Source organism: Excalfactoria chinensis, chromosome 1 (genome assembly GCF_039878825.1).
Source record: "Excalfactoria chinensis isolate bCotChi1 chromosome 1, bCotChi1.hap2, whole genome shotgun sequence".
Classification (NCBI taxonomy): domain Eukaryota; kingdom Metazoa; phylum Chordata; class Aves; order Galliformes; family Phasianidae; genus Excalfactoria; species Excalfactoria chinensis.
The window spans coordinates 134,763,379-134,885,274 of NC_092825.1; the positions used below are offsets into that span (position 1 = coordinate 134,763,379).

The 121,896-nt window shown below is 39.9% G+C and overlaps 5 protein-coding genes across 15 annotated transcripts; 1 reads left to right on the forward strand and 4 right to left on the reverse strand.

Annotated features, from left to right (window-relative positions):
- Positions 1-39,247: 39,247 nt before the first annotated feature.
- LOC140265541 (protein-lysine methyltransferase METTL21E-like) lies at positions 39,248-56,357 on the reverse strand. The gene is made up of 4 exons (XM_072361577.1): positions 56,252-56,357; positions 44,461-44,618; positions 40,589-40,706; positions 39,248-39,672 (listed from the first exon to the last, which is right to left on the reverse strand). The coding sequence occupies exons 1-4, from the start codon at positions 56,319-56,321 to the stop codon at positions 39,248-39,250; spliced, it is 771 nt and encodes a 256-aa protein (XP_072217678.1). The 5' UTR covers positions 56,322-56,357.
- Positions 56,358-60,335: 3,978 nt separating this feature from the next.
- Positions 60,336-75,044, reverse strand: ERCC5 (ERCC excision repair 5, endonuclease). The gene is made up of 16 exons (XM_072345308.1): positions 74,892-75,044; positions 74,373-74,473; positions 73,259-73,434; positions 72,654-72,769; positions 72,470-72,559; positions 71,269-71,329; positions 70,502-70,645; positions 69,370-69,577; positions 68,180-69,121; positions 67,496-67,725; positions 67,016-67,135; positions 65,057-65,270; positions 64,390-64,534; positions 63,149-63,351; positions 62,278-62,360; positions 60,336-60,974 (listed from the first exon to the last, which is right to left on the reverse strand). The coding sequence occupies exons 2-16, from the start codon at positions 74,458-74,460 to the stop codon at positions 60,450-60,452; spliced, it is 3,345 nt and encodes a 1,114-aa protein (XP_072201409.1). The 5' UTR covers positions 74,461-74,473; positions 74,892-75,044; the 3' UTR covers positions 60,336-60,449.
- Positions 75,045-75,142: 98 nt separating this feature from the next.
- Positions 75,143-91,700, reverse strand: BIVM (basic, immunoglobulin-like variable motif containing). 9 transcript variants are annotated; one of them, XM_072345361.1, is made up of 11 exons: positions 91,548-91,700; positions 89,871-90,462; positions 88,355-88,481; positions 87,416-87,511; positions 87,221-87,325; positions 85,454-85,548; positions 83,952-84,084; positions 80,452-80,511; positions 79,514-79,597; positions 77,768-77,864; positions 75,143-76,663 (listed from the first exon to the last, which is right to left on the reverse strand). In XM_072345361.1, exons 2-11 carry the CDS (start codon positions 90,358-90,360, stop codon positions 76,373-76,375), a joined length of 1,578 nt encoding a protein of 525 aa, XP_072201462.1. In that variant the 5' UTR covers positions 90,361-90,462; positions 91,548-91,700; the 3' UTR covers positions 75,143-76,372. The 9 variants fall into 9 exon arrangements, with proteins under 9 accessions (XP_072201462.1, XP_072201442.1, XP_072201433.1 ...); XM_072345341.1 differs by having other exon boundaries at positions 89,871-90,466; XM_072345332.1 differs by having other exon boundaries at positions 89,871-90,466; positions 91,449-91,700.
- A 3,345-nt stretch (positions 91,701-95,045) lies between these two features.
- On the forward strand, positions 95,046-103,870 carry POGLUT2 (protein O-glucosyltransferase 2). The gene is made up of 10 exons (XM_072326599.1): positions 95,046-95,501; positions 96,782-96,987; positions 97,377-97,582; positions 98,154-98,231; positions 99,402-99,574; positions 101,101-101,338; positions 101,925-102,134; positions 102,569-102,658; positions 103,201-103,305; positions 103,518-103,870. The coding sequence occupies exons 1-10, from the start codon at positions 95,323-95,325 to the stop codon at positions 103,533-103,535; spliced, it is 1,503 nt and encodes a 500-aa protein (XP_072182700.1). The 5' UTR covers positions 95,046-95,322; the 3' UTR covers positions 103,536-103,870.
- A 20-nt stretch (positions 103,871-103,890) lies between these two features.
- On the reverse strand, positions 103,891-111,031 carry TEX30 (testis expressed 30). 3 transcript variants are annotated; one of them, XM_072326600.1, is made up of 5 exons: positions 110,899-111,031; positions 109,355-109,585; positions 107,762-107,813; positions 106,451-106,659; positions 103,891-105,746 (listed from the first exon to the last, which is right to left on the reverse strand). In XM_072326600.1, exons 1-5 carry the CDS (start codon positions 110,914-110,916, stop codon positions 105,573-105,575), a joined length of 684 nt encoding a protein of 227 aa, XP_072182701.1. In that variant the 5' UTR covers positions 110,917-111,031; the 3' UTR covers positions 103,891-105,572. The 3 variants fall into 3 exon arrangements, with proteins under 3 accessions (XP_072182701.1, XP_072182702.1, XP_072182703.1); XM_072326601.1 differs by having other exon boundaries at positions 110,859-111,031; XM_072326602.1 differs by lacking the exon at positions 110,899-111,031 and adding an exon at positions 110,610-110,728.
- Positions 111,032-121,896: the final 10,865 nt, after the last annotated feature.

Below are 121,896 nucleotides of genomic sequence, written 5' to 3' on the forward strand. Positions count from 1 at the left end.
GGTAGTGCATGGGACAGAAGAGATTCATTAAGTGATCATTACATGGAAGACTTAGATAGAAAATATAGTGTGAAAAAGGAAGAAAAAAAATAGCATTCGGTTAGGACAATAGAAGCAAAAGAAAGTCCAGGGAGATTGTGATTCTAACCTTTGTTCAGTGGGACAGAGGTCCCAGTGACAAGTGACAGGGAAAAGTGTGAGTTCCACAAACCCTTTCTTACCTCAGTTTTCATTGCTAATGCTTGTCCACAGGCCTCACAGCACCCTGAGCCTCTTAGCAGCCTGTGGCAATGAAGCAGCAAGGAGAAAAAGAGGCAGGTAATACTTATCTCTCTCAGATGTTCACAAGGCAATGGGACCATATGGGAATCCATCTGACCTCTCCCTAGTGCCTTCATGAGGCTCCAGCAATCAAGCCATTCTGTTCCCAGTGAGTGCAAACAGCCACAAGGCTCATATTTAGGGCAAGAAACAGGATCCAGGAATTAGAGGGCAGTCAGCTTCACTTCAGCTCCTGCAATGAGGATGGACCAGTTCCTCTTAGAAAAAGCTTGCAGTCATACAAAGGGTAAAGTGACTGCAAAGAGCCAACAGGAATGTTCCAAGGAAAAGTCACATCTGATCAGTCTGACTGTGTTCTATGATAAGTGACTGTATCTGTGGAAAAAGGTGGCTTAGGGATGCTACATATCTTGACTTTAGCAAGCCTTTGTATGCAGGCTTCATATTATCTACATCATCAAATCAGTAAGATATGAGCTGGATAAATGAACAGTAAAGTGGGAGGGAAGTTGGCTGAACTGCTGGGCTCAGGGTTGTGAGCAGTTGTGCAAAGTCCAGCTGGCAGACTAAAAAGTGGTATCGCTAGGAGACAAAACCTGCTTAATGCCTTCATTAACAAACAGGATGGCAGTGTAGGCTCTGCAACTTTGCATGTGAAGCCAAATTGGCAGGGGCAGGTAACGTGTGGCTATCTGGAAGGACCTGAACAAGCTGGAGAAACAGGCTAACAGGAAATTTATGAAGACATGGATCTCATACGGGACAACTCCATGCAACAATACAGTGGTTGCAAGGGAACAACCATTTAGGAAGCAGTTGTGTGAGAAAGGTTTTTTTGACACTTATAACCACAGTAGGAAAATAATGCTCAATCTGAGGATCCCCATTACAAGCAAGAGATGGAAAAACATATTGTAGTGAGTCTGGTGCTGTCAGGGCAGGGAAGCTGTAACAAGAGACATTGCCATATTGAAAATACGATATTTTGTGTTAATACTTTATTATATTTTATGTTAATATTTTAATGGATGCAGTTCACCACAGGTTGTTATCGTTATAATTTTTTTTGGTGTAGTATGGGGTTAACATATGCAAATATGAGATCCAAAATCCCCTAAACTTTTGCAGATTTAGTTCTGTATTGAGCAGATCAGACATGAGGACTTGTCAGCTAGTCACCTAGGTTTTCCTGTATTTTTGTGGTGAGACACAGTGAGGCTTTCCTCTGCCTGTGAGTTCTGTGAGCCTATATTATTTCCTCAGTCTCCTTGAATCACCAATCTCTAAAATAGCTGTGTATCAAGTTATTTTATTCGTGGCTAACTCAGTAGAACAACAAGTGTCAGGACTGTATCTGGAGCTCCCAGAAGATGTTGGCTGTCTTATGTAGGCACTTACAGTGGATTTTGTCTCATCATTCCTCACTTGTCAGAAATACTTATATCTTTCTACTTAGAGCTCAGACAGAGTCTATGTTCAGCTATAACTGTGTGCAATTGATACTGCTGCAATGTCACAGGTGCAAAGCATAAGAAATGGGAGGCTGAGGGCTTACATATCGATACTGGCTCCCAAACACCAGTTTAACTGTGGAGCTGGGGACATCTTAGTGCACATGTTCCAAGAAAAGGTACTTTGGTTAGGATCAGAATAGTTGTTCAAAGCTGAAGCTCTTTAAACAACAAGGCACTTTTGCTTTATATGCATCTGATTTTTTTTTTTCTCCATCTGAAGACATCCATGATATACACTACAGTCTATGCGTGTATGGAAAAATAATAATCTAAATTACAGTAGGTCTAAGACCTACTATAGGCCTCTCAATAGAAAAATCAAGATCACTGAGCTTTTTCAAAGTCGCCTGCAACTGACTGCATAAAAGACAAAAAACTTTTGCTCTTAATCTCCCTAAAAAGCATTTGTTAGATAGATAAAGGGACATATTTTTATCTCAGCCACATCCTTACAGTATCACTGTTCCTAATAAGTTTTCATACATGCAATTAACAGAAGAACTTGGTCCACTGACTTCTGCCAGCTTAATGATGATCCTTGACCTGTAGCATTCCTAATGAAATTATCATACAAATTATGTAAGTATATTCCCGAGAACAAAGCAGTAAAACATTGCTAGACATACTTTATTGTATGTTGTAAAATGAGTGAGAAAGAATTTACTAAACTACTGCAGCTCATCATAATCTTAACTGCTCAGAGAGATAGCTGGCACCGCTTTCCTTTAGCAACAGCAATGAAAGGCAGCAAGGAGTAGAGATAAATTCTGCGTTGGCTGCTTTGCATTATAAATCTTATTAAGCTCAAAATTTTTAAACCTGGATATCTGAAGTCAAGGATCCACATCAATACATAAGCACCCTTGAAAAAGTGACATGGTTTTTAATTGACACAGTACCCACAGCTTCCATTGGTTTATCTGAGCAGAAGTTTGGCATTTATCACTGATTTTGGTGCAAGGTGCTTCTTTTAAACATATCTGAAAATCAGACCATTTATGCATAAATTTTTGCCCTGAGATAACAATGCTTACAGGAAATCATTCACAGGTACACAGTATCATTTCCACCACATTGTCAGGAGTCAGCAGGGCATGAATGCTGATAGAATAATTTAGACTGGAAAAGGCCTCTAAGGTCATCAAGTCTAACCATTACAAGCCTCTGCCGGTGGACAAATTATTCCTTTATTCCTTAAATCTTGTTCTATAACCAGTTCACAAAACTAACCTTCTTTTTTGTTGTTGTTGTTATTTGTTGTTGCTGTGGTTGTTGTTTCCCACTGGACCTAATACCAGCATATGTCCTATATGGAAGACATTGTCATTTGTTTGATATGATACCTATTGTGTTTGAGGTTTTATTTGCCTTTTTAATAGAAGTGAATTCTATCAGCAACTGAGTTAGAGAAGAGGTAAAAATGAACACAGCAATAAAAGAATGAATAAATAATTGTGGGATATCCAGGTAAAGAACTGCAAGAGTTTTGCTTTCTGTTTCCATTGATTTTTATGAAAATGGCCACTGAAAAACTGTGGTTTTCTTACTTCTCTCCTTATTCCTTACTGCATTCTTTCTCCTAACTTACAGTTCCCAAATAAAGCTGTGCAAGTGCTTTCTGGATCATGTACTCCCAGTAGCCGAAAGGATATCTTGTTACCTTTGCCAAAAGTGTTCCCACTGACCTTAAGGAAAAAATAGTGTCATTCTTGGATTAGTTCAGCTATTTCCCCCACTTCATATTATGGTGTCCTTTAGCACAGCTATAACATATAACCCTAAGACAGAGGAAATAATTGTTTTTCATAGGAGATGTCAGCACATTCATTTTCAGAGACCACTTTTTCTCTCTCTCCAAAAGAAGATGATTGTGTAGCTTTCTTGCCATTCCTGACCTATTTTCTTTTTTTCTTTTTTTTTTTCTTTTTTTCTTTTTTTTCCAGTTTCTACTGGGCTAATTGTCTCTGTCTCAGAAAGCTTTCAGTGTGTCAGTACTGTAGTTTTTATCATTCTGTGCATAAGTCTTAGAAGTTGTGATCCTAATAAATCACCCTGAATAGTGCTACAGTATTGACTCTCACAGCACTACAAATAGGTCTTTTGAATCTTCCAGGACAATTTTTTAAGTCAAGTGCATTGTACTGAATTGTTTAATAGCTATTCTGATTTTTTGCACTGTACCCATGAATTAATGAGCCTAAATGGTATTTTAAAACAAATAATTTCCCAAAGGAGTTACCCAGCTCTTACAAAATCGCCAGATATTTTCTTCCAATCATGATGCGATGTATAGTCAGAAAACATATCTTCCTCAATGCACTGGAAAACATCTAACTCTATGACACTGTAGGTAATCCTTCTTTAGTTCTGAAAGATTTGTGCCAGTCTTGGACCAAGAACAGATTTCCCAAATTATTAAATTCACCATTTTATTTTCTGTTATTTTGTTTATTAAAAAAATATCAGTTTCAGCTTGATTTCTATAATTTATATACAACCTGAGTGAAATGTATTTCCTTTTATCTTCGGGTGAAAAATAGGAGATATGCTCATATTTTATGACCATATGATGTTCAACACTTTCCAAAGAATCTTCTCCTCATTTTACCTGCATGGTCCAAAAAAATTGTATACTGTAAAGCATCTGAGACTTCTCTGTTGGTCATTCACTTGGAATAACTCTCCCAAGCTTTAACACAATTACATCATTCTTTATCTTCAGCTTAAGACTCCGAACCTCGTTTCTAGGAATTAATATTATTTGTGTCTTACTTTCTTCAAATCTTTTTTCTATAGCTCTCGAATTTCACTATTAGTACATATTTTTAAAAGATTGGGTGCGCTGCAAGAAGACACTCACTTGCATAGCTAATTTAATGAGGAAACAGTTGTTGAAATGTAGAAGGCTTGGAGATAATTTTCAGTAATGTGAATTGTGAGAGATAATGCTCCTTTTCTGTTCTTGCTCCTTCTTCACTTCTCACATATGACTAGTTTAAGTAGCCAACCCATGACAAAAACTACAAAAGTAAAAACAGATATCAAAACAGTCCCCAAAAATTATTCAAGTCTAATTCCACAGTTCTCCTGTTGCTAAAAATATTTACCACTCCACTACTGGCACTACCATGGCATATTGTTGACACGAAAATCACTAGCAAAGTTTAGAAATATGCTGATGACACAAAGCAGATATTTACACATGTATATGTAAAATGGATGTTCAAGCAGCAACAATTAACTGCATCCATTTATACAATTTAGATAACATGATGGAATAAGAGACAGAGGAAGGAGCAATGAGGTTAAAAAAAAAAAAAAAAAAAAAAAAAAAAAAAAAAAAGTTTACCAGGAAAACTCCTCTAGTTGCTGCTGTTGCTGCTCTCAGAGTGATACTTCTTATCTGAAGGAAAGGCCATAATTACTTCCTTGCAAGGACTGGGCAAGGCTGTGAACCTGCTCTGGGTAGAGCTGACGGCCCTGTGGCTTCCAGGGACTCCATGTCCTCCTGAATCCAATCTGGGTGTATACCCACCAGGCATTCATGTGGGACTTCTGCATTACAGCATTGCCCAACAATTAGGAACAGAATAAGAGGAGTACAGGAGAACACTGCATTAGGAACTTGCTCCAGCATCATAGAGCAATGAGATGCCTGTTCCGCTCTGCCTCTTGCTGTCTCAAATGGAATAATTTGATGTTTCTAAGTGAATCTTGCACACGGCATCTTTTATGATTCTTGTCAGGAAAGAAAAGAATTGTTTTTTCATGGTACAGTGATGATATATGCAAGCTGCTTTTGAAAGAAGCAAAGGTATCAGTCACCACAGATTCCCATCTCGTGACAAGAGGACGGAATTGCATATGTATGAATTAGCATACACCTACCCCACTAATTGCCAGCATTTTATCTCAGTTTGAGTCCTGGTCTTACGTAATCTTTCCATTATCTCCAGTTAATAGAACAGCATTCTGGCACTCACGCCTTGAAATTTGCTTACGTCACATCAGGTGTGATCGAAAGATGTTTGCATGTGACTCAGTGCAACCTGTTGGCTTTCTCATAAACCCTCTTCCTCCACGCTCTTCCCCAAAACTGAAGGCAAAGGTCCTTCTTAAACAAGAAAGTGGCCAACAGCCATTAAAATAATTAATTCTAGTACTTAGAAGAGGTTATAGTAGTAAATATTTTTTAACTTGATAATACTTTTTGTGAAAGAATATTCACTTTCAAATGAAATACACAAAAGATGAAGTCTAACATTTAATATATCACTAGTATACACCTTGGTATCCAAAAAACAGTATTCATGCAGAGAAAATATGCCAGATTCAACCTAGATCTCCCACTGTTTTGAAGAAGAAATCAATGTGACTATGTTCAGATCCAAACCTCCATCTGCTGCACTAGTGTACACCTCTGTCTCACTGTAATTTCTATATTACACACAAAAATATCCTATGTAACAAAGATGGATCTTTTTATGTAGCCATCTAGTTTTCAATAAAAAGGAGAGCCACATGACTAAACAGCTGCAGATTTGTTCTGTAGATTTTGTTACTCGTAAAGGAGTGCTTGAAACATTAGACAGTAGAAAAACAGATAGGGTACAAACTAACTCCTCCTCATTCTGGAAAATCACTGACAAAATCTGAACATGATGGAAGGATTTCCCACCACCTACTTTCAGGCACTCACCTGAAGTTTATATCCAAGCCTGATTTTCCTAAGCTCCCTGTGTACACAATGGAGAGGTAGTGGTATTGCCACATTGAAATTCTGCCAGTTTCACTTCAGAGCCCAAATATGCAGGAGTAACAGCATGAGACAATTGAACTCCACTATGCCACCTCAGAGCACTGAAAATTGTATTTCTGCTTTAAATTACCCTCTGCAGCAGCCTGTCTCTCTCTAAATGGAGCCTATATTTAGTCTGAGAGGAGAGGCTGCCTCTTCACTTAGGCTGAGTACCTGAAGCTTCAGGATCCTAAGTTAGAAAGCGTGAATCCACCCTTCAGTTTCAGGAGATGTTTTCATGTTGCTTTCTCAGAAATTACACAAAGTACAGCATAAATTTTAAACCTCATTTCACAAAATTATTCTATACTTCTCCCTACTTGTTCCTTTCACAGATGCATGAAAAGAAGGAATAAATTTTGTAGCAGATTTCTGCTGTTCACTTTAAAGGTATGTTGTTAAGCTAATCATTACATGAGTTCCAGCAATACTGCCTACACTGTGCAATCCTGATTTCATCAACTGTTAACTCTATAAAATCTAAAAGGGATAAAGTTCAAGATAATCACTGATAAATGAGTACTGCATCATGAAATAAATTAGTCCTGTAGCTACTGTTCATTGGAATTTAGAGAATTTGCAAGTCAGAACTGTCCAAGGTTTACATTCTCAGATATGTTATAGGCATTGCCTTTTTGAGCCAAATAAAACCCTAAGGACTGTATCAGTTCATACCACTTACAGTTTTGATTACTTAAAAGATATATGTGAATATTATTTGAACTTTAATGCACATCATGTTGTTACCAGCACCACAGCTCCACTGTCCTCCTCACAAAATGCTTTAAACAAGCTGCAGAAACAACAGCAGTTCTTCCTTATTTGTTGTCAGTGCTTGGCTTTCATTCCTATGGGATCTAGAGCTTGACTTAGCCCCAGGGACAAGAACTGTTTGTTATGTGGATTAGCTTTGTCTCATGTGACACATGGGTCAGCTTGGTACACGGCAAGGAAAGAGGAGTCAGACTGTGGACCACAATGCAGGGTGTTTTGTAGGCACGCTGGTATATATAATGAGCAGCCAAATACAGTATTAAAGGGGGGAAGAAGGGGAGAAGGTCGCTATTATGTAAGGGTCATATAAGATGATTTTAGAGAAATTGCCCTCCTGCCTATTGACTCTGGTCCTTAACTGAGAAGCTGGTAGGTGTAGAAGTAAGTTTCAAAACACCTCAAAAATGAAAAATCAGACTTTGGTTTACATTTCAGATTTCACAGACAGCTGTACATTAGAGTGTCCAACTCATTCTGCTTTGCTTATGAGACAGGACTTTGAGTTCTCCTTTGCACTGGTATGAACAACAGCCTCAACGTATTTCAGAAACGTCTCTCTTCCTTACAGGGTCTTAATATGTGGGCTGTTTGCCTGTGGTTTTCTTGACATTTACTTTGAACCCAGATGCTCAGACAGTAGTTTTAAGCAATAAGACAGGTATTTCTCTGTACTTCAGCTCTGAATCTCCTTTAATCCTTGAAGACTTTTAAGAGCATAGTAAGGAACTCCAACAGTAATGGATGCCGATCAGATACTCCTTGTTAGCCAGTACAGAGACCTGTGATCCCTCCAGATTATACATGTATTCATCTGGGTACTGTGAATATTTATTTGCCTTTATTGTGTGAAACACTGGAATGGGAACATCTCTCATGGATGAGTTTTCAAACCACTTCAGCCTTTTTGACAGAGGACCATCAGCAACTGTAGCAATCTGTGCTGACTATCTGGCATCAGCTCCATGGTACTGCATACTCACAGCTAATTAAGAATACGTGTTAATGACTAACAGGTTTATATATGCAGTGGTGATGATTAATACTGTGTAAGTTTTGGCCAATGTCAAAAAGTATGCTGTTAATAAATGAGTTTAGTAAGGTTAAATTTTAAAGTTAAAATCTGATGTTTCTTAAACACTCCTGCCACAGTGACTGGTAATTCCCTAATGGATACATGTTCATTTGCAGTGCTGTCTTTGGCTTTGCCCTATTCCATGAAGTGGGCAGGAAATATACCATTAAAATAAATGGAAGCAGATCCAGACAGAGATTGAGCTTTTGTATACTAGGCAATATGCACTTCTTCCACACTGTCACCATCTTCTTTCTTTATCTATCTCTTATGTATCAGCATGCTTTTTTCTTCTCCCTTTTAAAAAGGATGTGCTTTTTCACTCACTCAACAAAAATTATCCCCTATTTCTCCTTTTGTTGTTGTTGTTGTGACAATTTATTCTATATGAAAGGCCACAGGAGAGTCACCCCATACACATGTGTGCACTAATATCTTTTCTTTTATCACAAATCCCATAGGGAACAGGCAGGTGAAGTACAATCCCCACTCAAGATGCTTAAAGCAGCTGACAGATGAATCACACTGTGAAGGTGGCTATTTCTCTTCATCATCAGGAATGGGAGTCCAAGCACTTAACTCTGAGGTGATTCAAGTCAGTGAAACAAGCATTGTTCAGAGAAAAGACCTGATGAGCACTGTATCATAATGCTGTTAGGAGTTCAAGGTTCTTGTTTAAGTACAGAATAAAGCAGGAATTGAAGTAAGCTGCATAGACTCATGATGGATCTCTTTATTTCCTCTCCAAGCTTCTTGCTCAAGACACATGAGCTTTGGAGTCCTGATATAATAGGTGATGGAAAATATGAGAAGAAAAAAATTATAGATTGCATGGTGTAGGTGAATCAACATTTTTCCTATTGGGCAAAATGGTACTAATATATGTGACAAAAGCTGGCTGGGCCACATAATTTTTCTCTCACTGCTACATAAATTCATCTGAATTGCTTTCATATTCCTCTGCTTTTGTAACAAAGAAATCGGTGCTCTCTATCAGAATGACATTGGTTCAAACTTCCTAGTGGGGTGGTGTATGGCCTCGTCTAATTAAATTTTTGTAGCTTGCTGTAAGCCCACATTTCACCTGACCTGACAAAGATGTTTCCACAAGATTCAACCCTTCCTTTCCACTAAGGATATGAAAACATATACCCAGCTCAGAAAAGCAGACAACAGCACAGCATCTGTGTACCTGATAAACAAGAAAAAGACGAACTAATTCATCTTATTCTCCTTTAACATATTGATTTTGGTATATGTTTTCCACTGAAGTGCTAAACCATCTCATATACCGTGACTCTCAGTTTTGCATAAAGTATGCTCTATAAAGCAAGCTTTTTGCTGATAAACACTTCTGGAAATGTAATGAAATGAAATTCTGTACTGTATGTTCAGTTCTCCCCTCAAGAAAAGTGACAAATGTTAGTCACTTCTTTGAATGCATTAAGGGACAACAGTGGAGCTGTACAACATTTGTTTAGTTGAAGCAAATTTAGAACAGGAAAGCTACATGACTGCTTACCTCAGCAGAAAATAAAGGGCCAGACGCAAATAACTTTGAGGACTGATTAAAAATGCCTAGTGCAACAAGAATTGCTGTAATGTACATACACTGAAAAATGAGAATTCATCTACAGAGACACCTGAGCTACAACCTTCCCAGATTTTCCAGCATCTGCAATTTACAACTGAGCTGGTCATTTCAAGCTAGTGGGTGCATTTTCAGATATGGTTTGCCTGGCTTATGTTTGACACAGAATCACAGAATCACAGAATTGTAGGGGTTGGAAGGGACCTCTAGAGATCATCGAGTCCAACCCCCTGCCAAAGCAGGCTCCCTACACCATGTCACGCAGGTAGGCATCCAGGCGGGTCTTGAATATCTCCAGAGAAGGAGACTCCACCACCTCCCTGGGCAGCCTGTTCCAGTGTTCCATCACCCTCACTGTAAAGAAGTTCTTGCGCACATTCATGCGGAACTTCCTATGCTGAAGTTTCAGCCCATTTCCCCTAGTCCTGTCCCCACGCACTACTGAAAAGAGACCAGCCTCGCCACTATGGCTCTCACACCTCAGGTATTTATAAACCTGGATCAAGTCCCCTCTCAGCATTCTTTTCTCAAGGCTAAACAGACCCAGTTCACTTAGTCAGTCCTCATAGGGGAGATGCTCCGGGCCCTTCACCATCTTTGTGACCCTCCGCTGGACTCTTTCCATGAGATCCCTGTCTTTTTTGTACTGGGGAGCCCAGAACTGGACACAGTATTCCAGATGAGTCCTCACCAGGGCAGAGTAGAGGGGGAGGATCACCTCCCTTGACCTGCTGGCCACACTCTTTTTAATGCACCCCAGAATGCCATTGGCCTTTTTGGCTACAAGGGCACACTGCTGAGAACACCTCAGGTGGAACACTGCTGGACACCTCAGTTAGGATGAGTTGACTTGCAGCCTGGTCATGTTTGTACCTTCCCCTTGGCTGGATAAGGAATTTGACTCAAGACTGAACCCAGACTTAGAAGTCTTCATGGTCCACATGTATACTTCATTCTCTCTTGGTAGTGAGTTTAAGATAACTCATACATTTGTCATTCTTGCCTTCTTACAGACACCATTCTTGAAATCACAGAATCATAGAATCACAAGGTTGGAAAGGACCTACATGATCAACTAGTCCAACCATCCTCCCATCAGCATTACTACCACAAAAATAATTTGGGAGGACATTTCATTTTGGATCATGGATAGTAATTTACCAGTGATGCATTCTGTCACTTCAGCATGTTTTGCAGGATCGTAGATCTTATCTTTATATTGATCTTATATTTATATATTGTGTGCTCCTGATGGCTCACAGTGTTAGAACCGCCACTTGCAACACTGGAGGGCCCGGGTTAGAATCCCCCCTGTGGCGCAAGTGGTAGAAGTGCTGCTCTGCTACACTAAAGGGCTCGAATCCCGAGAGTTGGACTCGATGATCTCTAAGGTCCCTTCCAACTCGCACGATACTATGATACTATGATACTATGATATATACTTCACTCCAAGGACAGTGGGGGATCCGGAGCTCAATGACTTTTACCATATGTTCACTCATTGTAAAGTTCAGAAAAACCATAAAACTGTCCATCCCTCTTAGGTATTAACACAGTGCTGAAATTAGTGCTGAGATTTGTCTTCTTAGCAAACATGTAAATATTTATGCATACTTCATCAGCATTTTTATCCAACTGAAATTTTCTCTAAATGGCTTTTAGGTGACTTTTAAATAAGATGTTCCATTTCAAGGGCTGTCTCATATTAGTAACACATTAGCAAACAATCTCAATGCTGTCTCTGTTTCATGTGTACTAGGTGAGAATTGATTTATTAATACACAATCCATGAAGCCTAATTTGACTTTTAATTTGCTTTGTTCCCTAACAGGTAGGAGAGGAGAACTCTTAAAGTGCCTGCTAATCAATGTATTTTATGTTCTCTGACAAAAACAAGAGTGCATATGAATGAGAAATTCTCCAGTCTCTAGAATCAGTGCCAAAATCTCTAAGCCTCTAAGCTCTGACTGCGAGTTGGTTTGTAGACCCAAAACTCATTATTTACTTTGATCATCAGTCATGACCTCTTCCCTTTTATGCACTCCAGGTGGCCTTTTCTTCAGTTCATCTTTATTTATTTTTTAATAAAGTGATTATGAACTGAAGCTTCTCTCTGTATTTTGCATAAGTTACAGTGTCTAAAGTCCCATGAGAGAATGGAGTGCCAATAGTTAATTTATGGGAGTTCACTGGCCCAAGGTTTCTTCCCCTCTTTTATGGACTACTGACATTTCCCGGAGCTGGCTTAATGCCTGCCTGGCCTCCTGTCACTACCTCCTCAATTTTCTGTTTTTTCATGCTGCAGCTGTATTTTTCTCTGTGTTTCTGATTCTAAAAGCAGACTCACCTCCTGTATTAAATTCACAAGCAGTATCTTAGCACTAAAGGGTGAAGCGTGAACACTGGGTTGTCAAGTCAATAACTGCTTGCAGTTCTGCAGCAAAGGCCAGATGTGTAGGTAGAAGGTAAGGCCTAATGCTCTTTATTCTGAGATCATGTCAGGTGAAGGCAAGGCTCTGACCACTGAACACTGCATGTTATAACCATGGTCCACATTCATTACAGCCAATGAGGCCATAGTTAAAGACGCTTTTGACCTAGGGACAACAGCATTACAGAAGTTGAAAGAAGATGGAGCCAGGCTCTTCTCAGTGGTGCCCAGTGCCAGGACAAGACGCAGCAGACACAAACTGCAGCCTAGGAAGTTCCCTCTGAACACTAGAAGCAGTAATGCTCTGTGCAGGTGCCGGAACACTGGCACAAGAAGCTGCCTGTCCATGGGCCTGGGCACTCTGCTCTGGGTGCTGCTGCTGAAGCAGGGACTGGGACACAGGGACAAAGAGAGTCCTGCCCACCTCAGCCAGACCAGGGTGCTATGAAATAAAAGTGTGTTTATATCATGAGTCACAAAGAAACAGCTTACAACTGGAATGCACCAACTCTGCATATCTCTGGCAACATATAGCTTCAGGGCTTCACTAAGTGCGCTTGCACTAGCTCAAGGTTCACTAGAAAGGCTGTTGTTCTGGTGGTAATTTATCCCAGGCATATCCTTAAAGACAAGGATGTGAAAATTCCAAAAGCTAGGGAACTCAAAAGGTGGCCTTCTAGACCTGCAAGATTCCTGCAAAGGAATCTTTATACAGGTTTGCGAGGGATTTTCCCATAAATCCATATCAAAATTTTCCACAGTTCAGTATACGGGGGGGAAAGAGGCAAAAGTTTCTTGGTGAAAAAGAAATGACAACAGTGCATGGCACTTTTTCTCACACCAATTTCTCACATATGCTTATCAATTTATGTCTAAAGCTATATAGTAAATAGTGTATATCTTAACTTTCCATACTCTAAAGTACCTGTCACTCTGAACTCAAGTGTCAGTAGTTGCAAGTAGTGATGTGTAACTGATAATAATGCAATGAACAAATTTCTCAAATTTTCTTTTTATTGAAATATTGATATCTAGATATCTGAATGTTCTTTAATTAGAACAACCATCAGATACCTATTTTAGTTTTCCACCAAAGTGAGATCTAGTATCCATAACTTTGAATATAAATGTCCGCATTTTATAATTTAAGTTATTTTTATCCATTAATAATGAAACCAGCATAAACATAATTCAAAACAGAAAAAATTCACAAGTGCTGGTAAGGTGTTTCTTAGTGATAATGTATAATTCACATCAACACTAATAAGGAAATTATTAATATACAGTTATAAACAGATGTGTACATCAAAGTTAGCAGCTGATAGACTAGAAATTATTGAACATCTAAAATTAAAATGCCAAAGCTGGATCAGCTAAATAATGAGAAACTGATTGCCTCAATTACCTCCAAGGAAATGAGTTCAGCACTATAGAAACAAGCAACTGGGTCAATGAGTATCAAACAGAATATTTTATAGATTTTTGAAGAGAGCCAGCAGTCTTTCAGATGAGAAGTATATTGCAGAGCAATGCATGGCCAATGAGATGAACACCTACAGCTGTGATTCCTGAAATTAGTAAGATAGAACTTCATTCAGAGTGACAACATTTGTCTTGTTTAATTAATTAATTGTGCTTCAGAATCCTATCAGGTAGCTTAAAACAGGTCACAGATAAACTAATTCATAGAGATCAGGTTGATTTACTCCATGGCAAATTTATGGCTGGTAATTTGTGTAAATTATCTAATTTAATACGGCAAGTAAATAAATTAAACATCCCCTCTACAGCAATCCCAGTTGATACACAGAAAATCTGTAAAAGACAATTTAGTCACATTCCCCAGTGAACTGATTTCCCAAGGTCTCTTACCTATATTTTATTACTGTATTTTAATGTCGCTATCTGTCTTTTGCTGGCATTTGTCTATGTATATAGTAAAGGTGGGGGAAGAGTATTTGGCCCTCCCTACCCAGATGCTAATCTTGTATGTTGACACGATCAGCACTGATGGACGCAGTCCTTCTCCCCTAGATAAACTCTTTATTTCCTGACTAGGTAATGGAGATCACTAGGTGCTTCTGAAAGCCTCAGCAGCACTGGCTGCTTAGTCTGAGATACCTCACGTTACCTCTGCCTTTTTTGAGTGCAACTTGAAAGCTTTGCAGTGAGAGCTACTCATTATTTCACACACATAGTGACATTGCTGGGGATGGAGCCATGCAATGAGCCAATCCTTGTCAAAACAAGCCAGCAAAACAATACCCCTGAAAAAAAATGTGCTGTCACCCTGACATTTGCTTTCCAGAGGAAAACAGGAAAAGGAGATGAAAACAAGCAGCCAGGCTAGCAAGCCTGCTGAAGGAGAGAGCAGGCCTTCTGTCCAGCAGGCACACGGCCCACACAAGGGCTACATGTTTCTCACAGGAGGAATTGACAGGAAAGCTTCCTAGTAAGTGGGCTACTGACTGTTCTTGGTAGGCTACAACCATTTCTACTGATGTCTCTTTGCTTTTTGTAATACTCTGATACCCAGAGTCGAACTAGAATGACTGCGTGGATCAGTAAGAGAAAAGTTCCAAACTCAGTCCTCTCCTTAAAGCAAGTCTTCCTTGGCTGAAATGTACAAAGGCACCAGGCTTACTAGAAGAGGCTGAGGAAACACTGTCAGATGATCTTTGTGTTTATCACAGATCCCCAGGAAGAAGAGTAACAATCTTTAGGTAGGGAAAGAAGGTGTACCTTTGTTGGCAATATCCTGCAAGAAACAGAGATACAGACCCAGCTTGGAGACCTCCAGTGAGCAACATCTGCTCCAAGGCAGCAAGAACGAAAACAAGCCAGCAGCAGAAACAGCATTAAGTTGCAGAATGTACTGCAGCTTTGATAACTCACCATTGCATAGGACTAGGACTCAGGATTTGAAGGAGAATAAAGAGAATAAGACTTTAAATGATTACAAGATAGTAAGCTGAAGAGGTACGAGGAGGAAGTGGCAGCACATCTCTTCTGGAAATCTGGTGGCTGTCCTTTTTTGCTTGGGTCAATTTGGGAACCTCACACAGTCAACAAATGTGAGAAACAACCATTTTGAAAATAGGCCTGACTAAACTCTGCCTTCCCTCTAGAGCTTGCTGTCACTTTTATGTGCACCAGACTCTCGGCAAAACTGAGACAAATGCCATGATTTATTTTCAGACAGATTGAAACTCTAGGTTGTTTTTCCTTTTTCTTTTTTTTTTTTTTTTCTTTTTTTCTTTTTGTAAATATGTTATTCCGAGAAAAACACTTTGCCTCAGTCTAATCAGAAACTAATTAAAATCAGCATATGCTTTTCTGCACAGTTACTGTGTCATTTGCAGCAGCTAGATATACAAACCCAGACCTAATCAAACTGAAATGCTTAGCATTAGGAGCATTATCAGTTGAAGAGTCTTCTACAGTTGACAGAAAAAGAAATAGCAGCATGACTCAACTTACTCAAAATCTGAACCATCGTCTAACGGTGATTATTGCTCCCCTTTGATTATTGAGGGGTCTGAGAGTGTTATTTAGCTGCCTGAGCATTGGTAGCCAGGGCTATTTTGGGTGCCCCAGAGTACCCACCTGGCCTCCACCTGCCCCTCTGGAAGAGCATTGATCTATCATACGTCCTGTAGCATATCTGCCAGGTGTCTCAAGTGTCCTGTAGAGTCCCAGAAGGCTCCAGACACATACGGGCTGCACCTGAACAAGTTTTATGCACTTCAGATAGGGTCTGAAACCATAAAAGATGAGTCTGGGTCTCTGGGGCACTGCTGTAGGCAAGAGTTAAGGGTAACAGGAGTGGCAAAAGCTAAAGGTAAAAGACTGACAAACAGTGAGGGAGCTATCACAGAGAAAGCTGTAAGTGTGGAGCTCAGTTTGATCTTAGATGAAGCGCTGTGGTATTAGCAGGTGATTGTTCAGATATTGGGGTTATAAAGCTTGTGTTTCAAGTTATTTGCCTGAAATTGCTCCCAACATATATGAAGTCATAAAGCATTGCACTTGTGCACAAAATCCTTTTTCTGCAGTGTTTTTCTTTCTATATCTATTGACATCAGCGGTTATACAGTTTACGCTTAATGGAAGACAGGTAACCAAAACAAAAAAAAACAGTATTTGCAAAACCCTTGTTTTTGGTTATCACAAAATTCTTCTCTCTCAGATTTTTCTGCCCATTTGATGAACTTGTACTTCTTGTGTTTTCCCTTTGATGGAGCTAAATGTTTTCCTGTATCATAAAAAATTCTTCATTTTTATCATTAATCATAGAACTAAGGCATTCACATGAAATAATTCATTTCATGGCAACACATGAGGCTTTTAAAAGGAGATATGAGAGGTTTTTCATCTCATAAGGATCAATGTCACTGTGCAAAAAAGAGCAATTTATGTCTATTTTTCAAGCCACCTGAAGTCTCATGTATTGAAGAAAAATCATTCAGCAAATATAGTTTCAATTCAAGTAGCAATTTTTGACTCTATATGACTACAATGACATTTGTAACAGTGGCCACCAAAGTTTATCACCAAGACTTCACCAAGAAAAAATGCAACAGTCTGTCACTACAATTGCAGGTTTTCATTCAAACAAATATGTGAGATTAGACAGACTGTTTTCATGACTGATCACTGTTCATCTGATTTACACTCAGTAGATAACAACATGTCTTTAAGCATGTTTAACAACTGAATAACTTCAAAGCATACAGTCAGCTGCTCCATCCTGCTGCAACACAATCCACTTCAAGGAACCTAGGACAGATTCCTGAGCTGGAAAACAAGTACATCTGAACAGAGAAGCTTCTTCTTACCTTTACAGGATGCCTCTGCTGATTCCTAACTATCACCTATGTTAAATATCTAACGTTAGATACTGGGTTAACCCCTTTCCATATGGAATTGGTAAGCTGAGTAAGACTGTATGGAAGTGTTAATATTGAAAGACCTGTAGGAAATGGCTGGGTAGCTGCGAACAAGCAAGGATAAAAATAATTTTGAAAGCATGTACTATGTCAGGACACCTCAGGATACGAGATTATAAAATCTCAAGACGCAGAGATCTGTGCTGATAACCTTCAAACCCTTTTTTGAGGCCAACCTGTCTAGGAATTAAGATGATAGCAGTTTAATTTATTTAATTAATATACCTAATGCAAATATACTATTTCCTCTGTGTTCAGCAATACCAAAATATCACCCACGTGTAGTGTGTTTAAATCAGCTCAATTAATCAGCATATGCTCCAGCATGTTTTACTTGCTACAGTCATTATGTAGCTGGTGAAGGTGAATGTGCTTTGTTTACAAGCTGCACAGAAGATCATTTGTGCATGATATTGAACAAGTGGAAAGAAGATCGTTTGTGCATTGACCAGACGCAATCTATGGAATCAGCCAAAGAACAATGGGTCTGTAGAGGTCCGGTCACTCCAACCTTCAGCATGTGGCACAAGAAACATCTGCGGTACATGACTGGCCTTAAAAAAAGGCATCATAGATGAGGCTAAGAAAAAGTTTTGCCCTTTATGAAGATGAGAGAGAGAGATTGCTGAGAAGTCTCGGGATGAGCAGCACAGTTGGAGGCCAAAAACGAGGACATGATGTAAATGTCCAAAGGCGTCAGACTGTATAATCTGGAAAAAAATAAGAGTACTAACAAATATTCTCTGTATTTGCATCAAAAATCATACAGACTCATTGGACAGAAGCCCAGCTGCATACCCCAGGACTTTGGCTGGCCACCAAGAAGTGCTGTGGGCAACTGCTGAGGTTAACTGCTGAGACCAAGAGAAAGTATGAAAGAATGCACAAGTATTTGCCTACAAAGAAATTTCAGCTAATGGGAAAACTGATACTCTTCCCCTTGTAACAGTCTCACCTGAATAAAACAAAACAGCTACTAAGAAATAGCATTCTGATAAATATTTATACATATATACATATGTATGTGTATGTATGTATATATATAAAACTGTCTAACGTATCTTAATTCTACTGAACTGGAGTATTTGTGCATATGAGATAGTCTGAGCAGATATTCTTTTTAAATGCTCATAAATTTATTCTGAAACTTGTCCCTTAAACAAACAGAAACTGAACAGAAATAAAGCAAGGTCAATCCAAAGCTAACAAGATCAGGAAAAAAAAAAATCCTCTGACTAGACCTTGAAGCTGAGTGATATGCTGGAGCTACTTACTAGTGAGATATGCAGTGCGTGCACTTGGTGGCAATAATAATGCTGCTATCAACGTGGAAATGCTGGATTTAAACTTAATCTTTTCCCTGATAAACTCTCCTTTCATCCGGCCCAAGGATTTATAGCCTCGACTTCTAAAAGCATTTCAGAGTCAAACTGAGGACCAAATTGTGCATCTGTTTGTCCCAATTTCTGTAGGGATTGGAAGACAGCACATTTTAAAGATGAACACTTAAATTCCAGAAGCCAGGAGGGGAGCAGCACAGCCAAAAGAGCTGAGGTAGTCTTTAGGGAGCCATGCTGTCTGCACAAAACAAATGCAGACGTCCGTGCTGAGATCTGGCCCAGGGCTGAGCTCCAGGAAACTCGGGCTACGGGAGCAGGAGCAGAGGTTGCAAAGGTAGGGGCAGCAGGATCCACCCAGCTGCGGCAAAACAGGGGAAATGAAGGCAATAAGCAAGCACTTGATGGCCTCACAATGTCTATATGCTTGTAAGGAAAATAAAATCCTTAGTTTAAAAATGCCAAACACAGACTTTTTATTTTTTTAGAAATATGAGAAAGGTGTCTTCTCTCTTCCCAGTGCTCTAAGATTCACATTAATTTTGAAAAGTACATGTAATAAATATATTCATGTTTCAAATGTTTACAATGCAGGAGACATTTTTGTTTAAGAACTATTATTACAAGCAGTTATAGACAGATCATTTTATTTTTATTGGTACAGGATACATTCAGAACAGCTGAAAAACAAAAGGTGATTTTTGTACGCATCATTTCTGGGAGATTTTCTGTCATTTTAGAGTATTCCAGTGCTTACCAAAGTGACAGACTCAAGTGACAAAGACAGTTATTGCCATGGGGTAACAGAAGTCTCAGAGGTGAGTCAGAGCTACAGGAGACACAGCTCTGCTTTCTACAGATGGAGAAATTCAGTCACTGAGGGATCAGTCAATTTTGTGCAATGGGCATCAAGGCCTCAGTATATGCTTTGCACATAAGTAGATAGAAACATAGAGATTTGTCCAATGCCCCAGAAAAGCAAAGGCAATGCCTTTCCTGTTGCTCTTGATTAGCGTGCAATGAGGGGGGAAATTTAGTATGAAACAGAGCAAAATTCATATTCTTATGGGAAAAGCAGAATGTAAAAATCATTGCTTGGGTTTTGTGGTTGGTTTGCTAGTGGTAACATTTGGGTTGCAACATAAAGCTTTATAATACAATAAACTTTACTTCGTTTAATATCTTTTATTAAAAACTGTCTCCCACGTTGCTTTGCTAAATAATGGACTCATTTCAGTTAAACAATAAATACAGTAGCAGGAGAAGAGAGCAGTTCTGAGCTGTAGGCAAGGAAAACAGTATTTCAGTGCAGCATGAGCACCAGGGAGGATTTTTATTCTTCATATGTTATAAGTGAGGTCTCTTTTCAGTACATTCATGGCCACTGGCAAGCAATTAGAAAGTGTTCATTGGAATAAAGAGTTTTCCAAGGAGAATTTTGCTTTCCATGACATTTAATTTGCTTTTCTTCAAAACAACAGCTGTCATGTGTCATCTTCCACATAACCTGGTGCAGGACAGTCCAAGGAGGACAAGAAGGAACTGTAACCCCACGGTAGAGGACAGCAAACCCACATTCCTTGCCCACAGTGTGCTGGCAACAGGGCAAGGAGGAAGGACTGTTGCTCTCACTTTGTAGTGCTGCTTAGGTCTCAACACATGCCCATGATCTGGGATATTTGGTCTTTAGGCCAGAAAGTTCAAATCTGTATCTTCTCTGCTCTTCTAGCTAAAAGTGGAAAAACTGAGCACAATCCCTTATCTGTGCTTATGGAAAAAGAACTTTACCCCACAAGTGAAGAGAGTGCATAAGCAACACATCCCTTAAAAAAAAAACAAACTCCCCTGAAGCACACAGTATGCATTTCTACAAGTAAAAAATGTAGAAATATAAAAAGTATGCATGGACAGGTTTACAGATGGATGTAATACATCTGTATTATCATCATATAAATCAAAGACTTTTCATATCATATCATATCATATCATATCATATCATATCATATCATATCATATCATATCATATCATAGTATCATGCGAGTTGGAAGGGACCTTAGAGATCATCGAGTCCAGCTCCCGGGATTCAAGCCCTCTAGTGTAGCAGAGCAGTACTTGTACCACTTGCGCCACAGGGGGGATCCGAACCCGGGCCCTCCAGTGTTGCAAGCGGCGGTTCTAACACTGTGCGCCACCGCACGTTAGTTTTGCTCTAACTCTCAAATTTGTTATTATACAATATATAGGGAACCTGTTTTGTCAGGGGGGTTGGGCTCAATGATCTCTATAGGTCCCTTCCAACCCCTACAATTCTGTGATTCTGTGATATCCAGGTATACATGTAAAATTTCACTATGCATTTTCTAATTAAGGTAGAATTCCTGCTGCCACTGGTACCAATCATCTTGATATTAATTACTGTTGTGCCAACACAGAAAACATCACACCCCTCTCTGCTTATGTGCATAAGAAACACACCTACACAAGAAGGCAGTCATTGTCACAAAGAGCTCACCATCAAAGACAAATGAAGGCAACAAATAGCAGGGACTGAGAAATGCAAGAAAAGCAAGAGGCTCTCTTTTGATGAGTATAAAGTTCTGCATCCAGAGCCTTAGAGTAACCACTTTTGCTCTGAAACCACATTCTCCCAGGTGCACTTCTTCCCCACATCCTTCCTCAGGGAAAAGAGACCTTCTTTCCCATTTGTTTATGGTTCCTTATGGGTGCCCTTTGCCATGCTCCTAGCCATGACAATACTTGCAGGCATGTTCTCAGAAGAGATTTAGCATCAAGAGCTAAAAGGTAATACTCAAAAGAGACAGCACGGAAGAAAAAAAGTAAATAAAAGTCACGTCAGTTACAGAATGATACATTTTCATTGAGCTTAGAGAAATACAGGCAACTTTTCCATTCAAGGCCATTCTTATTAAGAGATTCTAACCTGTGGTTTTTGTGCATGTTTGTGTATGTCTATGTGCTTTGGTTTAGCTCTTTTTTTTCCTTGGAGACAGAGCCAAGACAAAATGCAATAGAGCACAGCTTACTTTTATTTGCAGTGTGTACTGCTAACGGGAGCCCATAACAAGAGCTTCTTGTTCCATTTCCCCTTATAGGAATGCTCTTGACACATCCTATAGAACTGCATTAAAAACAGAGCAGTATGCATGTCATCAACAGAGTACTGTTTCTACATTATAGGACACTGAGGAATTCTTTATAACCAAACTCAATATTTGAGGCTGTTTACAAGCGTTTCTCATTTTTCCCTTTTTATTAAAAATAATACAAGTTAATGTATTGTATTGGGACTGCTAAGGTGAGTGAAATTAAGCATTTGCTTTAACAGTCAAAAAAAGCAGGACCTTAGACTGTGAAGTCCTTGGACACATGCTGAGCTCTGAAAAGTCAAACATTACTGACAACCAAGCTGCTCGTGATTCCCTCTGCTAAAGCTAGCCTGCATTTTTCTGATGCCAACCACAGCAAAATAAGAACTTATAGTAATAATAAATGGCTAACATTGGAGGATGGATTAATAGCTCTGTGGCACTTTGAAGTCTAGATCCAAGAGTGAAAATGAAGTGCAGTCAGACTCTGAGTATCATGGAAGTCACCAAACATAATTCTTTCCCTGCTCTCTTCAAAAGCGAGTTTAAAAGTTGAAGTAGGGAATTAGCTTCAGACTGGAGGCCTGTATTTAGACCTAGCAAGAAATCACTTAAAAGAAAGAATGGCAGCCCTGAGACACAAGTGAAATGAACTGCCAAGCAAATTTTTCACAGTCATGATAATTATTTTTGAAATCTCACAGCTTCCTTTTCTCCAAGTATAAAGCAATTCTCCTCACCATTCTCTTTCATGACAACTTGGGCATCAGCTCTCTCAAAACTGATTTTCACATGCGGTGGTATTGTTAATTATTATAATAAGGTATGCAAGAATCTAAGGCTTTAAAAAAAAAAAAAAAGAAGAAGAAGAAGAAGAAGAAACAGATACGGTGCCTTATTGTCTATTTAATTAGAACACAATGAAGTGTAGAATTTATCCTTTTTAATGTTTTGCAGGCAATTTTCACACATGTAGTAAGTCTGTTCAAAATTTCATGCATAGTTAGCTTTAAGGCTTCCCTGATGTTTGTCAGATACAGCTGAAGCAGTGATTTTGTGTTGTAGATATAATTAGGTGGCATATTGCCATGAGCTCCCTTTTTTTCTCCTCTTCTTTTCACAGCTCAGATGTCAAAGCAAATTATTGATCAGCTGTGAGATGTGATGGGAGGGAGGTGACTGCAGGAAAGGAAAAAAAAAAGGTTACATTTTATTCTGTTTTTCATTGAAATCTGAATGTTTCTGAAGCATATTCTTATCTAGATGGACAGTGTCCCCTGCTCTGCCCCTGTGGTTCTCTAATTCTAACGCAGCTTGTCATTGAAATGTTCCCACCTGGGAAATGATTATTTGTTTCAAGTCAAGTTCTCAGGACTGTGTGTCCTCACAAGAACAGTCACCCTGGTTGGTCTTTTTGGATTCCCTTGACAACAGAAAAGCCAAGAACTGAAAGAACAAGAAATATGCCTGTACCTTTTTTGTGAGCTGGCCCACAGCCATGAGAAACCGAGAGCCAAAATCCCTGTAGGCAGAAGCTGCCAGCACGGTCTAGGAACAAGTGAAGGGCACCCCAGTGAGCAGAACAGACCCATCTGAGGGCACCTCAGCACCAGGACCCAACCACGCAGAGTCTGCAGTCTATGAGCCGGAAAGCCGACTGGAGGTCCAAAGGGCCATCGTGTTAGCAAATGTTCTCAGAGACACTAGTCAAAGACTGTGCAAAAAAGGCTGGAGAAATTATCTCAGCACCCCAGGCTGGCTGAGGCTGGCAAGGCCCTCTGTATCACAGTGTCTCAGTACCTGCTACAGCTGCACCACCCAGAGCAGGGTGCCCAGGCCCATGGCCAGGCGGCTTCTGGAGAGCTGCAGGGAGGAGAGCCCACAGCCTCTGGGCAGCCTGTGCCAGTGCTCCGACACCTGAACTGCAAAGAAGTACTTCCTGAAAAATTAACCTCCCCCTTCTTTCCTTCTGCACAGCTTTTCGAAACCAAGGGCAAAAGGAAATGGTAGGGTACTTTGGGAAGTGTTACGCTGTCATTTCCAACTATATCTGCTATGTGGGGTCTCAGAAGATAGAAAAGAGTGGATTCGTCTGAGCCTGCTGTCTCAGCTCCCTCTGTAGTCAAGAGAAAGAAGCAGACGCCTCTGCAACATGGTTCCTGTCATCCACAGGTGGGCAGTTAAAGCAGGACAGTTGAACTAAGTTTCCAAGCATCTATTTTAAGGAACTTGGGAAGTCTGCTCTCCAGCAGAAAACATAGAAAATGGTAAGTGTGTGAAATTCAGCAAGAGAAATCCCAGTCCAAGTCCACAGATAGTAATCTAATCCTTTCCTGCATGCACCATTCAAGTGTCTGGGGGAAATACATTTATTAGAGCATTCCGTAATGGCAGACATTAAATGGAAGTGAAAGATAATCTACCCTTGTTTTTGTTTTAAATCCATTCCTTGTGCTGTTTGAAACATTGGTTCTTTCATGAAGAAGGTGAATTTCCCTCATGGTACAATCAGTGTAATTATTACACTGTAATTCAACACAGGAATTTTGCATTTCTTTTAGTATTTAAATGTGAAAATCTAAATGTTGCTTAATATCTAAATGATATTGCATACTGTAAAATAAATTATTCCTATATTAAGATCACATATAATGTTGAATAATAACAGTTCCCTTAGTAATGCATGCATTTCTGATTCCCTGCTCAGAGTAGAAATTCTTAAGCTATTCTGCTTACACCTCCATTGTCTGAACTGTTACAGTATGGATAATGTGAAGATTTCTGCAGTGCTAAATCAAGTTCTCAGAATCTTAAGACTCGTCTGATAAACAAGAACAGTGGCTCTTCTTGTTTCCCATTTTTGAGCATATCAACTCGGATTTGAGCTGTTTCAGGCTGCACTGAGCCAAAATAATCCCTATGTCCTTGCAGTACCCTATCTCCTAGTGCAACTGCACCAACCAAACGTCACGCCCATTTTGCAAGATGAAGAGCAGTGGTGAATAAATCCTAAAGGAAAATCTAATCACAGAGTTATATGATGTTTAAGCAGTTGCAGTGTGACAACACCACCTCCCTGAGCTGCAGCTGTTATTCAATGCTTTGAACACCGAGTAATGATTTTTCTCCTTACCTATTTCTTCGTACATCTGCAGCTTTCCAGTGAATCTTGTAATGTTTCTAACATTACAGCCTTCTTGTCCTCAGTCTCCTGCTGAACATCATGTCAGTAGCTGGCAGCCTATGGCTCATTAAGGCAGTTCTGTGGTGTTAAATTCAGAATAGAATCTGGATTTACGGCTTTTTCAGTGGACAATTCATTATTTGAATGCCTTTTTCCGTTGTCTGTTATACTGGGAATGATGGAGTCTAGCAGTAATGTGTCTAAATCCAAATTTTACTGCAAATTGCACAAGTGTATGTTTTCTAAACTGTGGTCCAACGTCAGACAATATTGCTCAACATGTACAATGTGTAGTAAAAGATGGGCTGGGTATATATAGCCATAAGTCTCTGTAGTATCTGCCATGGACAAATGAGCATAGCAGTCCAGAATACGGCCCTCAGCAATCTTTTTTAAACAAACAGAAAGATCTGTTTATTTTTTGTGAAAAATCAGAACAAAAGATGAAATTCCTCTGAGGCCTTTTAATGCCAAGAGAGAATATTTTGGAAGCATGTCCAAAATCATGCATGCTGTGGCCAAAATTCCAACCACTATAAATAAGTCCTGCTAATTGCCCACCTTCTGTGCCTTGAGCACACACACTATAAGGCACCAGAGAATGTCTCCATTGCCCTCACAAGATGTATAAAACAGAGAAGTGAGTTTATACCAGAGCAATGAGTTAGACACAGCATAGGCATATGAATGGTTAAACAGAATGATTTTTGGTTAAAAAGATTGCTGAAGGCTGTATTCTGGACTGCTATGCTCATTTGTCCACAGCAGATACTACAGAAATACATGGCTGTATATATCCAGCCCATGTTTTACTACACATTTGTCTGCTCGTACCCTCTTTCTGAGTCTCTGTCACAGTTGTGATCGAATCCTGTTAAACTGAGGGGGTGGAGATAATATGTCCCAACTGATGGCAAGATCAGAGGTAACAACTGTCTATTTGGAGATGGTTTTGTTTTGCTGTAATTTGATAATGTTAAAGATAAGAAAAGGCAACTCGCAATGGACAATTGCCACATCTTCAAGATTCTGACAGAAAAAAAGTTACCAGCAAAGCAATGTCCACATGCAAAAGAGCATTTGCTGGCTGAGAAAAAGCCCAGCCCTTCAGGACAGCCCTAACAGGCAGGAAAAAAAGCCTGAGAATCTATCCCAGCAGAAAGGGAGCTAGGCTTGGAGGCAGTCTTTCCCTTCCTTGTCTTGTACCAAGATGTTTTAAGAGAAACCCAGGACAGTCCTTCCACCTCTGCATGAATCATGGAAACAACTCCACTCTTCTCACAGAAGCATCCTAGTAAAGACTATTACTATGTTCCTGCAGTTGCTGGCAATGTTTTGGTATCTGCAACAGCCATCAGGTCACCCAAGAAGAGGACATCACAGAGCCTTGTACGGCAGAGGTGTCTAAGATCTGAAGCCAAGCTGGGATCTGACCATCACCTCTCCCACAGAACAGAGAAACCCCTTCAACCTGCTTGTATTTCAGGGTTGTCCTGGTGAAGACAACAAGTCCTAAGAAGGTTAGAAAGGAATAAAAGGTAATAACAAAACAAGGACTGTCTGAGCCTACTAAAAGGGAAAGCCTGAGACCACTTTGTTCCTCTGAAAACAACCTCACATTAAGGAGCTAAGACAAAACTTAGTGACACTGAAGACACGAAGTGACACATCCAATTTGCACCATCACCCCTGTCTCTTATGTCTCATGGTCCATAAAATCTTAAGCTTTTTGCTGAACAGGGCTTATGAGTGTATGCAAAGTTTACTTGCTTTAATCTGCTCATCTCCATCAGCTAAGGGCTGGGTTTGTAATGACAGAAAGTGCAGAAGAACAGGAGCAGCTTGAAAATACGGAAGTTTGAGTTTTGCTCTCAGATGTGCCACCACAGTGAACATATGGGCATGTAAAACAAGAGGTGCATAGAATGAGATACATAATAGGCTCTTTAGGGCAATCTACAAGGGGAACACATGGTAACAGCTCAAGCAACAGTCCTTTGAAACAAAAAAGGGAAGAACTGGTAAAAAAGACTGGAAATACTGGAATGCCTGAGAAAATCTAGACATCATAGCACTCAGCAGGAAAATAATATTTGATCTGGAAACAGGTAGGAATGAAGACGCTTCCTCAGAATCAGTCAGTCAGTTATAAATAATAAGCAAAGTCAGGCTCCATGTTTGGCCTTGTTTCTTCTGAAGAGGATGATTAGGTGTTAAAGATAGACTGATTGATGTCTTTAAGGTGTTAGAGCTCCTGTTTATGGCTGCTCTTTATACAGGAGTCAGACACACTTCCTAATCAGCAGCTACAGAGATGATTTTCCAAATTATATTGAAGGTCAAGATCAAATGTTAACCATTATAAAAAATTTCCCCTTAAGACATTGTTCTACAGTGAAATCCTTTTAGCAAATCCCTTGATAACTACCCTCTCTTCCTCCAAAATATTTCTTTTTTTCTGATATGCAAACTGATTGGTAGGAAAAGAATGCATGCGCAAAACATTCTGAAAACAGTCAGTTTGGCTGCTGAGTTGTTGAGATTATGACTCCCATATTCTCTCTGAAGAAGAATGAATGAGGTTCCTCAATATTGAGAAAGTGCACCAGCAGCCACCTTCTCTAAGTGCCTGGTGCTGCCCTTCAGCTGCACCTCATGGCTTCATTATCCCTTTTTCTCCAGGTCTGACCTGGAAACCTAAGTACAGCATCCGAGTTAGCTCCACATTCAACCCAGACTCCTCCTGAAAATCTGGTGTCACTGCCCTCTGCTCAACTTTTAGAGGATTCAAACATAGGTAAGGGAATTGTAGCCCCAAATAAGTTCCCATGTTTGATTTTAAAAGAAACAAGCTCAGAAAGCTAGAAAATCTGATCAACCTCCAAAGTCAGCATTTAAGCCTCTCCAGCTCCTGCCAGCTGGAAGCAGCAGAACTCATACCTTGACCCTCACATGGTGTCCTTTGCACCAGCCCCTCCCTTCTGTCTATAATCCTGTTGAGACAAGACTCGCAATGGGCAGGAATTTAGTAACTCCTTTGTGCCAAAGGATCCTTATGGCTTGTGGTACCATTGCCCAGCAATGATACCAACCTTGAGCTCACTTCTCTATCTTTCCATTTTCACCTGATGTCTTCTAAAGCATTGTGCAGGGGACACATGCAATGAACTGTGTATGCTCCTTCAAACTGTAGCCCGGGACTCAATTCTAATGATGTATTGATCGCATTTACGCACATAGTGAAGTCAAGTATGTCAATTTTAATGTTGTAACAGCTTCTTAGATGGAGTGAGAGATGCTGTGAGTGTTCGTGAAGGCACTGAAAAACTCTAACAGATAACTTCAGCCTTAAAAATGTGTAGTCTAAAGGGCAAGGTCAATGAAACACTCATGAAATCCCCTTTAATAATCATTCTGAGCATATCTAAATAGAAACAAAGAGGCTTAATCACTTTGTGGACATTCTCTCACCAGGAAAAATCAGACAATGCACATTTTAAAGGGAAATGCTAAAATCGCGAGCCTAAATTCTTAGCTTCTTTGTTGAGATAGACTGTGTTGCAGACAGAAAACCAGCAGCTGCAGTACAGTAACAGTCAAGAGTACACACCTGCACTGGATACCTTGAAGGGCTGTTGTGCATTGCACAAGTCCATTACAACTCTTATTTGCACTGACTCTATCAAGGCTAAACATATATGCAGACATGTGAACCCACAGACTTTCACTCTAGGATTTGGTTGCCTTTTATCTTAACTCACAGCATGTTCATCTTCCAGACATATAAGCCACAACTTGTATTATCAGTGCCCAGATATGGGCATGAAAGTTATTTGCATAGATTATCAAACAGATGTCTGTGTACATATAAACAGTGGATCTTAAAGCTCACGTGGATTTTTTCTCTATTAAACTGTCTTGTTATGACCTCCCTCAGAAGAAGGTAATTGAGGGGTTCTGAATTCTTTCTAAAAACACACCACATTCGTGACCTTTCCTGCCATTTGTTTTGCCAAATTATGAAAGGAAATTAAAGCAACCAGGATTGTAGCTTAGGTAGGGTGAGCCCAGAACTCAGTGCTTTCAGCAGAAGTGGATCAGTAGATAGAGATGTACGTCAGTCTCTCTGCATTTTTCCTCTCTTGTACTTTTCATATGCTATTTATCTTTAGCTGAAGGCTTTTTGGAGGCAAGATCTGTGCCTTCCTGTGAAACAGCTCCAAGGAACAGCTATTAGAGTACAAGAGATGGGATATTTCATAAGCACTCTGGTACAAGAACTTAACAGATTCTACATCTTTTAAAAGTTTTTATGTCCTCCAATTCTTATGCTCCATTTGATGTCAGGGACACATAGCTATGCCTGAGCATGAGCATATGCTGAAGTGTTCTGCAGCAGAAAAGCACTTGATGTATTACCACCACCGCTTCAGCATTCCTGAGCTGGCTTCAAGCTGGTGGCTCAACTGCTGACAGCAGTGCCACTGCAGCAAGAGACACTGCATGGGTGTCAGAATAGTGTGAAGGCCAGACAGTCTAACCATCTATTCAGACAGGTTTTCGCAAACTTACCTGGTGCCCCTGTTATACGTGCAAGTAACAAATTTAAGTCAAGGCAGTTTAGTGACAGAATAGCTATCACCAGTTACTCTCTTGTTTATGCTTCAGTGACCAAGAAAAGCAAAAGCTTGTTGTTGCCCCGGGAGGGTGGGTGCCCCAGAGAGTGTTCAGCTGTGAGCTGAGAACACTGTATGTCTTCTGAAGGGCAGATGGTGCACTTCACCGTAGAGAAGGAAAAAGGCAAAGTGTCAGAAAATCCCCCCAATACAGTAATCTGTAATTTTCCTACATCCTCAGCTGGAGGTCTCCCAGAGAGGTGGTCAGCTAAGAGAAGCAGAACAGTCACAAGGAGGCTGCAAATACTCCTTGATAAGAAATTTCCTTCTTTATGCAAAGACGAGAAAATGGGCTCTAGCATGAAGCCCCCTCCTGCGCACCAAGCAACTTGAAATTTCCATGGCACATAGGAAAGGAACATGTGGGAAGTGGACTCCTACACTATTTGCTCAAAATAAACCCTAAATATGCACAATTTGGGAAAGGGGAAAAAAAAGAAAAAAAAAAAAAAAAGTCACTTTCTGCTATAGGATTTTCTTGTTTTTATCACACAATTTTCACACTGTAAACATACATATTCCAGAACACTCTGTCTCCAAATCCTTTCCCCGTCAGTCGTTAATTAGTGGCTCTCTTCTTTGTGTAGAGTTATAGTGACCTCCAGAGGCCAATGTGAGTTTTTTACTTCCCTAAACTTTTAAGGAACGCAAAAACTGTCCCTGAGTAAAGTCTAAATGTGACCGGTGGGTCTGCAAACGGAGACAGATTCGTGTACTCTTGGATTAAAACTGAAGATTAACTTCATTATCTCGAATTAAGAAGCAAGAAAGAAGTAATTAATTCATTATTTTGCCATTTCTTTAGCAGGTAAGCCTTTAATTAGGCAAAGTTTATTTAACTATCATCTATAAATCTCCCTAGAAGCATCTTGTAGAGTTTTGTGGGACAAATTTCATATTTCCTTATCAAAGATGAAAAGCATCAAAAGTTATCAAATAAATCTTGAAACTAAAAAATAGGGAGAAAAAATAATCAAGTTATAGGAAAGTGCAGCTAATATATGTCAAAATAATGATGCAGACATGTCTATGTTAGTACATATTCAGTATCTTTAGATTTAGAAAATATTTTTAAAAGTAAGTATTTTGTATTTTAACTTCTGAGGAGTGCAGCAGCTTTGTTCAGATGCTGAAACTTTCCCATGTGGGATTGAAGAGCTTCTGTGGGAGAACTGCAAGGACAGCACAGCCCATTATAAAGACCACTGTACGGCAGATCCTATTCTGTTAACAGCCTCTGCCATTTAAAGTCACTCAGGAGAGTGTCATTTCTCTAGATCATTCAGCTGTAGAGTGGTACAAGCAGGGTGTTCCTAGACAGTCTTGTTCTGTTCTATTACTAAAAACCTATTTTACATTCACTACATACTAGATGCTATGACACCCTTTGCCTTCAGGGTGTCCCTTCCAACCCAAGCCATTCTATGATTCTATAATTCATCACTGAAGTAATTCTCACCGGTCAGTACTATGCCTCACAGCTTTGAGAAACTGTACTGAGGGCAGATATACGCACTGATCACTGACCTAATATCTAAAATAAATCTCTCTTCTTTTAGTTTAAAACCATTCCCTCTCATCCTATCATTATCAGACCATGTAAAAAGTTGGCCTTCCTACTGCTTAGAAACTTCCCCAGAGCCTTCTCTTCTCCAAGACCAATTAAACTCATCTCCCTCAACCTTTCTTCATAGGAGAGGTGCTCCAGACTTCTGATGATCCTCATGGCCCAACTCTGGACCTGCTCCAACAGCTTCACATCCCTCCTGTACTGGGTGTCACAGGTCTGGACACAGTACTCCAGATGGGGCTTTACAAGGGCAGGGTAGATGGGGACAGTCACCTACCTCTCCCTAGTGGCAGTCCCTCTTTTGATGCAGTCCAGGACACTTCTGACCTTCCAGACAACAGTTTCAAGCTTAAGGAGAGTAGATTTAGGTTAGATATAAGGAAAAATCTTCTACGGTGAGGGAGGTGAGGTGCTGGAACAGGTTGCCCAGAGATGTGGTGGGTGCCCCGTCCCTGAAGATTATCAAGGTGAGGCTGGATCAGGCCCTGAGCAACCTGATCTAGCTGTGTATTGCCCTGTTCATTGCAGGGTTGTTGGGCTAGATGGTCTTCAGAGGTCCCTTTCAACTCTAAGGATTCTATGATTTTATGATTCTGTGACTGCAAGTGCATACCACTGGCTCATGTTCAGCTTTTTGTCCACCGGAACTCCCAAGTTCTTCTCTGCTGGGCTGTTCACAAAGAGTTCTTCTTCCAGTCTGTATAGATCACACCATGGTGGTGTTGTGTACCTCTATTGACACAAATTGGTCCTGAATATACAAAAAGTTGACCCTGTTCCCATCTTTTTCTTCCCAGTTTTTCAGCACAATTATGTGGGGATTATACTTCACAGGAAAGTAGAAGCCATTAGCTGTCTGGAAGCAACTTTCAGGCTGAAGAGGAAGAAGCATCTACCACAATCAGCCTAGATAGCAAGGAACAGCAGAACAGTGACATGAAGTCCAAATACTGAGACAAAATTGCATGAGGATTTTTGCACACCAAGGGACACATTGCCTCTTGTTGGAAAGAAATCTCGGAAGAAGAATCCCTGTAAAAAGACAATGGGAGAGAAGGTTTGGGGTTCAGCAGAGACACAAATAAATAGTGCCGTGCAACCTTGAGATACTACACCAACTCTAGCTTTTGTTTATGATAAATAACTTTTAGGCAAAGGAAAACAGACATTTGTGCTTTGAAAAAATTATCACAGAGGTTTCTGTTGTCAGGAAGGAGGTGAGAAGATAATGTTCACAGCTCATGATATGTTGAAGTGTTTGATTTGATTCAGATTACTTGTTGCTCAGGCAACACACCAGTTTGAGACCCTGTGGGAACTTCATAGTTTGAGGAAGACAAACATTAGGAAGCATAATGAAAAAAAGGTGGTCAAGGAATCGGGTCAGCTGGAATGAAATGACTGGAGATACAGACGTTGAGTGGAAGTTTTCTGTGCAGCACAATCCTTCTTTATGTGAAAATTCAATGAATCTCTTCATGAAAAAGGGATAGATAGCTTCACACTTTCCTTTGGAAGACATGAAGTATCCAACTAAGAAATTTTTTAAACTATCACAGTAGGAGAAAATATGCGCACTGAAAGTGTTGGCTGCATTTATGGAGCTTGTAACACTGCATGTGATACTAGTTAATCAGCAGTTGACAAACATGCAAAGCCTATATGCTATGCAGTGAAAGACTGACAAACACTGTTTAGTAGTCAAAACAATTGTCTGTATGCTAAGAAAAAAAAAAAAAAAAAAAAAGAAGAAGAAAAAACAGAACTGTGTTGATATCAGTAGCATTAGCTGCCAAATGTAAATCAGGTTTCAAACATGCTTTAACAGCAGTGTTGTTGGTATCTCCATCTTTCTAGAATAGCCGTGGCTTCAAGTGATGATACTTATCTACATAAAGAATCTACACCTCCTGTGGTAAATTGGTCTAGAGGTTGTAGTATTTCCTTGAGAAGATGAAGGGTGGAAGTTCGAATCCTCTTCTCATCCTGGAGTTATGTGGGAACAATCTCCACTTTCCTTCTGAGGCTGGACTGCTCCAGGTTCAGGAATACAGGAGTCACGGGATCATATCCCACAGACCCAAGAGAAAGCTTAACCTCAAATGGATTAAAATAAAAGGGGCTCCAGATCACACTTCAAATGCATACACATTTTATATGTATATGACAGAGTTTTCCTTAACTCTGCCAACCCTATTTGCCAGAACCATTACAACATGTGAGGAAGAAATAAAACCTGGGGACCAAACGCATTTGTGAGAAAGGGTAGAAGCAGAATTTCTGTTCTTGGTATTGATGTGAGAACAATGATGAAAGATACACAGAAGATATTTTTGCTTTCCATGACTAAATCATAGTGACACCATGGATAACCTATACCTTTTCCATACAAATGGGATTGAGATTGTAAATGGGGATCCTTACATACTTATTAAAAGGCAGATTTCTATACACAAGCTGTATCAAAGAGTATTTATTATATGAAGTTTCTCCTGCCTGCATTATCCAGTTGTTTATGGCTGTTATAAAGACTACCTACTGGGAGTTTACTGAAAACTGGGCAGGAGTCTGAAAACAAGTAGTGAATACCGTTGTGCTATTTTACATGGCTTAGCAATAATTTCCATGTGGCTTCTTATCTCTGCAGTCTTTTGCACAACTTGTTCAATAGATTCCTTCCTACTTCATTTTCCTAACTAGAATTATCTAGGAATCATTTGACATACCTATCTTGCAGTACAAAACACCGCTTCTATAGAAGATCTCAGTTGCAATGGGTGTACTTTGAAATTATTTATTTAGCTATTGTGCCGCAAGGAAAACCAGATTTCAAAAGTTAAATATTCTCTATACAGTGTGTCTGAATTTTTTCAGGCATCTGTGCTACTGCACAGGGTACTGGGCTCCTCAGGCATTCACTATCATCACCCAGACTCCAAATGATTTGGGTGAACCTGGAAGTCTTTTCATCTTAATTCAGACTAAAATGCTTCCCAGAAGTTTCCTTTCTTTGATGAAGCGCTCCAGTCTGGAAGGGAGCAAACAGTCTTGATGGTGTGCACTTTGAAATATTTTGAAGCCATCTGTATCAGGCAGAAATAGGCAAGAAAGTGCTCTGTCAGATTACAGTTGCTGTGATCTTCTAAATCGGATTTACCATCTACCTCTATCTGTGTTCTCACATTGTAAATCAAAGCAGAGCTGTTCAAAGTTTAATAAACTGGAAGGGAGACGTGTGATTTTCTTGCTTTTTACAGCAGCATGACTGCAGAGCCTTTTGGGATTTCACTTTCAGGGCATTGAGAGCACCTTCTGTGATTGCTCACAATTGTCCCCCAGTTGGAGAATATTGCTAACATTTTTATTTTGATAGATCAGCAGAATAAATCACAAGAAACCATGTGTTCCTAATAAAAAATGTTCTCATCCACTGTCAAAAAAATCCATTCTGTTACCCTGAGTGTCCATGCATGTCTAATGCTACTATAATCTGATGAACTTCTAGCAGGAGCACAGCCAATATCTAATGATCCTTTTACTCTGCTGCCAAGGCTGAGCACCTCAGAAAGAAGCAGTCATTGCCTCACGCAGGGGTGTAATAATCACAAGCATCATAAGAGCAACAGCCTTTTCTGATTTCATGAACTGTCTTCAAGCCTGAAAAGAATGTGAGTAGAATCAATAGCATAGAGGACAGATGACCTATAGCTAATAATAGCAACCTGATAATATATAATCTGGATAACCCGATAACGCAATAATCTGACAATAGAGATTAATCATCTGTAATAGTCAGTGAGTAATGTTCTGTAGAAAAGTCTTGTAATAGCAGACCTCTTGGGACATGAGAGCTCAGGATTTCAGAGCATCCAAACCTTATGTCGGGGTAGCAATAAAAGGTCTCTAGGATTGCATGCCTTGATTTACTTGTCTCTCAATTTCCAACTAATAATCTTCCCCAGAGGTAGAAAAAGAGTAATGCTGGTATATTTTAGAGCCTTTTCTCACAGGTAAACAGCATAAACGCAACGTTTTGGCTGATAGATCTTCAAGGACAGGAAGAGAGGACAAAGGGTTATATTCTAACTCTGTGTGAGACTGAACCTGGAATGGGGTTTGAAGATTCTGAGAAGAGTGAGGAAGGCACACAGTGGGATAAAAGCATTAGCTGAAGACTACAGTCCATGGAAAGACTGCAATGAACCCACCTGGAAGACATTTACAGGTACATATGTCTGCAGACAACGAGATGGCTTCCTTCTGATTCCAGAGTTTCGCTGTAGCCACTGCATTCTATGTATTACATGGTTAGTTGGACTAACTACATGAAATCTGAGTGCTTACACTCACTGTGTTTTTCTTGTTTATGTACAGAGATCCATGGGGTCTTCTTATAGGAAATAATGAATTTAGTTTAAATTCTGTCTCCATGTGAGCAAATTCTAACAAGAAAAAAACCACAGGAAACATTGTTTTTACTGTGAAAGAACAGTACTCCATACTGTGACTATGGTTATATCACTTGGCATTTAGCTCAGTTCCCTCTTTGCTCTGCAACTGTGTCACCATATTTCCCTCACGTCACAGAGCTATTATAAGCATGAACATATCGATTTCTGAAGTACATCAGTGGAGCAATGACATCTCAAGAGCCACTATCTTCCTTTCTCACTGAATTTATTTCAGATCACCTCACAGTTACCAGTGTAGTATCAAAAACTATGAACAGAAAAGTATCCCATACCTTCCAGTTCTCCAAAATTTTGAAGGGTTCAGTGGGTTTCTAGACCCATCCTGTTTGCAGGATCCTCTGTTCTTTGCTCATAAACTGCAGTATTTTTTCAGGTGATTGTCACATCTAGCAACACACTCAATAGATCTTCAATATCAATCACCATTAAAGACACCCGTGGAAGCTAGAGTCGTTGTTGCTCATCTAATCCCGACAAGTGATTGTGCAATGACTAATATAAGGTGTTCATTAATCAGCTGCTTTTTATTCCATGGATAGTTATTTGAATATTTCCTGGCTGTTGTATTTCATAGTCTGGGCCTCCCTTACTGCTTCTAAATGAAAACGAGATTTGTTCAGACAATCTATACTGTCACTAGGATGATTTTTCTAAACACTCAACAGCTACAGCTTTTTCTTACAGCTGTTATAAGAAGCAGAAGCCCAAATCAGTTAATTTAATAATGAAAATGCAACTGAATCACACAGAACCACAACATCACTGTTCCACAAGACAGAAACAAAAACTCAGTACAGTCATATAGAAACAATACAATGCTGAAATTGTTTGCTACTTTAATGTTTAGAAGCAAAAAGTATGACTTATAAAAGACCTGGACAGAAATGTTATATAATTAACATTTCCTTGATGTTTTTATATATACACGGATAGTAATCATAATCATAATGGTAATTATAAATACTAGCATATGAAAATTGTGAAGTTAGCAAAACATCTGTGGAAAACCTAGAAAATGCTGTCAAGCTGCTTATGCGTATTGTCGGTATTGTTGTTCAGTAAGTTACTGGTAGATGAGAATATGGAAAACCAAGGAATTGACTGAACCTATGTAGTAAATGATTTGTATATTCAACCAATACGATTTCCATAACAGTCCATAATATATTGTAAAAGCCTGTGAGCCTGCACAGTCTCTCTAGCATTCATATAGTTTGAATTCTTTCACCCACAGTTTTAACTACAGATGCAAATGCCATGTGCGTTCGCAACATGGTGCACTGCATAACAACTTGAGTTTTCTTTGAAGTTTTAGACCAAAGGGTAAGTGATTACTAAAACTATAACCGACTTTAGGAAACTGCAATATTTGACAGTCATCTGAGAGACCTGTTCTCAAAGAGCAGAAATAAACTCCACAGGCAAATGCCACATATAACCTCCACCACCCGTCGGTCATGGCTAATAACCTGCCTATCATAACAGAAGACAAAAGGCCTTCGTACAATAGAGCAGCCAGGCTCTGAAGCTTTCCCAGGAAGCTTCACACAGTGTTGCTAGACAGACTTGTGAGAAAGGGGAGCAGTGTTAGATTACACTAAACATTACCATGCTGTTAGGCCTAAAAAGCCCAATTCTGAATCTGCTCTACAAACACAGCTCCTGTTGACTTCAGCAGGAGCTCAGTGGGGGACAGCCTCAGACAAAATAGACAGGCTCGTTGATATTAAAAGCAATCCCACTTTACTACATTGCTGGACTCTCTCTTTTCATCTTTAGTCTGCATTGCTTTGTACTTCACAGGATATTTTCACTGGAGGATTTTGGTACACGCAGAGCTATCTTGCTCGTTACCCAGTGCCAATCCATTTATCTGTGAAATATTTGTAAACAGAGTTGCTCTTTGGGATGAAAGGATTTTAGTTTCAATTGCAGAGGATTGGATGATTGCAAGTAATTGCTATTACAGAGGATGTCCCCTTTTAGTCGGTGTATCCAACATTTTGAAGTTAGTGTCACTGTTGCAACCTCTTTCTTTATCTCACCTTATCCCAACAGCTACCTTTTTTCCACAATCCTCCTTCTACATCCAGATCTCTCCTGCCAAATCCTCATCTATCCTCCCACTACTTCCTTTCAGCTTAGGGGTCCCCAAATCCCATTGGAAAATCTTGGCAGCTTGGACTCTCCTGCCTGCACCACTTCATGTCTCACAGTGGAAAGTTTTACCTCAGAAAACTGAATTTTATGCTGGGAATAGGAACAAAGGAAAAATTCTGTGTTTAAGTACATTAATCTGATCACTAAAATTGGGAACACTAAAGCTCAAATGCTCTGTTTGCCCCTGCAAAAACTCAAATCTGTCCATGCCTCAGCCACACTGTGACAAGCAGGTTTCATTTTCTACCTCCAGCTACCACCAGCTGTCACTGCAAAACACTTATCCTGATGCCTCTGCTGTTTTTCCATTGTTCCCTGAGGTGCGCATACCAGTCTATTTCTGAAAGGGCAGATATCCAAAAATTTAAGGTCTTTGCAATGGGGACCTGTGGATGCAATGCACTATTCTTATTCCAGGCCTTTGTTCAAGTAGCAAAATATTTAACTCCCTGTTGCTCCAAATGTGCAGCTGTCTGTTGAAGAATCCCTGAATCTAAATAAAAAGTGGAAGGGAAAGAAATAGCTTTAAACTGGAAGAGGGTAGATTTAAACTAGATATTAGGAACAAATTTGTTACTATGAGGGTGGTGAGTCACTGCAACAGGTTGCCCAGAGAGAGTGCGGATGCTCCCTCCACCCCAGAGGCCTTCAAGGCCAGGCTGGATGGGGCTTTGAGCAACCTGGTCTGGAGGGAGGTGTCCCTGTCTATAGCAGGGGGTTTAGAACTAGATGATCTTAAGGGTACCTTCCAACCCAAACCATTCTATGACTCTATGACAGCATAATCATTAAATCAAGGAGTAACTATTAGTCTTTCTCCCTTTATTATGATACTATATCTCCCATTTTTCCTTTCAGTTAACATCATGTAAAGGCCATTTGAAGGAAGGGTTTGCACATTATGGTGGGAATGAGGGAAGACAGCTTTAACATCACACCTATTAAATACAAAATGTAAGAAAACTGTATTAAATCTTCAAAAGATTGGTTGGTCTCATAAGACACTGTTTAAAACTGCATTTGAAAGCCAATGGAAATATTCATTGCACATCCCATAAAAATAATATTGAGAATCATGAAAGTTATTAGTTTTGTCAATTTAGCACATAAAAGTCAAGAAAACATCATAAATACATTTCTTCTACATATGAAACTTTCAGCAAATTGAATTTAGGAATTCTGTAGGGCTACACTGGAAAACCAATATTTTGTTCTAACTTGCTTCAAAAATGTCATTCGTACAGATGCAGGCAACTACTTATGTAGGAATTATTAAAAAGAGAAATAACTACAAGGCATTTTAGACAATCACCCCCATGTATTTATTTTTCAGACAGACAGTTTGGAAGGTCTGACTTTCATCCTGCCTTTCCTCATTGCCTTGTAGAGGGTTATGTTCAAACTAGGGAAATTAGAAATCACCTCCAAGTCAAAGAGTGTCTGAAATCTGTCCACAAATCGGTTCTCATTGTCCAGCCTAAACTTCATAGCCCACATAATAACAGTGTCATTCTTGCACAAGTGGTCAAAAGTTAGTAGGAGCTCATCCAGGAAGGGATGGTGGTAAACCACATCAGCAGCCATAATGTAGTCAAAGTGACATGAAGCTCTGGGAAAGTTTTTTTCCAGATCAATTCCCCAGGACAACTCCTTGACACAGGGCTGGTGTTTGCATTTCAGTTTCGTATTTTGGAGAACATTGTGCTGAAGGTTTCCCAGCAGTTCTGGCAAATCAGTGGCTGTCACAAGTGCACCTGTGACAGAAAGAAAACAAAAGCAATCTTTCAATATACTTCAAGACTTGTGTAAAAGCCCACTTGCAAAAGCCACCTGAAAAGGAACCGATTTTAGCAAATTTTCTCTCTAGGGGAATAGAACACTGTTATTGCTCCCAGTAGTTATTACTCATTGTAGTTAAAATAAATATCGGGTTCCCAGCAGTTTTGCTGCACAGACTGCAATCTAAAGGCAGGTGGGCTTGGGTGGGGATAAATCAAATACCTTATCTTGATGTCATTTTGAATGGAAGTACAGTGAGAGGTTAGGAATTGAAGAGTAACAGTTACTAACTGCAGAAAATCAACACTAGATTTAGGCATTGCCTCAGGTTTTCATTTTAACATATCAAGAAGCTTTCTCAGACTGCAGAAAGCTAAAACACTGTTAAAATACAGGAGTGAATGATTTGAATTACTCTTTAGAAAGAGCAGGCTGCCATGAGAGAAAACAAGTTTCTGTAGCAGAAAAGTCAAGGATCAGTTGCTGAAAGAAAAGGCTGAACTCAAGTATGAAGGAAGTGCTCTGGCATCCAAAAGGTATTTGATCAGTGGAAGATATGTGTTGGTCATGCCTGCATCTGACTTTACCCTATTGCCACTGATGTTCTGTCAGACACTAATTTCTTATTTGTTAGTCCCCTGTTTAACACTGCTAATGGTAACTACTTCCACAGGGGCCTTCTTTGTTACATCTACACCTTTGCGTTTACACCTTTAGAGGGGAAAAATAAAACAACACAAGTTTCCAAGAAACCCTGCTGGAATTCACTTCTTCTTTCTCTTAGAAAATGTCAAATAACTGTGTTTTAGAACTTCCAAGGTACTTCCTTGGCTTTTCAGTATTCATCTGAGAGACTGTTCCAAGAGTATAAGAGCAGTGGTATGTACTCACCCAGTAAACTGGCTACTATGGAGACCAATCCAGTTCCAGCTCCGATTTCAATCACATTTTTGTCAACTAAATTGTACTGTTTAGAATTGGTTTCCAAAAAATAACACAGAACGAGAGCCTGCAGGAGAGGGAAATCCATGAATATACTGAACAAATAAATCAAATAAAAACCTCCACTGAATACACATTGTCATTTATAAGCATGCAAAAAAAAATGTTTTATAGTTTCATGTCTGTTTAAATGAGCAATATCCATTCAAACGCCGTCCTGAAAGGATCATGACTCACTATCTTTGAGCTCTATAGGCTGACAAAACAAACGCCGCCACATGCTTCGATATGGGCTTGCAAAGTGTTACAGCCAGAAGGAATGACTGCAATTATCTAATCTGTCAAGCTGCATAACATGAGCTGTAAAATTCCAGTCAGCAATTCCTACACTTACTTCTGGTTGAGTTAAAACATGTCTGTCACAAAGACATCTTGATATATGGAGTGCATGTATGAGAAAATCCACAACTCTTGTTAGTCTTTTCCAATAGTTAATTATTTAAAACAAGAATTAATGAGCATAATGATTCAAAAATGGACAATAAATTTACCCCTTTACTTTCAGTTCAGTTTCTTTTTAGTTTTAATGTCCATACCTTGATAAGCGTAAAAACCATTTTAGTATACAAAATCACATAGCCCTCTACAACTGACTCTTCATATATATATATATATTCATAAACTGACTGAGAAGCTTCTCCAACTTTTTTGTCCTATCTCACACTGACCAGTGTTCTTTAGATCACTGTAGAAATACAGATGGCTATTTTTACTCTTCTCACAAAGACAGTTTCCAGCCTGTCTTCTGTATTACTTCCCACATTTAGGAAAATTATATAGTCTACATTGACAAATACATGTATTGGTTGCCATATTATCTTGCAGTACAGATTACCATTTGGGAAGATAATTAGAAGTGATTCAATTTGGCACTGCAAAATTATACTCTTGGTTTTACTTTAATAGATTACAATATAGAAGGAATGGAGAAGGAGGAGTGCTGACTTAGCAAGTGATAGAAAGTCTGTTTTTTGCTTTCAGCCTCTCAAATCAGAGCAAAAAGTACAAGGTCTTTTGTATGAACATACAGATATCTCAATCAACAAAACTTAGAAAGTTTGTACGTGCAGTATTAATAAAAGCCAGGTTCTTTAAGACTGTGTGTGATGTTAGACCGACTTTCTAAAACAAATCCTACCAAGATTTCCTTTTAGCTTCATTCATCCCCATCATTTCTTCCTTTGGTGTCTTGCCATGTTCTGCTGTTGAAACCAGCTGGCAGGATCAAAACTTCCATGACTTAAATTAGGGAACCTTTGAAAGTCAGCTTTCTTTCCATGCAGAAACTTCTCTTAAATTTTCTGCATTCTTGACAAATGTGGCTGACATTTTTCAGAAGATTTCAAATATTGCAGGTTGGAACAGAAGGGAGAATATAAAGTGGGGGCTTTCTTCCTTCCACAGAAAAATTGACTGAGCCCTCACAGAAAAAAACATGCATTTCAGTATAGCCCTTGATTTGCAAAAGTAATTAACAGCCAGCCGACCTTGCTTGAAGACATTCACTGAGGCTGTTAAGAGATACAGCGCAAACAACTTTTCCAGTTTCGCTAAGAAAAAGTGTTTGGCATCCAAAGCAGAAGGGCACACCAACCCTCCTCAGCTGGATTATGGTCACACTCCTTTAAAAACAGCACAATCTTAGGAATCTGGTACCAGTGGGACAACAGTGCAGCCTCTTGGCTTTTGATTCTCTCAATCCTATAGGAGCTCTTGGAGATCTTTCTGTTTTAGAGATATTCTCCGAGCAGTGAAACTGTCAGTGGTTCATTGTGGAACCTGTCCAACTGCAGCAGGGGTTTTTCACTCTTAATTATTTCAAAGCAGCCCAACAGCTCAAAACATTGAAGAAGGTTCTTTGTATGGTGTATACATTGATAGTTTGTTAGTATTTTTGAGGTTCTTTCTGATCCAAACCATTCTGTGTTCCTATGATGTCAGAAGCCATGAATGATGGTTCCTGAGAGCGTGGATTTACTTCCACATAGGTTTCTTGCTTTTTAAAAAACTGGAAGTTCTGTGTGAATCTTTTGCCATGACTACATATTTACAAGCTAAATTTTTCTCATGTGTAGCTTAAGTAGCTTCTGTGAGTGTCAACACCTTATGAGCTCTTTCTGAATCTACTTTCTCTAAGGTCATTTAATTATAAAACGTACAGTAATGTAATTCTCATACAAGACTCCACATTTCCTTTAAAATTTGCTTCTAATTGGCCAGTAGGACCAAGAAGTTTTGACAGGAGAGGAGAAGACACCACATCATACATGCTGTGTAATGGGGCACAAACAAGAAATACGAGGGCTGCTCCAAAAGTAATGCCTTCTGTTTTATTATGTTAGCCCAGGACATCAGAAGTGGATTTTGGTGGTATAGCAGTAGAGGTTGAACCTTTTGCCAATACTCCGTTACATTTTGTTGCTGTGTGACGGATGGCAGCAGAGGGGCAGTCTAACAAAATGTCCTCTGACATGAAAGTGCAAATGAAGCAATGATGAGTTGCTCCTGTTGACATTCATTGATGCTTCCTGAACTTTTATGGAGACCGACCAGTGAATGTGAGCACAGTGAGGTGGTAGGTAGTAGTGTGTTGCAACAGTGGCAACAACAACATGAAAGACAAGCCAAATTCCAGACAGCCATGTACGGCTGCCACACCGCAAAACAGAGTGTCTCAAGCACATCCACTCTAATCGGAAGATTATTACCACAGAACTGTGTATGGAACTGGATACCAGTTTCAATATGTTGGAAACATCAGCAGTGTTGGAATATCACAAAGTTTATGCCAGGTGGTTTCCACGAATGCTCACAGATGAACAGAAAGAGCACCATATGCAACTTTGTCAAGACCTACTGAAATAACATGAGGCTGAAGGTGACACTTTTCTGGATCACATCATTAGCAGTGACATGATGTGGTGTCATCACTACGAGCCAAAGTTAAACAGCAGTCCACAGAGTGGTGAGATTTGAATTCTCCATCAAACCCAAAGGTTCAGGATGTAGCCCTCAGCAGATAAAGTGATATGCAGTCTTTTGGCATAAGTGGTGATCTTTTTGGATTTCCTGGAACCCAGAGAAACCATCAGATCTGACTGCTACACTAACTAAGCTGAAGGTTCAAACTTCCAGACTCACATCAGAGAAGAAGACAGCATTTCTCTTGCAAAATGATAAGGTCAGGTCCCATACCAGTTTGAATACCGTGGAGTACGCTGCCAATCTTGGATGGTCTGTCCTACCATACCCATCATATAGTACTGGATTTATCGCCTTCTGACTTCCATTTGTGCTGATGAAAGATGGACTGCATGGGCAACATTTTCCTAACAACAACATTGCCATGGCAATTGTGAAACAATGGGTCACCTCTGCTGCTGCAGATTTTTATGAGCTCACCATGCAGGCTCTTGTTCATCACTCACAAAAATGCATAGCTAACAGCGGTGACTACACTGAAAAAAGTGTTTTTAGCTGAGAGCTTTATCAAACCGTGTCATTGAGCTCTTCATATCTATTGTGGATTGCATGGAAAAAAATAAAAGGCAATATCTTTGGAGTGACCTGCTTTCAGCTTTGAGAACCAGGAAGCCATGAGAAAACCAGGCTAAATTCAGGTTTGGGAACTGTAGAATGGAGAAAGCATAGAATCTTATCCTTAATTTTACAACACACAATAAAAAATATCACTAAAAAGCAAACTAAATGTGTTAAAAGACTCCAAAACTGAAAGTAACAATTTTATGCAAATATTGTACCGATGGCCAGACGACTGCCCCATAACAATCAGTGGCTTCTGTAATCTTTATCTCATGGCCAGCAAAGTGAAAGCCTTCCCAGGCCTTGTAAGTTAAAACATCAGGAAAAAAACGTCTTCTCATTATTTCAGTAACTATTTGTTCGTCTTCTTTTTCCCCTGGAAGTGAAAATATAAAAGGTCACATGAGCTGAGAGGGCTGACAATTAAATCACCAATTTATATTGAAATGCTGATTTGAAGCAGGAGTTGGAATTATGTTTGTGAACTAAAATGCATTTTACCATTAATGGTTAGCATGATATAAGGGAAGTCTCCTGAATTCTAATGGAAGTTTTCAGTTTATGACTATATAAAGTAATTTTTTCCTCCTTTGCTGAAGAAATGAAGTTCAGGAAAAGTGCAATGTTACCATATGTTACTTTTCGCTTCATCAAACCAACAGAATGTGCTTTTTCACTTCAAGAATAGCTGCTTTCGTATTTATTCTCATGGTCTTTTGTACCTGGATTTTTTGTTATTTTCCATGTCCTTTTACTGTTCACCTTCCCCATGTTAGAGTAAATAAAACGAATCACAATATCATATATAAGTCTGTCACAAAACTTGTGAAACAAATCCTAGCAACACAAATTATGACAGACAGGAGAGAAAGCACTACTGTTGTCAAGAAAGCTTATCCACCCACCCCAACAGAGCCTTGTAAAAGGGATTCTTTCCAGCTGGCTTGATATCCTGAATGTCATCCTTGCTGCTATGTGAAGGACATTTATGATAGCTAACATAATCCAGGCCAACCCTTCTACAAGAGAGGATTCATTCATTTTTTTGCTGAATACCAAGCCAGTGTCATTTTTGCAAACATCACACAAAGCTGCACCGCAGTGTTGCAGATAACTTTCTGGAGCATTTCCTTTGCAAAATCAGGAATCATTCTGAATTTGCATGGTAAATTTGCTTTCACAGCCAGACATGATCTCTTGGCAAATTAGCTAAAGCAAAACATGTTTACAAGCTATACCTCCTGGAAAGCATGTTAAAGTTGTGGTAACTGGGTTACCATCTTTTCCAAAGCAGAATTCCTCTATCAGGCCTGCAGCTGACATCCAAATCACAGACAGAAACATGGAGATGACACAGAATGACACACAACTGATTGACACACACAGGATAGAAACTGCAGACAGTGGTCATTAGAAATGAATACGCTGGTCTACCATCCTTCAGTAAATCTATATAAAGAAAACAGCAGCTCTTGGCACTATAGGAGAGTCTACATTTTCTTCCCCCTCGACTCACTGCTCTTCCATACACACTGATATTTTTCTTGCCATAACCTATCAAGAGAGACAACTCACTCTCCTTTTCTGGAAATTTAAACAACAACAATAATAATAACAGTAATAATAAAAAGGATGGTATACCATGATTTGGTTGAAAAAAAAAATTACTAGTCATGAGCCAGCAGTGTGCTCTTGCAGCTCGGAAAGCAAATGTTATCCTGGGCTCCATCAGAAGTACTGCATCCAAGTATGGAACCCCCATTACAAGAAAGACAGAGAGCTGCTGGAGAGCATCCAGAGGAGTGTCACAAAGATGATCAGAGGGCTGGAGCACCTCCCCTATGAAGACAGGCTGAGAGAGCTGGGCTTGTTCAGCCTGTAGAAGAAAAGGCTGCAGGGTGGTCTCATTGCAGCCTTTCAGTACCTAAAGGGAGTCTACAAACAGTAGAGGAGTCAACTCTTTGAAAGAGTAGGTAATAGCAGGACAAGAGAAATGTTTAAGTTGAAGGAGGGCAGATTTAGGTTGGATATCAGAGGGAAGTTCTTTACTGTGAGAGTGGTGAGGTACTGGAACAGGCTGCCCAGAGAGGCTGTGGATGGTCCCATTCGCTGGAGGTGTTCAAGACCATGTTGGATGAGGCCCTGGGCAGCCTGGTCTAGACTTAGATATAGAGGTTGGCAGCCCTGCCTTCGGCGGGGAGGTTGCAGCTTCATGATCCTTGTGGTCCTTTTTCAACCCAAGCCATTCTATGATTCTACAACACAGCTAAATTAAAAATAAAATTATGTATATACCACTGGAAAGAAAGTTAAACAGTATAATTTTTAAAAGGTAGCATACATAGAATAATCTGAACTTTAAAATTATGATATTTTAAAAGGTCAGATGCTAAGTGGTAGTGTACAGTCAGCACATAACATTAGAGGTTTGCAGGAGTTGTAAAGTTGAGAGAAGGCACATATGTCATTGAGCTCATAAGCAGGAAACTAAACACACTGGAGTTAAGAGTGATAGAAATGCTGCTTTGGGGCCAAAGTAATTTTTTCTTATGAAAAAATAATATGAGGTTTTCTTATTACAGATATTGTAAAGTGTATTTAATTTATCATCCTGTGTCTAAGTATAATAGATCTAGACTGCTTTTAATCTTCTCGGACCACTTACAGCAGTCTGATCTCATTCCATGATCAGCACTAGCTGCCGAAATAAAAAGCTATTCCTTCTATTACTTCTCAATTATAGCCATTTTTCTTTTCTTCTACTTCTGATATCTGCATTGGATCCAAGTTTGATGAAAAGCCCTAACTTATAAAGTCTTAACTTATAAAGCTTCAGCCAAAAGGTCTATAAAACTTCAGAAGTATTACAGCTTCCCCTCTAGTGTTCAGTAAACATTTCCCACTTATTTTTTATATTGTCAGTAATCTTTCTACTCAAGGCTTGTGTTGTACCTACACTAATAAAGTTTGTAGGCCACTGCTCCCTGCCTAGGGTAAACTGCTCATACTCCCGAAAGAAGAGATCCAAATCTACTAGTTAATAATACCACTTAAATCACTGGCCCTCTTATTCCTTTGGTAATCCCATGGGTGGGATACCTGTAGAAGCTGACATAACACTTACAATCTTCTCTTTGTTTGTTTGTTTCACCATATACTTGTTTTACTATATGTATATGGAAGGCAGGCTTCAAAACTCACCTTAGTGAGAAATCTAATCAGGACCAAGAAACTAATGGCAAAATAAACACTACAAATCTTTAGCCAGACATGCTTACTTCCACATAAATCATATAGTCATAGAATGGAAAGGACCTACAAGATCATTTAGTATAACCATCCTCCCATTACCGTTGCTACCACAAGCCACTAAACCATATCTTGTAGCTCCTCATCCAGACGCCTCTTGAACACTGCCAGGAACGGCGACTCCACCACCTCCCTGGGCAGCCGTTCCAGTGCCTGACCACTCTCTGAGAGAAAAAGTTTTTCCTTATGTCTAATCTAGACATCTTCTGGTACACCTAGAGGCCATTTCCTCGGGTCCTGTTTGTTGCCTGGGAGAAGAAGCCAAACCCCTCCTCATCACAACCTCCCTTCAGGAAGTTGTAGAGTGTAATGCAGTCTCTCCCCTGAGCCTCCTCTTCTCCAGACTGAACAATCACAGCTCCCTCAGCTGCTCCTCATAAGACTTGTGCTCCAGACCCCTCACCAGCTTTGTTGCCCTTCTCTGGACACGTTCCAGGGCCTCGATGCCTTTCTTGTAGTGAGGAGCCCAAAACTAAACACAGTACTTGAGATGCTGCCTCACCAGAGCTGAGTACAGAGGGATGATTACCTCTCTGCTCCTGCTGGCCACACTATTTCTTATACAGGCCAGGATAAATCTCCCCTTACAATCCAAAAAGCACTCTTCTATTTTCTGCTTTATATTGATCATTGTGACTGAGATACACACAAACACAAAAATAAAGCAAAAATCATTCTTTTCTGCAACGGTCTTCAGAGCAGTCAGAACAGAAAAATAACAAGTTGAAAATCTGTAATGCAAGAAGAATATTGTTATCTGTGTAAGCAGAATGCAAGTGAAATAAAGTTCATCACTGCAAACAGTGATGAAGTTCTGCTAGTTATGCTTTGATCAAAGTCTAGTTTCTTGATAACAGATGTAAAAAATCTGATAGGAAGTTATTCTCCTATAAGTGTTCAACTCTGTGTTAGTCTTTATTCTTATTCAAGTTGCAATGTTGAGTTATAACTCAATGAAGGAATTTTAATGATATTTAAAGATAGCAAGACTCATCAGTAGTTCAAGATCAGGCAAGGGAAGAGGAGGCTTCACTGACCTAATTCTTGCAAGAATGGAGTTTCATATTAGATATTTCCAGCAGTATTACTCAAGCACCCATAACAAACTATCAGAATATAAAGGTCTGCTAGAACTGGTTACTCCCTTCTTTGTTTACCTGAGTTTGATGAAGCGAGCTAGCACTTTCTCCTCCTTCATGTTTTGGGGATACATGGAAGTATATCTATATACATAGACATTGTATACATAGAGATGTATGTACAGTTTATTCATTTTTTTGCATTTGCATGCAAACACAGAAAGTACTGGAATTTCAGGTGCTAGAATATATTTACATCAAGAAGGGATAGTTTGACCCTATTCACTTAGCACATAGAGACTGAGATAATTTTTGTTAATAAAACAGCGCTCCTCTGCCCTTGAATTGCTCAATTGCTCTTGATCACAAAGAAATTCTTGTCTATAGATGTCATAAATCCTTCCCAAAATAGAATCTGAATTTATGTAACTTTCATAAGATTTTCTGTCTAACAGTATAACGACTTGGTGAGTCCTATGAAATAAAAATTCTTCTCCAGAGGGCTGCTGGGCACTGGAACAGGTTCCCCAGGGCAGTGGTCAGAGCACCAACCTGCATTTGGACAATGCTCTTAGACAAAGGGTTTGAACTTTGGTGAGGTTCTGTGTGGAGACTCGAGTTGGATTCAGTGATCCTTGCAGGTCTCTTCCATATCAGGACATTCTGTGTTTCTCTGGTACCAGATAAAGTTTCATTTATCACAAAAACCTAATGTTGTTGGAGCAGACTCTTTAAATTCCTTTGATTTCAGTCCTGTATGCTGCCACAACTTTGCAGTATACCAAAGACATGATTATAAAAACAGTGAAAACATCACTCACAGGAAAAGCAATTACAATTACTATTTAAAAAAACAAACAACAACAACGAAAACAACTTGGTTTTTCAGAGAGAGATAAGATAGATAATAAATCATGTGGAAGACTGGTGTTCTGAAGTTAGTGGCAAGCTGATTGCAGAAATGTATGACAAGCTGCAGAATCCCATGTAGAGAACTAGAGGTTTTTGCTGATGCATTTAAACATCAAACAAAATGTTTTACACAAGAACAAAACCTTAAGAAATAAAAGGACCTGAGTGCTTCTGAGGCAGAACTAGAGAAGTGAGGAGGAGAAGGCAGAGCAAGATAATATGTAGATTAGGTTAGAATGAAACAAGCTGCAAATTACAGCATCTTTAACAATAAAGTAAATTACAGGAATGGGTCTTAGGCTAACATTACCTGCATGGAGTTTTTTTGCTAGTAAGAAGTTGAACAGTATGTTTTGAAACATTCCACATAAATGTTTGTTCAGGAGTTACATAAAAATTGTACTTGGGTAGTACACAGCTCCACCAGGAAACAGTAACCTTAAAATTCACTTGGGTACTGTCCCTCAATAATTAGCATATGTTAAATCTCTGAACATACGCCTAGTGATACTTCCTACATCAGTGCATTTTTTACTGAGCTGATAAAGGACAAGCACTGTTAAAACAGCACTTAAAATGCAGGAAAAGTGGCAAAAGCAAAGATTTAATATAATTAAATATGTAATTTATATATATATGTATATATATAATTAAATATATAATGATAAAATATATAATTAATATATTGTATATAATTAAAATATATTGATAACATTATCCAGATAACTGAATTAGAATGTGACTAAGATAAAGGAAGAAAACAACCCCTGCACATGGAATCTATGAAGAATATACTCGTAGTCGATATCTCCATTTTCTGACTCACACACAAACAGCTCAAACATTGAGTAACAAAACATCCTTCAAGCACTCTGTTATCTGCATTTGCAGCTGGACTTGATCTTCAAGGTCTTTTTCAATCTGAGCAATTCTACAATTATATGATTAAGACAGAATTAAACTACAGTTTCACCTAGTGATTTATTGGGGGAGGGAGGGAGGGAGAGAGGGGAAACATAGACTAGTCTCTTTCAAGTGCTGGGCTAACTGTACTTAATTTCCTAAGGTCAAATGGTGTCACAGAACAGGGTGATAAGGGAGCATGCAAAAGAAATAAGACCCAACGATCTTCTGTGTCTCTCCTGCATTCATGGATTTTCTCCAATTGGCAAAAAGAATGAAATCCAAGCCTTCAGCATGAACTTGACCTGACAAAGTTCAGCCCTACAGTAAACACATTCTCTTTTCTTCAGAAGCAATATACTCTCACCTGAAGAGTTTAGTTATAAGATATATACAGGGGGTGGCAGAGACCTCTTGAGATCATCTAGTTCAAACCCCTTTCTAAAGCAGGTTCCCTACAGTAGGATACAAAGGGAAGTCTCCAGGTAAGTTCTGAATATCTCCATAAAAGGGGACTCCACAACCTCTTTGGGCAGCTTGTTCCAGTGCTCTGTAACCCTCACAGTAAAGAATCGCAGAAGACTTACCATTTTGATCTGTTCTTAGAAATATTTTTACAATGACACACAAGATAGATATTATAGATGTAATAGCTATCTATCTATACTCATGCGTACCAACACCAAGAAGAAACTCAAGAAAGAAAGCAGATTTGCAACTTGTTCTGTAACTGTAAGAGTTTACTAGATAAAAGTTACATCACTACACTGATGGGAAACCTCAAAATGTAGCCCTGTTAGTTCATCCAGGTATCTCTAAGGGCCCAGAGAACCCCAGATCTACATTAGCTTGTACTTCTAAGGGACTGTAAAGCCTCATAATTTTAACTGAGCTACTGATGTCTTGCAGTCAGAGTCCTGGTCTTGTAAACATTACAGATAGCTCCATGGAAACATACTCAATCTTGAATCAGAGAACAGTCCCCAAATTCCAGGTGACATCACTTCAGTATTTCATTTCTATCCATCTATTTCTATTTCATTCCAATCCATTGCAGCCTAAGGACCCTGAAAGGAAAGGATCAGGGAGTAAATTTAACCATTCCTTTGACCTTCCAGAAGTCAGATGTAACCTGCACCTTTTTAAAAACATACATCAAAGTACTAGCCTAGAAAATTCTCTTATCTAAACTACCTAGTTAATTTTTCCTCTCTTCATGCCTGCCTATGGAGGTGGTGATGATCATTCACTCCAGGCTCAACCTGCTGAAGTGATGGCAAGGATAAGGTATATTATATAGATTAATCCGAGATATTGCATCAGTGTAATATAATGCTTGAAACTTCATACTTGGAAATGTAGAAATACAAAACTGCTACCCACAAGCAGCCTAATCTCAGCCAAGAAACGAAATGCCCTAAGTACAGAGTGCAAGGAGATGAGAACAGGAGAGGGCTATGCTCTCTAGTAGTGGATTTATCCAGGTTTTAGAGGTGCATTCTCAACATGAAACTCATGTCACTGATATCACAGCCTCATACTAGTCACAGGTCATCTAAAACCATTAGAAAGCTGAAAATAGAAGTACTGTGATCAGACTATCTCATGAACACATAATGAATTCAAATGTTCCCATTAGTTATTACATAACCATGCTTGTCTGTCATTGAAAATATCTGCAGGCCTATGCTCCGCATCTACATAATTGCTGATAATAACTAAATGATTTCCCTTTGACTGCAAAAGTAGGCTATGTTGTATGTTATGTGCTCTACCATACATTGTAGAAGGGTGACTGAAAATTTTCTGATAGATAGGAGTAATCTGGATGAGTAACTAAGACACTACTGTCTAACATCATCTTCCACATCTCTTATCTTGCCTGGTCAAAAAGGCTTTGTGTTATTGGAAGTTCCTATTTCCTTCTAACAGCGTGCCAGAAGAACCCATGTACCGTGACCAGTGCAACAGAAGAGCCCCCAACAAAATGTCTGCCAATTTTCTCCATCAATATTTTTGGGTTTCTAAAACATTTCATTGGAGAAAGGACCTGAAAGTTACCCAACAATATCAATCCATGATTTGAGCTTTTTGTGAAGTCACAGAGAAATAATTCATTAATTGTTGAAACGTAGCTATGTCATCTATGAGGAGTAAAATTTGAGTTCTGACATTTTGGGTCAATCCTGCAGCAAAGCTGAAGAATAATCTTAACTAATGGCATGACTTCTAAACATGCTGCTTTTATATTAAAATATATATATATATTTTGAGATAACAATTAATGGAAGTGAGGTTCTTTTGTTTCTGTTTTTTTTTCTTATTATTGTTGGTTTGGGGGTTAGGTTTTTGCTTTGTTTTTTAAGATAGAAACATAAACTAAATGGGGGAAAAAAAATCACAGAATCACAGAACTGAAGGGGTTAGAAGGGACCTCTGGGGATCACCAAGTCCAACCTCACTGCTAAAGCAGGTTCCCTGCAGTAGGTTGCATAGGAAGGCTTCCAGGTGAGTCTTGAATATCTCCAGAGATTACACAGACCCTCTGGGCAGCATTTTTTAGTGTTCTGTATGCCTCAAAGTAAAGAAGCATTTCCTCATGCTCATTTTAAACTTTCTGTGTTTGTCACACCCCATCTGGTCCTTTACAGCGTTTCTGTATGTGCCTGTTGCCCCTTGTTCAGAATATCCCTGTCTTTTTTGAACTGAGAAGCCCAGAATTGGACACAGTACTCCAGATGTGGCCTCACCAGGGCAGAGCAGAGTGGGAGGATAAGCTCCCTTGACCTGCTGGCCACAGTCTTTGTAATGAGCCCCAGGATACCACTGATCTTCTTGACCGCAAGGGCACACTGCTTGCTCATGGCCAATGTGTAGCCCACCTAAACACCCAGGCCCTTCTCTACAGAGCTCCTCTCCATCAGTATCTGTCCTGATGCGTGCAAATATTCCTCCTCAGGTGTAGGATTTTACACTTGCCTTCATAAGGTTCTTCTCTACACAACTTTTCAGCTTGCCCAGGTCAAAAATGAGAGAAGGGAAAGCAGGTGATAGTAAATGAGTCACTTGTACGTAGTATAAGTAGGTTGACTTTTTAACCAGCACTGCTAATTGTGAAGTCCACTACAAATAATCTTTTAGCATTTTAAGCACTCAGAGAGCAGAGAAATTGAGTTCTGGGCCTTCATTAGAAAAAGTAAAATTCAGTCCTTGCATATATCTGTCAATTCTACAGAATTAAGTGGATCCCCTCCCTTCCACCACCATTAAAGATGGGCCAGAAGGAAATAAGGGTTGTGAGGTTTGTGTCCAGAAGAACAACAAGCAAGTAAAAGCAAAGCTAGAAACTGGACACTCAGTTGTGAATAGTCAGGGTTGGCTCCATGGCCTGGTACCAGAATGTTTTTTCTATCTTACAGAAAAGTCTTTGAAGTCAGGGGAAAAGTGTCTGCAGCGAAAGGAGAAGATGAAAGTAAGAAGTGTCCTTAGAAGTAACCCAGGAAATGGAAACAAGATACTAAGTCACTCCCTCATCCCAGCTTAACTTCTTAACTTCTAAGTTACAGGGTTAGGCTGCTTCTCACTTGCCTCAATTCCAACCATGTCCCATTTAAGGCATCTTTCTGGATGTCACCCAGACTTGAAATGATGACAGGAATCACCATCAACAAGAGCATCTGTTGAGCAGGGGAAGAGAAGGAGCATGACTGTTATAAAGCTCTGGAAGATATGTGAAGGTTACCAGGTCAGCATTTTCTCAGATATTTATGGATTAAAAACTGGGCCCCAGCCAAGAAAAGTGAGATGGTGAAGCGTCAAGGACAAGTTGCAAACTTGCTCTTCTCCTTTTGTCTCAGAGATAAAATTACTTTGGGATGAACGTAAATAATATAAATCTTGCAAAGTAATTTCAGGTCCTGAAAAACAAAGGCAGCAGTGCTACAGTCTGATCTCAGAAAAGTTTGGCAAAAGAGAGTAAAAGCTAGTGAGAAAAAGAAGTCATGAGAGGAAGGAAAAGAGACATTAATGATGCGGGTGTGCTGGAGAACTGATTTGATGAAAGGACCAGGAAAGATCAGACCAGATGAGGATCTACCTGTAAATTGGAACCTGGTAGTAATGGTAACCATGAGCTATGACAAGGAGTTCTAATCTAGAGAAACTGTGACAAGCCAGTTGAGATAACAGAACCTTGTGAGAGAATGGCAGTGAATAAAATGAGAATGGGGTGGTGGAACAGCAAATACGAAAAGCTCAGACACTGAACTGTTCCTATGAAACAGTTTGAGACTGGATGGGCAAAGTGAATGAAAAGGGAATGGAGAATGTGGCAGAGGAAAAAGATGGAGACAAAAAAAGTACGGGCTGAGGGGACTGAAGCATCAATTCTCCATGCAGCAGGTTCAATGCACTTTCCTCCAGAATCTGGAAGGGAACTGGATATGCTGAAGCCTACTGTTGGATAAAACCATGACTATAAAGATGTGCTGTTTTCCGCTGGTGTCTCCTCATCCTCTTTAACAAGAGTTGCTAGAAGTGGGCATCCTGCTATTGCTATCAGCAGTTTGTTGGCTAAAAGGAATACATTTCTGCATTTGATTTAAAGATTCTGTGCTACCAACTAATTTTGCATAAATCAATCTGATGTCCCGGAACTCAATCATTTTAAAAATTCAAAAGCTTAAGTAATTACATGCAGACCTGCTGCTCCTTGCCCTAAATCCTGCATGAAGAAATGATCAGTATTAGAAAGCCAAACCTGCAGAAGCACAGCAATACCTGTGCAACTGGAACTCAGCCTTCTTGTGTGCAATGTAATAAGAGTCATCAATATTGCAGTCTTTAATGGCCTGGTCTTTAATATTAATACTTCTAAATATTTCTTACCCTGATCATGCCTCAACACATGTAGGATGAACTTGAGCTTTTCGTTCAAGTCAGGATTACGCAATAGGAAAAGGAAATGTATTAAAGAAATTCTCCAGATTAAGGCATGCGAAACAGGGGTTTTGTAACTGCAGTCTCTACCAAACTCTATCAGCCACTTTCTTGTGTGACATCAGCTTTCCAGAGAAGATCATGATTTTGAGTGCTTAATTTTCTTAGCCCTTCAGTTATAAGGTGTATGAAGACTTAGAAAAAGGGAAACAAAAAGCCCTACAGACAGCAACAGAAAGCTTCTGGAAGAGAGGGATTCCCCTGACATTTCTCTGCCCTCACCAGCCTTCTCAGACTTAATACAAGAAATTTAAAAGCCACGTGTATGTGAAGATGTTGTTCCGGCAACACTGATGTTTTGGGGGCAATTTTGCTTTAAAGTGCACCTTAGTTCAATCATATCTCTTCTATTCCTGACGTTTCAGGATCTTGAAAATGAGCAGCTTAAGATCTACTTAGGAATAAAGACATAAATACATAAAGCTGCTAACAGTTCCTGTTAAGATCATCTGTGAGGCCATCTACACAGTAACTGGGCTTGTAATGACTGATCCTGCCTGTCACTCCACAAACAAACCTATTCTGAATAGCTCAATCATAGCCACAGCTTCATTCCCTGGAACTGGTCACAGGCAAATAGCTGGGGCAAGTTGCCAGACATGGGTAGGAAATCACTATACCAAAGAATGCTGGCATAGCAGATATTTACTACATAGCTAGAATATTACAACAGCGCTATCTATTGCATTTTCTCTACAAGTGCCATAAACACAATTCTTCGGGAGAAGTAAGTAAGAGAGCTGTCAGCAAGGTGCCTTGTTCCTTCTACTTAACAAAATTCAAGATGGTGAAATAACAAACACTTTACCTGCTTGTCTTTCTAATTTTCTTCTCTGTTCATCATGCAGGTGATTACGTTGTGATGACGTCAAATCCATACTAAGCCAGAAGACCACGGGCAGACAAACACAAGCCTGCCTACCTGCTAAAAACAGAAAAAATTGCTTTACGTCCTCTTTCCCAACACACACACAGCGTTTACATTTGTTCTGCTATAAGTATTAAGATACACAAATATGAATATCACAGCATTTAAGAGCCAGAAGTAAGTAAGTTTAGCTGTTCTACTCTCAAAAGAGGGGAAAATCTATATCGGGGAGGGGGATGGAATGCTTTGATAGATGTTTAAAGCTATTTTATGAATAGTTAAAACTTAGAATCAGTTCAAATCAAGATCAGAAGGCTTACAATTGTTTGATTGGGAAGGTAGCAACAAACGTCTGAAGGAAAAATTGCACCAGCTCATGTAGTTTGATATAGACTGGAAGGGAAGGGAATAACCAATTAGTAAAAGTGGTACACTAGCATAAGTAGCTAGCAGAAGCTGTTAACAACACACAAAACAGAACGTGCACATGCAAGTGTACAGAGAAAAATGTAATAGGGAAAGCATGACAGAAGCTGCAACACAGTGTGATATAAAAAGAAAAGAACAGTGCAATGCTTGGGATCTGCAGAAAATCAGACAACCGGTGTTTCCAAATTCTTGGTGTTTTATTATCAAAGAAGCACTGTGTTTACTGGGGCAAAATAATAATAATAATAATAATAATAATAATAATAATAATAATAATAATAATAATCAGTGCTCTGATAATTTGTAAAGGTCTTATAATCTAGCGTGGAGGTTTAAATGCTGTTTTTGGTGGGGCTTTTTTTTTTGGAAGGAATGGTTGTGGGGACCGTACAATTAATAGCACACAGATACCAAAACGCCCAGGAGGGATGCAAATAAACAAGGCAAAAGATGAAGGATTCTGTTGATTTAATAAATAAAGAAGTAAAACCGTAGGGGCTGGATATCAAGGCAACATTCTTTCCATGCAAAGCCTCAGCCAGACTTATCTCTCCAGACATAGGATGAAAGTGAATAGCACAGAACAACCCTGTCTTGTTAGAGAAGATACATGGTATATCGTTGACAGTATTCTACAAAAGGCAGAGGGGTTAAAACTTATCACAGCAGTGCCAGCAACCATTAACCTATTTCAAGGGGGAAAGTATGTTAGCTGGCTTTTACACAATACTGTAGCACGTTAAACAAAAATACTGCTATTGCATTTATGTCCATCTACGATCTTTGCAATAGTAACAACATTACGTGGGAAAATAGAGAAGGTAGACTGAGTAGAATTGAAAACCACTGAGCGTATATTCAGAACACCGAGGAGCATTAGAAACTGGTGGGATGTGAAGCAGTGTTAACAGGCATTCAGCGTTAACAGACATCAGCTTATCGTCTACTTCAGAAATATAAAAGAGACAACTTTTCTTCCTGTTAGAAGATGCAAGTAATGGGTTAATTATGAGTCCTTCAGTATTCTGAAGTACAAGCAATGCTGCACTGTAAGATCCATCGCTTAAAGGAAAAGTATTGTTTTATTTATTCATTTATTTTAGTTCTGTGCACTCTTCTCCCCTCCTGAAAATACCCTTTAAGTCAAACAGAACTACACAACCCTCCTCACTTCAGCATGTTAATTCAGTAGTACCACCAGCAGCTAAAAACACATAGGTGCAGAACAGTTCAGTTTCTGACTTACGCAGTCAAAAGCAAATGGTAGAAAATAATTAGAGTAAAACACACAGCAAGTCACATCGACTGTGTTTCAGTTCACATTACCTGAATCTCTGCCTGTATCTTCCCAATGACGGCACTCAAAACAAAAATCCTTATCTGCCAAATTGTTTGCTTCGCAGTGAGCTGCCAGGCAGTTCCAGACAGAAAAGTTCTGAAGTGTGCATTACATGTTGCCAACATCCCCACACCAGCAGCAGTAATAAAACCTGACAGCTGCAGCAGGAACCCAAAGTAGGCACAAGGCACCATGGCTCTCTTATGTAAGGGAACAGATCTAGTAACAGCAGTAGGTATCTAGTCAGGGGAGCTCCAACCAAAACATAACCAACTTCCCAACAGTTGTGGCAGCAACAAGACAGTAGCATGGTCTTAGTCACCTTTCATTGTCACTAAATAGTAGCTGAAGAGCAAGATGTAATTTGTCACAGACAAAGGCTTCTTCCAAGCACAAAGGGCCAGTTTAAACAGCAGGAGTGCATTTTGTGCATGTGCAAACGCATACTCACAAAAGAACAACTGCAACAAGGCACAAAACCTACAGTCAAATATTCAATTCAGAGAGCTGTCAATGTACATAAATATACACGCGTCACTCCTCTTTTCATATACACAAGATGTAGACTTGCCCAACAGATTGCAACCACTTACTGCCATTGGAACAAATGGAGGTAACTTTAAGACCTCTTTTTGTTTAGAATTCAATCTATTCAGAAAAAGAAATACCTCTTGCTTTATCACTTTCCAGCTAAACTGAATTCCAACCTCAGCTGGTGTTTATAGGTGACACAGGATAATAATTTATTGTACAGGAATACTGAACAAGCCTTACAGAAATCAAAGATGTATTTTACCATACTTTTACATCTAGAAGCTATTAAACAAACCAAGGCCTGATCTACCCTTTAAAGTTAAAACAGCAATGCTCAAGTGATCTGCAAAATAAAGCTGTAAACTGGCCGTGCAGACTGAGAATACACTTACGACAATCTTTTACTAAAGTACTATCAGAGGGGTATTTTTCATCCAGCAAACACTGTCCGTTATGTATTATACTCTTTGCAGGGTATAATTTGGCCCTTAGAAAGGCCATATCCTACCCAGTTCACCTCAACCCTTCATCCTATCAGGAAAGGCTGATGTTTCAAAACTTGGCTGCATAGACTTTGACTTTCAGGCAATGAAATAGTGGGCAATTACAAAGAAATAATAACTGAGAGACCAAAAAGCGAAAAGGACTAAAATGTAATCTAAGAACATGTGAGTGATTGGCAGCAATCGCTGTTTTTCCATCTTAACCCACGGGAGCTATAAATAAGTTCTATAATCAGAGAGAGAGGTGAGGGAAAAAAAAAGAAGTCTGTATCTAACAAATTATTTATCTCATAGAATAACCTGACAGGAATACTGCAACCAGTGGATCTGTATGCTGGGTTGCTGAAGTGCTAGCAAGAAAATAGGTTTTCCAGGAAGAATCCCCTGCACTTTAATTAAAACCTCCCCTCCCCATGGTTGAAACTGAAGAAAGGGTGGGCAGGGAAGGGAAGTGTGGAACAAGGGGTAGGGTGATGGTTGACAGAATCCTGCTGTGTGGAGATATAAGAATGAAGATAAAAGAATGGCTTGCGTTAAGAGAGTTGCAGAGAGGACCAACAGAAAGAGCAACTGATACGGCAAAGGGTTTAGGCAGGAAAGCAAATGGAAATATTTCACACATGCCCACATAAATGCTCTAAGGTGAAATCTAAGGGACTTGTAAGATAAACTCCATACTACCTCTGAGCATCACTTTTGGAAACAAATGCTGTCTATGGCTATGCTCAAATAATTCCATATCTAGTAACATGCAATTAACATTTAGAACATATAATCTAGAATTATAAACGTATAACCTAGAATTATAATTGCTTATCAGAATTTAGTGTACTGTTTTCCATGACATACTATGAGGGCTTATGTTGTACCACAAATGATTCAATAATCAACATCACTTTGAGCAGGCACGATAGAAAGAATAAGGGAAACAGAACTAATTGAATTTATTTTCTTTCTCTCAATACCTAGAAATAAACCAAGTAATTTACAAGGTTTTATGTAAGTTCTGAAGTTCAGGAAGCAACAGGTTGCATGTGATTTTAACAGCTATTTTCTCTCAGTGAGAATGCAAATGAATAGATACAATTTTGGGCCTAATATTAAAATAAAGTAACATCAAGTCCAGCGTAGAGCTTTTTTGAGCAATTATGACAAGTTTTTTTTCCTTGTTTAAAATCCCTATTTAAATTCTGGACACAAAAACAATTCATGACAAATGCATGATTAATAAAGATAATTTATTGCTTTTATACAAAAAAATCATTAGAATGCTTACAGAGTTTAAGTAATAAAGCCCATTTACACAGTCTGTCTTTTTTATGACTCCTTTCCTTCAAGACTTCCTCTTTTTTCTTCCCCCCTTACTCCGCGATTTTTGTTTTCTGCCCTTAAATACAGGTTTGGCAGTCACCAAAATCGTGTTTCCCAGTTCTTCATCCTCACCACTTGAGCTACTGCAGCTCTTTTTGCGGCCTGCTGTCTCTGTTTTGGAGGCAATCTTTCTTCTTTTGCTCTTGTCTAAATCTCGGTTTAATGATTCTTCTGCTGAGGAGTCACTAGAAGTTTCTGAAAGATGCAAATTTCCAACAAAACCACCTCCAAATAGACATCTGGAATCTGAACGCCTCCTTTTCTTTCCACTTTGGATTTCTGTCACCGCAGCTTGATGATCTGAAGTACTTTCCCTTTTCATTTCCTTGTGCTGTGTAAGTTCTTTCTCCATAACAGCGGTAGCCTCTAAAATCTCATCATTTTCCTTTCTCTTCAGACAACTCACAGCTCTACGTAGTCTCTGGCTTTTAATAGTTTGTTTTTCATGTTGTTCTAATCTGAAGAACGAATCAATTCGAAGCTGAGTCTATCAAAAATAAAACAGTGAAACAGTTTTCAATGTTTTTGCGACAGGAAGTCAGTTGTTACCTAAGTTACAGTATAAAGCATTGTAAATTAAAGCAGGATAAAGACTAATGAAATCAGAATGCACATAGATAGTAAAATGCATTATCCCAGTATTAACTGCACTTTATTATAAATTACGCAATGAGAACTTTGATAGAATCTAAGTAATGGGCAAAACGAGTGAACTTTTTAATAACACTGTGCACATGATTTTACTTAGAAACACAATTCTATTTTAAACCCTAATACAGAGAATCTCTGTAGTGCTCTTAAGTTTGTCCTTGCAAAACCATGGTTAGCTTCCAGCTGTTAAGACAATAGAATGTTTGCTAAGAAGATACTGTTAGTGCAGCTTGTATTTGCATATGCTACTGCAACAAATGCTGTCATTTGAATGGGGTTATTGTGCCACATGCCACTACAGGTTTGAGAGTAGAACTAGAAGTAGTCAACAGTGGATCTGTGTTAACTACAGCTAGGCTTGCTGTACAGACTACGCTAGTCCTCTTTGCTATCCCTAAAATTGGCTGAGACAGATGCTTCCAAAGGTTGCTCTAGTCAGCCTGAAAGTATATGAATTTAACCTGTTTTGTGGTACTTTTCACTCCTTTGACTGAGAGAGCCTAGAAGACTGGTATAGACTACATCTCATTGACAACAAAAGAAAAGGAGCCAAAGTCAACTGTTTTACAACTGACTTTCGGAGTATCACAGTATGCATCACTGTTCACTTTTAAGCTGCATCAAAGTTCACAGCACATTTATTGGTAAAGAACAATAATATCATTCAAGGGCTCTTGATATATGGTTCATTCTGCAGTTCTCCTTAAAGAATGAGTGTGGTACCCAATGGTCCTTTTCACTTTACTAAAATGTTAGGAGAAATCTTATGAATCAGTTCAGGAGACAAAATAATGTCTCTTAAAAGCACTAAATGTACCGGAGGTACTTGTAGCTCTACTTACATCCAGCACAGAACTGCAACCTGGAAATCTGGGTAGGTACGTGATAAAGCTTCATATCATCTACTAAAATTATGACTACTGAAATTAAGAAGAATGCCTCACAATAAACCCAATCCTAAAGAAATAAAATCTACAGAATCATTTAAAGATTTTAAAATATAAATATACATTAAGATAAAAAACGTCCAAATCCCAGTTTCTGAGAAATGGATGTTATAAATGATAGCTTTGCTGTTTATTTCAAGATGCTTCTCTTACAATTTTCCAGCTAGCCTTAAGGTATACATGGCTCTGTACCTGTTGCAAGTTCAGCTGTTTAATCACAGGCAAAAGGATTTCATCCGTCTTTGTCCTATTCCAGCCAAAGTGATCTTTACAGAATATGCAGAAAGTTAAGGAGCATATCAAAATGGCTATTGCTACTATTTTCTAATCACAAAATAAAAATTCCTCAAATAAGCAATGCCTAGAAGAAAGTTTCTTCAGAGATTTTACTACTGCAAAAGCAGAGAATATTTTACGTTCTTAAAGCCAAGTTATGTGGATGATTCCAGTATTATGCTATGTATTTTCATTATGACATTACATCTCTGTTAGTTAAAGAACTCTAGTATCAGCATTTCCAGAAGCATGTCTTCATAAAGAAAAAGTGCATTTTGGCTACGCAGCACTGTCATAAAACACAACATCCATAAATAAACTTTATTTTTACACTTAACAAACACTGGAATTTTGGTTTACTGTTTAAAACACTATTAGCTCTATATGCATTGCCATCTACTTTTCAACAATTCACTGCAGCTCAAGCTGCAATTGTAGCAATAAATGGCATTATTTCAAGAAATGTGGTGAATAAACAGGTTTTGAAGACTACTTGTAAAAGACATTACAATTCCAGAATTGTAATGTCGCGAGTTGGTCAGTTCATCTGCATTCAAAGTGAAGCATAAAGGCAGAACAGCCTCAAATTCCATGCACATATATATACATTTTCTTCAATTCCAGAGTTATTATCGGTGTAGGAAAGTACATCCAGCTGGAGTAAGGAGGTCCCTCACACCAATGAGATGCTAAGAATTTGACACTCTATTACTGAGGCACTAGCTAGCCTTATAAACTTTAATCTGAGTATTTTTAGCTAGCAATTCCTGTCTTATAGTTAAAGGATATTCTTTAATCTGCTCTACATCAGGCTTCCCCCAGGTGAATGACCCCCTTGTTTCATCCACCACAGGCTTCAGGTATGCTTCAGCCACTGCTGGATTTGGGAAACCTGAAGAAAGCTGCAGCTCCCGCAATTTCTTCTTGAGTTTGGTATCACGTGGATTAGGTCTGATTTTCTTATTCTTCTGAGCCTCATTCCACCACTCACTAAAAAACAGAAACAAATATTCACTGGTTCCCATAAAACACAACTTGAAATGCCATGAGCCACTGTACTACCTTAAATGGCTTTAATCAGACTTCCTACTTCAGCTACTGCATGGTATGAGGTAGGAGATATTCAAATAAAAATGGCCAAAGGGGCATAAGAATCTGATAGCAAACATCATTATCCTGAAGAAGCCAAATGAAAGGACACCCCACATGTAACAATCATTTTTTGAGTTGTTTTTTTTTTTTTTTTTTTGTATAAATACCAAAGTTAGAAAACAAACGAACAAAACAAAACAAAAAAAACACACACACAAAAAATTCCCACCAACTTCTAACCACACTGAGCAACCTGGTTTAGTGGGCTGAAAAGGACCACAATGATCATCTAGTTTCAACCCCCCTGCAGGGTTGCGAGCCACCAGACCAGGCTGCCCAGAGCCACATCCAATCTGGCCTTGAATGCTTCCAGGGATGGAAGGTGCCCCTGTGCACAGCAGGGGAGTTGGATCAAGATTATCTTTACAATTCCTTCCAACAACAACAAAACAAACAAACAAACAAAACAACAACAACATTCTATGATTCTACAATCCTCACAACTGCCAATACAACTAGCTTGGCACTCTTCAGACTTTGTTCTTCCCCACAGCCTACCTGTCTCTTTCCAGGTAATCCATTCCTCACTCATCAAGTCTCTTTTCTCTATGGGCAAGCTAGAGCACCTTCTCACATACTCAGGGAGAAACAACCTTGACTCCACTAGGGATCCAGCTCTGCAATGAACTCAGAGGCAGCTGCACAGTTTTAAAGCTGTTCTATCGTCTTCACTAGTCTTGCTGCATCAACACACCGTTTTGATTACCTGCCATTTCAAGTACCAATACAAGGGAGTTACATATTTTATAGTTAAGTTAGCCTCCTTGATGATGGTCGTATGTTTTGTTGTATACTTAAGTAGCAGAAAGTATATTCACTAACACTGATATTACAGAAAAATAAGAAGGAAAACCAACAAAATCCAGCAAAACATACGCGAATTTTATGAGAGGTTCCAATCCATGTCCAGGAAATTCATTTAAGATCTCCATTGCAGTTACAAAGCCAACATTTGGGATTCCCTCAGTGTAGTCACTTCCAAGCAAGTATGCCAAATTAATTAACTTGCTTCGATCTAAACCTGTAAAAGAAAGTGCATAAGCCAAATACAGTCACTGGATTCCTCTTACGTTCTCTTACAAATTAAAAATACTATATTTTCTGAAAGACAAAGAAACGAAATATGCATGCATTAACATCTGGATTTGTTAGATTATATTCTAGAGCAGTGTTAATGCACTACTGCTACCTCAAACCCTGTGGCTGCATTTGCTACCTAAGCACAGTTTAGCGTATCTTGCCAAAGTTAAATTGTTATGATGTAGAAACTCAGATTTCCCCAATGGTCTTCAAGCAGAGAGATTATTTTACATATATTTCTCACGTATTTATATACATACATTTTGCCATCCTTTCCTCACCTAATGCTGACCTGAATATAATAACTGGCAATAAAAACAGTAATCCAACTGAATATCTTCAGAGACTTTAGAACACTGCATTTTATGCATATGTTATCTGTTTCTGTAGGAAACCCAACTTCAGAAAGATATGCAGCAAAACTGCCTTATCAAAGATTGTATCTACAATGACTGGTCCTTACCCAGCTGGTTTTGAAAATCAACATACTGGTAATATTCCACATATTTGTTTTGACTGAAGAAATTTTTATAAACATGTCGTGCACCAAACAACCAAACATCGCTATCATCAGTGATTGTCCCAGAGGTCTGATCAGTGAGGTCTAATATAGCACACTGTGCCTCTGCTTCCATAGGAGCTTCAATGTACGGAATGCCGAACAGGCGGAGAAGCTCCTGTAGGATGAAGACAAAACAGTTATAATTTCACCTGAAAAATGGATTGTAATATACTAGTATGTGACTCAAAAAAAGCTGAATTCACACTTAGAAGGTATCTAATATTTCACAGCAAATCTTAATTTCCACTAAAAAGTACTAGGCACAGTTAAGTCAAGACAAAAGCCCCACTTACTCAACTCAGGCAGATAGTGCCACACAAGTCAAGCGCTGCTGGTTCACACTATTTCTACAGAGACTGAGAACCTCCTATTTAATTATACAAAAAAAAGAAAGATAAGCATTGTTCTTTCTATAACTGCTACTCCCACATGGACAAAAGTCTATATATTACAATTACATTTATGCGAATTCCGTGAAAAAAAATTGTGTATGTTTAAAAAAGAAAAATTAGTCATCAACTTGGCTCACAAAAGTAGTAGAACTACATGAGAAACGTGTATCAACTAATAGCAGGCAGGTTACTCATTCTGTGAGGATAACATGTTGATATACCTGTATTTTGATATATTTAACACTACCTGCATTTATATAATGCATTATTTAACCTCATATAAATAACCCACATACTGGTTTTACATGTGAGTGCTTGTTACACAGTTCTGGATTACTTCACCTCTATGCTTTCCATTTCTGCCACTGCTCCCAACTGAGATGTAATAATCTTCAGCCTGGAGAAGAGGAGGCTCAGGGGAGACCTTATAGCTCTCTATAACTTCCTGAAGGGAGGTTGTGGTGAGCTGGGGGTCGGCCTCTTCTCTCGTGTAGACAGTGATAGAACTAGAGGGAATGGTTTCAAGCTGCGACAGGGGAGGTTCAGGCTGGACATTAGGAAGTATTTCTTCTCGGAAAGGGTAGTCAGGCATTGGAATGCACTGCCCAGGGAGGTGGTAGAGTCACCAACCATGGGGGTGTTCAAGAAACGTTTGGATGTTGCGTTGAGGAATATGGTTTAGCTGGGAAGTATTGGTAATGGTTGGACTAGATGATCTTCTAGGTCTTTTCCAACCTGAAAAATTCTGTGATTCTGTGAATGTCATGGTTAACCTATGACCTATGACAAATAATCACTGCAAAACCTAAGACCTAAGTTGTTTAGCATATATTTGGTAAATATATATATATATATTTGCACATATATATACGCATGCATCTATGTACCACATATATTGTGCAGTAGCATTATGTGGCATGTAATATTACAATCTATTGTCCTTTAATCTGAAGAAACGATATGAATAGGAAAGAAAAAATTCCATCACTTTATAACTATACTAATTATCCCTTTTATACAAAGAAAATACAAGTGTTGTATATGTTTCAGTAATTATTTAATTTTATTACACCATAGATACCATCACTAGTCTGCTATATTGTATCATCTCAGAGACACTGTATTCAAGTAGTCCTTGCATTATGCTGCATTATCCTTTCAATGTGAATAATCAGAGGCTGCAGGCATCCACAAATATTACTGGTGTGATTCCTTAAAAAGATCACATTGATCTACACTTAATATTATCTCGTGCTTAAAAAAGGTTTATTTACTCATAATTTTATTATTATAGTGTTATATCATTTACTTAAAATTCTTGGAATTGAAGATTCATCTCAGAACTTTAAATATTTTAAAATCAAGCAGAATGAAGAAAATACGATCCTAAAAGAAAGAAAACATTGGACTGCAGGGGTGGGAGGGCATGTCATATACTGTATCAAGTTGAAATGATTCAATGAGTTACCTGGCTTTCCAAGAACATTTGCCCTGTTACAGAAGAAGCAACACGCTCCTGCTGCTGCTTTTGAGATTGAAGCACTTCCTGCTCAGCAGAAAGATCATTTTCCAAATCTTCTAGTTCTTCCTGAAAAATAAAACAAGTTTTTGGTAATTTCGACCATATTATACTTTATCTAAGAGTAACCATGTCCACAATTAGTAGTACAAGCTCACATCAGGTATTTCATGTAAAGAAACGGAGACCTTCTCTTATGCAGTAAATTGTAAGATCATACATAGGTCTCCTCTTCAGAGAGCTAAAAACTGACTGTTCCCCTGGTTTCAGATATGGTTTAACTGTCACCTTTAAGAAATGCCCCTACAAAATTTAAATAAATATGTGAAAGTTATGAAACAGTAAAAAGTTCCTTAATGCTTTTTTCCTTTGAAAAGTATCTTGAGACAGAGCACTTCACGACCAGCATAAAACAAATATCAAAGTTACCAAACTGATGTCTTGCCACTCATCCTCTGCACCTTTAATGTTATCTTCTTCAGCACTCTGACTGTTTGTCAGCTGCACTTCATCAGACTCATTCAGCAAGTTCTTTGTGATGATATCATGTCCATCTCCCTCCGCTTCAGAAAGTGCTGTTTTATCACCCAGTCTCTCATCATATTTAGTAGGAAATGCATCCTCATTACTGATTACAGCATCCACTTCAATAAAGCTTCCTATAAAGGGAGAACAAAGAGCTCAGCTTCTTGCTGTCTACTTAAAAAAAAGATGTGTTTTTTTTTTGGTTGGGCAGTGAGTTGGTTTGGGCTTTGTTTTGTTTTGGGGTTGGGTTTGCTGGTTTGGTTGTTCTGTTGGTTTTGCTACATGAAATAAACAGATGCAGGAATTGTGAAACAAACAAACAAACAAACAAAAGTAGTTAAACATCCATATATAAGTTAATCAAGTTCAAGGTATAGGAAAACAATCTTCCCTGCTTTTCCATATTGCGTGCTCAAGCACAGCACTATGGGGAAAACACAGGTCAGATTTTCTTCTCAATTCCAGTGTGTGTAGTAATAGATGCATTTAAAAGCATTTCTTAGAAGGAAAGAAAGGTTAAATTCAATTGACTTCAAATACAGCAAGGCTTTATCTTCTTATCTTTTCACTCAATTAAAACGCACATACCATCAGAATCACTGTCTTCAGACTGTGAAGGCCCTTCTCTTTCCTCCTTAGGACCTTCTGTTGCTGGAAGAATTTCAGTTTCCTTTTGTACCTCAGATGCACTCTCTTCTGTTTGTGAATGAACTTCCTCTATAATTGTACAGATTTTCAAGTTTTCCTCAGTTTTAGAAAATCCTGCTGTTTCACCCTGAATCAAAGGCACTATACTAGTTTGCGAAGGGGAACAGCTTGGGTTCTGAATGCACAAGTTCACGTCGTTATCTTCCAAACAAGTTGAGTCTATTTTTGAACCATTTACTTCTGTGTCTACAACTTCTTTTCCTTTTCTAGTATCATCAATACAAGAGTAATTTTTATCTGTGGACATACTTGTGCCCGTGGGTGTAATATGATTTTTTCCCAACTCTTGACTCTTTTGTCCAAATTCACTGTCTTGCGTAACCACTTGGTTTGATGAATGAATTGTAGATGTAAGTACTTCTTTATCCTCCTTAACTTCAGGAATCTGATCTTCCTCATCTGAGCTACTAAGAAGAAAATCCTTTGCTTCTGACCTTTCTGTTTGCACTCTATCAGCTCTAACAGTAACAACTTCCTCCTTTTCGTCATCATCATTCAGAGCTTGCTGAATTGCCCACAGTGTTCTTGGAGACACGCTGCCTTCTTCCATTACAGACGGTGTCACCTTCACTTGTTCTTTATCTTTATCTCCCAGTTCTTCTTCTGAGCTGCTTCCCACCATTGCTGCCTGGATAGCAAGCAATGTCTGGGGAGAGGGTGGTGCTGTTACTACACTGTTATCTTTCTCTGTCTGCAACTTGTCAGATGCAATTAATTTCACATTAGCTGGAGATTCATTTATTTTATTCAATTCAGACCTTTCTAATGAGGGTCCTGCAGTAGCTTCCAAGTCTTTACTAGTATCTCCTTTTGTTTGAAAACCTGAAAAAAAAATAGGTTTAAGATAAAATGCTGTTTTATATTAGCATTCCACACTACATTAAAAAAAACAAAACTACACATCATTTGAACATTAATAAGCCAGTTTTCTACATTTTCCAATCACAGTTAATTATCTCTAACAGTACTGTAAATTTTACTACATACACCCGTAAACAATATTCAGCACTTAACAGCTGCAGACTGCACATACTGAATAAAAGGTTTTATACAGTGAAAACCTGACATACCTTTTATTAAGATATAGTGAGAAGAGTCTTCAGAGATTATTCTCCTAGATTCCACTTCTTTCACAAAACCACCTTCATTCTCATATTGTGTTTGGATTTGACCCGAGTGCTGCTGATTCATCTCTTTTTCTACGTTTTCTATGCACCGACTGAGGTGACTTTTCTTAAGCAAACCCCTAATCTGGTACTGGGAAAAGTCATTGGAGTCCTTCATAAAAAAAAAAAACAAAACAACACGAATCCAAGTCAATTTAAAACAACAACACTAACTGCACCTTCTAAGCAAGCGCAATTACTATGCTCTGGAAAGCCTTTTAATAGACATCTTTACTTCTTTCCTTTAAGTAGGTAACATTTGACATTTACTGACTGCTGCACTCACAAGTGACAATGCTATTACTGCTACAATACACAGTAGAATTCTAAAAGATACCATTAAACAGTTCTGAACGCCGGTTAAGCACAATGAGATCTAAATGATGTGATCAACAAAAGCAAGCTGGCTAACAGAATGAGTCTGGATCTTAACAACAATGCAATTGTAACAGAATCCACATGTGGGTAGTTTTAAGCTGCTGCCCACCACAAAATGGTTCTTAGCTCGCACTGAGGCACAAGCTATCATTCCATCTAGTACCGTACTTCAAAAATATTTGTGCTCCAGAAAGCTATTCTATAAGTAGCACTGTAGGATTCCCTGTTCATCAGTGAATGGCTTTAGTATCACATCTGAGTTGCAAACATGCAGGTTTTTTCCCAGTTGTGAATTCCCCTAACAATCCAGGGGTTTGTAATCCAATCCAAATCAGGCACTCCTGCCTGATTTATCCACATTAGCGGCATGTTCCTTGAAACTGAAACATTGGGTATGATGCTGCTGAGGGGTGACACACAGCATGCTTTTTTCATCCTTGCCAAACTGCATTAGCTCTGCCAATTGTGGTAGGAATCAAGAGATAGGACACTGAACGCACGCATGGGAAAGGAACTGTTAGGAGTCATTACTTCCTTGTTTTTTCTTTCCCCCTTATCATAACATTTCTCATTAAACAGAGTTGTGAGTAAAGCTCTCCAGATGTGATTCATCTGCAGTAGAACCACTCCAATGGCTTGACACTATTTTAAATATTACCTCTGGCATTGCTTCAAATAATGTTCTTTTTCGTTTTGTAAGTTCCTTCAAATCAGTCAAGATCTCATGTTTTACTTCTGGAGGCATCTTGTTAAAATCTTCTGAATCTATATCTATAGCTTGAGGGTTTTCAAATAATTGTTCCTGTTAAAAAAAAATGGAAAAAAAAAATATATACATTTATTTTGTATGACAGCCTAAAAACAGTGAAATATTTTCATCATCCTTTCGAAATAAAATAAACATAACAAACAAAAAAAACAACTATATTATTATTACTATTCCCTATACTGCTAGATGCACACTATATAAACTGCAACTTTAAAACCTGGTTTAATTCCTTTTATAGAAATATATTCAGCACGAATCACAGAAGCAAGTCTTACAGCCTCAGCAAGTCTGACTTTATCCTTCCAAAGAGGTTGTTTTTTGGGTTTGTTTGTTTGGTTTTTTTTGCAAACTACTTCAAACACTGACAGTATTACCAAGATAGTTTATTTAATGCTGGGTTTTTTTCCTGCTTGGATGAAAGAAAAAATAATTTTACAACCCACTACACATTCTGCTCAGTTGATGTGTTTCTCCTCTTCCCCTAAGATCAGTGGATCAGAAAGGAATACAGTTTGTCTGTGAAAACTTCTTTACTTGGTCAGTAATGCTGTAGCAACACCTATACCTTCAAACCCAAACAGTTTTTTTATTTAAAAAAACACAGCACTTAAGTGACAGGATAGTTCATAATAACAATGGAATTAGGATGCGTTTACCTGCAATAACTTTTTCTGGGTCATTCTTACTTCCCATTCTTTTTCTTCTTCCTCCTCTGAGCTAAAAATCACAGCAAGAAAAAAGATGTAGACATTTCCTCAGGTAAAGGAAACTTGTATTTTAAGCAAAAGGATATCAGCCTTCCCTTCCTGACACTTAGAAGAAAAAAAAACAAATAACACATAACAGCAAAGTACACACATACACAAATAAAATGGCTTAGACTATAGAGGACTTTAGAGATCATCTAGATACAACCCCACAGCTTTGGGGAGGGTTGCCACCCACAACATCAGGCTGCCCAGGATCCCATCCAACCTGACCCTGAACATCTCCACATACAAAGCAACCTCTCTGGGCAGCCTGTTCCTGTGCATCACCATCCTCTGAGTAAAAAATTTCCTCTTAACATCTAACCTAAACCCCCTTTTTAATTTAAAGCCATGCCTATTGTGCTATCACTATTAGGCCATTTAAAAAGTCAGTACCCCTCCTGCTTTAAGCTCCCTTCATGTACTGGAAGGCTGCAATGAGGTCTCTCCAGAACCCTCTGCAAGATAAACAAGCCCAGCTCCTCCATACTGTCTTCATAGGAAAGTGCTCCAGCCCTCTGATCATCTTTGTGGCTCTCCTCCAGATCCACTCCAACAGCTCCATATCCCTCCTGTACTGGAGGCCCCAGGCCTGGACACAGTACTCCGAGGGAGCTTCACACAGGCAGATTAGTGGTGGACAATCACATCCCTTACCCTTACTTAAGATGTCATATATCTGACAAATAAAGAGTCTACTTCCGCTCATTGTATCTACACCACTGGATGAGGGGACATGAACCAGCACCCAGCTGTCACACATCAGCCACCCACTTGGTCAGGTTCATTTCTCTCACAGATGTAGCCACAAAAAGTGAGGTAGCACTTTCAGCCCTTGACATGACTTTGGGGTAGAAATCTAATCTGCTGGCTGAAAGTTTGTTCTATTAGTTACTTTAAAATAAGTAACTAAAAGGCTTCTGGATCCAAGCTACAATCCAATCTGCCCAAAAAGAAACAAAATAAAACACAAACTGAAGATACATTACATATTAAGGAATCATATGTGTCAAAAGTCTTCCAACAACTTCGAAAACAGTGTCTTACACTCTTATCCAGATAAGAGTTTATTACAGTCATTTACACTATTTTTCTTAATCCTACCTACCTGTTCTTCTCTTCATCCTCTAGAGAAGGCAATACATAAATATCATCAATTTCTTCTCTTCGAACTTGTGAAATACTGGGATAAACTTCACTGTATACGGAAAAAGAAAAGACAGCAATGATTTTTAGCTACATAAAACTTACCTGCCACATATAAACAAAGGCAAAATAATTTTTATTCCTGCCTTTTGCCTGTAAGAGCAGTTTTGATAGCTTGTCTCTTCAGAAATGTTCTCAAGAGTTTCTCTGCGGTTTTCCTGGAATCTCTGAAGGCCAGTTCCTTTCTGTGTCTTCGCTTTGCCTGTGAACAGTAAACACCAGTTAATTTTGCTGGATGCTGAAGATATGCATCAAGTGAACAACTCCTAGAATTCTGCATGCTGAGCCTATGAGAATCATCTACGTCACTCTACATAGACACATCCTCCGAGTCAGTGTCCTCTGTGGAACTCAGTAGTGGTTTTCAGCTTCTCGGTACAAATGCTTGCAAGAGGCATGCTCAGATCCATTCTGAAGTCAGCCAGCACCCTTTTGCCATCACCCACCTCTCTACAGTCTGGTTGGTGTGAAAATCAAACCTAAAAATATATCAATCAAAAGAGAGAATCTGCACATTCCAAGAGTTGACAAAGACCGGGATTATGAAGAACATCTGCATAACAGTGTGCTTCAAGACCCCCCACCCTCATGGCTCAGAAGTACAAACAAAATTCAAGGAATGAAAAATGGCTACTCAGGATCAACAGATGCACCATATTTTGTATCGCGGTGACTCAGACAAGGTACCTACCAAGGTCTGCCTCTTCAGAAGTGGTGCCTCCCCATCAAAAACAAAGACAGGCCGAATTCGAAAGAACAGCAACTTGCAGAGTCGATTAAAAAGAGTGAGGAGATGAGCATTTTGTATAGTATTACCATGACGATCTCTGACTCCCTTTACTGCCTGGTTCAACCAAATACTGATATCTTAAAGACTGGTTAAGAGGAGATAACAAGCAATCTCATATATGTATCTATAAAGCACAGATTTGACTGAGTGGCTTACTGCTCCATGCTTGGCCTACTGAACCCACTGTTATCCGTATATTTGTAAGCTTCAGAGAAGAATAAATCTTAGCTTCTCTTGCCCTGGACAAAGAGTAAAATTGAAACTGCTGTGCAGGAAGCATTATCACCTCAGTAATGTTTATAAATAAAAGAAGAGTAACTTATTTTCACATCTTTCTAGCATTTAACCAAGTGTATATGAAAGGAAAGCTCATACAAAAGTCACAGACAATTATCATAAAATCATTTGAGTTGGAAGGAATGTTTAAAGGTCATCTAGTCCAACTCCTTACAATGAGCAGGGACACTTAACAGTAGATCAGGCTGCTTAGAGCCCTTTCCAGACTGATCTTGAATGTCTCCAGGGATGGGTCATCCACCACCTCTCTAGGCAACCTGTTCTACTGCTTCACTACCCTCATCATAAAACACTTTTTATTTATTTCCAATCTAAATCCTGCTAAAAACTGTTTCAATTTGAAGCCATTTCCCCTTGTCCTGTCACAGGAGATCTTGCTAAAGATAAATGGGCTGCTCTCAGGTCTCCCTGGAGCCTTCTTCTCTTCACTAAGCTGAACAACCCCAGCTCTCTCAGCATGTCCTCATAGGAGGTTCATTTTTATGGTGCTCCTCTGGATGCATTGCAACAGGTTCACATCTCTCCTGTGCTGAGAACACAACTGGACAGAGTACTCCAGGTAAGGCCTCACCAGCATGTAACAGAAGGGCAAAATATCAAAGTATTGTCACAATTTAAACAACATTTTTTTAAAAAAGCTGTTCACATAGAACTAAGTGAAGTAGTTTGAATAAATTCTCTTACAAATTCGGTTCCTCAGCCTTACTTTAAAGGATACCAATAGCAAGAATTTTTCCTTCCAGCGTTTCTGGGTTTATAGGTCTTCCAGTGCACTCCAGCAGTTTCCAAAGTCCTTGAACTCCCATAGTCCTTTCTTAGCTACTTTGAGAGAGAAGAATCCATGAGGCATAATTCAAAGCAGAACCCAAAGACTGTAACGAACCCCTTCAGTTTTACCAGAGAAAACTCAAGAGCGTTATTAACGCAAACAGAAACAACCAAAAAATTCCACACCAAGACCTAAGCAGGGTTTTATTAACAGCCGTCTGCTGAAGTAACTCAGCACCACACGCACTGCGGTGGAGAAAAAAGCGCTGCAAGGAGAATCTGTTGCAGAAGCTGCACACACCGCCCCGCCGCTTCGGATGACTCCCTCAGGGTTTAACACACGAGAACGCCCAGTCAAGAGCGACACGGGCCTGCGCTACCCGCGGTCTCCCGGTACCGGCTAACCGGTCTGACCCCAGCGACGGACCGAGACGCCCTTAGGGACGATCTTCAACGCAGCACCGCTCACCTGTGGGGTCGCCCGCACAGCGGCGCGGAAGAAGCCCGGGGGAGGAGTCCGATGCTAGAAGGGGAGGCCGGAGCCACACAAGAAGCCCCCCACCCTCTCTCGGCCTCTCACTGAGAGCTGCGCATGCGCTCTCTCTGCCCTGCCGCTCTACCCACTGGGAAGGGCTGCTCGAGGGGGTGGAGCAGACGCCATGATGGGAGCGGTGTCCCCGCCCCTATACACGTTTCTTCCCGAGACAAAAAGCAACCAGACAAAATAGAAAACAGATTTTATTGAATGATCAGAATTCTGAAAGTCTCCCTCCCTTTTTTTCTTTTTCTTTTTTTTGGTTAACAATAGCATCGACCTACAAAAACATTACATGACAAATCATTTTATGTAAAAAATAAACAGCCTTGAGCAGGTTTGCACACAAAAGTTACAACCGTCGAGATGCATTTGGGGCGAACGACTGAATAAACCAGAGAGAAAAAAAAAAACAAACAAAACGAAACAAAAGACTGCACATGGGACACCTGAAAAGACTTGGATTGTTTGCTGGCATAGAGGTATATCAGAAGGGCTGCCAGCAGTTCTCGGCACTTGCATCTCCTTTATACAAAATTAAGAGAGCAGCACAAAAACAACAGGAGTTCTAAGACTGAACGAGGAAAAGAACTGGCAGCAGAACTCTGTTCAGCCAGCTCATCGGGCTCAGGTTAAATGCAGCTTGCTGAAACTGATTTTCACAGGTCCATGTTAAGCAGTCACTGCTCACTAGAGCTCACATGATAGTAAATCTGCTACTGTATCCGCAGAGCAAAAGCAGTAAAAGTCCATCTTCAAACCTTCCTTGCAACCAGCAGTTCTTCTCAGTCTAAAACAGGTATCTCGCTATGGGAAAAGTAACTGGGATCTACCTACAAAACAGGATTATCTGACTCACAGAATTCTACTGACAACTAGATTGAGAATATACATTCATTGTGTTAATCTGACGAAGTTTTCTAACTTATGCAATTTCTTTCTTCTCACTCGATATCAGCAGCCTTAACAAAATGGAGTGCTAAAAAGGAAAGCAAATGTTTACTTTTACCCTTATACCATATGCAGTATAACCCTTTTTATAAAGTCATATAATACATTTTCATGCTTCTGAATATCAAGTATTTTCAATGAAATCTGTTTAATTACATTGGCTAACTTCAATCTGCTCTTTTATTCTCACAGTTCAGGATATAGTATAGTCATTTCAAAATAAGTGATTGATTTAACTGTCATATCTGCTTTTGATTACAAAAGTACAATAATCTGTGCTTATCTGTCAATTCATGTATCAGATGTCACCCACTGCAACCATGTAATTCATAATTGATTTAAGGATTACAAAGCTGTATTTATGCCATATTTTCTATTCATATGTATCCTAGGATTAATAAACCCCTACTCTGTGCTGATTAAAACTAACTTTGATATATAAACTCTATTACCTAAAGTTAATTCTAATCATCTCCATCATAATCATTATAGCTCTGATACCCGCTGTTCCTCCTCTCACGAAGACTAGATTTTTTCCACGTAGATTCTTGGTGGAAACCAGCACTGAAAGATCGTCCCAGTCGTCCATGTTGTTTTTTAGAGATATTGTCTTCACTCTCAGATTTGGCAATACCTTGTCCTTGTGCTTGGGATTGTTTATCCTGTCTGACACTTCCAAATGGAATATTCCAAGGACCAAATCTTTGCCAGTTAAGTCTCTGAAAGGCGATGATGCAATGAAGATTTCCTCCAACCTAACAGAATTTTAGAAAGTTCTTTGTTATAAATTACAGATGTACTTTTTGTGCTTAAATAGATATTTGAAATAAAGATCTTTCCAGGTAACAGAATTCTTTAACAAAACAAAACAAAACAAACCATCAGCAACAAACAAACCAACAACTACAGCACCAAACAAACCATATCCGCAAACAAATCAATTCTGATAATTTCCCAGAGGTGCTGGAACAGGCAGTTGAGTCACCATCCCAGGAGGTGTTCAAGAAATATTTAGATGTTCTACTGAGGGACATGTTCTAGTGCCAAAATATTGGTGGTAGGTGGACAGTTGGACTAGATGATCTTGGAGGTCTCTTCCAACCTTGGTCAGTCTATGATTCATCTGTCTTCCTTCTCATCTTTTTAAATTATCTGTTTAACTCGTCATGGTTTAGTACAATCTATTGCTACTCTAACCTATGTTCTGCTAGTCTTTTTACTCTCCCGTCATCTTCACACTAATTGTCTGTTCTGGTCGCTTGTCATCATGCTGACACCATCTTCCATAGGATCTCCACATTTCAAATAATCTCTCCAGCATATTATTTCAGAATTTCAATCTGAAAATTAAAAATAGAGCCCCCTCCCCCACACACAATACAGAACCCTACAATACAGAATCCTATCTACAGGAAAGAAATACAGTAATATATATTATTTATGTAACATTATAACTGTATGTAACTATATATAAAGTTCGCAGAACAGATGTACATGCATTCTCCTGTCTGATACTCTACTGTATTTTCTTTCCAGACTATATGTAGCATCAAGAGGATTCAGGGGATCAGTCTATAATTTATCTGTAGAATACTTCCAGACTTTCTGCAGCTGCATATAAGCCAACAAGGTTAAATATTTTGACCAAGTATATGGTATAGACAGACAGCCTGGATATATATGCAAGGATGCTATTAAATCATGTCTTGTTCTGCAGGTAAACATTCGTGACTGCGTGCAAGTACACACATTTGACTTTTTCCTTCTGCAATCACTTCATTAAAAGTTTTTAACTGCTTAAGTATGAATAGGTTTGCCAAAATCTATCACAAATTTTCTTCCTTCTAAATAGCATTTACCTTCTTTGTTTTCCGGTGCTGCAGTCCTCTCTCTAGATGTCGAATATCTAGATACTCTGGATTTTGGGTGTTTAGGTCAGTGACAATATCTGCCCACCTACGAAATAAGATTACTGCTCAGCTGAGAATTCGAAGCCTCGAAACCATGCACCTCCCTTATGTACAGGAGAATAGAAATCTGAGGTTTTAAACATTCTTAACAGGAATTTAAAGATAAATAAACATGTAAAAATATAAACGCCTCTGTATTGGAGATATCAAACTTAACTTTTTAAATCAAAGCATTCAGATACTGTTGTGCTGCTCTTGGTTAACAGCTTCCAAAATGAGTAACTGCATCACAAATCATTTGTTGTTTTGCTTGCTAATTCACCAACTTGTGAAAGGAAGAAGCTAAATGTGCTTTAGGCAAATGTGCAAATTTGTGTGTTTTATTGTATTATATCTTTTACTGTTGTATAGCATTTCAATCAAATCCTTGTTTTCCTTATCCACTAACTGTCATTACTAGACAGTTTTACCCATAACCCACTCTTTCATTCTGTGTAAGTCTCACCTCTAATAAACTATCAGTTCAATCATTCCCCATCTACTCAGCTCTTCAAGGTTTCATAGCTCCTTCCAGACCAGTGCAAATAAATATCCCTGTATTTTACACATCTTCGTGTCTATAAATCACCTTTACAGTCCCTTAAATGTCAAATTACACATTTCTCCTTTATATCATCTTCCAAGCTTAGAAAACAGATTTCTGTCCCAACCTTTTTCCCATCCTATCTAATACACTGAGCTTTTTGCTAGCTCTTGGTGGGACTGCAGAAAGATGGTTTTTACCATGGCGACATCTGTTGTACTACACAAGTTTCCATTTGCAGATCATACACCGCAGGACAATATTTGTCAGCAGGATTCGTAGTATTGCACTTCTTGATACAGCAAACGCATACATAGTGTGATGTTTGTTTTGTTGCACTTTATCTCAGCAGTCAAAAATATGCAGCTATTCACGATTGTGGACAAAGTTGCATCACAAACCAAGAAAAAGACAAACTGAGTTTTAGGTACTCGGATCAATCTGTCTGTCTACATCAGATAAGCTCTTTCAAATATTTTTTTCAAAATAGGAACTTCTTTCCTGAAAAAATATTATTATTTTGCACTGTGCTCTCCTTCCAGATATTAATACTAAACTCTACAAAACAGAACATCAAATAAACCTGAGAAAACTGTTAAACAGTCACATTTGTCATGATAAATTAAATCAATGAAATTTCAATACAGAACTCTCCTAGTCTGTGCATCTAATTTACTCACCGGCTTTTATGAATCAGACCTCATCATGAATATATTGTTTTTATGCACATATAAACTAATGGTGCTGCAGATTACAGGCTGTACATACATCTAAGCTAGATCTTGAGATATCCAGCGCTCATTCAAGGTTCACGCAGCCCATAAATCACAACTGATATGACTGCAGGCATACTACATGTTTTCTCTGCCTAATATAATCTGACACATCTAAGAGAAACAGGCTTTGGCTTTCATGCGTCCTGCCACATCTAAAATTGCAGAGCTAGTCCCAAAGTCAATATGAAGTTTCTCATTAAAGCACCTGCTTCTCTTAAAGCTACAGTATATTCATTCCATAGAAATAGTAAGTCTGTTAGTGGCCCTTAGGAGAGGTATACAAATTGCTTGCTTTTTAAAGATGCCTAATTTAAAAATTCTTACGAAGTAACAAACCTTTTACAGTGTATCGTTGGATGTTTTCTGCTCGGCTCTCCAATTAAGATCCAATATTCTACTTCTTGCTGCAAAACACGACCTCTGTTCAATAGAAGATATAATGCTAGTAAGACTTACTGTGCATACTAAAAAGAAAAAAGATTAAAATCTCTCTCTCTCTCTCTCTATATATATATATAATAGAGATGTTATATGTATCTTGTTTGTTTTTAAAGGATTTTCTAACTTTACAATTGCTTTCTTAGCCAAACTAAAAATCAGTTCCCATGTTATAGCACTTACAATTGCCTACAGGGAAGCTTTTTGTTTCGCAAGTCATAGGAACAAGACAGAAGTACTACTGCTTATTATTCAGAGAAAAGACAGATCTTCAAAAATAGAAATTGAAAGGTGTAAGATCTAAATATAAACATACCTATAAGAATAAAAATAAGAGTTGTGAAAAGCCACGTGAGAGGGAAACAAACACTTTACCTCTCAGTTCTGACTTTTAACAGAGCGATCAATTAGCTCCTTCCACTATTGTTAAACTACAGGCCACTTAACAGTTATTACTAAAAGAAGTAGGGTAACATATAGGAAAGTAACTCTTCTCTTCAATCACTTCCTCCTAAACACCTAACGCATAAAAACTAAACAAACCAAGCCGCCTGTTTCAGTTCAAGGTAACTGTTTCAAATAGAGATGTTAGGGCAGATTGATGGGATACATAGGCCTGTGGCTTCCTGTGGCTAATCATGCAATGAAAAGCTACTTCAGTTTCAACAGTAACAAAACCTGAGATGTTTCCTGCCTAGGTAATAAACAGCATATGGCCTTGCTGCTTGCAACCATTTGCTTACTTATTCCTAATGTTCCCCATAAAGTAACAATGTACGCAATGTATGCCATCATCTCACACCTGGGAAACTGAGACACAGGATAGATTGACTTACCTAAAATCACAATGGAAGTCTGTGGTTGAACTGGGAACCCCCGAGTCCAAATCCAGCAACCTAAGATCATAGGAAGTCTATGGTTGACCTAAGAACTGTCTACTAAGCTCAATCTAGCAACCTATCTACCCATTTCATTTGAAGCTTAACTGTTCCTTAAAATTATAGTTAATGGAAAGCTTTTCTTATAACTAGAACGAAACAACAACAAAATACAAGAATTACTACAAAATCTAATGACAGCACCTCTAGAGTACTAACATGATTTTTCAAAGCAAGATGTTAGAAGATACAAAGAAAACAGGATGGTCCTATGGTTTAAACCCCAGCCTAAAATAAGGCTGTAAAAGCTCCTTGAACTCATTACTCCATATCACATCTTTAGGAGAGATCTGTTGTTAAGAAAAAGAAATCCAATATTGATTTAAAAATAATAGCAGTGACTGAGAGTCAGTGAATCGGGTGAAGTACTACAATCATTGCTTTTGTTCACTACAAAGCAATATAAATTCAAACTTGATTTATAAGGCTTCAGAAATTTCCTCACACTGGATCAGGCTACTTTTTTAACTGCACTTCCAATCTAATTTGCATGTTTTATTTATTACTTTAACTCCTTTGCTCTTCTAGTGCATAATCTCAATAAGTGATGGAGCATGCAAGCATGGAAAATAACCCCACCAACCACCTTATATATTCTCTTGTTCACGTACTGATGAGGGAATCGAATGCGCTCTCAATAAGCTTGCAAATGACAGCAAGTTGGGAGGAAGTGTTGATCTATCTGAGAGTAGGAAGGCCCTACAGAGGAATCTAGAAAGGCAGGATCAACAGGCTGAGGCCAACTGTATGAGCTTCGACGTGACCATGTGCTGGGTACTGCACACTGATCACAACAACCCCATGCAATGCTATTGGCTAGGGGCAGAGTGGCTGGAAGGCTGTGTGGAAGAAATGGACCTGGGGGTGTTAGTTGATAGCCAGATGAACACGGGCCAGAAGTGCTCCCAGGTGGCCAAGAAGGCCTATGGCACCCTGACTTGCATCAGAAATAGTTAAGCCAACAGGACTAGGGAGGTGACCCTCTGTACTCAGCACTGGTGAGGCCACACCTCAAGTGCTATGTTCAGTTTTGGGCCCCTCACTACAAGGAAGATATTTGAGGCTCTGAAGCATGACCAGGCAATGAAGCTGTGAAGGGTCCAGAGATCAAAACTTGAAAGGAACAGCTGAGGGAACTAGGACTGTTTAGTCTAGAGGAGGCTCAGGGGAACATCATCACTAGGTAAATTTACCTGAAAGGAGGCTGTAGCAAGGTGGGGATTGGCCTCTTCTCCTAGGTAACAGTGATAGAATGAGAAGTAGTGGCCTCACGTTGCACCAAGGAAGTTTCAGGTTGGATAGTAGGAGAAATTTATTTTCCAAAGAAGTAGTGAGGCACTGGAACAGGCTGCCCTGGGAAGTGATGGAATCACCATCCCTCGAGGTTTTCAAAAAAGAGCAGATGTGGCAATGAGGGTTTAGTGGGCATAGTGGTGATGGGTCAGTGGTTGGACTAAATGATCTCAGTGGTCTTTTCCAACCTTAATGATTCTATTGATTCTATGGACGTTTATATTATTCCCTTGGTTACAGCATTGCACTGGGAATAGATAAGATTCAGGTGATTACGCTTTGTCATGGTTTTGCAATTTTGTAATTTTGCTATCAGTATTCCACATCATAACATCATGATAAAGCATGGATAATTTTGACGAATGTGCTGCTCACAGAAGAAGACTGAATGTCCCAGAGAACATCACGGTCAGTCATATGACAAGGACTCTATATAATCTCACTTCAGTGCTGGACTTGCTCTCTTGGACCTTGCCAGCCAGGGGGAGAGCCATGTGGGAGCGTTCCAGACGTTTCGCCTAGAGTTACAGTAGGCCTCTCGGTTTTCGGGATTCACTCTCTCTTATTTTACTTGATTCGTTAGCCTTAATTTCAATTATATTGTATTATATTGTGTTATTCTGTATTCCGATATAGTATTTAGCAAATAAGTGTGCCTCCTTAGATCGTTGCCGCTGTATTTATTTTCTTTTTCCCTGTTTTCTTTTTCCTTCTGGGCCAGCGGCCTGCGGGCCGACTGCCCCCCTGTCACGGGTGCAGGTAGATTTTAGGTTAACCCAGGACACGCTTTAATGCATCCATACAACTACCACTCTAAATTCTAGAAACAAAGCTAACATTTCTTCACTTCTTGATGTGACACTATATATTTCATCACAGCCAAACACAGATTGGCTGGTAAGGAAAGCGCAAGACTGACGCTCACCTCACACCAATGACTTACACTCCTCATTACTTCGTATTTCCTATTATTGGGATCTGCTAATTGTATCAGAAATTGTTTTCTTACACTCACTGATACCGCTACTAAACACTGACCAGCAGATGAACCTTGTGAAAGTGCAACAGAAACCTCTGACACATATTGGTCACAACCACTTGAGACAGGAAAAACAATTTGAGTATGATTACCTGAATGATGCACAAAGAAGAAAAACTACTCACAGTATATCACATACAGTAACAAGTTAATAACATTACGAAGTCTCAGATGAAGTTTGCCAAGGCTGAGAAATGTCAATCTTGAGGAAATTTGTGGTTTTATGCAGATTTGAACCTAAGATAACTATAAATATCAATGCCATCATCTTCCTTTTAAACCTATATTTAATTGAAACTCATACTGATTGTTCCACTATTTTATCCCAAGTAATGTCAAATTACTGACAAATCTGAAATTAAAATCGTATTTTTTATTCTAAAACAACTGTCATATTAGATTTCCCCTGGTCTTCAAGAAGTGTTTCATCATTACAACAGTCGTTTATAAAAGCCAAACATACTATGACAGCCCAGAAATCATTTCAAGCTTCTCAGGATTCTAAATAACAAATTACTCAGGTAGCTCTACTTATTTTTCTAAGTCTTACGCTCCAATTTTGTCACCATTCTTAGTCAACACTGAAAGCACAATACTACAGCACTACAAGATCCCCTGTTCTCACCATAAACAAATAGTTGTTTCAACATTTGCAGATTTCACCACGTCTACTCCACATTAGATTAGTACCACTGTAAAGCTTTTTACTTCTAGTCCCGAAGTCATACAAGCACTTGCACTTTGCTTTCTTTTCTTTTAAAGTCTATATGGTTTTATTTTTCAGACTATCTACCTGTAAATAAATACCCTTTATAAACACACATCTTTAAGAGACTTCTAAGTACCACTGATGGTTTCCTGTCTAAGTTCTTTCAGTCTAGCTTGCTCAGTTGTTTTTGGCTTTTTTAACTTAACTATTTAAAAATACACAGCATTATACTAGTTCAGACATACATGCATTCACAACATACACTGAAACATTATTTAGGGAGAAAAATGTTATCAACTTGCACTAAGTTTTTCTGTACATTTCTCCACTAAAATAAGTGTAAGCATCCAATCTTACCTATATGCTTTACTAGCTTTTACTGGGGTTGCTTCAAATCCAATTGGACAAAAATAATGGTTTTGGCAATGGTAGATGTAGGCCATTGATTCATCTTTAAGTCCACGTGTTAGCTTTGCAAGGGCCCCCACAGCTACAAAAGAAAGTTGATGTTACAGCTCAGAGTGCTTTGGATCCTGCATAACATAATCAACAACAACAACAAAGTTGTTTCCTACTATAAAATAGTTATATCGCTTCTGTTTTTTTAGTTCAGAGTACATGCTCTGACAGGGACATGCAAAATAGTTTTGATTCAGAACTTTTAACCTAGTGTTTTATTTCAGTTCTGGTACCAAAAAGTTAACACCTTCCACAGACTGTGCTAAGGAAATGGAATATAAAGCATGTAAATACATGCTTTATACATGCAAAATTGTATTAAAAATACTTTTTCATACATAAAGAAGCATCTCAACATAGGAAATACACCATGCAACATAAAGCAATTTCACTGCTCCAAGTCAGATAAGTTATGCAACAATGACACCACTTGAAAGCCTTCAAACACTTGGAGCTTCATAGTCTCAGGATCACTGCCAGCACCGGAAGGTACCATACTCAGTAATGTGACTACAGTGCTCAAGATGCTGACATGTAGCAACCCATTCCAGAATTCTGAGAACAAACACCTGATGGTACAGCAATTTATGAGTGAAGGGCAGTTTGCTGTGATTTCCAAATTAATAATCTGTGTCATATCTTTTCAGCGTGGTTTATCATAGAATCCTTAGAGACGGAAGGGACCTTTAAAGGTCATCAATAGTCCAACTCCCCTGCACTGAGCAGGGGTAAGTGCAGCTACATCAAGTTGCCCAGGACCTGATTAATCTACCCCTACATTTAGAAATTAAATACTCTCAATAAACCAAATGCTAATAAATTGTACATAGAAGCATAGCTTCTCTGTAGATTGCACATTTAAAATCATGCATGAAAATGCAGTTCCAGCACCTTGTTGAAAACAATCATACAACTTCCAGAGGGATATGTTAGCTAAAGACAGGAACAATAAATCACAGAATCCTAGAATAGCCTGGGTTGAAAAGGACCTTAAAGACCATGTAGTTTCAACCCCCCTGCCATGGACAGGGTTGCCACCTCCTAGACCAGGCTGCCCAGAGTAACATCAAGACTGGCCTTGAATGCCTCCATGGATGGGGCATCCACAACCTCCTTGGGCAACCTGTTCCAGTGCTTCACCACCCTCTGTGTGAAAAACTTCCTCCTAATATCCAACCTAAACCTGCCCTGTTTTAGTTTAAAACTATTCCCCCTTGTCCTATCATTATCACGAAAAAAAAATGAAATCAGAAAAATCAGGCTGTTAGGAGCTGTTTGATAGATTGATAGAAACAGAAGCAATACTTAATAATTCGCCACGCCAAATGCTGTACATTACAGATTTTTTGTTTTCAATTGATGTAAATTGTAAGGTGAATGCTTTAGGATTAGCTACTTACCCGTTTCTCCAGCTGTCTTGTTCTTTCCATGAGGTTTATACAGAACATATGAGCACCCCTTGATATGGAAGTGATCGTTTATTTGCCTAAACCATCTGAAACAATGAGTTGAAAGATTGTAGTAACTCAAGAGTTATTAAATGAAATTTTCTTTTTTCCCACTTCTCTCTGACTGACAGTTCAGAAGTTACAGGGTACTACTAAGTACCCATAACACTAGTATATGGATTGTACATTGCCACAGCACAAATCATTCTAGGAAGGTAAATAAATACTCAAAGCCTTTCACTTCTCTTTTTCAGACCTTTTATTGACCTATAATTAGAAAAGCGTTGGATTTAGAAATGTTGGCCCTATTCTGTTCAGCCTGGTCACATCTAATTTTCAGTTATTCAGCCTTCAGAAAGACCCAAGTTCTGACTTGCCAAGTTCCAGCCATGATTTGTAAGGTACACAGTGGGAATCTTTTAAAACATTAGAAGGCAAGAGACTTCAGTAGGACTTTCTGCATATCACATCGGGCTTCCATCACATACTTCATGTTACCATAAAGTGGCAGAATATCCTATAAGCTTGTTCTGTTAGGGTAGACATATTCCTAAGGGATAATAATAATAAAAAAAAACACCTGGGTCTCAGTCTTCTCAGGCAGAGAAGGAAGTTCTCATTACACTTCAATGATCTAGACAGTATGACACTTTTTAAGAACAGACTGCTGCCACATTTTCAAATCCAGCACCCACATTCTGTGACAAATCATATATACTGCCTTTAAGGAATATCAAGTAGATGGAACATGATTCACAAACCTATTAAGAGAACTGCAAAATATTTCAACCTCACACCAAAACTTTTCAGTCTTTAGCATGTGGGTAACACACCAAGGCCTTTTCAAGACGTTCAAATTTCACTGCCTTATTTAATTCTACAAGTTTTTAATGAGTTCTGTACAACAAACAAAGGGCGTGGGATTTAGACCTTATTTCTCAGGATCAGAAAGCAGCAGAGCAGAAATAAGAGAACTTAAAAAGTCCAGGGCTTCTGCGACTCCAGCCCCATCTTTCCCCCTCAAACTCATCCTGAAGAGTTCTGTTGCAGCAATGGAACAAATGAACTCGCCACATTTTCAACTCTCAATTTTTTACATAAAGCTACTACTACAACAAGTGTCATTTCAGGCTGTCTTAATGATACCACTAAGAACTTAACAAGCATTTTCAAAAACAGGAAAGTGAGAGTCAATAAATTTCCTAACCAGGGAATTATATTCAGTGAAGTGTATCCATTAATCAAGCTGAATTTTAAAAAAATATAGAACATTTTAATTCATGTTTTCATGATCTATGTAACACCGCATCACACATAACAGATAGCATTGTGTGCCTCCGGTGGCGCAGTGGTAAAATTCCCGTTTGCAACACCAGGGGGCCCGGGTTCGAATCCCCCCCTGTGGAGCAGGGGGTAGAAGTGCCGCTCTGCTACACAGAGGGCTCGAATCCGAATCCCGGGAGTTGGACTCGATGATCTCTAAGGTCCCTTCCAACTCGCACAATACTATGATACTATGATACTATGATAAAAACTCTTCAGACATTCTCAGAGCACCCACACGTGCTCTGCTACTCTAAGATCTAACACATGACAGCCACAACTTCTTTCTTAATAAATGAATCACTGCTGTATCTTTACATGTTTTATGATTTAATTTATATCACGTTAATTTTCCAGGTAATAACCATTTGGCTGCATCAATAGAACTGAACATACCTCATTAAAGTTGTATTTCCAGTGAAGGGACCAAATCTAATCTCTTCAAATGGGGGTTGAAAGCCCAATATATGCAAAGCTTCTTCTTGAGTAATAGGTGGTAAACTGAAAAAAAAAAAAAGTTTTATTTGACAAAGTAATTGACACCACATTTTAGATTCTCTATAGGCAAATGGGTGTCCATGTATGACTCACCTGCCAGCTCCCAGCGTACTATACAAGAAATTCCAGCAAGACACTAATGAAGAAATTCCACAGGAAGTCTTGTACTGAGGTCGGCTAATACAATACCTAAACCAACAGCAACAACAAATGCATCAATAAGCATTCTTGGTCCAGTTACACATATGAGCAACATGAACTTCTTTGCTTTGTGCTATGGAAGGACCAGGCTATACTAGATGTTTTAATTCACTTGTATAGAAGAGCACATCCTTCCAGAAAAAAAAGAGCAAAAATACTAATAACTATATTAATGCTTGTCAGATATTACTACCCTATCTCATTAAAAGCAGCTAAATTTTTAACAGCCCTATAGAAGTTCTACTACGGGTTCTATACATATGTTTCCTAAAGATATGAATTCTTAGCAAACTGCATTTCCAACTATTTACTTGTAAATGACATTCTGGGTTGCAGATTCTCCAGTCCAATTCCAACTCCCTGATATAACAGACATACAATAAGAACCAGATGAACTCATTAAATTAGTTATGTTCATACAATATACAAAGACTGTATAGAATTGACAGATATTTACCTGGTATTTCCAACTTAAAATTAAAATCAGGAGTAAGATATATCAGTACTATACCTCAAGATAGTTTTTGCCTGACCACGCCAGTGAACTTGCCTTGTTTCAAGAGCTTAACTTCCACATAAATTGATTCCATATTAAAACAGCAGGTTATTTACAAAAATAAGAAAAGGTTTTAGGATTTCTGCAGATGAAAAGCTCGTTCTCTCCTTCATTTAGAAGATATCAGATTTAGAGTATGCATGCTTAACACACACAGTCCATACAGTGTTTCCCGTAAAACACAATTAAGATACTATCAAGTTTTAGATAATAAGCAACAGCGTCTACCAACAAACTGCATGGGGATAATCTTAAATACATGTCATAAATACTACCATCGTCGGAGGTCCAACACTTTCCTCTCCTTCACATCTTCGAGAGCAGAGAGCTGAGGACACTCCTTGTACTGTTTGCTTTTTTTGTCTGAGGACTTTTTCTTTGCCACTTGTTTCTTCATGTTCCCTATGAAGAAGATTTCAGAAACAAGTTAATAACTTGCTTAGTTTTTACACCTTATTCCTGAAGCACTGCTAGCAATAGCATGCACATCAAACAACAGATGCTAGCTGTGTAAGTGAGAACTGGGACTAAACACTTTGATGAGGGATCAAATAACCAATCAAGACTTACAGTGGGTCTGTAAATACCGAAGCATCCATCTGCTCTATAAGAAACTTTTTTGTTGTTTGTTTTTATTTAAAGAGAATTTAAAATGATCTGCTCAACTAATCTGAGAAAGCAGTCAATCGGATTACTATCTGATGAGTTACATCAGCTGTCCCAGAAATACATTCTCTGAAAGCTGGAAATATGTTGCCAGACTAACAGACAGCCTAACACAAACTTCCCATCACACAACATTAAAGGTACAGGAAAATATAATTAAACATTTGTTTTTCACAGCCAGTCTGTAACCGGCTATTCTTACTGATGAAAGCTTACAGGCAAAGTCAGAGAGAATAATACATCCTGTTTAAGCCACTGAGGTAGTGGAACAGCAAAAAAAAAGCTGAAGTATTTAACCTATTCTGAAACCACCGTATCCAAATAAAACATACTACATGTATTTTATTTTGGCTAAATTGGTCATCCTGCAAGAAGTAATCATTGCTTCTTATTTTTATTCAATGGCACTACTTGTACACATCAAAATATAACAGAAATACGTTAAAAATGCTCACATTTTGCTAAGCTGGTTGCACAAAGAGGTGGATAACACAGATATTTCACCAACAGAATAATAAGGAAAAAAGCTACAGGCAGCTGTAGGTAAGCAGAGGGATTATAAAACAAAGAAAACTAGGCAGATATGGGTGCTTGATTCACAGCTGCAATCTAAGAGAAAGAACACAGGAGGCAGCAAAGCCAGTTGTAATGGAACTGGCTCCTTAACACTCTGCACATACAGAGAATCAAAATGTATACAATTTTGTTACAGAAACAAACTGCTCTCCCAGATATTTTGATGATCCCATTGACTTACTGTAATGAATAAAGTACACCTTTAAATTCCAAACACATCTCTGAAGCATCTGGCAACACTTCAAGTGACAAAACTGTATTTAACAGGTAAAAATAATCACTGCAAAATTCACTAGATTCTACTAAAGGAAGAGCCACCAAAGCCATAGCACGCAGTTAAGTACACGCTAGTGATGATTGAGGACCACTTACTTTTGGCTTTCACTCCTCCTACCTCACTGTCTTGCTGATGAGCTAGTTGTTTGAAATGACACACAGGCTTTCCCATAGCACTCCTTCAAGAAATACATGTCTTAACCATGCCCCCTCACAAGTAAGTTCTGAAAAGCAAACCTTTCTCTTCCGCAACATCACACGCCACCATCTCACCTGCTTTGTTTTTATGATTCGCAGTCACACTGTTGAATTCTGATTTGTCAATTTCCCACGCCAGCGGAAGCTTTCCAAGGCTGCCAGACAAGGTTTCCAAGTTAGCATCTTCACCGTAGATTATTTCTGAAGCACCAGCTTGAATGCCCAATAATCCAGATGTGTTATTTCCAACATTTAAGGCAGCGCTGCCTGACAGGCAGGCACTAACTGAAGCACTTGGGCTTTTACAAATAGATGTTACTCTGTTTAAAAAAGCATAGTCTGAACAAATGGTATAAAATTTCTCTCGTGTATGAGTCACAGGACATCCCCATGGGTAATGTCCATCTCCCCTGGACACCAAAGACACAGTGGAGGCATCTGAGATGCAGTACGACTTTATAGGATCACGAAGAGAAGCTTCTGAGGATTCTTTCCCAGGTTTCTTTTCAGTGTTTCCATTGTTTCCAGAACCATTCTCCTTTTCATCTTCTGAGATGTGAGGCATTGAATAATATTGGAAGAGCCTTGTACTGCGAGGAATGGTTTTTGTTTATTTTTAATTACCATATAGTTTGCATGGCTGCCTCCATTGTTACCGCAAGCTGAGCTACCTGAAAGAAAACAAGAGGCCTCAGTCAACTTAAAAATGCACACCAGGCTTATTTCTGAACACATACTCCAACAAACCCAAAATACCTTTATAAAGACACCAAAACGCCCACCATATCTACCCCTAAGCATCCCCAGAATTCTAGAAACGGTACTTATTTATCATTGCTGTAGCATCAACTGCACACGCTAGTGATGCCATGGTGATGACATCATGAGTAAATACACCTATAATTGTGCCTGATCATTCCTCCTCCCTTAAGGTCACAGTATCTCACATGGACGAAGCACAAAACAATTGAAGCAACTGGATAAATCACAAACAAACATAAAGTCGCTGAATTTGGAAGAATTCCGCATAGTTCTGAGGCAAGCAAAGCTTAAGCTTACAGAAAAAAGGCAATATCGATTACCTCTGTTTATTGCAAATCGCCAGCACTAGTATCAGCCTATTCACCGCTTTCCTTGTACAGCTACTCAGGGCTCCCTTTTATTTTCAATATGCCTCTTATTCTTCAAAAAGCACAAAAGGAAAATGCCTGGCTTTGTTGACAGCAGCTAAGAATTATCAAAAGCTAATTTATCAGGCTGGCTTGCTTTTGATTACCTGTCTTTAACAAGCAAATCGGTCGCATCTGCTACGCATCATGCCACCAATTCGCACACAAACACGCTCCACAGATGGAAACCCGGCACCCATCAGGCAGGAGCTTCACTCCGCAGCCCCCACGTCAGGTCGCGGAGCCCTCCCCTGCCACAAACGCGCCCGCAAATAGCCGCCGGCGGTGCCCTGCAGACGGCAGCGACACAACCGCACCGAGGCCGCGCTGCCTCCGCTCGGCTCCAGAGCTAACAGCCGCGAGCGGTGGAAGACGGGCTCACCGCGAGAGCCGGGGCTCGCCGGGAAGGCCTGCTGCACTGCAGAGAGAGGGCCAAAGAGGGGAAAGGCCGCGCGGTTGCAGCAGCGCAGCCCCGGCTCGTTACCTGCGCGGCGCCCGCCGGCCGAGCGGGGATGTGCGCACGCCGGAAACAGACGCGGTGCGCGACGCGAGGCGGGGGGGAGAAAGCACGGCGAGCGCTCACCTGCACCCACGCCGCCCCCCGCCTCCTCGCACTGCCGCCGCCGCCGGGCAGCACCACCTCCCGCATCCCGCCGGGGGAACGGGTCGGATTGCGGCGTCTTCAGTGCTGGTGCTGCGGGCTCTCGCGGCTGGCACGCCGGAACCGCCCGCTTGTCTCCCGGCGGGGCGGCGGCCGCGCCTCGGAACCGGAGAGAGGCGCCTCCGCTGCTCCGGTGTCCCTCCGCCCTCCCCCAGGTCTGCGCCCTCATGGTCTCGTCCGATGGAGGCAGCTCGCCTGTGCTTGAGCTCAGAGCTTGGGTTGAGGCCTTGCGTTCTCCCGCTGCCCTACATCAGCATTGGATTGAAGCGCAACGTGCAAGCCTTGGTGCAGCCTGTCTCAGTCCTACAAAGCAGCTAAATCTTCTCATCTTAAAGTATAAGAGCATAAACCAGCCATGGGTTCCTGCTGTGGACCAGGTTCAGACATCCATGCGCGTCCTTTTGTTCTGAGCTCCTGCTAGTTGTCTCTGGCTGCAGTGAGATCAGCACAGCACAAGTGTAACTGCAGTGCCTTGAGGAAGTTGTACAGAGGGACAAAAGATTGTTTCAGAAAGTGGTGTCTGGAGGTGCTGGAAATAGTTCACATAATCACTGAATTGTAGGGCTGGAAGGGACATATGGAGATCATCAAGTCCAACCCAATGCTAAAGCAGCTCCCTACAGCAGGTCATACAAGAAAGCATCCAGGTGGGTCTTGAATCATCTCCAGAGAAGGATACTCCATCACCTCTCTGGGCAGCCTGTCCCAGTGCAGTCATCCTCACATTTAATGTTTTCCCCATATTCTTATGGAACTTCCTATATTTCAGTTTGTGCCCGTTGCCCCTTGTTCTATTGCTGCACACCACTTAAAAAGAGCCCAGCCTTTTCCACTTGACTGCTGCACTTCAGATATTTATCAACAGTGATAACATCCCCTCTCAGTCTTCTCCAGGCTGAACGATCCCAGGTCTCTCGGCCTTTCCTCATAAGAGAGATACCTATGGCCCTTAACATCTTTGTGGCCTTCCACTGGACTCTCTCTAGAAGTTCACTGTCTTTCACTGAGAAGCCCAGAACTGGACAGATTCCAGATGTGGACTCACCAAGGCAGGGAAGAGGGGAAGAATCACCTCCCTTGACCTGCTGGCCACACTTTTTCATGCAACCCAGGATAGCTCTGGTCTTCTTGGCAGTTACTCTATTTTCTATACAGAGTGTCTTGGAAGATGTGAATTCAGGGGGAGGGAAGGAGGTGCTTGAGTCACTGCCACAACTGTTTAAAAATTGTGTTAAAATAATGATATTTGTGCAATTAAATGATCACTTACATGGCTTACTATGTACTAGAATGATTTAAAAACAGAAACCAGAAATATCATAAGTTACAGCTTTTTGCTGAGACAAAGATTCAGTGCTACTACAGCATAGTGCCCTCAGACCACAGAGCCCTAACGCAAACAGTAGCTTCTGTGAGCAATGCTGCAAATAACTGAGCCAAAAATCAAACCTCCATGGAGGTAATTGGTAGTTTTCAGTGATTACATAGATCAGAGTGGCAGAAGCCTTATAATGTTTGCTGACAGACCCAAGTTTGCAACTAAACCCATATCAAATTCAGGATTGGATGTGACTCCATCCAGAAGCGATGTACCTCTACTGGAGAGCAGCATCCCTCGTGTCCTTGCCAGCTGGAAGCCTGTGGAGCCCCATTTGGCCAACTGCTTTTGAAGTAGTTAAACAATTCTGCATCCAAAACATTTTACCTCTGAGCCAAATTACAGGCATTCGGATAGCAGCAGTGTTGGCTTTGCCAGCCAGAACTAAAATTAGGTTGTGTGATTTATTTTACAGCTTGTTTGGGTGCTGACAAATAGTGCCAGATCTGTACGCAGACTCCCTGTATTTATATGGAGGAAGAAAAAGTGGAGGAGAGAAAGACAAGGGGATGGGGGGGAGGGAGGGGTAATATGTAGAGAAGGTAAAAGTAGGGAAAAGAGAGGAGCTAAATGGCTGCGGACATAAAACGCAACCTGTGTCAGTTTTAGATTGGCAGAAGTCTGTAACTGCTGATGGAATGCAGTCCTGAAAAGTCATGCCAGCAGGAACAGCAGGAGGCAAAAACTAAGCTTGACAATTTCTTTAAGGCATCTTTTGATAATGAGGTTCAATGTTCTGTATTGCTTGCCTTAAGACAAGAAAAAACTATGAAGAGAAACTCTAAGTATCTCTTGCGAATGAAGCTCTTCCACAAAGAAGCTTTTGCTTTGAGAATATTTCCATAGCTAGATGACAAAAAAAAATAAGCATTTTGGTATGTGAGTATACATACACAGATTAGATAGATAGATAGATAGATAGATAGATAGATAGATAGAGTAACAGTGTTTCATGCTCTCTTTCTGCACTTGCTCTTCTGTACAAATGGGGCTGCTCTGCTTTCAGTCTGGTATTAACTGTGACCATTTTCAATAAACAGAGGATTCTTTTTAAACCTCCTGAGCTTTATTTCAAGCCCTAAAGAAAAAATAAACATCTCTGATAGGTTAAATACCCTGTTAACTTTTCCCATGGTGTCTTCCTCATTTGGAAATCCAGGTCTTGCTTAATCAATATTGGTTAGGAAATATTCAAGAATCATAGGATCATAGAATGACTTGGGACTTTAAAGAACATCCAGTTCCATCCCCCTGCTGTGGGCAGGGTTGCCACCCACTGGATCAGGACAACCAGGACCCCCAGCCAGGCAGGCTTTGAACGCCTCCAGGAGCAAAAATGGACAGGCTTCCAGTCCCCCCTGTGGCTCAGTACTGCGTTATGAAGTGTGGGTAGGGTCTAGTACTAAATGTGGAGGTTGGTGGTCATGCCTGTGGCGTGAGGGTTGGAGATCCATGATCCTTGAGGTCCCTTCCAATTCATGCCATTCTGTGACTTTCTCTGGCACAGCTGTCCTTATATACAGTGGACATACACAGGCTGCACACCTGGATGCCTGGTGCCTTAGCAGTGTTTATGGCTTTGTGGCACCATCCCACCCCACCAATGCACATCATGTCTGATCCACCAGCTCATCCATTTGGAGTAATTTCTGCTTTTTCCTCTAGCTCAGTCTTTGTTGATCAGGTTAGGTCAGACATGACGATCTCTAGAGGTGGCCTCCATCTCCTACAATCCTGTATGATACTGTCACTCTGTAACCATATGGCCCTTAGTTGTGCCTGGTTATAGGACGCTAAACTCTTTCACTTCTCACACCACAGTTAGATATCACAAACACTGGGGGACTTCAATGTGTACGTGCCTACAGTATAAAAAGCAGAGACAAAGCCGGCTCCTCCGTGCCTTTTCCGCTGAGGTGACCCGGGGTTCGGTCACAGCAGAGCTGCTCGGGGCGCTGCGGGAGCTCTGGGCCATCCCGGCTCAAGAACTACACCTCCCAGCAGCGCCGCTCCGGGAAGTGCTGCCTGCCCTCCGCTCGGGTGGCCGCAGGGAGGAGGCGGGAGTCCGCCCCCCTCCCTCCTTCCCTCCCTCCTTCGCTCCCCGCGGGATGCTGCGCTGAGCAGAGCCGAGCGGCTACTCGCGGCACCCCACACGGGGACCAGGCGCCTCGCGTCCCGCTCCCTCTCCGCCCCCATGCGGAACGCCCCGGTGAGGCGGTGAGGGAAGGACGAGGGTCCCGGCCTCCGCGGCTGCTTCCCCGCCCCGCTGCGCTCCCTCGGCTCCTCGGCGGTTCGGCTCCGTCGGGGTTGGCCCTGTAAATGTGTAGCATTTGGCGGTGGTGCGTGGCGCTGGGGGTCCTCGCTCTGGGCGCTGCCGTGGGCGGCGAGGGCCGGCTGAGCGCCGAGCGCAGCGCCGTATGGGGGCCCGGGCTGCACGCCGAGGCCGTGCTCCCCGCTCGCTACTTCTACCTGCAGGCCGTGGACACCGAGGGGCAGAGGTAAGCGCGGCAGCCGTTCTCGCAGACTTTGCTCTTAGCTGATGGGAGGAAAACCGAGAGATCGATCGAAAAGTTACTTTGTTGCCTGGGAGGAATCGTCCGCCTCCCTGCTGCCGGTCAAGATGATGAAATAAATTACGAGTAGGGAAAAACAGGGCTTTCTGTTTGCCCTCCTCCGGCATTTGCCTCCCCACAGCAGGCATGTGGCGGTGTGACCTTCCCCGAGCTAAGCGGCTTCTGATGTGTTTGCAGGTATCAAATGCTAGCAATGGGACGAGCTGAAAAAGCCTAAAATGCTAAACAGTGAAAGGTTGGTCCAGGCAACAATTTATGATCTAAGTAGCTTTGTCAAATGCATAACAGTAACTGGGGTGTTTAATTCACAGTTTAGCTATGCGAGTGTCCTGCCTATTTCCACTGTTAGAAATATGAGTGTTTCTCTCAACAGGGTGGCTCCAGATCAGTAGAGTCATTTAGGGTGCATGCTGTAGAACACCAGGTGGTGGATGCCCCATCCTTGGAGACATTCAAGGTCAGGCTGGACGAGGCTCTGAGCAACCTGATGGAGCTGTAGGTGTCCTTGTTCAGTGCAAGGGATTTGGACTAGATGGCCTTTAAGAGTCCTTGTGTGGCTTTATCCAGGTATCCTTACAGGAATGGACTCCACATTACTCTGATTCCATAGCGATTGCTCCAAGGTTAGGGAACGATTCTCAGTTCTTAGGTCCAGAATGATGCCTCAGCCACATCTCAGTCCAGTACTGAGACATGACAAGGTTCTCTGCACGTCTTCTGCAGCTTTCTATGGGAGATAAGTCCTGACCTCACAAGCTAGAGAGGAGCTCAGAGTGCTCCAGGCAGGTTGTCCGGATTAGGTGCAGTGTGGCACATGCAAGCCTGGCAGCTGCCAATTCAACTTACCTCGGACAGCAAATGTTTCTAGTTGAACTGGCAGCTCTCTTGTAGGTCTGAACAAGTACATAATTGAATTACATGGTCCTACTACAGTATTTTTTTCCCTACCAAAACACATGTATTTGTGATATCCCTATATTCCCCTCACAACCTTCCATAAAGATAAAGGATTGCAAACTTTATTAGAAGTTTAACTTCATTCTTTACTTCTCTAAGTAATATCTGGAAACAGAAGTAATCTGGAATTATTTTGCTTCCAAGTATGTAAGAAACAAAACAAAAAACCAGTACTGCTAAGCTGGTAAAATGAAGCTTGTACTTGTGTGTATACTCCTTATTTAAGCTCTTGCTTACTCTCTTGGTAGGTTCACTTCATCACCAGGTGAAAATGCATTCCAGGTGAAGATCACTGCTCCTGATGAACAGTTCACTCGGGTTGGTGTGCAAGTATTGGACAGGAAAGATGGTTCCTTCATTGTGAGGTATAGGATGTATGCAAGCTACAAAAGCCTGAAGATAGAAGTCAAAACCAAAGATAAACATGTTGCAAAGTCTCCATATATTTTAAAAGGTAAGAAGCAGCACTCTACATAGATTTCATATTGTGGCTTAATCTCCTGGAGTGTTTTCAAGGATTAGCATAGAATTCTGCAGGGCCTCAGCGCTTCTCTGTTGAGGACTATCAAATCCCATTGGAACTATGGGCTATTTGTATGTGTCCTATGTGTGCTATTCACTGTAGTGAAAAGGAAGAAATGCTGTGAATCTAATTCAAAGCAAGTGGAGGGTTCAGATAGAAGCTGATGTAGATAGGACCGTGTCTATTTAGAGTTGCTGAACATTTAGCCCTAAAGTACTAGTGCCCAGTGCCTGACTCTCCTTTCTGATCTCAGTGGCTTTATACTGAGACTTACTGAAAAAAATAAAATTAAAATAAAATGTTAAATATGTTCCTAACAGGACCTGTTTACCATGAAAACTGTGACTGCCCCCAGGAGGAGAGCAGTGTCTGGCTGGAAGAGATGAACTGTCCTCAGGTCTTTCCGCAGATTCAAAGAGACTTAGCAAATTTTCCTGTTGTTGATCCTGATAAGATTGCAATAGAAATCCCACAGAGGTTTGGACAAAGACAGAGCTTGTGTCATTACACCATCAAAGACAATGAGGTACAGTATGGGCTGATCTGGAGTATAGTAGTATAGGAGTACTTACGGGGATTTGGTGGCAAGTGATACAATTAGGCTTCCTTGGCTGTTTCCAGCTGAAAGGCCTCTCATTATCTGATCTTCAAGAAACTTCTTTTGCTGGCTTCTCTGTCCTTGGAACTGAGTTATCTGCAGTTTGTATGTAAGCTATTAATATCTGCTCTGCTTTGTACAGTGCTTTCTGTCCATGTTACAATTGAAGCACAGTGAAAGCAAATTACTTTTTGAGCAATCAGTATGAGTCCTGGAAACAGAAACAAGTCTCTTAAATAGTAGTTCAGTTTTCTGTTCTCTGTGGTATTGCTGTGGAGTGTCGTGATCATCCATCAGTGAACTGGGAGGTGAAGAAATACCACCTAGCTCAATTGAGATCAGAGCTACAGTCCTCTGTAATAAAACTGTACTTACTTCAGTAGCTTGATATGGAAGCTATGTGACCAGATACTAAGTTAACTAATAGAGCTATTAATTGTGTCAGCCATTCTCTGATGTTGAAAACGCCGGACCAGTAAAATATTTGGGTTATTTTCAGGTTTATATAAAGACATATGGGGAACATGTTGGCTTCAGAATTTTCATGGATGCTATACTTCTTTCTTTGACAAGAAAAGTGAGTATATCGATATAGTCCTTTATTCTATATGTTCTAATTGATTAGACCTTTGCTTAACAAACACATTTTTAAAAGCATCTTGAAAGATAAGGCAATCTTGTTGTTGGTATGGGAACAACTCGGGTTTATCATCCAAAAATCAAGTGTGCTTCTTTCAAGTTGTATAGTTTTCTTCTGTGACAAACATACACATTAGCATACTGAATAAATGAAAGAAATGTATTTTTTTTCTGTATGCTCAGAATTAGTATTCTATTAGATAGTGCCACTGAAAGGTAGTAAGTCTATTGTGCTAAAGAATCAAGTTTAGCCTGTTGAATGGTTCTGTCACTGGGCATTGCTCAGGGATCGGTGCTGGGACCAGTGCAGTTGAACATCTTTGTAGACGACACGGACAGTGGGATTGAGCGCATCCTCAGCAAGTGCAGACGACACCAAGCTGAGAGGTGTGCAGCTGACACGCTAGAGGGAAGGGATGCTATCCAGGTGGACCTGAACAGAGAGATGGGCTCATACCAACCTCATGAAGTTCAACAAGGCCAAGTGCAAGGTTGTGCACTTGAGTCGGGGCAATCCCAAGCACAGATAAAGGCTGGGAAGAGAATGGCTTGAGAGCAGCCCTGAGGAGAAGGATCTGGGGGTGTCGGTTGACGAAAGATTCAATGATTCCATGATGTAGATAAAATGTAACACATAGCTTTTCTATGCCCGTCATAACCACTAGATGGCACTGTACTAACAAAGTTAAGTGACGAAGATTAGAAAGCATAGCCTACCCGGTTTGAAATGAAGGCATACGAAACCTTTTCTGTCAGAGTGCATACTGAAGACAAGGAGTATTGTTTTGGGTCTTTGTCTTTAGAATTTCTGCTAAGTTATTAGAGAAAAACATCATCAATCATTTGGAGGGTTTTTATATTCAACACATGATTAATTTCTCTGCAAATTTAATTGGAAAATCAGTGAAACTTATTCTATTCACGGAAGAATCTTGAAATGTTAGACTGTAACCAGCCATTGTGCAGTGAAGAATAAGGGTGTTTTTTGAGGAGAAATGCTTTGAGATATTTATATGTGGTGGGGAGTCAGCAGTGGGTTTTAATTCTATTTTTACACGTGTATGTATATTTTAATATGAGAATCTGTACCTCCTTTACTGCTGTCTAGGTGAAAATGCCAGATGTAGAATTTTTTGTCAACTTGGGGGATTGGCCTCTGGAGAAAAAGAAACCCCCACAGAACCTGCACCCTATCTTCTCATGGTGTGGGTCCACTGAATCAAAAGACATTGTCATGCCAACATATGACTTGACAGATTCGGTTTTGGAGACTATGGGACGGTAAGAAATCTTTTAAATTGCTCGCAAAGATCACAGTGAATGTACTTCCAAAAAGATATTTTCAATAAATTTAACTGCTTTATTTATTTATTGAGACGTTGGCACACTGTAGGTAGGCAATAGCAACGTGGTCAGTATCTTAGCATTGATCAATTTGTGTGTTGTATAACATAAAATACACAAAAACAGTGTATTTTTAAGGGCAGATACTTTGTTTCCTTTGTTTCACCTCAGTGAACATGATGACCAGGACTCTCTCTCCCTGATTTTACTAGAACGCTGTGCCTTTCATAGTTCTTTGTAGCCAGAATTCTCAGCCAAGGATCTGCCATCTCCCACTCAGATTACTGATGGTAACAACCCTGGTGTTGTCTTGGAGCACTACAAAATCAGCTTCTAAGATATCTTCATTAGTCATTTTTAGCCTATTTACTGCTGCACTTCATTAAATTTGGGTTTCTAGCCTTTGCTTACTCCCCACACCCACAGTTTATGTTCTTTAATTCAGTGGGGTTTTTAAATAAATTAAATATAATCTATTAAGCTAGTTACATACAAACTTTGTTTTGGACTAATCACAGCTGTGTCATCACCATTATCAGTTACTGCATAATCCTGCGTCACCCATCTGTCTGGCAATCATATCTACTTCTAGCCACTCCTTTCTGTGGCAGCTGATGGGTCCTCTTTCCACACACAGTGTTGTCACTGGTGTTGTCTTGGATGCTGTCTTGGGACAAAGCTGTGATCTTGGTGGCCAGGAGGGAGGGAGGTGATTGCGCCCCTCTACTCAGCTCTTGTGAGACCCCATCTGGAGTACTGTGTTCAGGTCTGAGGCCCCCAGCAAAAGAAAGATGCTGAGCTCTTGGAACAAGTCCAGAAGAGGGCCACTAAGATCAGAGGGCTGGAGCAGCTCTCCTGCGAAGAAAGGTTGAGGGAACTGGGCCTGTTTAGCTTGGAGAGTAGAAGGCTCAGGGGAGACCTTGTTGTGGTCTTCCAGTATTTGAAGGGAGTGTATAAACAGTAGGGGGAATGGCTGTTTACAGGGGTGGACAGTGATAGAACAAGGGGGAATGGTTTTAAACTAAGATGGGGAGGTTTAGGTTAGATATTAGGAGGAAGTTTTTCACACAGAGGGTGGTGACACACTGGAACAGGTTGCCCAAGGTGGCTGTGGATGCCCCATCCCTGCAGGCATTCAAGGCCAGGCTGGATGTAGCTCTGGGCAGCCTGGTCTGGTGGTTGGCAACTCTGCACATAGCAGGGAGGTTAAAACTAGATGAGCATTGTGGTCATTTTTAACTCAGGCCATTCTATGATGATTCTATGAACTTTGCATTCCTTTTCTTTTTTATCACTGCAAGAATTGCTGATACAATACACATATGGGTGTACTTAGGACTTCATCTTTGGTATTTACCTATTAGTACTCTTAAGTTATTTCAAGTAACAGCACTTAAATAAATTAAAATCACATGTAAAAAAATTCCAGAGGCATCACCTTTAATCATTCCTTTCTCTTTCAGAGTCAGTCTGGATATGATGTCAGTTCAAGCAAATACTGGCCCATCATGGGAAGACAAGAATACCACAGCATTCTGGAGAGGACGTGACAGCCGCAAGGAGAGGCTCGAACTTGTAAAGCTCAGTAGAAAATATCCAGAGATTATAGATGCTGCTTTCACAAACTTCTTTTTTTTTAAACATGATGAGAACCTTTATGGCCCCATTGTCAAGCACATTTCATTTTTTGATTTTTTTAAGGTAAGACACTACTCTTTTGTGTAGAATTCGGCTCTCAGCGTTTCCCGTTACCAAATAACTTTGTAAATATTAGTTATAATAAAATGATTTTAGTTTTTCAGCACAACACCAATGACAAGCATGAAAAGGCATCCCTCCACCGGGATTAACTGCTGTGTAGCTCTTAAGATTGAGAATAATGATACTTGATTTACATCTGAAGGTTCTGTAGAACCTTTTGTAATCTAATAACTCCAAGTTCCTTTTTATTTCTTTTTCCTGATTCAGCGATCAGGACTACTAACATAACTAACATAGTGGGAAAATCAGTGGATGAAGTGGCACATCTACCCTCACATCCGAGGATGAGCGTCTAAGAATCCTGGACAACTTAACTGATGAAGAGGGCATCTCTGTGTACCCTGCACTGTGATGAATTCCAAACTAAATAACAAAAGCTACTTAAATACTGGTGCTTGCCTAGCCAATCCTACATTGCTCAATATCGGCAAGTCAGTAATACCAGTGCCCTCAGATTAATACAATCTAACCAAGCTACTTGCGTCTTGACTGTTAATAACATATGGTCATTTTTATTTTTTTCCAGTATAAATACCAAATTAACATTGATGGCACAGTGGCAGCATATAGATTGCCTTATCTACTAGCAGGAAACAGTGTAGTGCTAAAGCAAGACTCCATCTACTATGAGCATTTTTACAATGAGCTGCAGCCGTGGAAACACTACATTCCATTTAAAAGTGACCTGAGTGATCTACTAGAAAAACTACAGTGGGCGAAAGAGCACGACGAAGAGGTAAAATACACGTTTAGAAGTACTCAGCAATGCTTCTGGACAAAATAAAGGAAGTAAAAGTGCATTTCTTTTTTCTTTAAAACCTATTGTTTCCTTCTGAAAGGACATCAGAATAAGTGTCATCAATTGCATAAAAGTACTTTTTAAAGGTACACAGTACTGCACTTAGTTTGGAAACTATACTGTATTTTGGAGACTGCCTTACTTATAAAGAATGCATAAAATTCTGGTCCTTTCCATTCATCGGTAAAAGATTAACGTTTATCATTTCATGGACAGTTCAGAGCAGGGACTTTTAAATGTCAGACAGATATCAATGATAAGTTATCCTAAACTGCCAACGCTACACATGACTCTGGAATCAATCCCAGCACCCTGAAAGGACTGTTTTTACAGAATCGTTATTAAAAAAAACCTTCTATTATCTTTGACAGGCAAAAAAGATTGCAAAATCTGGACAAGAATTTGCAAGAAACAACCTCATGGGAGATCACATCTTTTGCTACTATTTCAAACTTTTCCAGGTTAGTCTATTTTTAACTGCTACCACTACAGAAACAGAAATCCTAGAAGGAGAATTCTCACAAGCACAGCTGCTGGAAATTGGCCAATCCAGTACTTGAAGCCACAAAGGCACGCAGCAGCAATTAGGAACTTCAGTTGCTGTATAAGCATTGTTTGCAGTTGTTTCCTTTGAAGCTCCTTAAGATGATGCTGGTGGTGTGAGAGAAGCACTCAGATCCTATAAATCTTGATCTAATCTGCAGTAATATGTTGCTCACAATGATCAAAGAATTCCACATCAGACACACACTGTGAACCACAGCTGAAAATATCTGTGCATTAGCACCAAGGTACTGAAACTGCAGTGAGGCGCCCTAAGGGGTTTCTGTCAACAGTTAAGTATCTGCTTACTCTTTCTGTGCCACAGTGTGGATGGAGTAACAGACTGTGTAGCTCCAGAATTTTTATGGAATTATTCAGCTGAGTTGTTGCACTATTTACAACCAAATATATAATGTTAACATGTTTGTGAATTGATGTCACCTTCCTTTCTAAAACCTAGGAATACTCCCGTTTGCAAGTGAGCGAGCCAAAAATCAGAGATGGCATGGAGAAAGTGCAGCAGCCGGATGATGACCTTTTTCCATGTACTTGCCACAGAAAAAAGGTACAACACATAAAGTGTTAAATGTGCAGTGCTGAATGCATTTAGTTCAGATTCAACCAGACTGGAACAATCATTGCTCGATACCACATAGTATCTATCAGTTACGGCGCTGTTAATGTCTTAGAAACATTTAATACTGTATTTGCAGGACTAGGCAGTTGGAATTTGAGTTTCCAATTAACTGAAAAATGTTTATTCTTTCTCGATTACAGACCAAAGATGAACTCTGACAGAAAGATTTCTATTGTTTTTTGAGTATTTACCTACATTCGAAATCACTTCTAAAGGAAAGAAGGAAAATGTTAATTAAAACCCCATTGAATATTACGAAGTTTACTCTGCCATGATCTACATATAGAAGAAAACCAGCCACCACTGATTTCCTTTTTATCGTGCAGTAGTGACGGGGCCTTGTTCAAAAAAACACTACAATTTTTATATATATATTTTATAAAATAAAAACCATGTTTGTAACAGTCATTTGTTACACTTCTGAGACACTTTTCAAGTAGATACCCTCAGTAAACTGAGACAGAACATTCAGTATGCTAAGACTAGTTACAAGTATGTTCTGCAAAAGCATCCAGATGAAACCTGTAAATCTATTCCCCGGCGTATGTACCCAAAGTGGTCTTTCTCAGACCATATCTTGTTCCTTCTGAGAGGGGCGATATTCCCAAAGACAATGACCCGGGGTTTGTAATGTATTTTTTTAATCTGAAGGAAAAATACAGCCTTTCAGAACACTATAGGTGTAGGAGATACAAAAATTAAGTTCTGTGATTTTTCAAAGATGCTTCTACAACGTAAAAATAAAGAAAGTAAGTAGCATAGAGCACTGACTAGCAAAAATGAACCAGAGTTCCCACAGGAGCAGCCTCAGGCTGGAGCTGCAGCCCATGGAGAGGAGCCTGCAGTGGGGCAGGAGGGCTCTGGGAGCTGCCACCTGTGGGGATTCATGCTGAAGCAGTCCTCTCCTGAAGGGTAGGCCCCGTGCTATGGAGCCGCATTGGAACAGTGCCTGGAGATCTGCAGCCGGTGGGAAGTCCACTCAGGGTCAATTTGGGAAGGATGGCATCCCGTGGTAGGGACCCTACATGGAGCAGGGGCAGAGACGGACCATGGTAGAGCCAAAGGGACAAAACGTTAGGGCACGTTAATGACAGTCTCTATACCATACTCTCCTGTGTCACTTGGGAATAGGATGTAGAAGGGGATGAACGGACAATAGATACTTAGGTTCAGCTCCAGTGCTCTCAACGTAAGGACAAGGAGCTGTCTGAGCAGGTGCTGAGGAGGACCACGAAGATGATCAGAGGGCTGGAGCACCCCTCCTACAGAGAAAGGCTGAGGGAGCTGTTTTTCCACTGATAATAAGGAGCTCAAATTCATTTTATGAACATAGAATCATAGAATTACTCAGGTTGGAAAAGACCTCAAAGATCATCAAGTCCAACTACAGCCTAACCAGCCTCATCTTCAAATCCTGTTCTGTTGGACCTGAAGTCGATTTAAATTCAACCAAGTTTGAATATAACTCCCCCACCGAAAGTCAGGATTTATTTTCTCTGTAACACTGTCACCTTCAAACCTGTAAGGCTATTTAGTTCCTTTAGAAACTGGCCATAAGCATTCAGATATGTACCATGCTTACTGCATGTTATTGTTGGGGGATCAGCATTCTTGAGGCATCTTGTGATGGAAGACTATTATATCCGATTAACATGCTTAACTTTCATCTGCCTGTAAGAACCTCCAGGTTAGAACTGACAACTCACACAGTTCACAGCCAGTCACATTGTAGCAGCAAGCTGAAAGCCCTAAGAATGCTGAACAACCAATGGAGGTTAGGGGAACTCTTGGCAGTGGGGATGAGACAACCACCTCAGAAGACAACATCAAGATGCTTTTTTCAGGAGCAGCACAGCCATTTCAACTCACAGGTACTAATTCAGCTGATAAATGCATCAAAAGATTTGGTATCAAAATAATATTTGAAGATTTAAAAGACAACAACAACATTTACTTGGTAATGCAGAACATTAAATATTACATACATTCCAAATGGAGTTACTAAAACTGTCCAGACTAATTTGATAGATTTTCCATCTTTCCTTTAAAATGTTCTTTATTGTCTTGTATATTTTTTACACTCATAAAAAAAATATTTGTATTTTAGACCTTGGAAAACCACTTGCTTTCAAAAACACATCTTCAGCTGATGTGCTGCCTTTAGCCAACTGCAGATATTACTTAACCACTGCAAGTCATTTGTGCTCCATTTCAATATTCTCTCTAAGCCAAGAAAAAACTTGTACATTTATTTCTTCCATGACATCATCTTCTGTTCGGCCTTTAACTGCCATCCCATGGTTTGCCTTATCAATCCAATGGATTTTTTTAGGGGCTTTCATTTTGCTTGCCACGCTTTCTAACAGTTGCTACAGGGCAAATAAGAATGGGAAAGTTAGAAAATCAGCTGCTATTCATTGTAGAACGCACACATCCCTCACTCACACAAATAGACAGCTTTTAGAAACAAAATGGTTTTGCACGCACATTACACACTGTCCCAAATTCAAGCTGAAGTGTTCAAGACCAAAAGATACCTACTTTGCAAGAAATCAAGACAGAACAACACTGCATTCTGATCACTGCACACCTTTTCTCAGCAAAAATAATACTGTCATAAATGGCTGACTTGCAGGTAGAACGGCTTTGCTAGAATGATGTCATGAAAATGCGATGAAGGTAGATTAGCACAATTGCAGTGCTCAGTTTTTGTGACTTGAAATGGTGAAAACAGAGCAGCAAATTACTTGCCCCTTCCACGTGCCACTTAATTTATAAAACCTATCATACTAAAAAAAGGACAAAACATTATAATCAGAATTATTTATTTACAAAAAGGTAAGTTTCCTAAAGCAGATGATCAAGCATGATCTAGACGTGCTAAAAAGAAATCCGCTCAGGTTTCTCTAAATCCAATGAAGTTTTCTACCTAAAACTTCCATCAGAGGAGATATATATTTAGAAAAGACTGCTAATCAAAGTTTGAGCTGTGGATACCACTACAAACATCACTCAGACTCATTCCTGTCCTTACGCACTATGCTGTCACAGCAAGATTTACAAGGATACTCACTTTTTCACACATCTCATCTGCTGATCCTGAGACAAACAGCACCGGGCACCTGATAAATAATAAATCTTCATCCCGGAGCTTGGACTGCAGTTTTGGTCGATGCAAAGGGTACGATAAGCATATCAGACCCTGAATGAAGTCATCATTATCACCATCCTGGCTAAGCTGACGTATCACAGAGGCAGCAGCTCGTGAGCCCATGGAACGGCCTTTCTCCCATATTAAAATAAAGGAAAAAAGTATATCCACTATCACCTCGTCTGCATTCTTAGTGTTAACAACATATAAAACCAATCGATATGAACGTATTTAAGTGAACTGGTAGTACAAAATGCTACTTATGCTTATCTACTCCATGAAAAGTACAGAGCATAAATTTAACCTTTTTCTGCTAAAGACAATTGTCTGGTTGTAATATGATTCCATTTAAAAAAGAAAGAAAAAGATAAATTAACAGGGATCCTTTGCAATACTGAGAAGAACGGCAGCCTTTCCCATTGGTGGGGGAGAGGGAGAGAAAGGTTCTATGCTACAGCCCCCTGGAATCTCAAACAACAATGTAATTACCTTGCATTGATTTTATTTTTCAAACAGCCTTAAAATTCATAGAACAAAACACAAGTTTAATGCTCCTTACTAACAAAACTAATCCAACAACTGTTTATGCACACAATAAATCTCAACTTAAATGCAAAAAGGATTAAAAAAAATAAAGAAAGAAAGAATGAACCTGTAAACATGAGGTCAGTTAATAACAGAGTGGATATCAAAATATCTCCTCAAAGAAGAAGCATACGAGCTGACAATGCTCTATAATTGAGTGTCAGAAGTGACTGATTCCAGTGGGATTAACTTGCATCAGGGCAGATTTGGTTTCGCTTAGTCGGGCAACATTCTAAGTTTCCAATATCAAGTTATTCCTAGTTACCCCCATCTACTTCCCTTTTTCACACAATGTAGCTGATATTCTATCTGCCACTAGAATTATACACTGAAATTCGCTTTGGGAAAATAGCTGTTTATGAGTAACTGGGATTCTTCAAGAAATTTAATTAGGAAAGTCCGTGGGGATTATCAGAGAACTCAGAGTTCTATTAGAGAACAGCTTTGCAAGTTACAAGTGATAAGCAAGTTTCCTCTCAAAGTATCTGCAAAACACTGTCTTGTGAACCCTTTCCTCAACCTTCTAAGCGATCTCCACTATTATGAGGACAGTGAATAGATCTAGATGATGAGATAAGAATGGAGGAATTACAGATCATTTTCATTACAGTCAGTATACAGGAAAATTACAGATAACAAAAACCATACCTGCAAGGAAGACACCTGAAAGCTTATAATCATCAGAAAGCTTCAAGTATTCCTAAAGAAATGTGACAAGAAACATTACAGTCAAAATTAAGACAGCTAAAAGGTTGAGCATTTTTGCTTGCAGACACTAAACACAAACTGGGAGGCACTTTCAGCACTGCAGGTTAAACAAGGAACAGTTATTAGAAGTTACTTGTTGTTTTTTTTCCCATAAAAATCACCTCATTATCTTTTGCAGCAAAAATATAACAAGCAATTTCACACTAGCTCTCAGCAAAAGACTTCAGACAGCTCTCAGCAAAATTTCAGACACATCATCAAGTTACCAAAATGGTAAGCGAATCAAGTGTTAAGTGTATCAACTTACCTACCTACATACTCTTAGTTCAGCAAAATGCAAAACAAAGAAGTAATACAAATATCCAATCCTGAGGCTTAAGGTAACGCATTTCCAACAAAAAACACACAACAAAAACATTTAAGAGACAGTCAGATAAAATCCAGCAGCATTTTTTTCTGTTTTCAAGTAATAACTAATTGGATGTTATCTTAGTAGAGGTCCTTAAGTTACCTTTACATATCAGCATATTAATATAAAACTCAACGACAACACTCTGTTTCCACACACACACACAAAAGAAAACAGACCCACATTAAAACTAGCCAAGTCCAACTTCAAGGTAACATACAACTATGTAATATCATTGCAGTGACATCATGCAAATTAATTCCTCAACTGAATTCAGTTCTACAATGGAAGCATCTGATGCCGAATACAAAGTGCTCAAGCTACATTCCCATACTTCAGTAAAAATAGCTAGATAATCAGAAGCACTTCCATTCCCTCCTCCATGCTCCAGAACAAGAGACTCTAGGCTGATATTACTACAGCAAAACATTGTTCATTTTAACAAAATCTAGGTATAGAAAAACATTCTGAATAATGTAATAGCAGCAGAAATAGATGAACGTGGCCATATAACAATTGAAATTGACTTTGAAATCAGAGTACTCAGATTCCAAGGATCTCATACACTACACTCAACTACGCCAACCTCTTGCTTCAGATTCTCCTACATCTGTCCCTTACACATCTGTCCTCCTGCATGTCTCCTTGAAGTCTTCCTCTCTCATTCCAAACCTTCAGAGATCCAGAATTCCAAGCTCAGCTTCCTTCCTCTGAAAAACCTCTCCTAAAGCCATATCTTTTCACTGACCCTCCTCAACCAAACCTTTCTGCACTACCTACCTCCCATTTCCAGCCTAATCAAATTCTTTCACTTTTCCCACCTACAGATTTCCCCACAGAACATCCTTGCCCTCTTCAAACACTTTTCTCATGCTTTTCTTTATCTCCTGGAGCTTATACAAGAACTTTCCCTGCTCTTTTTGCATATGGGCCCTGCTCCATTGAGCTAACCGTATCAGCTAACTGCCACTTCTCATTTTCCCATTGTCGCTTGACTAATCTCTGATGGTAACTTAAGAAACCCAGAATCAGAGAAAATGTAAATATATTTATAGCTTTAAATATATACATAAATTCTTTGCATCCACGGATCTAAGCTTTGGAAGAATTTGTTCACTTCTTACCACAACTGTTCTGTAAGCTTTAGTCCTATAAGCAATGTTAAGGCCTTTACAAGTAAACCGCAGGCACAGAATTCCCTGTGATGCAAGGTAGGCTGACAAGGAAACTAACTGAGGAAAATTCATATCTCCTCCAGCTCCATGTGTCAGAATCACTCCATATCTTAATTTTTGCCTTGGGACATTAAAGATAGCGTCAAGTTGTTTGTTTCCAAAAGGTATTTTCACTTTAACCTGCAAATGAAACAGAAAATAAAATAAGTCATCAAGAAGAAAAAGTTATTTTTCCAGTCCGCACATTAGGATGAAGAATACTGGATAATAGTGAGGGAAAAAGATTACAAGTTCACTCTTATTCCCTCTGTTTAAGAGTACTGGATGAGTAACTACATATGGTTGGACTGGGCTCTGAGCAACCTGATCTAGCTGTAGGTGCCCCCGTTCATTGCAGGGATGCTGGACTAGGTGGCCTTTAAAGGTCTCTTCCAACTCAAAGGATTATATAATTCCTTGAAAAGACTAAACTGGAATATTATAAAAAATAGTTTTGAGTGCACTAGTTTCAGATATTACAAAAAGAAAATAACAAACAAGTATGGTTTTTTTTTATCACTGAGTATTCAGTCACAGGTTTCATACATGTTTGTGTCTGACATTCTAAGATGAACTAAGGCACTTGCTTTTTAATTGGCATCCAAGCCCACAGAAATGTTTAAGTCACAAAGACACATTCTGATGTTTCCAAGTCCCACAGCAGTAACTGCTCAACAAAGAGGCAGGCCACATAGTTGTCACAGACAACATTTTTCCCCAGGAACAGGAGAGAGACAACCTAGATACAGTTAAAACGCTGCCAGTCCAGAAGACGCCTGGACAAGCTGATGATGATTTTCATACAGAGGGTGGTGACATACTGGAATCCCCACCCCTGGAGGCATTCAAGACCAGGCTGGATGTGGCTCTGGGCAGCTCAGTCAGGTGGTTGGCAACCCTGCACACAGCAGAGGATTGAAACTAGATGATCATTGTGGTCCTTTTCAACCCAGGCCATTCTTTGATACATAAGGCCAGCTGACAAAAGGGTGGCTGGAGGGCACACATGCCACCATATGCACTAGAACTCCCAAAAGTAAAGGAAGGCAAACTGGGGCTGGGATAAAAAGCCTGTTCTGCACCACAGCATGCCCTACTACCGCTGCTACCCAAAGGCTGTCCTTGGCAGAGCAGCAGAGGGACCACAGCTGAAGAAGGTGCCCACCTGCTGCCTGTGACCCACATGGCTTCCTCATCACTTGAATGTATACACAGGATGCCACACAGAGGACAGGCCGCACGAAGTGTACTGTTGTCAGTGGTCACGTACAGAGAGTGACAGAGGTCTGAACGTCCTGCTTCTTGTCTACTGGGACGTTGCTCCCAAATCTCCTGCACCTCTGAGCCTGACGCCGCTCCTTTCAACTTTTTCCACCATAATCAAAAAGTCAAGGCAAAAGCCGCCGCTCCGAACCTTAAGCGCTGGAGAGGAGAGGGAGAAGGGCCGGCCATACCTCTGCGTGCCCGCTCATTTCTCTCCGAGGGGTTGAGGTGCATCCAAGCTAAGGCTGAGGCACTAAACCCGGCCGCGACCTGAGGCGACAACCATAAACACAACAGCACTGCGCGGAACGAGCATGCGCTAACAGCCGCACGCCTGAAGCAGGAAGAGCGCATGCGCGAGAGAAGCAGTCCGTGGTATGATCCCGCCCCAGGTTGAGTGACAGCTCGCCTCCCCAATCACCGTCCGTATGGGCGGTGCTGCGGGTAGCACTATTAACCGCAACGCTTGTGGTGTTTATGTATCAAGTCTTTCACGGATACGTTCAAAATAGTGTTCTAAAATTGCCTGGCAACTTAGAGGTCATTGGTCAGTTTGCTTTCATTAGCAGCGTACAAAATGCATGTAGGTTAGGACACCTCCTCAGCAGCCAGCTCCTCAGACCCAGGTATTCAGTGCTCCTGAAAAGTCCACCTGTAACTGCAGGCAAGAAGGTCTAAACTCCTCTAAACCTTATTTATTTCTCTTATTCACTTTCTGTTTTTAGAGCATTCATTGTGGAACACATATCACATTAAATCATTTTTTAACTCCTTCCCACTGGAAAACTGTTTTCTTACGCTTCCCATATCTGGTATCGGATCGCTTCCTATTTTCTCCATCATTTTCTTAACCCCATCTTCATCATCTCCTCTGAAATCTAAGTGTTCACAACCAGGGGTCTCTAAAATTGGACTGTTTTTTCTTTACATGCTTAAATATGAATTTCATTTCATAACCTTAACCTTACATCACTTCTGGAAATAGAAGTTTATTCTCAAAACGATAAATGATGCGCAATAATCTAAATTTATCATCAAATATGAAAATGATGACAGATACGTGGTTTGATGTGTGTCACTGAGAATATATGTTGTGTGTTACAATAACATATACACTGTTGTAGGCACCTGTGACAGATTTGATATGCCAAAGACAGCTGGGTTTGAAGAAACAATGGCTGTTTATCAAAGAATGACATTATCCAGAATCTAAACTTGGGACTTGTTAGACTTTGGGATTGCATCACTCAGATGCTTATATTCTGAAGTTAGTAATGTCATCTGCCAGCAAAGTCAGTGAGCTTCTTGGTTAAAGCTTCATTTGAGACTAATCAGAAGGTGAATTACTCCAGCTGAACTTAAACCTTCTCTGCTAGTGGTAATTTTGTCATTAATAAATAAGCTATTGTGTTTACTGGGTGATTTGTCCATTTCACATTGATAACATCGCTGTTTTGTTGTTTTAGTTTTCATTGGGGTCTCAGTTTACTCATTGCATCCATCATTAATTAGCCTTACCAGACTCTTGGGGAAGACTTTTAGCTCTGTAAGTGCAGTGCTAAACAGAGGGGCTATGCTTTGAGTAGAGATGTGTCATCAAAATATGTACTCCTGGAATCGCAAATTTTGGGCCCTATACCTTTCTCTTGGTCTTCATGAGGGATTTTGTATTCTTTCATTATTTTTGATCAATGCAACCACTTCATTTTCAAGTAGCAGCTGCTACAGTTCATTAGTACACTAAGCCGGGGATTGCTGGCAGGAGGTAATCCTGGCTATTCTTTCCTTGGCTGTCAGCATAGTGACCTGGCTAGGAAACAGTGGAACAAGCTTTTCTGCTCCACTGCTGCATTAGAAGAATTAATACTTTTGGCACGCTCATATAAGCTGCAAATGTTAAACTCTGTTCCGTACGTGTTTTCAATCTGAAATTTCACTCCATTTCTATCTATTGCTCTTAATCAGATAAATAAGCACGTTCAGGAATGGTAACAAACACTGTTGTCACTGCTAGGGTTACCTTCATTTGAACATTATATGAACATTAAGATATGAGACATTTAATTCTCACTCCTAAAAAAAACCAAACTAGTACCCCCTGCAGTTTTGTCATCAGCAGTCCAAATGAGTTACCTATTTAGATGTTATTGCTACCTTTAATTTTAAACACTGTGTAATCCTGAGCATGCTGCAGATGTCTATCATATCTTCCACAGTTACCATTTCTCCAGATCATTTATTCCATTTATGAAAACCATTGAATTAGAACCCTGTTATCCAAAGTACTCCATCAACCCCTCTCAGTATCACATCACCTGTCAACTCTACCATCGACTTGGTTCTTACAAGTGTACTTCACATTTTTCAACAGCTGCCTGCAAAGCAGTACTTGAGTATGGTGTTAATGATCACTACTCCAGTTCTTTGTGTTATGTAGTTTTAGTTGCAAAATTTATGAAAGAAGTGAATATTATTTGAATAATATATGGTGACCAGCCCAAGATGCTCTTTGAGTAAGGCTGAAACATCTCATCTGACAGTACTGTTTCAATCTTGTACTGGAAGTCAGTCAGCTAGAACTCAGCTGAGATTAATGGGTCAAAGCGAATATAAAATCATATAGAAATGGCTTTTAAAGCAACTTCAAAGTCTTTGGTAGTTTGGAAGAGGATATCATTTAAAATCAACAAGTTAGAAGAGGAGAGGGCAGAGAGCAAAAGAGAAAGTAGAATATGACTATTATCTCTAACAGTGTTCTCTTAAGAGACATGAACACCACAGGATCACTCAGGCTGAAAGGGACCCCAGGAGGTCCAACCTCCTCCTCAAAGCAGGGCCGGCTGCAAGATCTGGCCAGGTTGCTCTATGCCTTGTCCAGTCAGGTCTTGAAAACCCCCAGGGACAGAACCTGCACAACCTCCCTGACCAAACTTTTACAAGACTTAATTATTCTCCCTACGAAATTGCCTCCCCGTACATCTGTAGTCATACAACCCTGAAATTGCGCTGTGTTTTGTCTTAGGCCACAGGCTGGGTGTTAATTTACTGGCACAGGCTTGTCAGAGCTTTGTCTAAACTTCTCCTCACCTTCCTAGACATTTGTTTCAGCTTGTAGCGACAAGCATATAACAAACAAGTAATCATTAACCTACCTTGTTTTAGCTTATTATAAGCTTTGTAAATTTGTGTTGTGTAAAATTGTTGTCACATAGCTTTGTGCTGATATAGCAATGATAAGCAGTTGTTTTGCACAGGTTGAGCTATGATTTTATTAAAGTGCAGTGTATGAGAGTGCAGAACTGATAGCAGGGGCCTTCAGAGCACAGACAGGAGAATGCTGGAGGCGCCAGGGCTATAAACAACTCACAGATGGCAATTACTGGGCATCAGAGAAATGCAGTTATGTCAAACTTACAGATATCGAAGGCAACAAAGGCATAGATAAAACACACAATAAGTGGTAAATTTAGGTGTACTGGGCAGTAACAGACTTATGAAGAGAGAGTACAGTGTGTTAGCAAACCTATAAAAATAACTTTGAGTGGATCCCAAAGTGAGAAAGAAGGCATCAACAACACTCTGAAAGACTCAAGATAGTGACCTCTCATGGTATCACTCGTGACTGAGCGAATGCTTTCTTTTAATAAACAAACATTGCCTCTTTTTAACATTTGTGTACCTATGTTTGCTGGCACAAGTGCAGTTTTGGGCACTATCTCATAGCAATAAATGTTTTATATCTCTATTAAATTACTTTTGTAAGCCTCTTTGTAGGCCTTATTCCCATGGGTATCCTTTTGGGATCAGTTTTTCATCTTGAATATCATTTTGTTGTTTTTAGACTATTTTTTATATCCTTTCTAAGTCCTCTTTATCATTTCCTACTGTGCATTCTTTTTTTCCCCATATTCTCCATCTCAGCCAAATGCAGATATAATATGCAATGTGTATTATCTCATCTTCCAAGTAAGGAAAGGCTCTACATAAAGCTAAACCTGATAACAGTTTCTCTGATACAACTCTGAATGTGTCTTGACCGACTTATTTTTTAAGCTTATTGCTCTGTGAAGTTAATCATGTCAGGTATTCTGACTTCTACTTTAAGTAGTAGGATGCATGTCAAAAAATCTGCCTTCCTTTTACAAGGCCTAGTGCCAAGTGGTATTAATCGCTTCCATGAAATTCTGCAGGGGCAGAATCCACATGACAACTTTCAGCTTCAGAAATGTTTGGCACTTCTTTTCCTTAGCACTTGTAAATCAATAGTTTACATGACATGAATGCTTAGAAGAAAGACGAAACAGGACTTCATCCACAGTGAATACTTCAAAGATCCCATGCTATCACACAGGTTTTATTTATTAGGGACCGGTCGTCCCAGTTTTATCCGCTGAAGTGGACAAGCAGCCTTGCCTTGGTCACCTTGTTACTTTAGCTAAGCCCAATCATTTACTTCGAAGACTGTTTCAAAGATCACAGGCCCCTCATGGCTCTTCTGCAATCAAAATCATTAGATGGAAAACAACTCAAAAAAAGTTCATTGCACTTTAGCCTTCTGTGAAAATGCTAAGGATAGTAACATTACACTTTGAAGTTAAGAGAACATAGGAAATTTGTATGTCTTTGCCAACGGCAGCAAATCAGAGGATGCCTGAGCAATGACATCAGGCACAATGACCCTGCAGTCAAGAGGCAAGCTAGTGATAAAATCAGAAGGAGGCAAGCTTGGCAAACTGCATCATGTGTATGTCAACTTGATCTGGTGCACGCAGCAAGGCTTTGGCCTTCTGCTTTATAGTATGATGGACAGGAGCAGAACTGATGAAAGGGGTGGTGAAAAGGGGACCTGGAAAAAGCTCGGCTACAGGTTGGAATTTATAGTGCTATTTATTTTGTAGTTTAATTGCTGCTTTCATTCATTCCATTTTTATATACTCCAAAGGGAATATTTTTTCCCTGTTTTTATTTTTATTTATTTTTCTCATTTTCCAAAGTGAATAAAAAGTTTCTAGTTAGCGAGTTTAGAATTCCACCCCTTAAGATAGCAAGTCAATTCCAGATTATGAGAGACCTATTAGTCCTCAGTTTGGACTGAGGTCAGGTAGACCAGAGTTGTACTGTTTCAAAATTGGTCTTATGATCCAGTGATGTCATTCTGTGCTTGTAAACATTTTATTCTCTTGGATGCTAGGTTCTCTTTGAACTCTTGACCCCATCCAAATGCTGGGCTGAGATTCCAGGCCCTCACACGGATTGTACCCAATCCAAAGCAGAAGTCATATAACAGTTTTTATCAGCATAGATCAGAGTAGCAAACTCGTGAGATCAGTCAGCTATAGTGTCAAAGAAGAGTTGAAAAAAAAAATGCTTTTGTGTCACTTTTGATCCAATGCATCATTCTGTTAAAACTCTTATAATTTTTATTTCAGTTTATTTCAGTGGAAACCATGGAAGGAGATGCAGCAGAGCTTTATTTCAGTAGATGCTTTGACACACTGAAAGGCTGTGCTGCCATTCGGCGAGACTTGGACAGAGATCAACTCTATGAGGTTTAAGAAGAGAAGCAGTTAAGTTCTACACCTGGGGAGGAATAATCACATGCAGCAGTACAGGTTATGGGCTGATATGCTGGAAAGGAGCTCTGCAGAGAATGACCTGAGTGTTCTGGTGGGCAGCAGGTTGGCTGTGAGCCAGCAGTGTGCCCTTGTGGCCAAAAAGGCCGATGGCATCATGGGTTGCATTAAAACGAGCGTGGACAGCAACAGGTTGAGGGAGGTGATATTCACCCTCTACCTCTCCTGATGAGGTCTCATCTGGAGTACTGTGTCCAGTTCTGGGCTCCTCAGTTCAAGAAAGACAGGGAACTTCTAGAGAGAATCTGGCATAGGGCTACTGAGATCATTAGGGGCCCGGAGAGCATATCCCTTATGGGAAACAGCTGAGAGGCCAGGGCCTGGAGAAGACTGAGAGGGGATCTTATCAATGCTTACAGATATCTAATGGGTGAGAGTCAAGTGGGCAGTGGGCACAAACTGGAACATAGGAAGTTTCATCAGCATATGAGGCAGAGCTTCTTTACTTTGAGGGTTACAGAGCACTGGAACAAGTTGCCCAGGGATGTCATGGAGTCTCCTCTGGAGATATTCAAAATCCACCTGGAAGCTTTCATCTGTAACTCACTCCAGGGAACCTGCTTTAGCAGTGGGATTGGACTAGATGGTCTCCAGAGGTCCCTTCCAGGCACTATGATTCTGTGATTCTGTGATATCACTGCAGTTGTGACCTTGTAAGTGGTAGGGCATTTTTCTACAGAATCAGAAACCACTTAGGTCATCTACTTCTTTACCTGCAAGTGCAGCATTGGCCCATTTCAAATCTGAGCATTTTGAAGCCTTTTATCTCCAGGACTAACTTCACGATACCATTTCTACAGCGTATTACCAGATTTTGCATGTGATAATCAAGTACCTTGATAGTTCTTTGCTGCAATGTCCTGCTGGCATCTCTTTTTTTCAGAGGATTAAAATCACACCTTCCACACCTCTGGACCTCTCGTCAGAGAGCTGTGACATTATTAGCTATGAATATCTTGTGAACTACACATTGTCTAAATCCTAAATACAATTTTGTTTTCCACCCACTGCTAAACATAACAGCATATCAGATGTGGTACATTCCATGGCTGCTTCCTTTGTACCATTTACTGTTCCCATAGTCAAACTGAGCACAGCACTTCTCTCTGGAAAGTATTCACATGCCCCTCTTTGTACCAGATGTGTTGAGATCTACCAGATGCCTCCTTGGGCAGCAGAGTCCCACCACACTTCCTAGTGCATGGCACTCTGAAGAAGTGTGAGTGGAGAATCACCTCCATACAGTGCCAGCAAGAATATAGAGAGGAACCCATGAGAAAAGCAGAAATCATGGCCTTTTATCTTATAGAATGCATCAGCCTAACCCTGCTGCATGCATTTTAGCTGCATCTACTATGAATTTCCTATGTTATGAAGACTTTGAGATGATTTTTCTCCTTTATCACACACAAAACAACAAATGCTGATGAGGTCTTTACCTGGCCATAGTATAACCACCTATGGTAACAGCAGTATCCGCTGCTGTCATGGCAGATATCTTCAACTAAGAAAAGTCTGATATTCACATTGACTTCAAGCCATGCTGTACCACAGCATGCTTTTTCACTATTGCACTGATCAATTCAATTTTTTGTTTTCACATATTTCGTGTAAACCTAAGTAAGAAAAAAGGCTGAAATACGGCCTTTCCCAAATAAAGTCATCAAAGAATTACATCTCTTTTGAAATAAAATCAATAACTATTTGAATACTTTGAGCACAACACACTGTATCAAGGTAACACAGAGGATCTTAGAAACTCACATAATAGGTCTATTTAAATAATTCCTTATATCCTGAGCTGTATCTATATCAGTGAATGTGGCAATACAAGTATATACCCTCAAGCTGACAATCATTCTTGCTATTTAACTGTTGGTATGAGCCTTGGCACAGTTCTGGCTGATGCCAACTAGTCTTCTCCCAGTCATAACTTGGGACATAGCATGAGGATGAGGTTACCTTGTTTTTTTTTGTAGAGAAAGAGATGAATGTCATGGTTGCTTTCCATATCATTTCACCTATCTTTTGAATCAAAGCCCAAGACTTTTATTTACCAGAATGGACATAATCACTGATGAGGTAATTTGTAATTTCTGTTCTGTTGATATCTGACATGCACTCTAGTAGCTGTGGAGAACTTATGACAGCAGTAGTCATGCTTGCAGAAACACAGCTCCAAACAGGGGAAGGAAGAGATTATGCCAGTTCCAAACAAACTATGTCATCTGTTAAAGTCCTTTCTGCCCTCTCCCTCTCAGTTAGCTTATATTAAAGAACACCGTTAATATGATGCTTGTTTTCACTGTGTCAAGGGGTAGCGTGCAACTTTGTGTCTTCTTTTGAAATGGATTGCTTGCTTTCTAGTTGCACACACAGTGCTGGTTATTGCATATTTATTTTTGTGTTTGTATGCTGAAGTATTTATGCGCCAAGTTCCAGTCACAGGGCTTGTCTGTACAGTAATGAATAATGTCTAATAAAGTTTAAGACTGGCTTATATTTAAGTTCCATTCTGAGTTTGGGAAGTATCCCCAAGAAATTAATTGCAGTGAGTCAGAAACCAAGCTAGCTGGCAGCCCTCTTTATTGGGTACGCTGACAACTGTGTGGAACCAAGCAATGACTTGCAGATCTTGCTGAGAGGTTTCTCTCCCCCTTTGGTCAAACACCTCAAGACTCTGGGAAGATGAAGGTTTCACAGCTTTATGAAGACTTATTCCTTTAAGTTCTTCTGCTTATGGGTTCTTTGTTTTATAATAATACTTCAGTTACACCACCGAAGTAGCAGCCATGCTCCCAAAGCCAATAGATCTTACAAGTTTGGTGTTCATATGGAAATCCTATTGCTGGCTCTGGACACAGGAGCTCTTGGCTTTCCTAGATCCTATGGAGTTTTGTCTTAGCCAGAAGAAATGGAAGAAATTAACTTCCCCCTGAACAACACGAGCCAGAACTTAAGTACCATTAATGCCCTATTTTGAGAGTTTAAATAACACTAGAAGTTGCAAGGGGAGGAGGTAGAGTTCATTCACTCTGAAGTAATGCTGGTGTTAATAGTTACAGGTGGAATGACTGGGAATCCCATGCCTGGAAGTGTGTGATCTTGCTGATTTCAGTGCCCTCTCTGGAATGCTCTGAAAAATCTCACATGACAGCTTTGAGGATTGCTGGATGTCTTGCTGGTCAGCTGCTCATTTTAGAAAATTATTCTTTGGGTACTCCCCGGATGGCAGAAAACTCTGTCAAAGCAGCATTTAGAAGGGAAGGAGCAGAGGTGCTGCAAGACCAAACAGGGGAGAATCTGTAGCACCCTCATTTCAGATCAACACATAAGAAACACCTCTAGGTTAGTAGCATAAAAACAGTAATATGCTCCATGGGACACGGAGCTCAGCTTGAGTTGTTTTGTTCATTTGTGGGGTAGGTTCTGAAGCCCAAGCAGAACCCATGATGCCATGGGTAGCTAGTCAACAGTGCTTAGTATAGTGAGTTTGAATGTGCATCCATGGGGCAGAAACACAGATCCAATATCTCCCTGGTATTCCTGCCCATTGGGATCAATCCATCAGTAACATATAAACAGATGTCTTTGTGCAAGGGACACCACTTCTACAAAAGGCATCTAAGTGTGTGACTTAGGCAAATTGTGTATTCAAAATCCCAAAAAAGCAACCGCGGCACAACCTCTCATGCACTGCAGATTTTCCAAGGAACTTCAGAAAATGCCTGCATCTTGGCAGGGCTGCATGTGTCAGTAGTTGTGCCCTAGGTATGAGCATTCAGAAGCTGCAAGTTGTGTGTTCACTGGGGAAATATGCTTTTTTTAGATATACTCCTCAGATCACTCTTAATATACATAGTGTTGGTAAGCAACCTTGTGAGCAAAAGGTAGGCAGACCAAGGAGTTTACTCTGTTGATATCAAATCATATCTGAGGCCATATTTGAGATAAGGGCAGTCTAGATGTAACAAAACTTTCTTCTGTGCCCTCCAGATCCACTTCCCTAACTGCTGGTAATGTCTAGATGTGGAGGAGCCTCCCACACTGTCACATCAAAATCCCGAATCGTAGCTTGATGGTAACTGGCCCAGTAGAATAATCAATTTTGAAATGATGCCAGAATATGATCAAGAAACTATAGGAGGGACAAGCAAAGCAGGACACTTGCAGGAGAGGTCAAGAGCACATGGTGACCAATGCCCAAGTGTCCCCTAGGCAGCTGAGGTATCCACAGAAGTCCAGCTGTATCATGTCTCATATCTCTGGTTCCCTGGCTGGATCCTTCCTTCCTTGGTGAAATAGTGTGCACTGTCTTGTCCACATCAGCCTGAAGTGATGCTACCAGTAGGTCAGGAGCACAGCCAGGCATTTTTCCCTTGTCATGTAATTTTAAGGAATGGTCCAGCACCTGCCCCTTCCTTCATTTTCCTTTCTAATGTGTTTGGAAAAAGTTCTCTTTTGTGTGTTGAATCTAAATTGGTTCAGAGGGCTTCCATGTGGCCCCAGCTCTCAAGATTTTTCCTAATCACAATAAGACTTAAGATGTAAAGGTCTGACAGAAAAAGGCTCAACTGTTGTTGGTGGAACAAGTCTTTGAAATTACAGTTTCAATTTTCTTCTGACTTCCAGGAGTCAAAAGCATGTAGTTTGGCCCCTGATGAGACAAGATGTCTATATCAAATTGTAAAGTAGAAATGTAAGGTTATCATCCCTTCAGTTTGTCTGCCTCTGTGAATACCTACTTGAGCCTCTTCCTGCTTTCTCCTAGAGAAGAGTATCACTCTTTTTCTTCCCCGTGTTACTAGTTTTCTGCCCAGTCTGTTTTCTGCATTAGCTCATTGTGGTGTCACAGAAGCAGATGGGAGCAGTGGAAGCAGCCTAACATCACAGGTGGCAGTTCCCAAAGGGACAGCACAGCTTCTATCACCCTTGGGTTGCACATGGGAACACAACACAGGGCACAACGTCTCCCACTTTCTCCGAGGGCAAAGGATGGTATTGCAGCTCAGCAAGGCAGAGAGACCCCGGACTTCTATTAGACAGCAAAGAAAGCAGCTATGTTTGCATGTGCCTGTAGAAGATTTAGTTTCACTGCTGCTTATTTTGGAAAGCTGGGAAGTGGTCTGTCCCCAAGATATTTTTGACCATGAAGGCTTTCTTACTCACCAGTAACTTAATCTCCACAGAGGCAGGGAGATCCTAAATACCAGTCTGCAAATCTGATGCCATTCTTTACTCAGCCATTTTAGCTCACGTAACGAAGCTCACTGTGAATCCTGAAAACTGCAAGCAGAAAAAAACTTGCCAAAAATATGCTAAATGAACACCACAAAAAATGGAGAAAGAGTAAATTTGTTTCCAAACCATAGTGAGTCCCAGATACTGAGATAATTTTAATTTTCTTTTTCATAAGTACCAAGCAGGCTAATTTCCTCGTTCTCATTCATTAGCAAAACCTTCCTATGCACAATATCCCTTGTTCTGTGGAAGAATATCTGCACAATGGGGGGGAAAAAAAAAAGCAAACAAAGAAACTCAAAAATCTGTTTCCAA

Bases quoted from the DNA above. Each gene is read 5' to 3' on its own strand.
- BIVM (XM_072345361.1), bottom strand. From the start codon at position 90,360: ATGCCTCACATCTCAGAAGATGAAAAGGAGAATGGTTCTGGAAACAAT. The intron at 88,482-89,870 runs GTGAGATGGTGG...TCTTCTTCATAG, and splicing joins GAATCATAAAAACAAAGCAG to GGAACATGAAGAAACAAGTG. The intron at 80,512-83,951 runs GTAAGATTGGAT...CTATGATCTTAG, and splicing joins AAAGCTAGTAAAGCATATAG to GTTGCTGGATTTGGACTCGG.
- LOC140265541 (XM_072361577.1), bottom strand. From the start codon at position 56,321: ATGGATTTGACGTCATCACAACGTAATCACCTGCATGATGAACAGAGA. The intron at 40,707-44,460 runs GTACAATATTTG...CCTCTCCTGCAG, and splicing joins GGGCAGTCGTCTGGCCATCG to GCTCTCGTTCTGTGTTATTT. The intron at 39,673-40,588 runs GTGAGTACATAC...TTTCTGTCACAG, and splicing joins CATAGTAGCCAGTTTACTGG to GTGCACTTGTGACAGCCACT.
- POGLUT2 (XM_072326599.1), top strand. From the start codon at position 95,323: ATGTGTAGCATTTGGCGGTGGTGCGTGGCGCTGGGGGTCCTCGCTCTG. The intron at 98,232-99,401 runs GTGAGTATATCG...ACTGCTGTCTAG, and splicing joins TTCTTTCTTTGACAAGAAAA to GTGAAAATGCCAGATGTAGA. The intron at 102,659-103,200 runs GTTAGTCTATTT...TCTAAAACCTAG, and splicing joins ACTATTTCAAACTTTTCCAG to GAATACTCCCGTTTGCAAGT.
- TEX30 (XM_072326600.1), bottom strand. The intron at 107,814-109,354 runs GTAAGAAGTGAA...ACATTTCTTTAG, and splicing joins AAGCTTACAGAACAGTTGTG to GAATACTTGAAGCTTTCTGA. The intron at 106,660-107,761 runs GTATGGTTTTTG...TATGGGAGAAAG, and splicing joins TTCAGGTGTCTTCCTTGCAG to GCCGTTCCATGGGCTCACGA.
- ERCC5 (XM_072345308.1), bottom strand. From the start codon at position 74,460: ATGGGAGTTCAAGGACTTTGGAAACTGCTGGAGTGCACTGGAAGACCT. The intron at 69,578-70,501 runs GTAATATTTAAA...TTTTTTATGAAG, and splicing joins TATTTGAAGCAATGCCAGAG to GACTCCAATGACTTTTCCCA. The intron at 60,975-62,277 runs GTACAGAGCCAT...TATTTTTGATAG, and splicing joins AACAGCTGAACTTGCAACAG to ACTCAGCTTCGAATTGATTC.